This window comes from Caretta caretta, chromosome 6, assembly GCF_965140235.1.
Source record: "Caretta caretta isolate rCarCar2 chromosome 6, rCarCar1.hap1, whole genome shotgun sequence".
NCBI classification, from domain to species: Eukaryota; Metazoa; Chordata; order Testudines; family Cheloniidae; genus Caretta; species Caretta caretta.
The window spans coordinates 23,762,579-23,905,409 of NC_134211.1; the positions used below are offsets into that span (position 1 = coordinate 23,762,579).

The 142,831-nt window shown below is 49.3% G+C and overlaps 3 protein-coding genes across 5 annotated transcripts in view; all 3 read right to left on the reverse strand.

Annotated features, from left to right (window-relative positions):
* Nucleotides 1–2,755: 2,755 nt before the first annotated feature.
* On the reverse strand, nucleotides 2,756–86,351 carry DUSP8 (dual specificity phosphatase 8). Of its 2 annotated transcripts, XM_048854556.2 has the most exons (7): nucleotides 86,021–86,351; nucleotides 66,846–67,224; nucleotides 50,779–50,917; nucleotides 16,936–17,102; nucleotides 13,447–13,606; nucleotides 12,711–12,834; nucleotides 2,756–12,061 (listed from the first exon to the last, which is right to left on the reverse strand). In XM_048854556.2, the coding sequence occupies exons 2-7, from the start codon at nucleotides 67,074–67,076 to the stop codon at nucleotides 10,933–10,935; spliced, it is 1,950 nt and encodes a 649-aa protein (XP_048710513.1). In that variant the 5' UTR covers nucleotides 67,077–67,224; nucleotides 86,021–86,351; the 3' UTR covers nucleotides 2,756–10,932. The 2 variants fall into 2 exon arrangements, with proteins under 2 accessions (XP_048710513.1, XP_048710514.2); XM_048854557.2 differs by lacking the exons at nucleotides 50,779–50,917; nucleotides 66,846–67,224; nucleotides 86,021–86,351 and adding an exon at nucleotides 27,762–28,135.
* Nucleotides 86,352–106,271: 19,920 nt separating this feature from the next.
* IFITM10 (interferon induced transmembrane protein 10) lies at nucleotides 106,272–126,900 on the reverse strand. Of its 2 annotated transcripts, none has more exons than XM_048852820.2 (4): nucleotides 126,540–126,900; nucleotides 124,137–125,599; nucleotides 117,772–118,195; nucleotides 106,272–107,340 (listed from the first exon to the last, which is right to left on the reverse strand). In XM_048852820.2, exons 2-4 carry the CDS (start codon nucleotides 124,199–124,201, stop codon nucleotides 107,191–107,193), a joined length of 639 nt encoding a protein of 212 aa, XP_048708777.1. In that variant the 5' UTR covers nucleotides 124,202–125,599; nucleotides 126,540–126,900; the 3' UTR covers nucleotides 106,272–107,190. The 2 variants fall into 2 exon arrangements, with proteins under 2 accessions (XP_048708777.1, XP_048708775.2); XM_048852818.2 differs by lacking the exon at nucleotides 126,540–126,900 and adding an exon at nucleotides 119,526–119,697 and having other exon boundaries at nucleotides 124,137–124,409.
* Nucleotides 126,901–130,820: 3,920 nt separating this feature from the next.
* Nucleotides 130,821–142,831, reverse strand: part of CTSD (cathepsin D) — a 33,345-nt gene continuing 21,334 nt past the window's right edge. The window contains exons 5-9 of the mRNA XM_048852821.2: nucleotides 140,456–140,655; nucleotides 138,203–138,325; nucleotides 136,510–136,654; nucleotides 134,811–134,909; nucleotides 130,821–133,977 (exon numbers count right to left, since the gene is read on the reverse strand). Coding sequence (XP_048708778.1) covers nucleotides 133,816–133,977; nucleotides 134,811–134,909; nucleotides 136,510–136,654; nucleotides 138,203–138,325; nucleotides 140,456–140,655 — 729 coding nt within the window. The 3' untranslated portion in view covers nucleotides 130,821–133,815. The remainder of the gene's footprint in view (nucleotides 133,978–134,810; nucleotides 134,910–136,509; nucleotides 136,655–138,202; nucleotides 138,326–140,455; nucleotides 140,656–142,831) is intronic.

Genomic DNA, 142,831 nt, shown 5'->3' on the forward strand with positions numbered 1-142,831 from the left:
GCCACTGAATGCCTCCATGCATTAAGCTGTGCCCTATCAGTGTGGGAGGACTGCATGAGCTTGGAAAACATGTCATCGCAAATGCTTTTTTTTCACCTTCTAATCTGCAAAAACCTCAGATGATAGGGGGAGCGTAGAAACATTCTACGCTCTACAATTCTGGGGGGACTGCATGGCCACCTGTGCTGCTGGTGCTGCTGAGTTCGCCACGCTGACCAAACAGGAAATGAAATTCAAAAGTTCCCAGGGCTTTTCCTGTGCACCTGACTAGTGCATCGGAGTTCAAAGTGCTGTCTAGAGTGGTCACAATGGAGCACTCTGGGATAGCTCCCGGAGGCCAATACCGTCGACCAGCAAGGTCGATTTTAGCGCTACTCCCCTCTTTGGGGAGGAGGACAGAAGTCAATTTTAAGAGCGCTTTAGGTCAATGGAACGAGGTTGGTTGTGTGGACGCAGTCATTTTTAAATCTACCTAACGTGGCTAAATTTGACCTAACCCCGCAGTGTAGACCAGGCCTAAGCGTGTTAAAGTCAATTAGTGCTTTAGTTTGCTGGAGTCTGATTGATACAGTGTCTGCTCATGCTCTCTCCCCAGGCTGACACTGGAGGGATTTTGTTTCGGTTTAATAAAGTTCTTCAGAACTGGTCACTGACCTACACATCTCAGGGGTTTGAAATGAAGTGAGGACAGGTATTCAGCGAGGGAAGGGATAAGTTCCAGGTTGGCTCAGTATTGTGTCAGTCCTGGTTGGATCTACATGGGTATCTAAGAAATAACTATCAGACTTAACAATCACTGAATTACTTCGCAAACACTAACTCATTTATGCTCACAATGACCAAAGCAGGCTGTTACAATATCAGGCACTGCTAGATCAAGAGGAAGCTGGGAGTGTTAGAGGTCATTGTTGGATAAACAACTCCTCCCTCTCTAATTTGGATGGGGCATAGTTGGGTTGCATTGCAAAAATGTAAACAGATATAACTAAACCTCCTGTGTTCCTGTGCTGTTTGGAGTGAAGTGTGTTCTGCCTCAGTCATGACCAGGAACACCTCCCAGCGGGTCCAGTCTGAAGCAGAGACTGGCCAGCTTTTCACATGGTGTGGGTGGGTGTTGACAGAGTATGTGCATGAACAGATCATGCATTTTAAAGCCAGCAGGGACCTTTATGGTCATCTAGTTTGACCTCCTGCATAGCATAGGCCATAGACCCTCACTCAGTAATTGCTGCATCGAAGTCTAACTTGCGGCTGACTAGCCAGTGATGAGCTGCCAAAATCTTAACGGGTTCCCTCTTCGCCCCACGAGGGGGTCATTGCCCACCCCCCGGGACTCCTGCCCCATCCAACCCCCCCAGCCCCCCACGTTCCTTGATGTCCCCCCAGGACCCCTGCCCCATCCACCCCCCTCCCCTGTCCCCTGACTGCCCCCAGAACCAGGCAGGAGGGTCTCGTGGGCCACCGTAGTGGGTGCCCACCCCACCCTAAGAGCCAGAGGCACCTGCTGGGGGGCGAGGTGGGGAGTCCCGGAGGTGCTTACCTGGGGCAGCTCCCAGGAAGCATCTGGCAGGTCCCTCTGGCTCCTAGGGGCAGAGGAGCGTAGCTGGGGGGGAGCAGAGGGAGCGGCCGCTCCCCCACTGATCACATCAAAAGTGGCGCCTTAGGCTGGAGTGCCCACAGGGGCTGGAGCACCCACGGGGAGAATTTGGTGGGTGCAGAGCACCCACCAGCAGCTCCCTGACCCATGCCCAGCCCCAGCTCACCTCACCTCCGCTCCGCCTCCTCCCCTGAATGCGCCACCCCGCTCTGCTTCTCCGCGCCCCCCCAGCTTCCCGCGAATCAGCTGTTCGGTGGGAAGCCCGGGAGGGCTGAGAAGCAGGCGGCAGCTTCACACTCAGGCCGAGGGTGGCGGAGGTGAGCTGGGGCGGGGAGTGGTTCCCCTGCATGCCCCCACCCCGCTTACCTGCTGCAGCATGGGCTGCCCTCCTCGCACCGCCCCCGCCCCAGCTCACCTCTGCTCCACCTCCCTGGGCCTGAGCGGGAAGCTGCAGCCTGCTTCTCAGCCTGCCTCAGCTTCCCATGCGAACAGCTGATTCGCGGGAAGCCTGGGGGCGCGGAAAAGCAGAGCGTGATGGAGTGTTCAGGGGAGGAGGAGGAGCGGAGGTGAGCTGGGGCCGGGGGTGGGGTGGGGAGCTGCTGGTGGGTGCTCTGCACCCACCAAATTTTCCCCTTGGGTGCTCCAGGGCTGGAGCACCCGTGGAGTTGGCGCCTAAGGCACCACTTTTGGCCGGTTAAATTTAGAAGCCCTTTTAGAACCGGCTGTCCCTCGTGGAACAACCGGTTCTAAAAGGGCTTCTAAATTTAACAACCGGTTCTAGCGAATCAGTGTGAACAGGCTCCAGCTCACCACTGGAGCTAGCAGAAGACATTCAGTCTTCATTTAAAGATGTCAGGTGATGGAGAATAAACCACATTCCTTGGTAAGTTGTTCCAATGGCTAATCACCCTCACTATTAAAAACACGCCCCGATTTCCAGTTTGAATTTCTCTAGCTTGAGCTTTCAGCCAGTGGACCGTAGGTGGACAGATCTTCCAGCAGGGCTTACCTGTGCCGATGGATCCCACCCAAACCCATTTCCATGTGCAACAGACACAATTTGAGCCTGCTCTCCCAAGAGCAACTGTTCAGGATAGGATCCCATGGCAACCCCCACACGATGGTCTCACCATCAAAGAACAAAGCCAACACCGGCTGTTAAAACATCTTTGTGGGCATTTATTACAACACATTGTTCCAAAGTACAAAAGAAAGGAAAAGAAAGAGGGTAAAAAAGCACTGCTGTTTACAGCCTCCAGTAATAAATAAATAAAGACAGGGCAGGGCAGAGCTGGTCTCTCGGTCCTGCCAGGCACCATCTGACTTCAGCATTGGTGTAACAGGCAGGAGATGCGTTTGGTTTCAGTGACTAACTGAGAAGGGAATGGAACACAGTGGGCTGGTTGCAAGATACTGTCTCCCCACCTAGCACTTACAATGCATTCCAGGTGCCCCTGTCCGTTCTGGACTCAATCTGTCTGCTGAGGGGCACTGTGTGTTTGCTAATGAAAGGCCTGGTGCTCTCCCGTACGGAATTGCACATTAATGGAGGCTAAGAGTGCTCAGCCCCTCACATGATCAGGCCCCAAATGCACAGCATTGTCTGTGGGGCAGGATCCTCCACCTGCCCAGCCACATTTAACCCCCTAGCCATCTCTGCCTGGAAATGCACTTGAGAGAGGAAAAATGGAGCCCAAACTGGATTTCTAGAAGAGCTGGAATGGATTATACATATGGCTTCTGAGAAGAGGATAAAGCCTGAACTGGATTTCTCTGCTCCTCTAGAATGGATTTTGAGTAACAAAATAAATTCAACACAGCACAAGGAAAAGACGATTCCTATCTAGAATAAATCACTCATGTTTGAGACGATAGGCCATTGCATGGCTGCTCTTGGAAGGGCAATATTAATCCCCTTGATTTAAAATGACTTCTAACTGAGCTGGCTAGTTAAAGAGATAATATTTGATACTGCGGTACAGAGAGGATTCCCTTCCTATTGCACTGATACTTTCTCCCAGCCCTCCTCCCCACCCAGTTGATTGGGTACTTGTAGGCTTCAGGACGAGTCCAGACTATGGGTACAGGAAGCAAGTGCTAGGTTCTGGCCACCAAGGTTACTCAGAAATCTTAACCCTGCTTCCTGTGAATTCTTAATGCTGGAAAACCATAGTTATTTCTGCCAGCAATACATGCACTTATGGGGCTGTTCCCCCTCTCTTCTTGCATCCCTATCATTATTAGAGACCAGTCTGATCAGATCTCTCTTTGCCCATGGGCTGGTCTTCCACCAAGCCCCTTCTGGGCAGTCTGGAGCTCTGCTGCCCTAAAACTGAAAATCCTCATTCCCTAGAAGGTGTTGCTCCTGGGACAAAGGAAGATCATCGGGTGGCTGGGAAACTGAACCCAAGAAAGCCCAGGATTGCTCCCTAAAGTAAGGTACGATGGCTTTGGGAAGTGGGGAGAATGCTGCCAAAATAGCTGGTGGTGCCAGGCCATTAAACCATTCCTGGTAAAGATGAACTTCCTGGATTCAGCCACCAGACTGGGGGATCCTAAGGGCATGTGTGCATTGACTGTTTCCTGGAAACCAGGTCAATTTTCCTTTAGTTTTAAGCTTGTGCCTTTGAATTCTCCATTCCTGCTCCCTACAAACTTGAGTAGACTCCAAGGCATGCGTGTGTGGGTGTTGGGGAGAGACAGGCATTGCCCTGGGCTTTGTTGGTTTCAGAACCTTTGGAGTTTTCACCCTTACAAATCCACTCACATGGGCCTACCAGTGTGTGTGCCTTCTCCAGGGCAGCTAATGAGCTAGGCCTGGCACAGTATAGCACAGCCAGCCCCAGACTGGTGGGGCAGGTACAGGGTTGAGGCAGGTGGGGAATGGAGGGGTAGTTGGGGGTGGGGGTGGGGTCTGCACTTATTCACAACAGAGAACCAAAGAGCAACATACAAAGATTAAGAAGAAAAAATTACACAATAGTAATAATAATAATAATTAATAAATACTTAAATCTATAATTCATAGATTGCAATTACAACACTGATAGTTTATTATTGGTAGTTTAAGAGGGAAGGCAAAGGGGGTTTCTTTTGGGTGTAGGCTTCCTAAAACAGAGACATGACAGGGATGCATGGCCAGAAAAAGAAACAAACACAGAGACAAGAGGTTGGGAACACAGCACAAGCTAGGAAAATACCTTTGGGCTTCAGTGTTGCCAACTCCTTTCCTCCCAGGCTCCCTCCCTTGCCAGTCCCCTGAAGCTACAAAAGACATGGGGATGCTGCAGGGGGGTCAAGGAGTTGGCCAGTTATGCCTGACTGAGTGTGGCTCAGCCTTGCACTCCTTTAGAAGCTGGGAGATAAGAGGCACTCTAGAGGAGGGTCATCTGGGTAGCTTTACAGTCTGCCCTTAAGAAGGCTGAAAATCTATCAATTCGCACCTGCACTCCAAGCAATGCAGCTAATGCAGAAAATGATTGGATGATCTAAGCAGCAGGGCACAAATCAGATGCTTTATAAATTCATTCGATAGTCCAATGAGGGGCCTCATTTACTCTCCTTAGGGCCAATTCTACTTCAACTTAAATCAATGGGACAGAGTCTGATCTCACTTACACTGCTGTAAATCAGAAGTAACTCCACTAAAGGCAAGGGTGATACATCACTGCAAACCAGGCCCAAGTGAGATCAAAATCAGGCCAATGACTCTGTGGACCAGAGGTTCTGGCTGACAGAGTTCATTAAACAAATGCGGTAAGGAACGGGGACCAATTAGGCAACAGATAGAATCCTCCAAGGTAACTAACCTGTTCCTTGATACAAGAGACAGAAAAGATCTATTAAGCCATGTAGGGCTTCATCCAAAGCCCAATGAAGACAATGGGAAGACTCTTATTGAGTCCAATGGCTTTGGATCAGTCCTACTGCTCGAGGCTAGTGGAGGAATCTTCCCTTAGAGGAAATTTTTCTAGTGTTTAAAATGATGCAAGTGCGGGGGCTGCCAATCCCTCTCACAAGAACCATCAGAAAGGGCAAGGCAAATGCTCGCGTATTCACAACACTGATAAGATGGGTTATAAACGCTCCATGGCTCTTAAAACCTTTGGCTTACGTGCAGAATGGACAGCGGAGTAGGTGGTCACCGCAGGGTGTGCAGACGCAGCGCTGCCAAAAGGCATTGCTGACAGTCTAGCGTTCTTTGGGGGAGACTAGATAAAAAAACAAGAGACCCCCATTTTTGCATGCACCACAACAGCCATGTCTCTAAAACGCCACAAGATGGCAGCTGTTCAGAGCCCTGCTGCTATTTCTGAGCAGGCAGCTGCTCATGTCGTTCTTCTTCACTGACCCTGTCTGCTTGTTGTTCGTAGTTATAAAGGTTGAGATTGCAGTGTCAGGCGGAGGATGGCCTGGATGTGTCCTAGAGCACAGTCTGCCGTGACTTCATGCAGGACTAAGGGGTTGAGCTCCACCATATCTCATGTCACGTCTGTCATTAGGATGTGTCTACACTAGATTTTTAACCCCCAAATTTCCCACAATTGCAGCTCTAACAGTGGTATTAGTGCTGGGGGGGTAATAGCGTGGAGCTCATAATTCTGTGTACCACTGTCATCCGAGCCCACCCAAGTCTTGAGGTCACAGTGGTAAAAATGCCAGTGCTTGTCTACTCTAGAACTCTACTGTAGCTATTCATGGGTAGGGCTGGACCAATGCTAGCAGTGGTGGTAAGACCCACTGCAACAGGCAAAGGGAACTCTTAATTCTCTCTAATGCTGTCGGATTAAAAGACGGGAGACAGCAACTCTGGGCTGAGCTGGTGCTGGCAGCTATGGAATGCCAGTTGTGGTGGAAAGGAAATACGCCTTTTGGTTCCCTCCCGGGATCTCTGCTAGCCTCTGTATTGTGTCTTTGGGGTGCTGTTGCAACTGCTGCGGTTCATACTTCTCCCAAGCTTCAACCAATAATGTGTGAATAGGAGTGAGGGGTTGCCTGGAGGCACCCTCGTTAGCTCCTCCCTCTGCACTGCAGTACAGCTGGGTCACATGTCATGGAGGGGAAACTATCATGAACTTCACCGCTGAAGAGGTCTCTGTACTAACTCCAGTTCTGGTGCAGCAACCTTGGGAAGATCAAGGGCAGACCCTACATAAACAGATGCCTGTGCGACTTGCAGAACAAGTGTGAGTCATTTACTGCCACTAAGCAGCTGGATGGCTCTTCCCCCATCATAAGGCAAGTATCCTTTAGGAATGCTGATCGATACTGTTGAAATCATCTAAGAAGCTGTGTTTCTCAATGGAGACACTTTGGTACATGACAGCCCTGCTTTCAGGTCAGGTTGATGGCAACAAGGATACACATGGGGATTCTCCATTTGTGGTGCATGATCCTGTACTAGGCTCATGGAACATAGGTAAGATGTGAACATGGAAACACTGTCCTGCTGGCATATTTCACAGTGTAACCACTGATCAGCCAATTGACCTGGCTTGGCTGAGAATCTCTGAATTTATCTGCTGAAATTTAAAAAGGGGGAAAAAAATTTAGACAAACATTTGTTCTCTTTTTTGTGACCAGCTTCTAGGGCTGGTTGGAATTTTTCAAATTTCACTGAAAATGCAGCACAGAGAGAGAGAGAGAGAGAGAGAGGAGTGGCAGCCCAAAAAGGGTTAAGACACGAGACAGGTCATATTGCAGCCAATGGTTACTGGGGGTCCCAATGGTTAAAAGCTGAGTGGGAAAAGCTCAAGAAGCCCCTTGGAAGCTTTTCTTTGTTGTAAACCCCCCGATCTAGCTGGGATGCTACGTAATACACCAGTTCCCTTAGAATCGCCGCCTCGCCATGGTCTCCACACACCTTATCTCTACGCTGGATGGGGGTGCAAGAAAGAAAGGGGAAGGGTTCCTCCTATCTCCTAAAACATAGTAGTCGGCAACACTGATGCTGATTTGAGGTGCTCACTGTAAATATGGATGCTGTGTTTTTTAGGAGAGAGAGTTGAAATAAGTATCTACCCCCCTTTCAAAACAGCTGTAGGAAAAAGAGGAATGGGGTAGGCAGAGGGATCCAACCATCAAAACTTGTATTTTATTAGTACTTCAACATGGAAAATCAAATGCATTTAATCACCCAACTTTCCCCTGCCCCACTACCAACTCCAGAACATTTTGGGGTACCAGAAGGGATTATTTGAGGTTTCCATGCTTCTCACTTAACCCCTTTAAAAAAAAAAATCAAGAGGCTTAATGCCAGTTATAAGCCTCCTTGGAGATTCCCCTCCCCCTTCCGCCTAGGACACGCGCACATCAGCAGAGACAGACAATGATCAGAAGGAAAGTGGCAATCTGATGCCACCAAAACATTAGAATTATTATTGCAGCTCCTCACGGCTTCGGTCTGTGGTTAAGTTTTAAACCTGAGATCATTATTTTTGTCTTGTGTAGTTTGATTTGAAAATAAACACAAACAAACACAAAAGAAAAAGAAGGGAAGGTGAAAAAAACCAAAGAGCTGGTTGGGGGGCGGGGGGGGGGGATCTAAAATTGCACACAACACACACATGAACAAAAACCCCTGAGGTATTGGCTTGGAAACCAGCATGATACTAAAAGGAGGAAAGCAAAGTCAGCTACAGAGAGCGAAATGTGCTTTGCAGCAGAGATAGATCTGTGCCCATAACACCAAGCAGCAGCTCAGCAGCAAGGTCTAAGCATGTGTGGGAGAAACACCGTTTTTGGGGTGAGGGCTTTGCTCCCCTTTGAAACAGGGACTTTCATAAAGGGGAGAAGCAGCCAAATGTGTCTGAGAATCAGAACAGAAGCCACTCGTGCCCCTTTGTCGTTTTTCTCTTGACTGCGCTTGCTAAGTGATGGAAGCTTTCTGCACTGTGTGCTCATTGGCCTGCTTGAGGGCTCCCTCTAGCACCCTTGGCTTCAGTAACAGCAGGACCTGGCCCTTCCTCAACACCTGTGTTAGCTTAAAAGTCCCACCTGGTCCCTACGCCACCTCTAAAAAAATAAATCAAGGGAAGAATCCCACGCAGGAGGCCTTCCCTAGGAAATCCTCACCCTTTACCCACCCGAACTCCCAGAGGGAGACGGGTTTTTGGCAGGGATTCCCTTGGAGGCTAGCATCCTACCTTCTGCTGGGTAAGAACAAACCATCATTCGCTTCAGTCACTCTGAAAAGGTCAATTAACAGAAACTCTCCGAAGCAAAATCCCAGGAAAAGAAAAACAGTGAAACCAATCTTCTTAGCAACACACCTGAGTGTGGGAGGATGCTGCTGCAGAGGGAGGGAGGGAGTGGGGGTTGGAGATAGGAGACTGGGGTGGGGTAAGGAGGGAGGGGCATGTCCTCACACTAACATCCCAAATCTTGGGTTTGGTTCTTAGCCTTCCAATGCATTTCCTGGTGTTTCCTCTCATTCTTTTCCTTCCTGATTGGCTTCTCCTGTGTCTTTGGACTGTTTTCCCTCTGCCCCATGTCACTTGCACACCCACAGGAGCCTCATTATCATGCTCTCTTACACACACACACACACACACACACACACACACACACAGAGAACTGGTGCTGGAGTACTGAGCAATATTGTATGCCAAGCACTCAGAGGTAACTGTCTAACTGTCTCGCAGTGGGAAACCTGTCGCTGTCCTCAGGATCCCCTGGGGTTCATTCTAGTACTATAATAAATAACTCTATTTGTTCCTAAGGATGAGGTTTGTATTTTCCTCCAGGGTGCAGCCCCTCTGGACAGCCATGTGGAGTAACATTGGGAGAGTGAAAGCAGGGCCTTGAGGGCTTTTCATCACAATCTCACCCATGCACAAGGGTGAGAAGTGTTCCCTATTTCTCCTGGACCCCACCTCCTCCCCAGAAGCCCCCTGAGCTAGTGGGCAAGGCAGTTCCTGATGGGAGTTCACCCCGCACAGAACCCTTCGAGCATTATTTAGGGAGTAATTTTTTCTCCAAAAGGACCCAGTAACCTCCAAATTCTCCAATACAACCCAGTATGGGTTGCTGACCCTTTAATTAAAAGCCTCCTCTCCTCCCTCATTCCCCACATCCCAGAACCCATCCTCCGTTTTTTTCATCGTCTCACCCTTCCCCTCCTGGTTTTCCCATAGACCAATGCCAGCCCTTCTGTCCCACAACTGGGAGAGGAAAAGATGCTATGGCTTTGATGGAGACAAGAGAGAATCAAATAGGAACCAAGAGGTAAAGCAGCAGCTTTCAGGAGAGAATTTCCTGCTCAGTTTGTGTTGAAAGAAGATGTTTGTTTTGTTTTGTTTTTTCATTTTTAAAAAGTGCATGAAAGATTTTTCCTGCCCCGTTTTTGCTTTGTGCGCAGGGAATGGGGAGTCTGTGTCGCCGACATGCGCTACAGAAGGAGTCACAGGCTGCGGATATTGCTTAGAAACTCGTGTTTCAGATTTAAATACCATAGACAGTAAAAACAGAGCTGAAAGTACCGCCCCTCAATGTCTGCAAATCATTGCCAGAATGAACAGCTTCAATAAATTAAAACAAAACCATTGAAATATTATTTACGTCTCAATAAAAATTGCAGTAAAACCATTTACCTTTTTCTTTGTGTGGTTTTTTTATATTATATATAATATATATTTATATATGTATAGGGCTGCGGTAGTGCAGCATTATTAAGATACTTAGCCAGAAAAAACACAGGCAGAACATGCTTAGTGCACCAGGATGAGAAAAAGGCTTAGGGGGAGGAGCTAATGCAAATATCCCCACCCCACCCTTGAGAGGGAGCCACCTACCTTCCGTCCCTGACCCCGATACAAGGGACAGAGAGCTGGGGTGAGCAAAGCCTCTGCCATTTCCCATTGGTCAGGATAATGCTCTCTTCTAAATGAAGGCACCCCTACTTTTTGATTGCACATCTGCGGAGAAAATATAACCACCACCCCCCCGCAGAATTTTAAGCTAAGAATGACACAGCTGGGGTGCTCAGATGTCTGCCCCACTTCAGTCAAAGATCAGCTCTTCCATCACCCCAGTGAGTCGCTTTCTGCCCAAGGGGCAGAGAATCCAGGGGTGAAAAGGTTAATCGGCTCCTTCCTCCCAAAAGGGAATGCAGCCAGGGTGGAGGGTGAGGAGGGGAGAGAGAGACCAAAGGGGAGGGGCACTAAGCATGCACGGTCATGTTTCCTGACTTTGGATTCATTCATCTTTGTTTCGTTTTGGCGTGTGTGCACCTGGGAATACACACACAGGTATAAATACTGTCCCCACCCCACCCGCACCTTGCCTCTTCCCAGTTAAATATCCACCCCTCACTCTCCAGTGCCCCAGGACGAATGTCAGGACACCTCAATGATCTCCATGCTGCCCGAAAAGCTAGACTGTTTGCCTATTTTGCCCAGGTCTTCCCGGGACCTGCCCTCTGACATGGTCTCCTCGAACTCCATCTGGCAGCTCCTCCTCTTGAACTGCTTCTCCGTGGCGGCATCCTCGTGCCAGCTGTGTCGCCCGTCCCTCTGCTCCGCCCTCTGCTTGTCCCTCAACCTGATCTCGCAGCTGCCCTGCAGGGTGCTGCAGCTGAACGAGGAGTACGAGGCAGCGCTGGCAAACAAGGCCCCGCTCCCTCCGCCGCCCACCGCCGAGTCTGTGCCAAAGTACCAGGGATTCTCTGACGACGGGGTGCTGGGTGATTCCAAATGCACGCCCCAGGCGCCGACCCCCCCTCCGCCAGCAGAGTTTGGTGTCGCAGCTGGCTGTGTGGGCTGCTGTCCCACGCCAGGGAGGCTCAGCCGCAGCGTCTGCTTGAGATTGTCCTCCACGCTGGTGCTTTTGTGCACGGCACACACCCCGCTGAAATTGAGGCTCATTCCGTGGGCAGGGGAGCCCGCCTGATGCCTGTGTTTCCGCCTCTGCCTGACCTTGGCTTCCAGTAGGAAGTCCGGCCCGCTGGGCCAGTCGGGACTGTCCGGCACGGGTGAGAACTGGCACAAGCCATTAGGTCCAGAAGGGCTGTCCAGCTTGCAGAGCTTGGGGGCTTCCCCGGTGTCAGCGGGGCCTGGGGTGTCCTGCCTCAGGCTGGGGGAGTAGGCTGATTTGATGTCCAGGGAGAAGGAGCGCTTTAGCCGGTTGGTGTCTTGGATGCGCTCCGAGGACAAGTGCAGGCCGTTGAGTCCTTGCTGTAGTGCTGTGGGTGAGACAATTTTGGGAGCTCCTGCTGGCCTCTCGGGCTCACTGCGGGAGGGTGCCAAGCTTGTGCTTTTCGATATGTCCTCGGACTTTTCTGAGGTAGAAAGCTTCAGGTGCCTGTTGCTCTCAGGCACTTCAGCTGGGTCTGGCTGGGCATCCCCCTCACTCCTATCACCTTGGGCCTTCAAGGCCTTGAGGAGCTTCAGGCTCCTCTCGTACTCCAGGAGCTGGCCCAGGAAGTTGAAGTTGGGCGATATGGATGGGCGCCGGTCTTTGACAAATCTGCAAGGGTAGACAAACAGATGGGGTCATGACTTGGTCTTTGGCCCACCACCTAGGCTACCTTAGCTCTGCCGGCCTCCTCAGCGGGAGAAGCTAGTGCATTCTACCAAAAGCTCAGAAAGAAACACGTGACGGGCGATCCACAGTGCCTCAGGGCAATCTGCAGAGAAAGCTAGGACTGCTTAGGCTCTAGGAAATTTATCGCCTCATTCTACTTTCCCATGGGCGCCCCCCCCCCCCCATGGCATGCTGTCCATTGTGATATTTCAAAACTGCTCCTGAAGGACAGCCCTCTGCCTCCCATGAATATAGGGCAGCACCAACCAGCTACTAGGCCAGCCTACACCAGATTTCAACCTAGTCAAGGGTTTTGGTTCTTGAAGCTGAGCCCTTCATTTCCTTTGACTGGGGCAACAATGAGGGGCGTGCACGGGCACTGCTCTGTGGTAGGGCACACAGCATATACCCCACCCAGGGCCCAGTGTCAGCCTAGCAACGTGTTACTCACTAGAACTCAGGAGATTCATTCAAAACAATGCTTTGAAACCCTTTCCGACAGCTTCTCTCCGCCTGCGCCTGCCTGCTTCCCTTTACTAGAGCAGGGGTACATTCACGTACTTCCTCATTCCCCTCATCCAGTTGCACCTACCTGTAGGCGTCGTCTGAAGACATGCCCATGGTCTTCATGATGTAGGCGATGGCAATGGTGGCTGAGCGGGAGATCCCTGCCAAGCAGTGCACCATCACTTGGCCGCTGGATACCTTGGCCTTGTCTGCAGCACGATACAGAAAGAACAGCTTTCAGAGGGGTGCCCCTAGAGTTTGGACAGAGTCATTTCATCCTCTGTCCCTGTGGAACATCTTTGTGATGCCGTATGTCTAGTGGCCAGCACAGAGGATTGGGAGGCAGGACTCCTGGGTTCACCCCCTGTCTTTGTCAGTGACTCGTTACTTGACCCTGGGCTAGTCTCTGCACCTCTCTGTGTCCCCATTACCCCATGCATAACATGGACATAAGGACACTAGCCCTTGTTTCTCACTGAGACCCTCAAATAAAAGGCTGTCTTACAGGAGTGGAAAGTACGATCGTTTGCACAGAGAGGGTCACACTTTCAAATGACTTTGGTGCTGGTCGAGGTGCCAGGTTTTCTCAGGGAGGACATGCTTCTTCTAGTGGCTGAATGTGCATGTTTCACTGTGGGTGAAGGGACAAGGTCTCTCTGGACTAAGAGAGGAGCTGGGGGAAGAAAAGCCTGGGTTTTGTTGGCTGGGATAGGCAAGGAGTGAGGAGTCCAGCTCTCAATGTCTGGGGCCACCACAACAAAAATCAAGACTGGAGCGGGAAGAAGTAAAGAAAGGCCCAGAGAGCCAGGGAGATGCCTCACCGATGAACTCAATGGACTTGTCCAGCCAGGGAAGCAGCTTCTCACAGTAGTTGTCATTGACAGGAATGCGCATGAAGTGACTGTCACAGATGAAGTCTGGCTTGGGGCAGGAGTTGCTGGCATTGAGGACGTAGCTTATTCCATTCTGAGTCATCAGGTCCTGGTGACAGAGAAGACACAAGTGATGTGGGCTCAGTCAGTACAAAGTGGGACCTTCCCATCTACACTCTCATAGGCCTCATGCACTCCAGTGTTGTCGCCTTGCAGTTCCCTCACAGTTGCTCCAGTGTGATTCGAAGTAGCAACCTGGGGAGCACCAGCACAGATGAGCCAATGAAGCATAAGCCAGTGTCATATGGACCTGCTCTGAGCATGGTTAAGCTGCCTGCAGTCTCTCTGCACTAGTTCTTCCACCATTGCTCCCGCACTGTGCTGCAGCATGAGGTTCTCACATTTGGGGTCCTGATCAGGTGTTGGGGGTGCTGACCACCTTGCCCTTCCCATACTGGTAAAGAGAAATGGGTCCTGGCTAGATGGCAGGGAGGGGAAAAGACTGAGAACCCCAGAGCTAGAACAATGGTGGGAAATTTTAAGGAGGAAAAACAGAGTAGTCTTAGGGATACATCTACTGTAGAAAAAAGCTTAGAGGGGCCAGGTTCAGGGGAAGAGAACATCTTACTAGCAGAGCTAGTATTCAATGAATGTAGCCCTCTTTTCTGTTCCCAAATCACCTGGCAACAAGTCATAATTTCCCACAGATTTGTTCACTGTTTGAAACTCTCCACTGCGTGATTTACCGGAACCAGTTTCAGTCGATAAGAGACTTGTAAACTGTTTACTGCTGGTATCATTTCCAGCATAGGAGATTGGCAATTCACAACGTTAGCTGTTTTGTTTGGGACATATTTAGGTCATGTGATTTCCTTTTGGGACGAATGTAATCATGGCTCTGGAGTGAACTCTTTGGATGAGCCAATTGAGAAGTAGCTTTCCATGAGTGTTCTGCCATAGTCATTACTAGTCACCATTTCTTCCCAGCGTTTCTGTCAGTAACCTGACTCGCCTGCATGTTTACGGAAAGTGAATGAAAAAGTCAGAGGCTAGTTCAAAATGTCAAGTGAGTGTTCATGGATCATTTCTTGCCATGTTCTGCTCATTGGGCACACGTACGTGACCTCTCATCCTTCCCAGAGACAAGGCTAGATTCACCAGTATGCATTGCCAGAGCAGCATAAAACAGCCAGAGTGTAGTGGTGAATATGACCTGTTGTTCCCCCTGAGAGCGGAAATCCAAGCCAGATTATGTCCAAAACCAGGGAGACGATCCATACCAAAGATCTGATAGTTCTAGTCCTGTGAATGCCTGTTCTGTGCTATTTCGGGGAGAGGCGGAGGAACACAGAAATGAATGGAAGGAAGGAGTTGAGAAAGAAATAAAGGTGCCATAAAACAGACAGTGATTAGGGAAATGGAGAGATAAAAGAAACCTCCCCTGCCACAGGCTGATCCCTGTAGCATGGCAGCAGTGAGGTGCAGAGCTGCGTAGGGTGACCATACATCCTATTTTGGCAGGGACAGTCCCTCTTTTAAGCCCTGTCCCGGCCATCCCAACAGTTTTTTTCCAAAAGGAGGCATGTGTCATGACTGCTCTTGCTGACTTGATCAGCTGGCAAGAACAAACAGGACAAATGGCCACTTTTGTCTGGGGTGTGGTGCAGAGGGGGCGAGCAGAGAGGGGGGAGGCAGCGCTGGGGGGAGGAGGGGAGCAGCATTCCAGCATGTGGGGCCCCCGGCTGGGTTCCAGCAACCGAGCAACAGCCTGGCATGCGGGTGGGGGGTTTCCAGCGACCGGCAACAGCATTGCGGGGGGGGGGGGGGTGTCGGGAGCCTTGGACAAGTAGCTGGGGGCGTCCCGTTTTCCCTTTGGGAAATATGGTCACCCTAGATTTGCGTGCTCACAAGGGACCGTGCTATCCCATCACAGAGGGTTGTTCTCTGCCAGCCCTGCTCTCTAATGCCCTAGGATACGAGGAGGGAGAGTCTCTTGTCCTCAATAATGATCACCAGGGCGCAGAGAGGGAAGCAAACACCTCTCAGAATGAAGGGGTGAGCAAAAGGTCGTGCTGAGATGGGGTGGGGGGCAGGGTTGAAGCCCAGTCAGTCTGACGCCTGATGTAGGGCTCTCAGGGGACAAGGCCGAGATTTCCTCCCTGAATTCCATTTAATTCACCCTGTGGTTCCTGTCCTAACTAAGCTTACATAAGAGTCTCTTCCTCAGCAGGCTCCCTAGAAGCCTAACCTCAGCTCCTAGGAGCCAGCCCAGCTCCTGAGCTCACATTCTTGGCATTTTTCTCTTTTATTTCCTTCTACTCCCTGTATCTAAAAATTTCTCTCTCCTCTTTCTGGACCACCCCCTGCTCCTCTCAGATGCTTCTCCCCTGGCCCTCTCCCCAGGCGAGAATGTCTGACTGGCTCCCTCCTGCCCACGGTAGGCGCTCAGCGGAATTTTAACTACAATTTCTGTTTCTTTCTTCTCTCATTTATTTTTTTCTTCTCTTAAAACAAAATTCCTTCCCTGAGGTGACATCACTTCCCAAGCACTCTGGCACCTTTAAAAGGACAGTACCCCTCTTTTCTCTCTGCCCTTCCCTTCCCGAAGCAGATCTTTGTCTATTTCCAGGCCTCTTTAAAGAGCTCTTTGCCTTGGACTGTGGCTGCTGGTCCCCTCCCCACTTCCCCCGCCATGATTAAACATCCCTGCCTAACCCCTCTCCCTCTGGCTGCCAAGCTGGGCATGGAACAGCTGAAGTCAGTGTTGGGAGCCCAGCTGGCAGGGGGGATTAGTGGGGAGAAGCTGGCTCCCTCTGTGTGAATCTCGCAGGGGCTCCTTGGGGCGAGGCACCCTGGCAGCTCTTCTTCTTTCCCCCTTCCCAGCTCCATTGTGCCCCTTCTGCCTCTTTCCCCATTGCTCCTCTCTGCCCTTCCAGCTCCCCTGCCCCTTCCTGGTTTGGATGCCATTGCCACTCACCAAGCCCAAAGAACTTAAAACTTTTCTATGTGCATTTTCTTGGCCATGCTCCCTCACCCTTTGCCACGGCCGAGCATGGCAGTCAGGGGAATCAGGCAGCTCCCCTCAGGTTGCGGAGGGAAGGACAGTCCTTCCTCACACATCCCTTCAGGACTGAATCAAACCACGGCAGGACAACACCCCTTCCAGCCAAGAACTCTGCCAGGCTCCTCCTGCGGATGCTCTCCACAGCCCCCCCCCCCCCCCTCAGGCCTTTGTATGTATGGGCCATGTCCGTAGCTCCTTATTTGGCGAAATTGGGCAGGACAAGCCACTGAAAGTTACACGAGCATTGTCCTCAAATGGGAAACATACAGCTAGCTTCCCCCACGTGCCACCCCGACTGGATAGGCCTGTTCTAATTGATTAGGGACAACAGCAGCATGGGGCAGGCATGGGGCACCCCACCAGGAAGGCCATACCTTGTTTAGGACATCTTTCTGGGAGCCCAGGTAGAGATGAGGCAGGATGCGGGTGGGGCCAACATTGGCCACTGGCAAGCATGGCTGGGAGATGCTCATTGGCAAGATGGCAGCTGGTTTCCCTTCGCAGAGTCCTGGGAAGCAAGATGAGAAGGTGGCAAAGCCCCCTGCAGACAGAAGGAGGAGATTTAGACTATGTACAACTCTCCAGGACAGAGAAGGTCTCTCATTGTGTGTCTGTAAAGCACCTGGCAGAACAGGGTCCTGATCATGGTTATTGCTTCTTGGTGCTAGCATAAAACTGGAAGAAAATACCAACAGTCAATTATAACCAAGTCAGCCCCATAAGAGACCTGTATTGAGATCTGTAAGAGACCTGATGTATTATGTGTGTTGCCCCACTATTTCCAAATAGAGTTAGTACCATCTCCCCATGTAGTCACAGTGGGGTAAACTGTTCTTCATATATTTACCTAATACATTGATCACCCCCATGTTGTTAGGAAGATGGATGGGTGCGTAATAGTCTGCTGGTATTTAACTGATTGTAGGCAACCAAGTAGCTTAGCGATGGGCATCAGTGTCAACTTACAGATAAAGAAAATATACTGAAACTGCAGGGGGCTGTGGGGGAACGCAGAACTAAATGACCTATGTTAGAATTTGGCCAGGACCCCTGGGCTAACCCTCTTCCTCGTATAAATAGTTCCATGGGATTTTTAGTGGCTACAAGTGGTCAGCGCCAGGATTTTAGATCTGATCCAAATGACAGCAACCCCAGCAGCACAATGGTTTGCTAGCACTGTACTGGGCAGTGGCTCAAGGGAAGAGGGTCAGCGAGGGAACATGGCAACTGCTCTCTGCGGTACTTATGTGTTCTTTGGAGGTCTTCAATCTAATCAGTCGGACCCTGCTTGGCTTGTGGGTTTTGACGGGATCATAGCACAAATAGCTGCAGGCCTTTGTACTGGAACAGGATCAGCGTCAGAGTCACGCAGTGTTTTAAGTGGCATTTACCCCCCTTCCCCCAAACACACAGCTCCTGTCTCTTTCCTAAATGAATGGCTCCCTGATTATGCAGCCCTGTGTACAGTGCTAATTAGAAAAATGAGTCCGCACACAGAGGAGGAGGCGGGAGGTGGGCGGCTGGGATGCAGAAAGTATTTGGACCGAGAGGGTGGAATCTGACTTTTTTTTAAAACAGATTCCTGAGCAGTTTTTCACGGTCAGATGTTGCTAAACGTGATAGCAAGTAGTGTCCGATTCACTGCGCCAGCCCCGGCTGCAGCCCTGCGTGTGTCAGTTTTGCTCAGATGGCCCCAACCACCAGATTCAGAGGAACAGCTGTGGGGCAGCAGAAGCAGGTAGAGGATGACAAGTGAAGCTAGAATTCTGAGAACTCTAGTCCGAATACAGAGCAGCTCTTCAGAGGCTGAAAATTCTCGCCAGGCTCACACGGCAGGAAGGGTGAAACAGGGAGGGAATCTTGTTGCACTTTCCGGCCAGGGACCTCCAAGCGCCATATGAACCTGTACAAATCCTCACCTCCCCATGCGATTAGGTAACAGCATTAGTTCATTTTGCAGATGGGAACACTGAGGCTCAGAGAGGTGAAGCGACTTGCCCAAGACCAGTGGCAGAGCCAGGAATGGGAACTCAGGTTTCCTGTTGCCACACCTCTGCTAGGCCGTAGCCTAGCCAAATGCAGGATTTACCGAGAGGAGCACACAACACGGTCCCTCCTTGCATTGCTTTAACTTTGTTATATATGCAAGAGACCTGCATTCTTGAGGGAGTTTCCTAACACCCACCGACTCCTTTCTCCACACACAGAGTTAGGCCTAGCAACCCTTAGCGAGAACTACATCTGTCTAGGTTACCAAGCCGAGTGCTGGTGTACAATACGAAGGGTCCCCAGTGGTGTAAGTCCCCACTCTGTGATTTTGATAGTTGGGACTATAGATAAATACAGACTGGGAGTTTCACAGAGGCTGAACAAAGTTCCTGACTCCCACTGATTTTCATAGAGATCTGGATGTCTAAATCCATTAGGTCCCATTGAAACTCCCAGCCATTGTTTCGATAGGGACTGGTTCTGTTTCTATAGAGATGGGTTCAGTTAAAATAAGAATCCCTGCCCTTGAACTCAGTCCATCTCCATAACTGTACTAAAACTTCTACTGAAGTTCACTTAACGACCTTCCACCAACCCCTCCCCCAGGTCATACTCAGCAGGGTCCTGCCAACTTCCCAACAAACCCCTCCAAGAGTCCCCATTCTTACCTTACTGGATCCCAATGTGGGATTCTGATGAGCCCTGACTAGTGCTGAAACCAAATCTCCAGTGCTCTGGGGTAAAGTGGGGGAGGGGTTGACACAATGGTCTCTGCAATGCTTAACCCTCATGCAGACAATGTTTGATAGCAGCAGCAGCAGCTACGCCTCACAGACTGAATGCCTGAGTCCTGGGCCCTGTCTCTGCTCAGATGGGGAAGAGGTCCTCAGTCCTCCAAACAAGGGAGATGCCTCATCTTCCATGCCATGGGACCCCCAAGCTGCTTTGGACGGACACCAACCTCCTTGCTGTTGGTGCTCACTTTGAGTCCTTTGAAGAACAATGCCTTTTTCCAACATAGCCACACAGCAGCCAGCCCAGTTGTACTTGCCCAAAGAAGCCACCATATTGGAAGAGAAATTGATCTCCAACCTGCAATATGTCTCCTCTGGCCACTTAAGCTTTCCTGTGTTGCTGGCAGTTATCACAAGGACAGCTCCCAAGACTTTGGAGATGTGGGATACGAAGAGTTAAAGCACCTTCCAACACTTCCTCATCCCTGGTTCCCTCCAACATGACATCACCCCCCTCAATTGGGATATTAAATCAGAGTGAAAGAAAGACGCTTGGCACAGGTGCACACAAGCTCTGGTTACTCCTGCTCCCTCCCTAGCCACATCAATCTCACCAGGAAGCATAAATCACGAGGCGGAATGGGGTGTGCACATGACGATTTGAGTGCAAATAGCCCACATCTGGAGGCTGCAGTAGAGGTTCAGTGGACACATGCAGCCCTCTGGGCAGCCAGGCAGAAGGGCTACCTGTTGCTCCCTCCCAGAGACACCTTTCCTTCTATCAGTGTATCGGAGCCAAGGGAAGGAAAACAACCAACCTCCTGTATTTTCATTTGGAGGGTGTATGTGTGGGGAGGTATAGTCTTGCAATGAATGCATGGCCGTACCATAGCCAAGCTCGGGCCCCTAGTCCTGTGTCCACTCAAAAGGCTTAGGAAGTCTTAGTAGCACAAAAAAGGGTGTTTTTTATCTGGAGCAAGGTGTGCGCCATTTCCCTGGAGTACAGGCTAGGAATGAATGCCTGCCTCCCCGCCCCTTTACTTTGCTCGTGTTCATTATTGGCCCATACAGCTCGAAACTCTCTTTAGGAGCCAGGCGTGTTAGAGGTGACATCATAGCTAAAGCAGGCTGGCACTTGCTGTGACTCTCCTAGCAATGCTCCCCCTCCTCTTGCCCCCGCCAGCACTTGCCTGCCTGCAGATCCTTTGCTGGCTCTGCTGGGGAAAGCACAGGCAAGTGGCACAGGGGGCTGGGAAGTATGCACGGGGAGATTCACTGAAAGGCACAGAGTCACCCTTGCCCCAAGTTTGTACGTCCCAACCACCCCTAGGGAGGAGACATGCTCCCTGTATGGCCCACAACAAAGCAGCTAAGCACATGCTTAACTTTAAGCAACGTGAGTCATCCCTTTGAAGTCAATTAAACTACTCTCGTGCTTCACTTCTGTGCTTTGCTTGACAGGGACCTATCTGAGCAAAGCGTTTACCATTTTCTGCTCTGTCCCTTCATAAACCTCGTCCCACAGCATTCTGGTGGCGCTACAGGGCTGTCCTTATTTCCCGTCCCAAACATCACTGCTCACAGCCATTGACCAATCCCAGGGTTTCAAAGGGAACTGCGGAGACAGCCTTGAGCTGAGGACAGCAGGCCTCCAAACTTTCAGGGATACAAAACCGAGCCCTAGAACATGCAGCTACAGCATGCTTTAATTTTTGGAAAGCAAAGCGGCTTCTTAAAATCACCCCAAAGGCAGGAACTGTCCCTGGCAGCATTCCAAGCAATACTTGGGCTTTCCCTTACCTACACAATACTCCATGTTTTAGCATTAATTCAGAACAAGAGGGAGCAGTTCTAGTCTTTTATTTGTAATGCTAACACCTCCCTGGGGCTGGCAGTGGGATTCTCCTGGCACGCATGGAACTAAGAGTGGGGGTGACAATCTGTATTTGGGGTGGAGTGGGTGGAAAGAGATCTCAGGTTTCCTATAGATGCTCCCTCAAGCAGGAGCACTGGTTGAGGCTTTTGGATAAGGAGCTGGTCCCTTGCAATGCACAGAACCTTATCCTTGGCCTGGACTCCAGCATTCCTGAGGGCTTTAGAAAACATTCCCTATTAAATTCAATGTTTTCTTGGCTTCTAGAGTTACCTACATCATGCGAGGGTGGAGCCCAAGCGAACAGAAGGATGTGTGTGGATGTGGGGCCTGAGGCTAGGAGAAGTGCTGATACCTGCTACTCCCACTGAAGCGGAGGAGAGAAAATTACAGGAGGTGAGTGCATCACAGGATCAAGACGCTGTTGGACTCCCCACTTATCCCCAAGCTTCATGGATCAGTCAGTCTCTCTGAAGAAAGAAAAATCCTTCTAGCTGAGGCTCTCAAAGAACTTTACAGACAGTAAGGAACTTAGCACCCCTGGGACATAAGGAATTGTTATTGTTCCCATTTAGCAGATGGGGAAACAGAGGCACAGAGTGCCTAAGTGACTTGCTCAAGGTCACACAGCAAGTCTGGGAACAGAACCCTGGTCTCCTGCCTCCCAGTCCTGTGCTTTCACTACTAGACCCTGCTGCCTCCCTTCCTTTGTAAAACTATCCAAGCGTCCCTGTAAGAGGCTTTTCTCAATGCTCTAAACAGTTTGCTGCTGGTGGCAGGAGTCGTGCTCGCCCAGGAGTGCAGCATGGAGTTCTTGCCTACTGTACACTGAAAGGAAAGAAGCTATTTCTTACTTCCAGCCCTTCTCCTCTTCCCCTACCCCACATCCCAGACTCTCATCCCCCTCCCCCTGCCACTTCCTCCAGCCTCAGATTTTCACAGAGGATATCAGTGACAATTGCCCATTGAAAACAAATTTCACTGGGAAAACTGTGACAGTTCAAGGGTGAGGGCAGTGGGCCTTGGAGTTCTTTAAAAGCCCAGACATTTGTCAGAGAAAGTAGCTGCCGTTCTCTTTGAGTTGTAACATCTTCATATACCACCTGGCCCGCTGGTAGATCGCGGAGAATCAGGAGAGCTTCCCCCCGGGACGACAGGCGGGTGATAAATACAACAGTCAGAGGGTTACAGAGAGAATAAGGAGAACAGTACAATCATCTCACTACATGCCTGGATAATTAAGAGCCAATGTACAAAGCACATCTCAGCAAACACCAAGACAAAAATAGATGCACACTCGAATGGTGCTTAGCTGCTTTGTGCCACCAACACAGGGGAAGAAAATACATTCACAGACATAGCCTAGGAAAGAGAGAAATACAGGTGAGGGTCTCCATAATCACTGCTGAATAATGATCAAACCTGGGATCTCAGGGTTTAAAAGAAGCTGCCTCCATTGCCTGCGCTAGGAGACAAGCTTCACATGTGGCCTAACCACTGTCCTCAGCTGGCACAAACTGGTGTCGCTCTACTGAAGTCAATGGAGTTGATTTACACCAGCTGAATATCTGGCCCATGATTTGGACAGTCATAGAAATAACAGTCGAAGGACTTTTCTCTAGACACCCCCACACATCAACAACGCCCACGGTGTTCTAGACCATGTCGAAGAATTTGGGGATAGTACAAACCTAGTGGGCCATCCAATCCATCTCTCTGCCAGTGCAGGACTGCTCCCGATGGTGTGTTCCATATGAACCTGTGCAAACTGTAACAAGTTCTAGGTGAAGGTAGGAGCAGAGTCCTATTGTTTCGGCTCCTGGGTGGTAAACCCCAGCTTTGTGGATATATACATCCATAAAGGGAAGAGTATTGTAGAGTATTAAGAACAGTAATAGACGCAGGTGCAGCAGAACAAGAGACATCTCCTGCTGTCCTTATTCACACTCAGCCAGGCAGCACAGAGCCACTCCATCGCCGCTCTCACTACGATCACAGGAAAAGCCCGCAGTTGTGAAAGCAGCTGCAAGGGCAGGGGGAAGGGACTTTAATAAAAGGTATGCACTCAGAATCAAAAGATACCAGTGTTTGCCGTCCCAAGGGAGGATGGGGAGAGAGGGAAATGTGATCCTCATTCTCCTCTAGGGATTAAAGGGCTTGGAAAACCCTTTGAGATATGAAGGCAAGGCAGAGAAATGTGGGGAAGTACTGAAGTGAGATCAAAAGGGACGTGTGGCACATTAAACAGGGCCATCCGCATTCCCCACTGTTAGAACCAGCGGGACATTCCACTCGAGCTTATGGGAGTGTGTTGGGCCTTGTTAGCCGTGATGCTTTGCTGCTCCCAGACAGGTTTCCTTGCAGGCTGGAAACAACACCTGACGCCATGGAGGGCCCAGAGAGTGTAACTGGGTCATCTTGGCTTGAAAACCCCTGTTGTTTTGAGGGCCTCAGGCTCCCCGTTTATTTCCCGCCGCATGGGCTCACCCCTCCAAGTCTCCACTGAAACACCATGCTTATCTGTGCCACTGCGGCCTCGGTCCTGCTCCCATTGGAATAAAAGGGAAAACTTCCACTGACTTCAACTGGGAAGGATTAGGCTTTATATAAACAAACCCCCCTCCCCCCCGGGTAACAAGCGCCAAAGCGATGCTCTAACACAGAGACAGTGCTTTGCTCTTGGAGGTGCTCTCTGGCACTCTCCAGCTCCCATGGGTGCCTCTGGCGCACTGGTGCACGTGCTTTCCACAAACACCCCTCTCCCCTGAGGGCATAAGGGCTGTCTGTGGTAAGCCATACTGGACAGCAGAAAAGTGTCCCATGTCCTCACCCCTCCCTTTCTTTTGTGCACGCAACAGGGAAGGAGGGCTGCACTTTCACACCAGCAAGAGCAGAGCTGTCCTGAGCAGAGAAGAGGAGGGGGACAGGGGCACAGCCCCAGAGCGGCAGCCTCTGTTTGAGCTAGCTGGCTCACGGGCCATTCTGCCCCATCTTCCTCTCTCTCCGGGGGCAGCCAGTAGACACTGGAGGTTTGTTCTAGGGACAGGTTATGGCTGGTCCCCATCTTTCCAATAACTGCTGTTTAACCGCAGCGGCTGCTTCCTGGTATGGCTGTGATGTCAGGTACCTGAGCCGCACTGCAGCCTGAAACCCCGCCTTCTGGTATGACCCAGAGCGGCACAGGACCTACTCCTGGGAGATAAAAGCTGCCTCCACCTGGAGGTGCTAACGTGCATCCGCCGTAGGGTGAGACAGTCCCTGCTCCCCCAACAGCTCTGTGCCTTTGAGTGGGAGAGTCACCGTAGGCTCCTCCCTCGCTGGGCATTGGCGTCGGTCAATGCAGGCAGCGGGCTCATGATTCGGAGATGCTCCCTTGGAAGCATGGAAAAGGTGCAGCAGTGCATGCAGTTGCCCACGCAAGTCAGGTACAGCCTTATGAACAATTAGTCTCATGTTGCTCCCGCACAGCCCTGCCAGGGCTGGCTCTCACTCCAGGATTACATAAAGCCATCTGCTTCCAGATCTCCTGCCCCTCGACAGGAAACAGCTCTTCATGCTGGTCTCTCTGTGACACCGCCATTTAAAACCTAAGTGCTCATAACTGTGGCTGGGCTTCCCAAGCTGCTTGGCAGTGCCAGCAGTGAATCCACAGCCTCCGATGTGCCCGGGGATAGTCATTACAGGCTTTTAATCAGCCGGACGCATTAAGTGCTCGTCTTTGAGAAACAGAGATGTCACTTTCCTCCTTAAGGGTCAAGGCCTCAATTCAGCAAGGTATTTAAACACATGCCTAAGTGAAAGGACAAGTCCCACTTAAGTCAATGAGAGATGCTTAAAGTTAGGCATGTGCTTAAGTACCTTGCTGAATTGGGGCACAGACCCTATAGTCCTTGCTTGGGCAGCGAGTCAATGAGAGTTCAGTCTGAGTAAAGACGTGAGAACGGCAAGATCTGGCCCCTAAAAAATACCAGCCCTTTGTCTCTTATTCAGTCTCAGCTAAACCCACCCTGTTCTCCTAGTCAGTGACATGACTGAACATGCTGGCCAAGATTCCTTCGAAGCAGGGCAGAGAAAGGGAGAAAAGCACATAGAGCACAGGGGCTGGACAAGGACAGCTGCCTTCAGATACCAAAGTAGCATCATTTTCTCGGCCTCTGGGAAAATCCCTCACTGAAGCATTACCTCCCCTGGCTCCTACCCCATTCTTTTGCTTGGTGGAGGCCCAGTCATGCCAGCTGCTGAGTGAGATGATGAAAGGGCATTTACTAACACCCTTACTCATCACCCTTTGGAAAGTTTCTTGGTGTGGGTCAGGGCTTTCTGCTCTCTGGGAAGTTTTAGATTTCCCCTCTGCCCCACCATCCTCATCATTTCTCCACTGGACGAAGTCCCATGTTTGGCCCTTTTGTTTTTGCACAATGACTGTCTCAATGCACAAGAACGTCTTCCCACCCCACCAAGCTTCCTGCTGAAATAAGTGTTACAGCCATGGCTGGGTCTCAAGGGCTGGGGGAGCAAGTATCACGGCTGGTCAGGACCCAGCACTGCAAGAGCAGGGGTGGCTGCAGGTCAGGACTGAGTTGTATGGGCACCTGCATGGGAAATTTGTGGCTTTCTGTGGTCTTCTCCATAATTAAGAAATGAGTTCTGGTTTCCCTTCTTCCCAACTAACTAAAGATCCTGCCCTCCGCTCAGTCAGGTCAACTCGCCCTGTGCTGGACAATGCCTACATACGTCTCCAATATTCCTTTTTGTAGAAGACATGGCCAGAACTCCTTAGAGCATTCCAGATGTGGTCTCACTGATTCCTTACACAGGGGATAGACTAGAAGGCCCCTTCAGCTGTGTTTGCTGGCTCCCCAGACCCTCCTTCTGCTCTGTGTTTTATGGCCTACGAGCATATATTCTCTATTCAGGGTCTTCCACTCCGTCCAACCTTATCACAGTGGAGGGAACATACATCTATCCTCCCTGCTCCTAGTCACGCTGAATCTCGTATCGACTGACTCAGTTGTATCGACTGACCTCTCTCTTTATACCCTCCCGCTCCCTTAGTTTGGCACCATCAGCAGATTTCAACACCCCATTGCAGGATCTTCCTTCCAGGCGGTTGGTATGAGAAGCAGATGAACGAGCGCCCCATTATTGATCCATGTACGTTCCCCACTTGTCCACTTCCTTCCCTCCCAAACTGCTGCCACCCACCAACCTTGAACCTGCTTTGGCTGTCCTGGCCAATACTTATTCTTGATTTTATGCCAGCAGTTGTTGACCTCGTAGATTCATCCTATGAGCCTAAAGACCAGGTAAGCCTTGTTGCCTGCTCCTCCCCTCGTCTTGCCAACTGGGTTTTTGGTATGTCCTTAAAAAAGAAAGCTCCAGCCCCCAAAGTTGCTTTTCCTGATTTTCCCCTGGTGACCGTGCCTGCTCTGGACCAGCTTTACTTGTTCTAAGTAAAGAAGAATGTGTCATTTCCACGACTGACCTATTACTAATTACACCATCACTGGGTTATGTGGCTCACACCACAAAAACATGCCAAGCTCATTTAGCAGATTCCCATTTTAAGGGATGACGATGGTTGGGGGGGCGGGGAGTTGCTTGATTAAACCATTTGGTAAACTAGGTCATTCGAGGCTAGGCATATTTTAAGCCGCTCTATTTCATTTCCCCCTTTCCTCCTCTCACCCTAGTGCTGTGGAGCTAAGACACTGTAAAATCCCTTTTTTGAAAAGGCACTTGCAAGAGGGGAATTCAGTGATTGTCTCAGTGGGGGAGAAGTGAAACGGGCAGCAGGGGCTATTTGGTTGGTTGGTTGGAGGCAGGGTGAAGCAGTGTCATTTTCTGAATATTGTTTCTGTGAACACCCTGTCCGTAATCATCACTTTCATCTGGGGGAATTGCTCCCTTTGGCCCCTGCCCCACGGGAGACAGATGACGATTGCTTCACTGGCCCCTCGCAGCCCAGCAACTAGTGCACAATGCTGCTCAATGCTTGGAGTTGCCTACAGGAATGCACCATCTCCTCTATGTCCTCCCGTCCTGGAGGCGTGCAAGTCGGGGTACATAAGGACGGAGCCCCCCAACCTTCCTCCTGGGAGTGTTCTCTTCCACCCCTGCTTAGCCACTCCAAATTTGCAGGATTTAGTCCCAACTTAGCTAGTTCCACCAAACAAGCAGCACTCCTGGTTTCTAGATGGGAGCCCAAGCAAGTCACACGGGGAAACCCAGCTGACACCACCTCCTAATGCCAGTCGCATTCTTCCCTCTCCCCTTGCAGTCAACAGCAGAACCTCACCTGCCATACTCTGCAGCAAAAGATCTCATTTCTTCTTTTGCCACCCCCTGAATCCCCTGGAGGGACGGGCCAGATGCCCTCCAAAAAGCTTCCTGAAATTGCAAAGGTTGAAAATTCCTGGTATTCCACCCCCATCCAAAAATGTTCCCTGGATCCCTCTATCCTCATGCCTGCAAGATGCCAGCTGCCTGACACCTTTACATTGCCTGCACATAAGCTGCTCTGCAAAGACAGCCTCTTACAGCATGGGTCAGGCTCAGCAAACAGCCCCCCCAGCCCCCAAAGGAAAGGAGCTAGCCAACAAACCTCGCATGTCCCTGCTCTCCTTCATCCTCCGCACCCTGATTTTCAGCTTCATCTGCCCCTCATGCATGTCCATCCAGAACTGGTCCTCGGAGGGCACAATCATAACATCCAGAGGTATCCAGGCAGCTGGGCTGCGTCTCACAGAGGCACTGCTTGCCCTAGCAAAACAACAGCTGACAGGCAAAAATAATAATAAAAAAAAGCCTGAACTCCCCCCAAAATCCAGGGTCCAGGAGGAATTAAAATAAAGGGGGGGGGGGAAGATGGGGAAGAGAGAGACCCTAACACCCTTTTCCAGCACTACAGCTGCTTTTCTCTCCCTTCTCTCCCTGCGTGCGTGTGCGCGCACCTCCAGCAAGCCCGAATGAGCTCAGCACATGAGCAACAACCCTGCTGATCACAGCTAAGGGGTCAGGCATGCAACCGCATTCCTTACTCAGCACACAGACACGCAGTTTAACTCATAGGCTACACCACTGACACATGCTTCACTCAACTGCTTAAAGGGGCAACATCCCTTTTTTCCCCATTGACCTTGCTTGCTCTCGGAAATAATTGCTCCCTGAATGCCTGCAGGCGAGGGCCAGCTCCCTGAAGGCAAGAGGAGCTGCAGCAAACAGACCTTTGTTCATTTGAAGTGAGTGTGATTTACTTTGATGAGTTAATAGTCCTACAGTGAGTTGAAGGTAGAAAGCTCTGTACTGTCTATCTAATGCAATTATCCAGGGTCCATCGCCATGGAATCTAAGCACCAACACAAATGCTAAGCATAGTGTTTTTATGGTTCTGGATGGAGTGCAGCAAACCTTTCCCCATCACCCCGTGTTCTCAGTGGTAGATACAATGAGGAGACTGGCTTGTTTCTTTTTAACTCTTTGATATTCTTTTTCACTGAAGCCTGAGAGCAGAAGGTTTTTCTTGAGAAAAGGAACTGGGGGGATGGGAGGAATAATCTGGCAGAGATGTAGGCTGCAGGTGAGGGTTGCTTGGAGGCCTATCAATGATGAGAAGGGAAGAATGGTCCAGCAGTTAGGGCACTCACCTGGGATTTGGGAGACCTGGGTTTGAGTCCCTGCTCTGCCATGGACTGTGTGACCTTGGAGGAGGCAATTAGTCTCTCCGTGCCTCAGTTCCTCATCTGTAAAATGGGGATAACAACACCACCCTACTTCACAGGGGCATTATGAGGATAAATCCAAGAAAGATTGGAAGGTGCTCAAATACTGCAGTGCGGTGGGCCATATAAGTACCATAGAAAGAGCAAGAAGAAGGGGTTGATCTGGGATTAGTGGCTACACTGGATTTAACTGGCAAATCAGGACACCCTGATTGATTTTGCGGAGGTGGGGCTGGAGTTTGAGGATTTGGAGGATCTGAGTCCTGTTCAGTCTTACCACACCCCTAACCTCAGCACCTGGTGTAACTGCTTACCACTAGACACAGAGTTCTGCTTGCTTCCTCTGCCAGAAAATCCTGGGGGAGTTCAGAGAAATCAACAGGAACAAATTCTAAGTGATTCTGTGGGCAGTGTTGTTGTAGCTGTCCTGGTCCCAGGATATAAGAGACACCGCTGACGAGGGAATATCTTTTATTGGTGTTAATGAGCCACTTCACTTTGAATGGCCTCTTAAAAGGCGTGTTAACTGCTTATGCTCAACAATCTGTTCCACCTTGTATTTAGCTGGGACGCTGAGTACATTTCCCAGACCTGAAGAAGAGCTCTGTGGAGCTCAAAAGCCAGATCTACACTATAAACGTACACGGGTGTAACGCCATTGCTCCAGGGCGTGGATTTTTCACACCCCTGAGTGACACAATTATACCAACCTAATCCCCAGTGCAGACGGTGTGATGTTAACAGGAGAAGCCCGCCTGTTGACATAGCTACTGACTCTCACACAGGTGGATTAAGGACACGGATGGGAGCTCTCCCGGTGGGGTGGCGTAAGAGCATCTTCACTGAAGTGCTCCAGGGGCACGGCCACACAGGCTCAGCGTTTTACTTGTAGACCTGCTCTGAATGACTTGCCCAGGGTCACACAGGAGGTCTGTGGTGGGGCAAGGACTTGAATCCACTCTCCCAAGCCCTAGGCTAGTGCTCTAACTATTAGGCCATCTTTACTCTCTCCCCCTCTGCTTCTTGGTCTCTATACTGAGTGGTGACGCAGGCCATCCACACAAAGGCACCAATGCAGCCCAGTTACAGTGGTCGATTTTGTGACATGGTCAAGCGTTCATTAAGACCTGGACTGAAACCTCAGAACTCACACGGGCCAAACACTCATGAGAAGACAACTTCCAATAACTCCCAACCTGCAGTGGAGTCAAACCTGCAGGCTAGATGCAAACGGCTCCCTATCCCATCTGCATTCTCCTAAGCCACAGCCTCTTCTCTATTTGAGACACTCCTCCATACGTACACCCTACAGTCTACTGAAGGAGACGCATGCATTGCCTAGGCTTCTTTTCAGGTGTATGTAACTTTTCACTGTATTTTACATGAATGGTCTGTTCCCATTCATAATGTGGCTTGATTCATAAACTGTGACCTCATGAGCAGACCCTCTTCCTCTTTTGGGAGAGGAGTATTCGTTCCCCTTCCCTGGCTCCCACAAACCCTTGGAACTCTTTAAACATCTCATCACAGTTCTTTAAAGGTTTCTTGTTCTGAATTCTTCCCAAACCTCCAGGAAATTGCTCAGGATTAGACTAGGCAGATGGGACACACTGTATCTTTGAACTCTGAAGATTTACAGGCGGAGAAACACAAGGCTGAGTTATACATGGGAGACATCAATGTTTTTCCTTTAAGTGACATCACGTGAGATGAGGTCACCAGCACTAAATGAACTCCCCTTCCCCCCATCCCCCCCCCCAGCTCGTGGAGCCAGTGTTTTAACGAGGCTTGTTATTGTGAGTTTTATTATTGTCAGATGTGGGTCAGAGCCTCAGGTTGGATAACACTCAAAGCACATTCAAACCAGGTTGGAAAAAATGATCAGTGTTAAACCAAAAGCAACACTTGGGAACCTGGGAAGTTGTTCCCACAAGATGGGGTCTCTTCCCACCAAGCACAACATTGGCTAGCAAAGAAGATGGGGACAACAGATGTTGTTGCACTTCGTGATGGTCCTGTCCATGCTACACTTGAAACGGTGATGGGGGAAGTGTAAAACATGCTTCCGTCACGTAGTGCAGATTCTCATTGTCTACCCAGGCGGGCAGCTGAAATCATGGGGAAATTTCATAGTCCTGTCTACATTGCATGGTCTCATCTATGCTGCAACCATGTTGGAGGACAACTCTGCTGCAACCAGTTCTTCCAACACACTTGCATTTGCAGTGTGGATGGGAGTGAAATTACACCCAGATGGCAGCACGGGCAATGGCTGGATAAATCCATTTCCCATGAAATGGTCTAATTACTTCGTCGGCTGCATCTGACGAAGTGGGTATTCACCCATGAAAGCTTATGCTCCAATACGTCTGTTAGTCTACAAGGTGCCACAGGACTCTTTGCTGCTTTTACAGATCCAGACTAACATGGCTACCCTTCTGATACTGGTCTAATTATGGACTCCATGCAGGAATTACTGCGTGAAATCCTATGGTCTGTCCTATGATACATGATCATAATTGTCCCTGTGGGCCTTGAATCTATGAATATATTGTCTTCATTTACTACCCTTTAGTAACAGGAGGGACTAACTCCCTCATGGCTGAGAGATGCTAAAGCTGTTATTTTTGGGCTGCGGGTTCCTTCAGGAAGAGTTTGGACCTGCTTTTTGGCTCTGCCCAGCATGACTGGGGCATCTCTGGCTGAGATCTGTAATGCAGGATGTTTTATCAGAGCCCTTCATAAGAAAGGCTGGCCTATGCTCTGCATCCCCGCTCACCCTTGTAAAAGACAAATGCGCCCACAGGCAACAGAACCCATCTTCACAGGGAGCAGTAATGAATCCAATTCCAACTGAAAATTCCTCCCTAGAAATAACATCTCTAGCTCTCCCTCCTTAGAGTGGATCTACACTGCAGCTGGGAGATGCGGGTCGATAGATATGTGCTACCCTCCAGCAGAGCTAGTGTGCTAAAAATAGCAGTGTAAATGGGATAAGGTGGGTGGTGGCTGAGGCATTTGTCTACCCCAGCTGGGAAGCATGCTTCCAGCTGCAGTGTCGACATTCCTTTAGAGTTGCTTCTCCCCTGCTCTGCTCCTGAACCTCCACCCCTTTCCTTCACCAGGTGTGACCCTCGTTTGGGGGCTAATATGGGGGGGGGGAAGAGAGATTTCCTCAGTGCCAGAGACACCCTTTCTCATATTTACCATTCCTTTTAGATCATTCTGCATAGACACGAGAGATGAAAAGAATCCCTCAGCCTGCCCGAGGCTCTCTCTCGAGTTGGCCACTGCAGGACTGGCCCCTCTGATGTCTACCTCAGCAGGTGGTTCTATCTAGGTTTTTAGTGGCTCCAGGAATAGGACTTCTTACACACAGGGCTCTCCTGTTTGTTAAATATATAATGGCAAGGGCAGTAATGCAACATTGGGATAAGGGGGCTCTTCAAGAAGAGAAGGGGGAAAGATCAAATGAGCCATTTACAAAGGAGGTAACACACACTAAAATGATGATCAGAGAGAAAGCATGGTCTTGTAGGTAAGCCACTGGGACTCAGAAGATCCGGGTTCAGGTCCTACCTCTGCTCCAAACTTCCTGTGTGACCTTGGGTAAGTCTCTCTGTGCCTCAGTTCCCTCATCTGTAAAACAGGGACAATGCTTCCTTCTTGGCTATTTAGACTATTTGGGACAGGAACAGTCTCTCCCTAGGGGTGTGCCCACTGCCTACCCCAATTGGGTCACCTAGTACTCCTGCAGCATATATTATCATAAATGCTAATGAGGGTCAGAGTCATCCTTGGTGTAACTCCACTGAAGTTGGCAGCATTATACTTGGGAGGAAACCGGCATGAAGCGTCTGCAACACCAAGGAGCAAAGAGTCGGTCTTCAGCACTTACACACATATGCAAGGATTGGCGATAACCCAACTGGTTAGTGTCCAGCGTTTCCCTCCCCCTTCCATCACAGGGAGCTTATAATCCTCACAATTTCAAATCTTTCACATGGGCCTCAGGAAAAGGGGATGATGGGGGGGGAAGGGAGGGGGCACTAGGTTGCTCAAAAGGAAGGAAATCATAACTGGGCACAGGTTCCTGTCTGTCAGGATCCCTTACTGGGAAAAGTTTCCTTCCTCCCCTTGTAGCTTTCCAGAAATGAGATATGAAATGACATGATGGTTTTGTAACTCTTGGCAACTTGTTCTCCCAGTCCCGTTCCCCCCCCAGCCCCGCTCTCTTTTTCCTCCCCTCACATCCTTGTCTCCCTTTCTTCGTCCAATTGTTAAACATGCAGCCGTGGGGGGGGGGGGGGGGGGAGGGGATTGTAGCTCCAAGGAGTAATTATAGAATCAGGAAAACAAGTCCTCTGACGACAGTGTTACTAAACAGGGATGTTTAGAACATAGGCCAGGAATACAATCAGCTCATACATATGTGACCTAGCTTAACCCATCCCAGCAATGCAGCCACTGCTCCCCCGGGAAGAAAACAGGCAAAGATATCCATGAGTTCAAATGCAAGGGTGGGGTGTGATGGGAAGGGGTGAGAGCTTACCAGGATGCTACACCTCAGCCTGGAGAAACCACTCCTTCCTAGCACCCAAAAGGGGATTTGGATATTACGCTCCAATCCCCACTCACTTTGCTTTAATAACAAGTGACCATAGCTGGATTTAGGTCCCTACCAGAGCAGTGGTTGTGAGGTACCGTAAGGTAGAAACCTCCATGAACACTACCCTAGAAAGGTTCCATTTCCAAACAGCCTGAGCTCACCAAGCAAGCAGAGTAATCGGGGCCATAGCATCTCTGCCCTGGCTCAACCTAGGCAGTTTTACAGGACTTTGCTGCAGTAAAGAAAGCAGCTCCTCTGTTATTTTGAAACTGAGAACAGCCATGTGATAGAGTTAGTCAGTCAATGGGGCCACGATTGTTAAAAAAACACACACACACAAAAAAACACTAGAGCCCACAGTTAGGATTCTAAGACCATATTTAGACACAAACTAGTGATTTGATTTTTTTTTTCTTTCTTTTTTTTTTTTTTTAAAGTGCCAGGCTCCCCGCATCTCATACTGTGTTCAACTGTTATTCTGGATGCCCGGTCCCTCTGAAAATCAGGGGCTTGGGGAGAACCAAGAGGAAAAACACACTGCAGACAATTACCACTCCACCAACCATAGGCATCGTCATAGGACATCCAAGCGACAGACGACAATTTCCTGCAATATCTCCTGCATGAACTTTATTGAATTAGGTTAATACCTTTGGAGTCTATTGCATTAAAAAGACAACTGTATATTTGTTATTGGGGTACTATGTATTTCCATAGGAAAGGTAAACTACTGAGGTGGAGAGGTGCACATATACTGGTTCAAACTAGACTCTCCAGGGACCAGCAGACAAAGAAAGGGTTTTTTGGAGAAATAGTCTGGTTTTAAATAGGCTCAGGGCCTTCTTTCTGATTCAGCAAGTGGACAAGATCCCTGGGCCAGAGAGGACCCCAGCTTTAGGGTAGGATTGGAAGGACTGTGCCTCCTGAGGCAACATAAGAATGGGTGCTTGCTCTGAGCTTGAAGTTGTGATGAATTTGTCACCACAAGGAATCACCCTTGGGTGGGGATCTGAAGGACTGTTCCTGCCAGAATCCATGTTAAGGGTGGGGTGAATTCTGCTGAGCTTATTAGCATGCATGTAGTTTCTTTTATTGTTTTTAATGAGTTTTATCTGTAATGTTTTTTACCTTTAAGAATGAAGCAGGCTTGCATAGGAAATGCTGTGTGGAACCTTAAGTGCAGCAATTACACCTGTTACCTGACTCTGAACAGACAGCAACCAGTGTCCTGGGCAGCCTGTTTGTCCTGGGAAATACACACTGAAGGGAGGGAACTGGCAGCCTGGAAATACCCCCGTCAGAAGGGCGAGAGGTGCGGGTCTTCACCCAAGAACAGTGGGTGGTGAAGCGTGAGCGTGCGTGCCTTTGCTGGACCACTCGGGGAAATACTGGTGCAGTTGCTCTGGCCAGTAACACTCCACATCTAGACACTTATGTAGGTACAAGGGGGTCTAAAACTGGCACCTGCATTGACGAACACCCATGCGGGCATCCTAAGGTGGGAGCTAGATGTTCTGTTAAGGTGTCTGATCGAAAGCTGAACTTCTTGCTGTATTGAGTGGTATATTCTTGCTCTCTTTTTTACACACAGCTGAAGAGCAGTGTCCTAAGGCTGGTGCAGGCAAATTAGTTGGGCTAGGGGTCCTCCAGTAATTATCCATAAAAAGAGCTGCACAGATGTACTGAAATGAGAGGGAGGCACATTTCTGAACAGGTTCAGAGGCACTAGTTGGACTTGAAACGGGGCTGCATGGGTGAAACAGAGGGCAGAATTTGGCCCAGTAACTGTAAATGACTTGGACAGCAAACATACCCTACAGTAATTGCACTGTGGGGTATTAAATCATCAGGACTAGGCTTAACATGTTAGCATGTGGCCATGTATTTTCAGGTCCATACATTAAGTGCAGGCCCTATTTGTATCAGAGGAGGGCCACTGCCCTGATTTAACAGCATTTATGATCATAGAAAGGATCATAAATGCTAGAGAAAGGAAATAACAGTCCCTGTGCAGGAATATCTGTTGTGATTCCTGCAGGAGCACAACAGTAGCTAGTTACACAAGGACATTTCACAGAGGATATAAAGATATTTACAGAAGCTACCCTGGAATTAGGTGACCTCTCAATCCGCTTAGCACAGTGCTGGCAGTCTCCATTCAGTCAAACTGCTCACACTTCCCCCTTCAAGGCGGATGAGACAATAATAAATATTGGGCAAAGTTATTCTGTGTCCAGAGCGTTTCATTAAATAAACCAGCAGAGCCCTGTGGGCTCCTGACAACTCTTAATGTTGTCTTTTCTCTGGCAGCTCCCTAGTGCTGCATCTACAGAGCCTTGGACAGGATACATCCCGCTGCTCCCAGACACCACCACTCTCTATGGCCTCCTGCAACAGCCATCAATGGGAACAACTAAAAGAGCTCAGAGAAAACTCTTGTGAGCTCAGGACAGAAAGTGTTCCCTGCAGTAGACTCTCAGCTGTGGAAGTCCCTGCCACTAGATATCAGGCAATGAGTCTCTGCACCAACAGAGCCAAAGGCGCCAACTTCTCCTGGCACCAGTGAGTGCTCGCATGCCCCCGGCCCTGCCCCGACTCCACCCCTGCCCCACCCCCATTCCAACCCCTTCCCCAAATTCCCGCCCCCGCCTCCTCCCCTGAGTGCGCCGCGTTCCCGGTCCTCCCCCCTCCATCCCACAGCTTGTTTCGCCACAAAACAGCTGTTTTGCGGCGGCAAGCCTGGGAGGAGACGTGGCGCGCTCAGGGGAGGAGGCGGCGGAGGTGAGCTGGGGAGGAGGGGCGGGGTGGGGTCGGCGCCTATGCACAGAGCTAAGAACCAGACATGCCTTCCAGAGCAGTCCTTCACTCACCTCACAGACAATCTGCAAATATAACTGGGCAACATGTTTAAAAATGTGATGAAAATCTGATATTTTAAGAAAGAGTTAGTGGGGGAAATCTCCCCGCCCCTTTTCTTTGACCAACAACCTGGCACAGACTAGACAGACCCTGCTTAGTGCATGCTTGGGCTCACAGAATGAAAAAAAAAAGAACTCAGGCTGCTATGCCTAGACACTGCCATACCAGATCTGACCACTACGGCGCCAACTAGTCTGGAATCCTGGCTCTCTCTGTGGCAAATACCGAACGCTTCAGAGGAAAGTGCTAGAATGTCCACAATGGACAATGATGGAACAACCTGCCCAGAGGGCAGTTTCCTCCGCAGTGCCCCCACCCCCCATTAGTTATTTTCTGATTTATGACTTGAAGCAGGAGGGTTTATATTTTTTCCATCTTATCTAATGTCAGTGTGGATGCTCTCATTATCCACAGAAGTGCCCTGACCCTGGTTTTCAATCCTGCTAGGCTCTTAGCTTCAATGATACCTATCACAGTGCGTTCCACAGCTTGCCTCAGTTGTGTGTGAAAAAGTGTATTTTTCAGTTTTAAACCTGCTGCCTTTCAAATTCAGTCGCTGCACCCTTCTTCTTGTTCTGAGAGAAATAGATGCACCTGATTTTCCATCTCTACCCCACCGGGCATGTCCCTTATCCATCTCCCCTCTGAACTACACATTCCAGCCTCTCCTCACATGGCAGCCTTTTCCCATCTCCGTTGCCTGTTTCTGGACTCCTACCCTGGCCCTATCTTTTTTGAAACAGGGTGGTGACCAGCACAGAACACTATCTGCCAACCAAGGGCATACCATTGATTTATATAACAGCATGATAATAATTTCAGTATATTAGTCACAAGCAAGTCTTCAGTTAGCATAAAGACTTGTTTGCCTTTTTGCCCATCCACACCCACTGAGCGGAGGTTTTCATGGAGCTGTTCACAGTGACAAACAGCTCATTCCCCCTGAGTGTGCACAGTTAACTTAGAACCCAGCAAATGTATGGGCAGTTCAAACTCCCTTTTATCCGTCACTGGTGAATTTCATCTGCCAGCGCATTGCCCATACACCGAGCTTGGTTGGGTCCCTCTCAGGGTGGAAAAAAATCAATGATTAAAAAAATAAAAATAAAAATTGGATTTTTTTATTTAAATGGATTTTTTTGATAAAATGCTTTTTGAGGAAAAAACCTATCTAAAGAATTTTAATTAAGATACATTATAGCTCAAAGATATCTCATCATGAAATAGGGATTATAAATTATAATTCTATAGTGTGAGACAATATATTCATATAATGTTTAAGAAAATTTTTGTAAATGAGTTCCAATATTTCATGGATTAGGGACCCAATCTTATGGGGTTTCAGGGGCTTCTGTGTAGATTTTTTAGGTTAATCTTTCTATCTACCCAATGGTGCTCAGTCTAGAAGATACCATCAGAGATGCTTAGTTTTGCAGTTCTCAAACTGTGGATTTGTGTCTCCAGAGATAACATGCTTGTTAACAACAAAAAATGTTTTAAATAAATAAATAAATAGAGGTGAGAAATAACAGACCTCAACCCTATTGCCCCTCTGCAAATTTGTGTACACAGAGTCCTCTCTCTAAAAGTGCAAAGTTTCAGAAAGTTCAATGAAGAGAAGATTGCTGGGGGCAGAATAGATCGGGACAAGGAGACGAAGTCTGGAGATAAATTTGAGAAGGGAGGGACAGGGAGTAGAAATAAAAGTGAAACTGCTTGAGCAGCATATTCCAGAAGTCTTGAGGTCTTTCTGAGTGTAGCCTTCATTGATTTGAGATCTACCATACCATTCTCTCACTAGAAGGGAAAACCTATAATGGCAGCAGGCCATAAGAGAGACCCAGTTTGGGAATAAGAACCATTCAAGAAATATGTTTGCTGATGATGTTTTAAAGAAAGGCACACCAGTGAACTGGTGGAAGTCACTTAAGCACTTGGATTCAGATACTGTTGGAAGTGATAATCTCACTTTTAACAGTAGTAGCTTCTTCTGTCAGTGTAGAAAGAATATTTTTTTCCTTTGGACTAATTCATTCCAAATTAAGAAATAGTTTGGGACCTGAAAAAGCAGGAAAGCTTGTTCTTCTTTTCCAGATTATGAACAAACAGGAAAATGAAGGTGAAGACGACTGAGTTAGCTGCAGAAGCCAATATTTTAAGTTTCTCATGTTGACTTGGCTGACATAGCCCATTTAATTTTTGTTTTTCTTTAAAAATATTTCATTTAACTATTTTAGTGAAACATTTTTAACAAAAACAAATTTTAAAAAATTTGAATGTTTAATTAAATTCAGGTTTCAGAGTAGCAGCTGTGTTAGTCTGTATTCGCAAAAAGAAAAAGAGGACTTGTGGCACCTTAGAGACTAACGAATTTATTTGAGCATAAGCTTTTGTGAGCTACAGCTCACTTCATCAGATGCATTCAGTGGAAAATCCACTGAAGTGAGCTGTAGCTCACGAAAGCTTATGCTCAAATAAATTCGTTAGTCTCTAAGGTGCCACAAGCACTCCTTTTCTTTTAACTAAATTCAAAAATTCATATGCTTGTTTTGTTAAAATATTGTAAGTTTGCTGTTGAAGAAAAAAATCCAGAATACATAACGTTGTTGTTTCAGTTAAAACAAATGATTTTAATGTCTGTTTTAATGTCTCCTCCTAATACAGCATGGCAAGAAAATCCTCCAAATATTAATGATAAACCTGTTGAATTGAAGATATTTATGAAGTCATTGGGAGGTGAACCATCTGCTTCAATTACCTTTGGTAAATGAAATAACCAAACAATCATTTGTTTTCTGATATAGCTGTAAAACTAATCTGAAAAGTTTTCAAAATTTTAAAAATGTGTACTGTGTACCTTCTGAAAATGAAACCTGCATCTATCTCTGAGTTCTGAAGAATATGTATTAAGGTTATAACAACCAACAAGAATGCACTTTTACGTAGAAATCCATGATTAAAATCAAGTCTTCCTGACTACTGATTTAAATCATGATTTAAATAAAATCCACCCTGGTCCCTCTGGAGTTCTTCAGTCCTCTTTAGTCTTGACTATCCTACACAATTGTGTGCTTTCTGCAAATGTGGCCAAACCTTCCCTGTTCATCCCATTTTTCAGATCACTGATAAGCATATTAAGCACCATCACAACCTTGAGACAACTCCACAGTGTTAACCTGCTGCCATGATGAGGATTGGCCCTTCATTCCTATATTGTTTCCTGTCTCTGAGCCACGTCCTAGTCCAGTACAGAACTTCAGCTCTCACCCCATGGCTACTCAGCTTCCTTAATAGCCTCTTGGGAGGGGCTTCATCAAAAAGGCATTTGGAAAGTCCCAATAAATCATACTGACTATTTCTCCCACATCCACTATTTCACTGACACCTACTCAACAAAAATAGGGCCCAGACAGTTTGTTTTTACACCAAGCTGGAGGGCAGTACTCCTGCTGAGTACTCTGGCTGAAAAGGGAACAATTAAATAGACCAACCCAAATACTGGCAGCTAGCTCGTCAAACCAGCATGAGAGGCATCTCCAAGGCTCTTAACACACCACGTGGATGCCTGCAGCCTTCCCCTAGTATTTATCTTCTTGCAGGAAGCAAATGAGAGGGTGAGTCGACATTTAAGCTGCTCCTGTGGAAGATGCAGGCTTGCTCCTGTACCATTAGGATGTACATGATCTGGGCCCCTCGCCAGCTCTGTCAGGGCCAATCTGCTTGCCAAAGGGGGAGGAGGAGGGGAGATTTCTCACCGCTGATATTGTTACATTCTTTACGAATCCTGGGAGTAAACAGACGCTCCAAATTTAGAAAGAACAGGACTGGAAAATTTTAAAACATTCCTTGCAGACCTGGGACAAACTGAGGGAGTTGGGGACTGGGGATGATCTCACACATACATCAGAGCCAGATGAAAAGCTCATGACTGGAGTTCAGAAAGCAAGTGAGGGGCCTGTTTCAGGTTAGTGCAAAAGATGGGAAAGAACAGCTCCCCCCCTCTTAAAAATCTAACGCCTATAATCCTAGTGGGTCCCAGTTCTACCCGCTCTACCGTGGCAGAGGGCCCCAGGGACAGCCATCACTCCATACCCCTAGTGCAGGCAAGCAAAGGCACTATTTGAATGGGCACAGAGTCCCCTTTCCTTAATGCTGGCACCAGTTATAGCTTATGGTGGTTATAGGGGTTTGTACCAGCACATACACCAGCAGCTTGAAGTAGGGCAACCCCTCAGCATAGACAAGGCCTAGATACTTCTTCACAGGATCCAAACACCTCCCCAAAATTAAAAATCACGCCTCTGCCCTGGCTCTTTCCCTCTTCTACCCTACAGGGGCAAGGCTCTCAGTCATCCCACGTACATCTGGAGTAACTTCCCTGACTCCATGATCTGTCAAGCACCGGAGGCTGTTCTCTCTTTTGCACCTAGTGTAAACCATGGAGATACAGCTCGCTTTGTAAGCGGCATGTCCATGCTAGGGGTTTACGCTGGTGCGGCAGCCTCGGAGTAAATCAATAAAGTCCCCTTTAAGTGGTAATTGGGAAGGGGTCACTGTGTTGCCCAACAGGCTGTGCACCTGCCTTATTAGTCAGGAGAGTGGCTTCAGATTTGATTTTCAGAGGGATGTCCGAGGCCAGCTAGGAACAAAGCTCTTAGCTCTGGGCTTTGGGGAAAGGGAGGGGCTATAACAAACCGGTATAGGCTGTATGGCAGCGTGGGCCCAGGCATGCAAAGTGCCATGCAGATGCAACCAGCTGGGGAAGCTTCCCAAGCACTGGGCTGCAGATGGAAATTGTAAAATGGGAGAACACTGACATGGGAGCCTGCCAGGGACCCCCTGAGTCCCACCCATCCTTCCCAGGCGAACGCAAAGGGAGGAGAAGAGCAGGTGACATGCAATGGTGGCTCAGCTCCAAATAATACCCTGGCTGGTGTCAAGTCCTCCAATACAAGAGCCTGCAGTCAGAGGCCATCAAGAGCTGCTGCTGAACAAACAAACAGCCGTCAATAAAAAACAAAGACGGAGTTTGCAAAAAAGCAAGAGTTTATGCTGAACTAAACAGAGGTTAAAGAACAGTCAGGCTCCTGCTGGAATAGCACAGTTCGGAGGGGAGGAAAAGGGGGCATTACGTAATGCAGGAAAAATGCTGGCTCCATTCAGTTTTCCACCACTTCATGTGATGTCAGGAAAACCATATAAATCAACAGGCTTTCTGCTCCCACGGATGGAGGGCAGCAAGCAGCACTATTTATACGTTTGAAAAAAGGAGATGATTTCCAAGACTGGGAATAATGGACTCTAAGGTTCCACCCCCCAGCCTCTTTGGAATCATCATGCCTTCTGGTTTGTTAACTCTTTAGGGGCTCCCGCCCTCTATCCCATTACCCCCCTCCTCTTCCTTTCAGGCCCATCTGCGGCTGCTGCTGCTGCTTTCACGCACAGCATGACACTTCAATGCAGAAGACTGGTGCTGAGGAGTCATGTGGGATTGTAATGGGGCAGCTGCCCCACTCCAATAAGCAGGGGGTTAAAAGCCACCAAGCTAGGCTCATTGGGGAAGCAGCCACAGCTGAGGCCAACTCAATTAGGGCCCAGCTGGCCCTGATAAGAGGCTGTGGGCCAGAAGCTGGAGGAGTCTCTCTCTAGCAGTGGAGAGAGAAGGACCTAGCTGCCTGGGAGCAGGGTACAAGAGGTAGAGCAGTGCTGGGGAAAGGCAAGGGGAGCTGGGGAGCTCCAGCCTGGTAAAACCCCAGGCTGCAGGCCTTGTTAAGGCCTAAAAAAGGTCCGGGGCTGCAGAGATACAGTCTGGGAAAAGGCAAAGGCAGCAGATCCTACCCCCTTGCCAATGATGCGTGGCCATTACAGACTGCAGTCTGCCCCAGGGATAATGGCTGGCGGTAGCCACTGAGGCAAGGTGGGCTTAGAGGGTAGGGGGTTCCCTGGGAAGGGGAAACCCAGAGTAAGGGGATACTGCTGGAGGCAGAACCCTGAGGTAAAGGGGAACCAGGGTCCTGGAGGGACACGGGGCCAACGGCAGGCGAGACACCGGCCTGCAGAGGTTGCGTCGTACGCTGGAAAAGAGCTAATTCCCAGATGACCTGCAGGAGGTGCCGCACCAGTGAGTCATCACCTCGCTATAGAGATAAGAAAAAGAGGGCAGGGCTCTGAATTTACATAGCAAGGGTAAACTGTATGTCTACACCGCAATAAAAGACCTGCGGCACGGCCACACCTGGCCCAGGTCAGTTGACTTGGAATCCCAGGGCTCTGGCGGAGAAACTAGAAAATGTTCAGGGTTGGGGTGGAGCCCAGGGTCTAAGATTCATGAGGTTAGAGGCTCTCAGAGCTCGGGCTCCATCCCATCCCAAACATCTACAATGCAATTTTTAACCCGTACCCAAGCCATGCAAGTCTGAGTTACCTAACCTGGGTTCCGAGACTTGGTGCCGCAGGTTTTTGATCGCAGTGTAGACATACTCCCAGGCACAGAGAGGGGAAGTGACTTGCCCAACACATCACAATGAGGAATAGAAGCCAGGCATCTCCAACCTTGCTCAAGCTACTAGACCGTGCTGGGAAAGCAAAAGGCCTTTATCTATTACAGGGGAATTCCTGTCTGTCCAGGACACTACTGCAAGTTTCATTAGCCACCATGTTTCACTAGCGTCAGCCACAGGGAAATTCCAGCCCGATACTGCTGCCAGTGGGAGTAAATCATTGGTCGGAGAACAGGATACACAGATTTAGTCCTCATCAAGAACTGCTCTCAATACACCTTCGCCATGAAGGTCACAAGTGCAATGAGTTCAGAGGTCTCATCCATGCCCCTTGAACCAGAAAATAAACCAGATGCAATTTGATTTAGGTTTTCTGTTTCACCTCAGCAGTCCTGAGCCTGTAAGATTGCAGGGGGTGGAGGCCTTGTCTACACTGAAATTTACCCTGCCTACAGTCTCCAGCATAGCTGCACCAGTACAAACTCCTAAAGCTGATGGGCAAAGCTGCATTTGTACTGGTGGAGCTAACCTGCTTGAAACCAGGGCACGCTGCACTCAGGGCTTATACCCATGCAGCTATGCTGGGTCCAGCCACCAATCAACATCCACAGTGTAGATAAGGCCTCAGCACAGACTGAAGTGTCATTCTTTGGAAACTGAAGCCCAAAGTTCCCATCATCTCCAAAAAAGCAGTGGGGGAAAACGCACCTTTATGCGCCAAGGAGATGCAGGCGAACACCCCAGCATGATGCAGGCGTTAATACACCACATACAGGAAGGGACCGAAGATGACACTGGGAGTCTGTGTGTGGGGGGGGAGGAGGGGGGGGGAAATTGGTTTTTAATATCAGAATTTGTAGTTTTGATCTAAATGCAAAGCACGAGTCAGACCAACTGGGTGAGTCTTCCCCACTGGGGTCCTGCAGCTGGGACTTAGGTGGGGTTCCCTTGCATTTGACCAAATGCCTGGGATGAGATTTGCTTTCTTTCCTCCATTTTAAACAATGATTTCGCCTGCCTTGGAAGAGCAGCAGCGGTGGCGGCTTTGATAAACAGATGGAAAGGTCTGGCTCAGGTCACAGAGCTTCTGTCAGTGTCAACCTGTGCTCAGTTTAGCCATCATTATATAACGGCTCAGAGCCGCACTCTGAAACACAGCAGATACCCCCTCTGCACCTAGCACAACGTGCTATTGAGGGGCCCTGGGAAAGGGGGACTGTTCCTCCTTTCACCCAGCAGCGGAAAAATACTGCAGCCCCTAAGCTAAAATCACAGCACTGGCATTCTCCGGGCCCTTTTTGACTTTGACTGGGAGTGCCGCTGAGCAGGTCCACGAGCCACCATTTTTCAAGAGTGACTAGTCATTTTGGTGACTCCCTTCGTTGAGACACCTTAAAGGGGTCCAATTTCCAGGAAGTGCGGAGCGTCCACCCTCCAAAAACCAGGCCCCTTTAAAAGGTGTCTCGCCCACCCCAAAATGGAGGCATCCAGAATCTCGAGTCACTTTGGAAAATCTTGGCCCATGTCTTTACCCCTCTGGGAAGACCCAGGCCCGCGATGGCACTAGACAACAAGAAGCCAAGACCAAGAACACCTGTTACGAGAAGGGATCAGAGGATGCTTTCGTTATTCTCTCTCCCCCTCTCTCTTCAGCCTCTCTAGCGTTCTTCTTTTGCAGTTTCTTGAAGGCAGGTGTTTTGGCAAGTGAGATTGGCTGGCCAGAGATGGGTCATTATTATTATTATTATTAATATTACAGCACTGCCAAGTGGCCTCAACTAGGATCAGGATCCCACTGTGCTAAGCACTGTATAGAGACACAGTCAGACACTATCCCTGTGCTAACAAGCTTTCAATCCAAACAGACAAAACAGGACGACTATCCCCATTTTACAGATGGAGAACGGAGGCAGAGGATGAAGTGACTTGTCCATGGTCAAACACAGAACGTGTGTGGCAGAACTGAAATACAGATTTCCTGAGTCCAAGTCCAGTACCTTAGCAAGGAGGCCAGCTTTTGCAGGAAGAGATTCAGTCTAAAACCTCTAGGAGCAGACACCCCAAAACCTTCACTGAGAACGAGCAATAGGATGTGGGCAAAGGGTTAGTCATGGGCAGCAAAGCATGCCCCAAAGACACTTCCACTGGAGAGACTAAGGGCTTGTCTCCAATTTCACTCATTCGGGTGTAAATCCAGAGTTCAACCACTGAAGTCAGCGGGGTTATTTTGGATCGACACTGGCATAAACAAGATGAGAATCTGGCTCCAAATCTCCATTGGAGGCTACATTTCTGAGCAACCCGCGAAACCTTATATACAAGCAGGAGACGGGGCTTCATTCTGGTCCCCTTTACGCCAGATTTGCAGGTGGGTGATGCCACTGCTTTTGGTGAAGTGCCTTGCCACTGGCATCAGATCAGCATCAGTCCCAGCACGCACATCCCCCTCAGACCTCCCAAGCACTGCTAACGGGCATCTAAAATAACTGGCTGCTGCCCCACATTACAGGAAGGAGAAAACTGCATGTGTGCGCGCGCGCTTAGCCCCCCCACCTCCCGAATGTTTTCGGCAGTATTTCTGAGTCACGATTTCCATATAAAACTCAGCAGCAATGACCCAGTGTTCTACATTTTGGTTCCTTTTTTCCACACATTAGTGGTCTGTGCTTCCCATTAGCGAACTGGCAGGCTCCAGGGTGTGCAGCTCGTGATGCCACAGCAAAAGGAATGCGAGAGGCTTTGCCAAAACCTCAGCAAGGCAACTACCAGCCACTTCTGGGAACATGTTCCCCCCCCCCCCCCCCCACCGGCTGGCTGGAACTTCTCTTCCAGGGTTTCTTGTACACAACTATTGTTTTGGAGCTGGAAATGCAGAAGGCTAGACTTGGCCCATGCTACCGAACAGACAGATCGCGGCACAGAACCTAATGCTTGCTGTCAACGAGTAGGGCAAGTTTTAATTTACAGACAGAGTGGGCAAAAGGAGCAGCTGTAGTGAGGCACTGGAGGGAGGGTGAGGGAACAGGCCAGCTTTACAATTGGCAGACAAGACCCAGGATAATGGAAGAGGCCCATCAGCACAAAGCTTAATTTTATTTCCATTATTTCTTTGCTCCATCCTCCTCCCAGCCAACCAAGCTGTCACTCACAGAGGTTAGGTCTGCGCTGGAGCTAAAGGTGTAAATTTCCAGCTTGGGCAGAGATACCCGCGCTCATGCTAGATGGAACTACCGTGCTAAAAATAACAGCGTAGCCATGGCTGCACTGGCTAATGGCCCTGCTGCTAATCCCGCCTGACACCCTAGGGGTGTACGCAGGGCAGCTAGCCCTTCCCGCCACGCCTGCAGCCCCAGCTACACTGCTCTTTTTTTAGTGCGCTAGCTGGATCAGAGCCAGTGCTGCCACATCTCCTCAAGCTGGAAAGGAAACCTGCCAACGCCAGTGCTGATGTACCCCTAGCGTGTGGCACCGGGGGGGGGGGGGGGAGGAGGTAATAGGTAGTTCTGTGTAGAGGGAAAAAGGGGAGACCCATAAAAGTCCTAAATGCTGTCCCGTAGCTGAGAAGACACGACACGAGCTCTGCCAGCCAGACAGCAAAGAGTACGGTGAGAAGTACTCTGCCCCCAGTTAGCCATTCCCTAGGCACCTGTACAGCACAGGAGAGTTTGCATTTTGTACTTCACCTTATGGAATCTGTGCGCTAAAGAGAGGAGACGCGCACATTAGCACAGATCCTCAGAGGGGCTGAGACACCCAACTCCTATTATTTGCAATGGGAGTTAGGTTCCTAGACACCTTTGAGGTTCTGTGCCACTGTACTACCTGGTCATGCAATCCAGCACGAGGAGGGTGACTCACACCTTTCTGCTCTCATGTGGTTTCTCACTGCCTAGCCAGTGGCATGCAAATCGCTACACATCTGGGAACGGGGCAGCATTAGCAATAATTACTGCTCCACGCCTGGAGCTGGGTCTCTGCTCTGGAGGGAGGGCCTGGGCAAGTTTGCCAGCTAAATGCACTGGAACTTCCTCTTCTTCAACCCTGGGAAAGCAGAAGTGTTGCTGGTGCATTAGGGGTCATGGCAAGGAGGATGCTCCTGACACATCCCCACTGACTGAGCTGGCTCCTGCAGAGGTTGGTAAAGAGGTTTCTTTTCACCTCGTTGTGCAATTTATGCAGGGCTCTGCACTGATTGATGCCGCAGTGACCTTGGAGCTGCAGAACAGGCCCTGCCGACCACAAGCCTGGATTACTGCTATCTCCTCTCAACCAGGCTTCACTGCACTGGTGGATTGTTCAAGACGCAGCAGTATGCTCGCTTGTTGGCCTGAGGTCCTCTTTCACATCACTCCCACCCTGTGCCCGACTACGCTGGCTGCCTCTGAAGTGATGAGGGGGATTTTAAAGTTGGTTTTGCTGGTTTTTAAAGCCCTGGGTACAGTCAAAGCCTTCTCCTTGAGCATTTCTTCTGCATACGACAGTAGCACCTTGAGGGCCCAACTAAAATCAAGGCCCCCCCTTGTGCTAGGCACTGTACACAAACAGCCCCATGAATCTCAGAGCAGTTCAGATTACTAAGGTCATACATTCATCACAGACTTGTCCTTTGTGACAAAAGCCTATGCTTGCTATGTGGTTTCCACAACTAGATGCAGCCTTTGTACCTGGCCAGCACGGAACTGAGCCAGACTCTTCCATAGGTGCTAACAAATTTCATCCACATTGCACAGAGGGCAAAAAAACAGTTGTTGCCAAAACCCCCCCCCAAAAAACAACAACAACAAAAAAACACACAGCACACCACTGGCAGAGTAAGGAACAGAAGCCAGGGGTCCCCTGCCTTAACCTCCAGAGTGTGACCTTGAAGGAGCCAGTCCTACCAGCGCTAACACAGCTTGAGTCGCTGCACGTGCCTACATGTGCCTTGCGTCCAAGGGCAGGAGCAGGCTGCCGGGGTCCAATGCAGCAAAGAATGCACAGGATGGCTACAGGATGGGAAAGAAGCCAGGCGGCCCTGCCTTGCTAGCTGCCAGAACGAACACCCGCTCACCATCTCTTTATCCCCTTCTTTGTCCTGCCAGAGAGAGCGCGTTTCATTCATTCATTCCCTATGCTGCTTTTCGTGAGCTTTGTCCCAGCACCGGGAGAACCACACTTGCTCTGCAGCAAGGCTATAATTAGAACATCATGCTCACTTGCTCTCATGTGCTCTGTCTTCTTGGATAACACCCAGGGGACCCCGATTCATTCCAGCGATAACTCCTCCACCTCCACTCCTCCTTTTCTGAATGAAGAATCCCCCCCCCCGTGTTTTTTTTAATAGGCGCGAGAATGAGTGGTGCTCTGGAAGGGGTCCTGGTAATTCATTCACTTTTTAAATATTAAGCAGCATGGGGTGGATGATTTCATCTGGGAGAGAGTAACTGGATACTTTCAACAACCTCCCTGCCCTCTCCACCCACATCCTCCCATCCATGTCTCTCCTCAGCAAAGCTATTCTGTTACACAACAGCCCTGCTGGCTGCTCTGACTATGGGACTGGCTCCAAGCAGGAGACAGGTGGAGAACGTCCCCTAAAAACACCGGAGCTAGAAGGTACAAGAGGAAAAAGAGCCAGAAGAGCAAACAAACCCCTATCCCTACAGCCGCCCTGATGTCCAGAAGCCTTGCGCTTCTTCTTGTGGGAGCTTGAATGGAGCTGTTTTGTGTTGATGGACAACACCGCCCTCTACTGGGGGGAAGACACAGAACAGACACCAATGTTTAATCAATGGGTTTGCTTTACTGACTGAGCTCGGGGAGCTCTTCCTTGAGCTCAACAGACAACAGCCATGCAGACTAATCCCCACGTAGCCTAGAGAAAGACTGTATCATCCATGTCTGTGTGTGCCCAGGAAACATTACAAGCGGTCATGCTGCCCTTCCACAGGGAACAATATCACCAGCCTACGGGCTGGATGTGCCATGCAACCCCCGCTAAAGTCAGCCTTAAACCCAAATCTCCCCTGCGGTCGCACACCGTGCCACCAGCCAAGCCAAGCTAGCACAGCCTTTGGCCCATACCTGTTCCCAAGTGACAGCTCCCTGGGGAAACGCAAGCTCGGGTGGCAGCCCAGCTTAATGCAGAGGGAACAAGTGAAGAAGGGCACAACTGAGCGGCGCTGGCAAATACCTCAAGAGGGTGCACGGCCCTGAAGCCCATTTACAAGAGAGACTGGAGACATCTGGCAAGCTCACAAATGGCCCAGGAAACACAGCTGCAAAGACTGCAGGGTTCTCTTTGGGAGCAGAACCGTGCTGGCTACGACCATGCCTCGACACGCTCACTCCCAGCAGGGTGCTAGTGTTTTTTCCCCAGATCAATGTGGGCAAGGGCTGTGCTGGAACCAGGACATATAGCCGTGGCCTCGAAAGAATGCTTACCAGGAAAGTGCGCAGCATGGTTTACCTAGGACGAAGTTTGGGAAGAAAGAAAAGAAAAAGAACCCCACCTCAATATCTACCATTATGATGTATTCTATTTTGAGTGCCAAGGTCTCCCTGGAGAAATCATGCTAAAACCATAGCAGAAACAGTCATGGATGAACAATGCTGGGCCTAGCATTGTTCAGATCCCACTCTGGATGGGGTCTCTGTCTGTGTGGAGCAAAATGCAGGCACTAAACATACCCAAGGAGTTTTGTTCCAAGTAAATTTGGTCCTTTGGAGCCACCCCCAGCTCCCTCTTCTCGCTCACACCCACCTTCCCTTGCCAACTGTATCTCAATAAGACCTTTAGAGAGTCCCCTCTTTAGGGCCACATTACCGATGCCTGGGCACTATGCAGAGGTCATGATCCCTGTAGTAGGTTTGACATGGGCCAGCACTGTAAGGTATCAAGGAACATACACACCATTAACACTCAGCACCTCAAGACACGGAAGACTGTCCTTATTCACCCTCCATTCTTGAGCCAAGAGTGGAGACAGCCCCCTTGAACATCTGACAGCCCTGCGTTGCTAATTGTGGGGTGTGTTAGTGGGACCCTGGGCAGCAGATCCGCACCATGGCACATGGGTCCCTCTTTCAGATATGCACAGCACTGGGTGTGGCTGCGTTCCATGGGGAACGCACCACATTTCTTCCCTCTCTCAGGCTGCTGAGCTCCCAGCATTGAACCCAAGCGCTCTCTTTAAGAGCGGATCTAAAGCGGGCATGCTGAGCACTTGTTGCAGATCCCATGGTGCAAGAGAAAGGGTGTTAATCCTGGTGCCCAGGCCACATTCCAGCTCAAGTAATTACATCCTGCCTAATGCAAACTTCCTCTACATTTTCAACTGTGGTGATGTTAGTCTTCATTCCCTACCCTAGAATTCTTCACTTCCTGTCTTAGAAGCACTGTGGTATTTTTCAGTGTGGTATTAAACAGCTGCTGGGTTCCACCCCAGAAGTCGTTGCCTTCCAGTGGCAGGTGAAAAGACGGACTCTCATAGGTAGACTGAGAAGTCCGTTGGGATGAGAGACTCTACAGATGTCTCAGTCCCCCATTATAGCACCTGCCTACAGGTTGTGGCACCCAAGGCCGGCTTAGACAGGGGTACGGATGAGCAGGACTGGTGATGAACCAGATAGATGCTGCAGCCAGTCTGCCTTCTTGGTGCCACGACACCCTCTAAGGATGTCCCATCTCTGGGAGATGGCACAGTTCATCCAGGAGTGTCACCTAAAGGCATGGAGGCACTCCCATGGGCACCCTAAGGTGCTGGTGACCCAGTGCCTGGCCCGGAGATAGAAACACTAGTCACAACCACTTGTACTCAAGGGAGACATCCTCCCCATCCCCGTTCAGGGGCAGAGCTCCCACTTCTCCATGGCATCCCAGCCAGATCCTACCTGTGAGGATGGAGACGCTGTGGAAGCAGCTGTCCAGCTTGCCCAGGAGGATGGAGAGGAAACTGTCGGCAGCCAAGCCACTCACGTCCCGTGTGCTCTGGTCATAGACCACCACGTCCTGGTGTTCTTCCGCCTCCACCTGGGGGGGGGGAACCACCACAACAGAGCATTACAGCATGTAGGGGGCAGATAGCAGATGGGCCAGGGATTGGATATGGGTAGTTCTGTTGCTCTCCACTTAGGCTCTGTGTTGCCAAGGCTTTCCTACTTCAGTGCTGGAAAAGAGTCCCCAGACGGAGGTAGGATGGAGTGAATCCTCCTGCTGCCCACACCCAAGGAGACAACGGTCCCTCCAGATCAGGGATGGAGCAAGAAACAAGCAGGGGAGCTAGAAAGGGAGGGAGAAGAGGAGCTGGTGGCCACAGTAAGGTTATGGAGCTGATTAACTTTGCTTCTCCAAACTGAAGGAGCATGAAGACTTGGCTCCCCCACTCACGCCTGAGGATGACAGCTCTGCCAGAACAGGTCTGGGGTCTACTGGCAGAAACTAAGAGCTGAATGGACATGGAAACTGAACTCCCCAGGAGAAGATGGTTCCTGTAGGTCAGGTCTCAGGATCTACTGAGGCAGTTGGATGGAGAAGGCCTGTCCTGAATGGACATGGAGAGGGAAGCCCCCTGGCCCCCATTATAACTCAGATGAGAGATGGGAACCACTGTCTACATGAAGCAGAGGAATGAGACGACAATGACATTTACTTCAGCCCTGCCCCTGCCACCTCAGCCTGTGCAGGACTCTGTCCTATCCCAAGCGAGGAGGCTTCGCTCACCACTCCCCAGGCTAGCAGCTCTTACAGACAGGAAGGGTGGGGTGTTCCGACATGCTCAGCATTGGCCTCACTTCACTCCCAGCTCGGTCACTGAGCGTTTTGCCATGGACTCCAGTGGGAGCGATCAGGCCAATTGAGAGCACTTCTGAGAATCCCACTCTCAAGCCCCCCCTCCCACCCCAATACCCTGCCTAAATTTTCCATTCCTTCACTTCATCCCCATCCTCCAGTTACACCCACACACGAACCATTCCTCCCCTGCAGCTCCACAGGACAAACACTCACTTCCCCGTTTAGCCAGCTTTCAACTGTCCAGCTCTTTCAGTAATTCCTCACAAGCAAACCCTCCAGTCCCCCATTTCCCTTGTCCTGGTCTTCTCCAATCTGCCGGTCTCTTTCTGGTGCCAAGGTAGCAGGGACTGAACCCTGCACAGCAGGGATGCTCTCAGGGCCAGCCAGAGAGAGGGAGGCATAGGCTGTAATTGCCACCTTATAATCTCTCTGCTCAGCCAACCTCAAGAATCACATCTGTTTCTTTTGATAGCACATCAGCTCATACGCGAAACAGTGTGGTCCCGTGGATTGGGCACTGGATTGGGACTCAGGAGCCCTAGGTTTTATTCCTGGCTCTGCTACTGACCAACTGTGTGACCACAGGTAAGTCACTTCATCTCTGCCACCTTGGGCAAGTTATTTCCCCCCCTCCCATCCTGTCTGTCTGTCTTGCCCATGTCGACGTTAAGCTCATAGGGGCAGGGTCTCTCTCACTTGTGCATGTACAGCACCTAGCACAATAGGACTCCCGCTCAGGTGTTACCCCAATGCAAATCAATTACAATTTGCCATCTGCTCTCACTAGCTCTCTGAGTCTCCTTTGTTAGGAGAGCTTAAACCAAGTCAAAGTCTCCTGCAGACCAAGCTTAGCCCTAGTACTAGAAGTTGTGGGAACATCCCCACGTCAGCTGTTTGCCATGTGGCCTCTCATTTCCCCCTTTCCCTAGGCATTCCTAACAACAGGGACGGCACACAGAGAGCACTGTGGGGGGTGGAGGGGGTAGGAGATCATCAGCCTGACCCTCCCATGCACCTTTCTGTGCAGTGAGCAGTGTACAGACCCAGCTGCTGTTCCCAGATCCTCAGGAACCCACCCCAAGACTTGGTGACTTCAGGCGCACCAGTGAGACGTGCCAGCTTTCAGGGCTTGCGCCTGGGGTTTCAGCCATTCTTAGGAGGGAGGGCTGAGAGAGGAAGAGATCGCTCTCTGATGAGAGGTTCCATGGTGCCCAGTCCACGGCAGGATTACAGAGAGAGCGGGAGGCACGGCCAGGGGCTGCTGTGTCTAATGAAAAGTTAACGCCTTAAAGGCTGATCAGATCCTTGTGATGCCACAGCCCAGTGCACCTGCTGAATAGGCTGATGGGTGGCATACGCCTGCCTTGCGAGCTAGCAGCCTCCAGCTCTTTGGGGCGAGGCATATTTATCATTCTGTGGTAGGTGGGAGGCAGCAGCTGTGAAGCAGAGCCAGCATGAAACCTGCCAGCAGGACTTGGGGGGCGGAGGGAGAGAGGCAGGGAATGAACAGCCCTTTCCATTATATCCCAAAGAGCAGTTTAGCACAGATACTGTGCAGTTGGGCAAGGAGTTTACAGTATAGGGCTGTCTGTGTAGCGAGTTTGCTGTGCCCTGCAATGCAGGCTTGTATTTGCGTTGGCGATCTCAGTTCCCCAGGTATCGAGAGCTGGGGCTGTCACTCACCTGCTCCAATTCGGTTTCGGGGCAAGCGCGGGGAGGTGCCTGCCATTGTGCCAGGCTCATGAACCCTTCAGAGCTTTGATTCGGCAGCAACCGCCACAGAACGACACGCTTACCAGAAGTCCCTGGCCAGCAGCATCGCCTGACAACCTACTGACTGCCCTGCAGACAAACATCCGAGCTGTCTTTCCCTAGCCCGCCAAGCACTTCCTGCCCCATCCTATCCTCAGCCATTGGAGACGTCCGTGACCTTGCCCCGGCCCTGCCCACCACCCCCAATGGCTACCTGGGCTGAGAGCAGAGCCTGATGGGTGGTAGCTCTTGCCACTGTGCTCGCAGTGACTCTGCACTCCTGCCCCCACTCTGCGAGGCTTGGTGCCAAATGACCACTGCCTTCAGTGTCGCCAGGCATACTCCACCTCAGCACCTCCCCTGCCACCCTGTCTGGTGCCCTCCAACCCATCTCACCCTGAGCTGCTGAGTGACGCCAACTCCCCCAGGGCATAGCACAGCACTCAGCCTCCACCCCACTCCCAGCTTCTTCAGCTCTGCTCTGCAGCACAGGGAGGTGAGCACTGTTGCTCTCCAGTGTCCTGAACAGCGAAGAGATCCACAGCTGCCTACATTGCCAGGCTCCAGGCCTGCAAGAACAGGAGAGGCGGCAGGTCTCTGGAGGCCAGCTTGTGAACTTCTGAACTGAGGACGAGTGGTTCCCCCGCTCACACAGAAGGGCTATCAAGACAGAGTGGGCCATCCGGGAACATCACAGCACAAAAGCTGGTTTAATGGTCCCCTCACACACATGAAGGAGCTAGTGTGAGAAAGCACATCCCATTAGTTTGAATTCTAGGAGAGAGAAATAAAGATAGCGGGCATGAAAATTATTCATCACTTTCCTGTTCAGTTTGGACTTCCAAGGGCTGGAGCTAAGAAACAAAAAGCAGAGATTCCCCAGTGTCAGCCCTAAAAAGACATTCAGTGCGAACAGATTACTACATCTCTGTCACCTTTTGGAACCACGGACTGAACTCATTTGTGTAAATATGTTGCCTGCTTTAACCTGTAAATAACTCTCTTATTTCCTTTTCCTAATTAATAAAGCCTTAGTTAGTTTACTATAGGATTGTTTTTGGTAGGAGATCTAAGGCACAAATGGATCTAGGGTAAGCGACTGGTCTCTTAGAACAGGGAGCAACCTGAATATTTTGTGATTTTTGGTGTGACTATTTATCACTAAGTCCAGCTTGCCTGGGTGGCAGGCTAGTCCCTTTGGGCTCTCCAGTCTACCTGTGATTTTATGGTAAGACTGTTGCAGTGATCCAGGAGTTCACATTTGTTAGTGGATTGGTGAAATCTAATTATAGAATTTATCACCAGTTTGGGGTGTCTGCCAACCTCAGGGCAGATGTCCCTTGCACTTTTAATAATCTAAGGAGCTATTGTTAATACAGGTTCAGAGTTTCATACGACAGGGTCAGATCCTCAGCTCACATAGTCTGGAATAGCTCCAGTGATTTCCAGGGAGCTACAATGATATACACCAGCAAAGGATCTGGCCCAGGATTTTATTTGATTTTTTTTAACCATTAACTACATCCCTTTATGGCACTGTTTAATAACCCAAATCCAAACAGAGCCCAAGTGTTGCTGAGCCATCTGCAATATCCGCAGCTCAGCCTCTCACGGGGCTGAGACAATAGTACCCTCCAAGCTCCTTCAGGAATGGTTTAAAGGGAGAACTTCCAGCCTCAGTAATACTCAGCGCTCCCTATAGTGTGTCTCATCTGTGGAGCTCAAAGCATTGGAGAGAGGCTAATTAAGCCTCGTAACATCCAGCTCAGGTAGGGAAGTACTGTCCCATTTCACAGATGGGAAAACAGAGGCGAAGAGAGGAAATGTGACTTTCTAAGGGTCACACAGTAAGTATGGGGCAGAGCCAGGGATTAGAACCTCAGGCACCAAACTCTCAGGTCCCACCTCAGACTCGTAGGCTGTCCACTTTCCCTGGCTGTTGGACAATCAACAGTCTGGCATAGCCAGCAGTGAAAGAAAGGAATGGTCTCGTAGTCACACTGGACTGGGACTCAAGAGCTGTGGGTTTAGTTAATCCCCAGCTCAGTCACAGTGTGATCCTGGGCAAACTTCTTAGTCCCTCTGTGCCTTAGTTCCTTTGTCTGTCTTGTCTATTTAGATGGTAAGTAGGGGCAGGGACTGTTTCTTGCTCAATATCTGTACAGCACCTAGCACAACAGGGCCCCAACCTCAGCTGAGGGTCTCATGCCGCTACTGTAACACTAACAACATTACAACCCATGCGGGTGGAACCTCCTGTTCAGAGCCTGGTCACCTCCCAGTGCTCCATAACATAGGGAGGAGGAATAGATGTGGACCAAAACATTTGGAGGGGGGAAGGGGCAAACAAAAGCACAGCATGGGACAACGCAGCTGCTTGGCTTTGTACACATTTCCTAAAGCCTCTCCGTCGCATCCTGGATAGACACTAAGTGTCCTCTACTCCCAAAGAAATCAATAACCCTGATCTTGTCAGGAGCCCATCAACCCTACACACCACGGCATCGAAATGCTCCAAATGATCCTTTCCCAATAGGGTGGGGACACACCCTGCCGTAGAACATATACCTTAGCCTCGCACACCAGGGTGCCCACTCAAGTGCAGGGGGCCCCCAGGGGAGAGAACCGCTTGCTGGCCAAATTATCCCACAATAGGATTTAGTGTTCCTCCACACCGGGAGGCTTTGTTTTGCCCATTACTGAAGGGTTGCTGGGCAACGGCAGATAGATGTGACACGGTTTACATCTTATTAAAGTTATAAGCTTTCAGGCAATATAAATGCCAAACAAGCCCTGGCCTCGCATGGCCTAGCTGCAATAAACAAACACTGCGTTTGCTGGTGAGAGCTCGGAAACAGGCTGACAGGAGGGCCGGCTTTTTTAAATGTATTAAAAATCCCCCCCCCCCCCGCATTTTCCTTTGTGGCAAACAACAAGGGACAAATTCAACCCTGAGCTGGTGCTTTGAAGGAACAGAGGACAGACAGTTTGGGCCTGCCCTGACCAGCAGCTGCAGGCTCTAGTACTCCCTCAAGCAAGCCTCACTGCTGCCTTAATTGCCTGACCCAAAAGGGCTTTGCAGGGTTACAGAACTGCTGGGGGACAGGTCCACCCCAATCTTTGTTCTGTCCCCTGCTGCAATGGGCAAGGGGACACGGCTGGATTGACATACCAAGCTGGGTCATGCCGCTGGAATTTTAAAGCCTCTCATGGCAATGCTGTGGGGAAGCTCACAATGCTGGCAGAACCTCTCCTAGCACAGCTATAAGGAAGAACACAAGGCCGGAGCCTTAGCTGGCATTGTGCAAGCGTTCAGCGGAGAAGCACTGGACTCCTGTCTGAAGAGTCTGGGAGAGGTGAGACAGATGAGTCCTAGTAGATTGTCTTGGCCATCCCATGCCATGCCAGGGCATGAGTGCTGTCTACAGTAAAACATGCTTCTGACACTGTGGCAGGCTAGGCCATCTTTGGGCCTAACCATACAGAGGGGAAAGTTGACAGGGGAGCCAGGTGTTGAAGCCAGGATCTGTGTCTATATGGATACTATTTGAGCAAGCATAAGCCTGGAGGAAACTCTACAAGAAAGTGAAAGAGGAGGTGACTCCTCCTCGCACATTCTCCAGGGAAAGCAGCAGCTACCTGGGAGGTGACCCAGTGCTGCGGAGGGATCAGGAAGCACTGGGGCTAATTAACCATTTCACACCAAGTGACACACCTTGCTCTCCCAAGGGCCAATCTTCATCTAGCTGGGTCCGGACTGCCTGAAGTTATCATCTGAATGGAAGGACGCTCTATCCCTAGGATTCTGAAATGCCCATCACCATGGTAATCCACTGCCAGAAAGTGCCCCGTTTGACACTGTCAAAGCGGTTAAGAGATCACACCCCAAGTGCATCCTGAATTACTGTGGGAAGACCAGGACTAGAGTCAGCTTGCAAACAAGAGCTGGTATTTCAAACCTTCCCACCCCACCCCAACTGCTGATTCCAGTAGGTGCTTCTTTTTGTTTAGGGGTCATTGCCGGATACCAGACAAGACATCCTGTCCAAGGTACCTGTTGTGGCAGCGAACAGGTGATCACCACTGGACACCTGTCCTCTACTAACTGAGCTTCCTCAGTAGCTCAGACAGTAGTCTACAGTCTTCCCCAACATGCCTTGGCTCAAGACAAAGGGAAGCCCCCTTTCAACTGGAGGAGGAATCTATTTCTCTCTCCCAAGACCATGTCTTAACTGCCTGAGGAATCCCAGGTAATGGAGACTTCCCAGAGTTTGGGAGACATTTGGCACAGCCAGCCATTTAACGCAGTTCCACACATCACAGGCAGCCACGCTGACATTTCCAGACACAAAAGGATAGTCATCGGCCAACCAGTCAGATGGGACATGGAGACAGGGAGTTTCCTCTTGCTACACAATTGATACGAGCTACGCTTATTTATGTCATGATTGCCTCAGCAACCCACGTCCTCACGAGAAGGATGTTGTGGGCATTCAGGATCACGACTGCTCTACTGTATCTACAGGGTGCCCTGCAATGCGGCAGGGAGGGACTTTTAAACAATCCAGGCTGGAACCTTCTCAGTGAACCAGGACTGATGGACGTTTGCAGCCAGACACCTTCCACCCACAGTCCCATAATCTCATTCAGGTTCCTGTACTGAAGCCTTTGAGGAGGGGGAAAACAAAAGCAGAACAAAGCCAACACCCCCTCAACCAGCTGCATTTCTGAGTGTGACTCAAAAGGTCTCCAGCTCAGTGGCTTTGGTTCAAAGAAGAGTTCACATCCCTTTTCGTTCCAGCTTTAAACGAACCCATCCGTTCAGAGTCCAGGTGCAGCTCAGCAGAGGATAAAGCCACGGCGGTGAGGACAACGCTTTTCAAACTTCTTGCGCTCAAGCCCCCTTTCCTCAGCATGAAGACTCAGACACTACCCTGCGTCAAACAATTCACTGCAATAAAACTGACCCCCACCCCCCTTCCCACTTGCTGGTGCTGAGGATGGGGACTCTTGCAGGGCTTTTCCCTACAGGCTATTCTGCCTGCTGCAGCCTGGCTTAGGAGAGTTCCCTCAACCAGCTGACAGGATGCTGATCAGTGCTTTGCAGGAGGGAGAATAAAGCCTTTGGAGGGCACCTGGGGACATCCTTCTCTAGGGATTATTATTATTTAAACCCGTAATATAATAATCTGGGCCTTTGGAAAGGGGAGAGGGAGGGAGTACAGAACGGTGCAGAAGTGCCCCATCAGAAATCCTCACATCCCTCCTCACCCAGCTGTGAGAACTCTCTTATAGAGTCAGTACTCAGGTAAGAGGACGAATTGTCCAGAAGTTGGGGCGCCAGCCTAAGACTTGGGAGACCTGGGCTTCCATTTTCTGCTCTGCCACAGACTCCCTGTGTGACCTTTAATGGATTTATGCTCCCAACACCCCAGAGAGGTAGGATAACAGCATCGGCCTCTCTCTCTGGGGTGTTGGGAGCATAAATCCATTAAAGTTAAAAGACTGTAAAGAATTCAGATCCTATGCAGATGGGGGCCATATAAGTACCTTAGCCAGGCAATAGCCTGTTTATCCCCACCCCATTAAAAAAGTCTAAAAAACCATTCTCTCAGAAGTGGTTTTGATTTTCATAGCACTCCACACCCGAGCAGGAGGCTGAAGCTTTTTCAAATTCTGGCAAGGTGCGTAGATTCTTGCAGCGACTTTTGGCATGATCCTGCCAGCTCTCACAAGCTGCCTGGAGAGCGGTCAGACCGCTTGCTTAGATAGTAGACTTCCACACAACACCCAGGTGCTACTGGGACTTCCCTACAAGCCAGTATGATGAGCCAGTGCCACAGTATCATGGCAGGAGGCAATGGGGATTTCAGATAAGATGGAGTATGTAAAGAATCGTAGGAGTCAGGATGCGAGTCCAAGAGCTTTAGCCAAATTCTTGCTAATCTAACCCCCCCCCTGAAGTTTCAGTTGGGTACAGCTCCTAGCCCAAGCAGTTGAGTAATTTTACATATTCATTGGTTTAAGATTACAGAATGACACTGGACTGGGGCTTCAGACCTGGGCGCTGTTCCCAACTCAGCCACTGGCCTGATGGGGGACCTTGGACAAGCCACTTCATTTCTCTCTGCCTTGGTTTTTCCATCTGTAAAAGGGGATAATTATACTTATCCCTCTCGTGAAGTGCTCTGAGATCTACAAATGAAAAGGGCTACATGAAAGCTAGGTATCATCCAAACACGTTAGAGACCTCATAATACTTCAAAACACAGTGACTCATTGTACCAAAGTAAACAGCAGCTCCGTATCACTTCATGACGTGCAGGCAGCGCAAATAAAACGATCCCCCGCTTTCCCTATACACATCACCCCTAACACAATAGTTACTTCCTCAGCAGCCCTTCAAAAAAGATGATGGCAACATTACACAAGAGTGGCCATTGTTTAACCGCTAATGCAGTTCCACCCCAGAGGCAGCCGTGTTTCCGAACTGGGTAGCAGGTGGAGCTGGCTACAAAGTACTAAGTATTTCCTGTGAAATGTTCCAGAAGCAATTAAATTCTTATTCCTCCTACCCCCCCGCCCAAGAAAAATAATTAGCAGAAATTTTCCTTTAAAAAACAAACAAAAATACAACCATAAAATGCTGTTTGTTGTTGAAAAAGCTGTAAAAGTTCAAAATTTTGGTAACCTTTTAATTTAGTGTAAAGGCCATCTGTTAACTGGAAAAAAGGGTTCCAGCCCCAATTTTGCAAACAGCTCTAGTAGCAGAGCTTGATGTTGGCTAAGAGGCCACAGGGGTTGTAGATCTTTGATATTTCTCCTATTTCCTGGGCAAGAGGATCCTGCCTTGTTGGTGGGTCTGCTGAGCACATGGGGTTAGGAACCTATGGCTTAGATATGGTCTTTCTTCTTGCACTCACTCAGGCAGGTCAGGAGAATCATATGCCCATTTCAATACAAGCCCCAGAAAAAACTATTTTAATTTTCAATACCTGCTGTCCAGCCAACATGCCCCTTTGCCTGACATTTTAACAAGGGAAGCCAGGTGTCAGTATTACTCATCCCTGGCAATGATCCAAAGCAGGGCATTTGAAAGGGTTTGTAGGGGGGAGGGGGGGAGGAAATGTTCCTGATGCCAAGATAACATGGCAGAGATTATTACCCCTCTTGATGCAGGGAGGGAGGGACGGAAAGAGGGTGTGGCAAGAGCAGAATGGGAACATCAGGGTAGCCACACTAAACACTGAAGAGGGGACCAGGTGTTTGAATGCAGGAGAACGGCCGGCACAGAGCCGGAAGGGGATACATACCCCTCTCCACCAGCTCCCCTCTCTCACCAGCAGCCATGCCTACCTAAAAGAGGAGTGGCAGGTGGCTTCCACAGTGAACTTGCCCTACCCCCTGGGTTCTGCAGTAGATGGGAGAGCATGGCACGGCAGGGGCTGCTGTTCTTGGAGTCCGTGCCTCCAACTACCGCCCAATGAGGCAGGGCAAAGGCCACACCAATCAGAGAACCACACGGGTAGCACAGCAACCCCCTTCCTCCCTTAATGAGCCGGACAGCAAGAGAGGACAAGATAGGATGGCAGGGGAAGGTGTCAGGGACACCCCCACCCCCAAAAAAGTATGGGGAGAATTGGTGTGGATCCCTGGCTGCCTTTGTCTCTCCAGCCCCAACTCTGTCAGCAGGAAACCAGCGAGGAGGGCGGGAGGCTTGTCAGGAAAAATAATGGGGTAGGACAATCAAGCCTATGATGTCACCCTTCCTGCCATCTGCTACTCAGCAGCAGCTTCCCTGGCCCCAGCCCCCTCCCCCGCCAAACACACCCCCACAGGATCACATGAGGGTGAGCCACTCAGCTGGCGCTCCCACTCCAGGAACCAAGAAATAGTGGTGATGGGGGAGGGAGCATGTATTTAGCACACTGGGCTGATATTGTTCAAAGTGCCAGGAATGGTGCTGCATCAGTGGGGGGGTAGGGGGGACCCACCAGCAGCCCATACCTTGAAATAGACAAAGAGGGGGACCTGGGTTGAACAGAGATCCAGAGGGAGCACACACTGTGCATTACCTGAACCAGCCACCAGAGGGAGCTGCTGTTCCACCAAGGCCCAGCAGCTGGTGTAATTCTGTGGCTGCAGACAACAGGGGAGGACAAGCCAACCCGACCCTGTCCAAATCCTTGCGGTAAACCCAGCTTCGGGTCAGAGGTCATAGCCAGGGCCGGCTCCAGGCACCAGCCTTCCAAGCCGGTGCTTGGGGCGGCACTGTGAAAGGGGCAGCAGTCTGTGTGCCGTCAGGGCGGTGTCTCGTCTTTCTGCGGCCGTGGCAATTCGGCGGCAGCTTGTCTTCAGACGTCCTGCTTGGGGCGGCAAAAATGGTCGAGCTGGCCCTGGTCATAGCTCAAGCCTCTCTGTAACGGACAACCTACCAGCTGGGAATTCAAACTGGGATTTCCAAACCTCGCTCAGCACAGGAGGTTCAGCTCTAGGAGCGGAGTTTGACCCATTAGAGAAGACTGGGGTGACCAGACACCAAGTGTGAAAAATCGGGATGGGGGGGTAATAGGAGCCTATATAAGAAAAAGTTGGGACCGTCCCTATAAAATCAGGACATCTGGTCACCCTACAGAAGATCCGGAATTCAGAGCTGAACTTAGCGGTGATATCTCTGAACCTAGTCAGGCAACAACCCCTTCCCACTCCTCGGCCCAGACCAGCCACTTCGTTCTGGCGTTACATTCCAATGCCAGCTTCCTCGGACAGATTCCTGGCTGCTCCACCGTGCAGTCAGCTTTCATAGAATATGAGGGTTGGAAGGGACCTCAGGAGGTCATCTAGTCCAATCCCCTGCTCAGGACCAATCCCCAGTTTTTGCCCCAGATCCCTAAATGGCCCCCTCAAGAATTGAACTCACAACCCTGGGTTTAGCAGGCCAACGCTCAAACCACTGAGCTATCCCTCCCCCCCATGGACCATTAACCCAGCAGGCTGGACCACTGGCTCATACGTAGGACATAGAACGGGAAGGGACCTCCTGAGTCATGGAGTCCAATCCCCGGCTATCATAGGCAACCCTGTCTTATACTCCTGATCATAAATGGATCAAGCTCAGTCTTAACACTAGCTAGGCTGTCAAACCACTATAGGAACAGCGAGCAGGATTACTGCATACGCAGACGGGCAACAGTTTCTCCTCTGGAAGTGAAGGTGGGTTGTTTGTCCTCCTTGGTGTTTGCTCTGTTTGTGCTCCTGTGGAGTGAGATGGGGAAGGGAGTAATGGCCAGATTTTCACAAGTGCTCAGCAGCTCCTATTGTTCTCAATGAGAGCTGCCAACACCACAGAATGTGTTTGCTGTAGAGCAACTAGATGGGTCATGAAGAAGCCCCTACCCAAGAGCATGGATCTAACATGCACAAGCAGCATTTGCCAGTACAAGTTCTCTCTCACATAAGGCCTTGCACCTGAGTGAGCCGATCAGCTCAACCAGCATGGACCCCTGTGGCTAAGCAATGACCACACACTTGCACTGTGGTGAAACCAATACAGCAATGGGTGCAGAGGCCTTAGGAGAACTGACCTTAAATGCATAATGCTTTTTTGTAGGGAATTAGAGCTGGCAATAGTGTTGGTTTATTTATTTAAGAGTATGTATGTTTCCTGTTCTAGCTTTAAGCTTCTAATTTGCAGCCACATTCAATTTCTGCTACCCATTCTGCCCATCCGTGCCAGCAGCCAGTCCCTACACCTTCCTTGCAATCCCAAGATCCTGATCCAAGTCCCATTCCCTGCCTCAAAAACCTCCTCTTAAAGGTCCCCTGCTATCCCATCCCATCCACCTGACAAGTGCTCTATCCCCAGCTCCTCTCATCATCCCAACAGCTTTGATGGGGAGGAACAAAGAGGGACGCTGGCAGCTCCTCCCCTCAGCCCTGCTCTGGGGGACTCCGGAATCGTCGTCCTTTGCCCTAAAGGAGCAGTTATCATCACCTCCTCTTCTGCCCCACTGGAAGCAGACACAGAAATTCCTCCTTTCCCCAAGAGGCCAGTTATTAAGAACCACAAATCCCATAAGGCCCCACTCCCCTTGTGGTGCAATAAACCACTAGGTGGAATATTCAGCACTCCCCAGCTCCCAAACCAAGCAACAAAACCGAGACGCCCAATAAAAATTTAAGGGTTGGTGGGTGTTTTTTTTGGTAGGGGGCGGGGGGGGAGAAGAATTTTAGATTTGGGGTCTAAAATGTGCTTTTAAAGGGACATCAGCAGGCTATAAGGCCCAGGCCTGCTCCTACTGAAATCAATGGCAAACATCACTTTGACTGAAACTACTGGGAGCAAAGTGCATTCTTGACTCATCAGTTACTGCAGTCGGACTGTTTTCATCAGCCCAAAGTGCACTTCCTTAGGAGAGGTGCAGTTCAGAGGCCTGATCACAGGACTTGGAATCAGGAAAACCACGGCCACATCTGCTGCTGGTGCACAAATAGAGCCAACAGAGCTTTACACTGGATTTATACCAGTGGAGGATCTGGCCCCTGGATATCTCATCCTAGCTCTGACAGGTACCCTTGGCTTCCTGGGACAAGTTGCTTAACTCCCCGAGGGTGCCTTGAGGATTATCTCCAGTGCTATGGAGGTACAACATGCCAGAGGATATTAACGAATGGCTCGCTCGGAAGTACAGTGGAAGAAAGTTCGCGTCGGGCTTGGGAAGCACCATGAAAAATTTCAGCCTTAAAGAAGAGAAGCTAAACCAATGAGTGTCTCCTCTCCCAGCACCGCAGTGTCATTCCCAGGGGATTATAATTCTGTCTCTGGTCAATGCCCGCATCGCTATGTAATTACCCACTACGGGGTGGTCTTGTGCACCCTCCTTTGAAGCAGCCCCTGTTAGAGATGGGATACTGGGGTAGGTGGATTACTGGTGCGAGCTGGCCAGCAATAAAGGGCCATGCATGCCCTGCACCAGTCTGAAATTTGGGTGCCATCAGTGACTTTAAAGTGTCCATATGGGGGGTGAGGATGGGAAGAGAGGAGCAATGGGGAGTGCTGGTCCAGCTCCCTTTGGCTACTGCTGTGGGGATTTCCTCGGCCTGGCTGCAGGGATGCTGTGCTCCTGAAGCCCTGCAGGTTTGCCAGCAGAAGGCACCGGATAATCACCAGGTTAGGCTCTTCCCTGCCTAGCACTGGTCACCGCCCCCATGCACACATGTAGAGCATCCGTCCTGCCTTGCTGCTGCTGCACATGACCACGCCCACTGCAGAGGTAACCCCAGCCCAGGGGACAATGGATACGCCTCTCTCTCTCTCTTTCCCAGTTAGTAAAACCTGCTTATTCTGCCTTATTCACCAGCGGATTTAAGAACAGCTAAATCCGTGCAGGAGGAATGCTCGGCAATCCCCTCCAATCCTCTGGCCTGAAGCATCAGTAAAGCAGATTGGAGGCAAGGCTCCCCCACCTCACCCCCGCAGTGCAAACCTCCTTGATCCAGGCAGGGTGATGTCACCGGCAGCCAATCAGGAAGCCCGTGTGCTCGCGTGCATGGGGAGGGGGTGTGAGGACGCCACAGATGGCTCCAGCTGGGTCTAGCATTTGATTAATCGCCTGAATTACCCTCACTTTGCCATAAAAAGCAGGGGTGGGGGGGGGGAGAGAGAAAGGAGAAGAATGAACAATAAAAGCAGGAGCAACTGCAGGGAGCAAGCCACAAACGGAGAGGCCTCAGGAGAGAGCTTATTGTTAAACGCCCCAGCATACACCTGGGTTAATGCAAAGCATGGGGAGGGAGCAGTCCTGCAGACAGAGGGCGAGAGAACAGGGCATGCACCGGGTGGCTGAGCAGTTGCTGCTGCTAGGGTATCACGTGCCCCCAGTGCGGGCAGGTTTCCAGCTGCATGTTGGTTTAAGCCAATGCCAGGGCCACCCTGCAGGAGGATGTATCCCTAGGGGGGGCCTCTGGCACGTTACTCCTGAGGAGCTGCATCAGCGTGAACTCTGCCTTGGAGGTCCCAGTCCAATAAGCCCCACGCCTGGCAGAGCAAGGAGCCGATCCCATGAAGCACAGACATGGCAAGCAGCAGCTGGGAGAAATTGCGGATCTCAGGAACAGGCCCTGGTGGAAGGGGCCAGGGCACCCCTTTAGAAATGGGCATATTAGTACCAGGGGTAAATAGGCAACAAATGGGGCCCAATCGGTTTGGATTTTCCCCAAGCCCCAGAATGCCTCTGTGGGTGGAAGGGGGAAGATCAGCACTAAACCCCACCAACAGAGTCAGTGTGGGAGGGACCACCTCCTTGTGGGCAGAGGTGAGGCTCACTCCTGCCCCTTAGCCCAATGGCAGGGCACACAAAAGGAGCAGAAGACTGGCATGGCGCCCCATCAGCAGCCCAGCCCTGCTGCCCCTGCCGTTTACCCTGCAGGCAATTAGCTCTCATTGACACGAATCCCACTTGAAAGGATTATCCCCCGCTTAGCCCCTGGACTCCCAGGGGGACAGCTGCTAGCAGGTGGGTTTTGCACAGCTGCTTTTGCAGGGGCGGTTCATCAGGCAAGGAGCTAAGAGAAACAAATGAGGTTTGCACCATTCAGTGCACGAGAAACTAGAGTCATGTAACAAAGCTTACAGAAGGGTAAGTGCAGCAGCCAGCTGACCGGCTGCAGGGGAGCGAGGAGACGAACAGAGATTGCGTGCAGCAGTGCTTCTGAGCCGATTGGCAAAGTCCACCCAGGTGGGGGCAGGACTTGCTCCTGCCAGCACTGAAGCAACCATCAGGGCATCAGTGCCATTTTAAATCCAGGCGGGCCTGCACCCACACAGCTGGGGGCAATCAGAGCCTGATCCAAACTTGGGGCTCAGCCCAACAAGGGGGATAAGTCAAGAAAAAGCAATGCCACTGGATAGGAGCACCGGCGTCCCACGGTGGGAGGATTACTGGTCCCTGAAGAGGGCTGGCGATGGAAGAGGGAAGGGAGGAGTTTTTAGTGGGGATTAAGTACTAGCTATGAGAGGGCTCTGGGGGCTGGTTTTCTAATGCAATGCCCCTTGCCCAAGGCTGACACACCGGGGCAACCTCAGGCGAGGGGACAGTAGAGCAACATGAAAGGGCAGCCTCCTTTAATGGCTCAACCCCCCTCCTTGCCACATTATTTGGCAACACCTCTGTGGGCTGTGGACACTGCGAGCGGGGCGGGAACATAACTGCTCTGCCTCAGTGAGATGGCAGGGCCGGAGGGCAGCGGCTGGGTTCCACTCAGAGGGACCGGAATGAGCAGCAGAAGAGCGAGCCAGCAGCAGGCACTTCCATCCTGTTGCTCCATATGACGGTCATGTGCCTTCTCAGGCCAGGCCCCTATCTGGTAGGTGAGGAGCCCTAGAGGAAAGGCAGGCAAGGGCCGGATTAAGTACCTTCATCTTGGAGGCTGGCTGGATGAGCTCCGTAATGCAGACTTTGTCCTGCTGAAGCCGCCTCTTGACCAGCTTGGAGCAGCAGATGTTGACAGAGCTGAGGATGTGCCAGGAGTTATACTCCACAAAGGAGCGGCTGTCAATGACCAAGGTGCCCTTAGCCCCATTCCTCAGGAGACTGGCCAGCTTCTTTGAATCCATCACTTTGTGTGAGAGTCTATCCCCGGCCATAACAGGCCCGGAGGGAAGGTCAGGGGCAGGGAAGCCAGCACCAATCTCCCAGAGGAAAGAGGGAGCAGGATACAGCACGAGCAGGGCAGCACCTGTCCTGATCTTGCCACGCCGCTAAAGCCCAGGATGCCAAGTCATCGTGCCGAACCTGTTGAGAAATGAGGAGAGGGGAAACCCAGAGTCAGGTGTTATGACAGCACAGGCAGCCCTGGGAATTCACCTGGAAACAAGTTTCCAAGAGCCAAGACCTATCTCAGCCACATGGGCCATAAGCTGAGTCCAATGGGGTTACTTTTGATTTACACCAGGGTAGCCAAGGACAGAACCTGGCGTGGACGGTGGCACTTTCTACATGGAATGTCAAGGTACATTTACTTGTCAGATCGGCCAGCTGGGCACAAAGGTGAAAAGGGAGACTGCAGAATGGAGCCAAGAGTGCTGGTCTTCTAGGTCTCTGCAACACCTGCTGCATCCCCTCCCTACCTGAGTGTATCCCTCCTCAGGGCCTGTTCCCTCTCACAGCCCGCCTTACCACCACACAACAGCTTCTCCCCTCACAAACATACACAACTTCCTCCTCAATCCCTCTCTCACACACCCGTCTCCCCCACCAGTCGAGGGTATGGTAGGAGGTGGCTCAAAGGAGTAGGGTTCAGCATATTGGGGGGCAGTCTCGTTAAGCACTGTAACCAGAATCTTTCTGCTCTCCCGATCACCGATAGTCTGGCGGTGGTCCCCCCCCCAGGCCAGCTCACTGAAGCACACTGTCAGAGGCAGGGCCCGTGCCACGTGAAGGGCAGCAGCCGCAGGGCCCCCACCACCGTGAGAGTAACGAAGAAGTTAGAGGGACGTGGACTGGTAAAGACTAGCTCATGACCCCCTCATCCCCAACCTGTAGCTGGCTGCCAAGGCATGCTGGGTTCTCAGCAAGTGCTCTCCCTTCCTCGAAGGAAATGAAGTTATTCAGCCCAGCTCTCATCAGGAGCACCCCTGCAGTGACCAGCCAGCATAAGCCGAAGGCCAGCACACAGCAGGAGCAGCTTTTGCATTACCTAAGCCCTGTGGCCCTTGGGTTGGAAGAAGCAGCAGTCCAGAAAACTTTAACACAAAGTTAACTGGGGAGATCAAGGGGGTTTGAACCCAGCACTTGCGCCAGAGTGATTAGCTATTCTGGGTGCCTTAAAAGGGGCCTCCTTTTTAGAAGGTAGGCGCTCAACACCTGCTGAAAAATGGGGCCCTTTCAGATATCTAAACTCTGTGCACCCACAAATCATTAGCAGCTTCCAAAAATATTGGACTCTGAACATTATTCCTGGCTCTGGTGTGCTGTGTAACCTTGGACAGGTCACATAGCTGTTCTGTGTTTCAGTTTCCCCATTTGCAAAATGGGAATAATACTTCACTCTCCCCAAGGGCTGTCTTGGAAAGGGGCTCATTTGTGTTAGTGACGTGCTCAGAGATCTTCCATAGAAGCGTCCGTAGAACTGCTAAGTGCTATACAAAGCCCCAGAGCTCAGCATCTGGGAGCGTTCTGCTCACATCTGCAGGATGTCTGCCTGGCAGGCACAGGGGAGAGGTTCAGGCCTCTTCAGTTTTAATGTCAGGCATCACTGTAGGACACAAGGAGAGCCATTTATAAATAGTAACTAGGTTATTACAGTGCCGACCACACTGTATAGAAAACCCACTGGCCATACCAGGGCAGCCCAATGTGTCTGAGCTGGGAAAAGTGAACACCACTTCTAGAGGGACCAGTTCAGGCAATGTCAAGATACATGCATCCGATGAAGTGAGCTGTAGCTCATGAAAGCATATGCTCAAATAAATTGGTTAGTCTCTAAGGTGCCACAAGTCCTCCTTTTCTTTTTGTGAATACAAACTAACACGGCTGCTACTCTGAAAAAATATACCTACCGACTTCCTTGGAGCCAGGATTTGTTGCAGAGACAGTAGCAGGCATCTCAATCACTCAAAGGATGCCGGTCATTCTCAGGCATTTCCATATTCTGATCACACACACACACACACACACACCAATTCAGAAAGGGCAGAGCAAGGGTTGTTATGTTCTCCCGCACGCCCCAAGCTGGAAATCCATAGAGCATCAGCCTATTCACATTTTCCCACGCATAGCATTACTCCAAGAGAGGAGCCTTTCAAATGACAACTGGTACGTGAGTCCAGACACACAAAGAGAAGCATGTAGACTTCCAATCTAAGTCCTGGCAGCCAAATCATTAACTCTGCCATCATTTTAATAGTAATAACCAGCTTTGATGTCAACTCCCACTTAAAGCCAAAAGGAGGGGGGGAAAAAAATCATTCTTCTGCTGCTATTTCAGTCTTTACTGTTTATTTGTATCATGTTAGCTGCAGCTTCCAGCTGTCCCAAGCGAGAACAGGGCCCCATCGTGCGAGGCACTGTACTAAAAACATATGGTGAGAGAGCATCTCTGCCCCAAGGAGCTTTCCATCTCAGTAGACAGGACAAAGGGTGCAAGCTCAATATCACATCCATTTATATGGCGAAGGCTCTTCCTCAGCCAGGGGGAGCGAGAAATCCTGCTCTTTGAAAGGTAAGTGATTCTAGAGAACACAGCGAACATCCAGGAGGACATAAATCCTCAGAACATGGGGCTTTATTCAGCATCGGAAGGCTTCTGTTAGCCCTGCTGATGAGCAACCCTACAATAATAAATCCCCTCTTCTGGGCACAGAAAGATCCACACCTCAAAGCACTAGAATCTATACCCCCAAACCTCCAGTGCCAAGATTCATGCTCCCAGCCTCGGGACAGAATAGAAATGATACACCAAAAAGCCACATACCCACAGCCAGCCCTACCACCCATCACCATCTTAAATTTAGCTTAAAACCCACCAGGAACTGATTGTGGCCCCCTTACAGCAGAGAAAGCTTCTCACAGCTTTGTGCAATCGTCCCCGTACATTCCCCTGCCCCATTGTGTGCTGGTGTCGCTTTATATCTCAGCACAAGGATTCCAATCGGAGCTCAGCTACCCCTTCCTGTGGTCAGCTCCCAGTCCCTCCCCACCACTGCTATTCATGCACTCCTCCCTCCTGATATTTTTTTCTTCTAGGGAGGGTTTCAAAAATTGAAACAGTTCTAATTAAGAGGCCTGGAGGGAGCGGGGAGGAGGAGGGAAGGCTGGCTCCTGCTGTGATATGACACACCTCATTATGCAGTAACAGCCTCGCCTGAGACCCCCCACTGCACTTGGGCTATAGAGCATGGGCAATCAGAAAGGATGCAAATTAGCTGGCTTTTGCTATGTTTCTCTCCCTCTCTCTGCTCCTGTCCCCTCTCCATCAGGGGATACAAGCTGCCAATTCCCCTTCTGATTCCCCAAACTCCAGCCAGGAAAAATAGGAATTGGAAGAAAGAGACAGACAAAGAGGTGGAGAGAAGGTTCAGACTGAGGGATAAGTATGAAATGCTGGAGTGGGATGGAAGGGTGATACAACAGAGACGGGAAAGGGGGAGAAAGACAGCTTGTTATCCAGGGAGATAATAGGATCCATTCCCCTCACTCTCCGGACTGTGCACAAGGGGTGGCTTTGGGGTTTTCAAACACAATCAGAGGGGCCTGGGGAAGATAACAGCCCCTTTATCTCCTAATTGCTCAAAGAAAAGCCTGTTTGGAAGAGGTTGTGCAGTGTTCAATTCTGACAGGCAAGCAAGCATCTAGATGGACAAAGCCAGAGATGGTGGGGAAGATGATGCAGGGAGAGGCAGCCAGGCCCAACCTATAACCCCCACTGCCCCAGAGATGACTTTGGTGTACATAGGTGGTGTGCTCTCCCCACACACTAGTTCTTCCAAAATGAAGGCTGCAAGGATAGCCCAGCAGCTCAGTCCCTTGATACCAAGAGAGTTGTTTATTCTAGTGCACTCCCACCCCAGCCAGCATCATACGAGGCAGCGGTCTGCTAAGGGAGAGTGAGCTAAAGTCTGGTCCTGCTGGAACATCAGACTAAGTTCCACTTGCAGAATCTTTATTGCTGGGGATGCAGGAACCAGAAAATGCTGCATCTCTTCACTAGTCTCCCCCATCCCCAAGCTTCCCACCATTGCTACCACCTGGTTCAGCTGTACGGATGGTAACAGCAGCAGCAGCGCTCGCACAGACATAAGCTGCTGGCACTAGTTATTCACCTTACAGAAACACCCAGGAACCCCGATCAGCAAGCAAGGCCCCGTTGTACTAGGCACTGTACACGCAAAGAACAGAGTTCCTGCTCCAGGAGTCAACCAGGAAGCAGCAGAAAGGGCAGTCAGTGCTTTTATCACTACACTATGCAGCCACAGTGAGAGCGTGTCCCGGTGACACGGTGGTAAAAACACCAATGGCTGCTGCTATCTGCTCGATGCTATTGCTCCCAACCTTGCCAAAACCAGTGGGGACAGCAATTGGAGGAAATTGTGAGGGAGGGATGCAGGGAAAGCTAGTGGAGGTAAGGTCAGCAGAGCCCAGCTTGACTCTCACATCACAGGCTGGGCTTGGCTTGCAGGGCTGGCAGCTAGAAGAGAAACATTTTTATTTGTAAATGAAGGCTATTTGGTCTACAGTCACTGAAAGACACTGAACCGGACACCCTGCAGTGCTGTGTTTGAGAGATAATCTTAAGAGCACAAACCAACTTTAACATGAAGTTAACTGGGGAGATACCCAGAGAGGAGAAATAAGGGAAGTGTCTTCTTCCTTCTTGCCAACTGGGTCAAAGTGAAGAAGCAGGAACGGATGGCAGATGCTGCTGAGCAAAATCCAGAGAGGTCTCCCATTACCTCACCACCATGACAGGAGACCACAAGCTCCAAAGGAGGGGAAAAGGTTAACCTGAAACCTAAATTTGGGTTTCAGAAACAAAGCTGTGTCCCTCTCTTATCGGTTTATTAAAGCTGCCTTAATCTTCTTGAGCATTCCTGAAGAACATTACCATAATCCTTTAATCCCACCTCTCCCCGGAGTGCCTGTAATGAGGAGATGGGCCACAAGTTTAGCTGAATGAGGACAGCAAAGCAGGAGGCACCATGCTGCCGCTCAGGGACTGAATGACAGCTTGGTGTGTGCATTACGCTCCCCACGCACCCCCATCTCAAGACAGTGGGGCAGATTCGTCCCTGGCATGCAACTCCATTGAAATACACATCAGCAGAATTGCGCAGGGGTCAGCACCAGGAGTTAAACCACACGCAGTAGGGCGTGTCCTTCAATGTAAACCCAAAGTGGGGGCCAAACATTTCTATGCAATAACGTGGAAACACTCAGCTCCCTGGGCCTGAATTGTGCTGCCCTGAACCGTGGGTGCTTATTTGCTCAGGTGCACAAATGGCCATATCCGGTGAGGGGGGGAGGGGAGAGGGGGATGGAGAATCAGGCCCAGGGTTTTTTGCTGCCCATTCAGGTCTCCAACTCCCCCATCAGCCCTCATATCCCCTCTATTACCTTAGGGCTCAGAATGCTTCTTTTTCCTGCTGCTGGTGCAGGACCTTCCCGAGAACACCTTTCACAGATTACAGGTGGTTTCTTGGGGGAGGCACCCAGCCAGGAAGCTTCAAGATGAGAGCTGTGGGAAATCCTGAAGAATGCCAGAGGTGGCGGTACCTGGCCTTCAGAACATGGAGTTGGGTGAGGATCAACAGCCAACAGGCAGCCATCTGTCCTAATCCTTCTCCCCCCCATAAAGGGCCCACAGGCATTTCTTCTAGCAGGGGGAATGCATGGGAAGGTATTTAATATTAGCAACACCCAGCTCCATTCAGACAGTATTGGCCCCCGCCCCAACATCCAAATCAGATTATTTCCCCACAATGGGAGTATCAACATCTCATGCCCCCCTGCGTATAATAAAGCACGGCACCTGTTCCACACACACAGTTCTACACACTTAGAGAAGCCAGGCAAATGTTCATGCGCCCCAGATGTGCACCTGTTTTGGCAGGCTAGGAAAGCACATAGGAAGCTCTGGAGAAGAACAGAGCCTGAATTCATCCCTGTGCCATTGCAGAGACAGAGCTCAGGTCCGCCCTATCTTGCGCCCTGGCTGCAATTAGGCACCAATGGGCAATTGCAGCAGCACAAAAAAGAACCAACTTGGTATAGCAATGTCCTGGCCACCCCCGCTCCTGCCCTCAATACTTCACCCCCCTCCCCTTGGCTGCCTCAGAATGCTCCCTGCACTAGACCTCCTACTGGGGACGTGTGCCTAGGAAGGGTGCTGAGCTGGCTCCTGCAGAGGGTCTCACGCTGGGGGGTGTTAATGAAGGGACCTCTGCAGATGTGCTGGTGTAGCTACCATTAGCCAGGCCCCAGGTAGCCAATTTCAGGTCACCACATTGCTTTGTGCTAGCACTTGTGCCTCCGTGATGGCTCTTCCCTGCAGTACACTGGTCTAACTCAGGAACCGCCCCTCTTGCTACCTTTGGCAAGTCAACTGCGCTGCAAGAAGCAGTGGGTTCAATACTGTTCATGCCTCAGCCTGTTTCTGGCCCTTTTGTTCCTGCTCTCCCCATCTACTCCTGCTCCCTTCCCTGGTGTTTTCTGCTCCCCTTTGTTTTTCCCGTCCTAAATATAGATGGAAGCAGCCAAGGCTCAGAGAAACGGAAACAATCGGATAGAAGGTTAACTTTTCCCTCGCAAGGCCAATGACTAGCTCGTGCTTCTCCCTCTATTTTCTCTTCCCCCTTCCCAGCCAGTAGTAAGCTCAAGGGCCATCAATGGAAAGGGCTCATCCACACGCTGCCTTCTACCTTCTACCAGAGGTCTCCCTTGCTGGAGAACCAGACTGAAACGCCAGAGACTGTTGACAACTCAAGGTCTGACTGTACTCCCATCAAAAGCAAAACTCACATTGACTTTGAAAGGGGCAGGATCAAGCCTAAACATTGGACATGACTTTAAAGAGGTTAGCTTGGGCAGAAGCAGCAAAAGCAGATAACTCCAGCCTGGATATAGTGCTGAGTGAATACTGGAGAATATACTATAGGGGACAGCCCTGCACTGGGTGGACTAGACAGAGAACAAGTGATGGAGCAAATAGTTTTCCCCATCAAACACGGTCAGTGCACATCTTGACACAAAGAAACAAAGGGGCAAGGAGAATACCACCTAGTTCTTTCCATCCATGACCTCAAAGTGCTTTACAATGAGAGGAAAGCATCATTATCCCTGTTGGGAAAGCTGAAGCACCGAGAGCTCAAGCAATTTGCCTATCACACAGTGGCAGAACTCAAGTCTTTTCACCCTCTGGCCAGCACCGCGCCCACCCACTGGGCTACGCAGCCTCTCAAGGTGCACACAGGGCAGGTGTTGACAGAACTTGTCAGTAATTCTTGGCTCAGCCATTGGGGAAGGCAGGAGATTATCTGCCGGAAGGATTGCTGAGAAAGTAACTGTCAGCTTATGGCCTGAAACACTGGCAGGAGCGTTTAAGCTTCAGAGCTCTCCAGGTGCTTATTAAGATGTAAATTCTGGCACGGTTGCCAAGAATCGCCCCCCCCACCCCCCCCATCCCTCCTAGTACTTAGGCACTTAGAAAACCCCCTCTGCCAGCTCACACTACATGAGGGATCCCTAAATCATGGGACTATTACTAATTATTAGTATTTTGCAGCAGCAACCAGAGATATGGGGCTCATTAACAAGTTAGCACCTCTGGTTTCCACAGCAACCATGTAGCTGCCAGGCAACAGCTGCATCTCAAGCCCCACGGAGACATGAACTGGGTTTCTCTGCAGTGAAGGCACCCAGCAAGCAGCAGGAGCCTTGGCCCTGTCTTAACTGCACTGGCACTGCCTGGGCGACTCCAACCAGCCTAAAAATCTGCTTGGGTCAGGGGGGAGCGAAAGAGAAAGGAATGCCCTGACTCAGACTTGAACTCACAGAGAGGACTACAGGCTGCTTCCACCCCCTTCGTCACACACCAGCCTACAGCCTTTGCCTATCTGCAGTTTCCCTTTTTGCTACCGAGGCTAAACACGTACAACCTAGGTTAAATGGCAGCTGCAGCTTCCGAGAAAGACACCCAAACGCGCAGCTAGGATGGGGCACGTTAGGACTATGAGGTGGTGATCGGAGGAGGCTGCGTCAAGTGCAACTGCTAGGATGGCCCTTGGAGATTTGTCAGCAGCCAACTTGCGATGCCCTTTAAAAAGGGATTCAGCATCACTTCAGGGAATCTCCCCTCAGAAGGGGAGAGGCATTTTAGTTAACATATCCCTGGTGAGGATCCTCGTTAGCGGAACCTTGAAACACCATCACCAAGATCTGTCAGCTCAAGCACAAAAATCCACTTAGCCTCTTCAAGGGAAAGGTGGGTAATGAAAACAAATGGCCATTAGAAACCCACAGATGATATTTTATTTTCCCAACAAGATAAAATGACTTGCCTCAAGGTTGCATAAGGGACAGATCCCTCAAAAAAAAAAAAAAAAAAAAAAAAACCAAAAAGAAGCCTGACGGCCGGGAATTGCCTTTCCACCTCAAAAATTAGGATATCTACCAGAGAGCAAATCCTCATACAGGGATATGTAGTTACTACAGTGGGACCTAGAGACCCCAGCCCAGCTCAGGGCCTCATAGTGCTAAGCACTGTACTATATATAACAAGAGCTTACAATCAAAATAGATCAGATCAGACAAAGGGGGGGGGGGTGGTAAGGCAACCTGCCCAAGGTCACACTACAGATCAGAGAGAGATCTGGGGAAAGAAGAGAGAGATCTGTCTCACAGTCCAATGCACTACCTAACCTTGGAGAGGATTCTCCCAGGAAACAGACAGATACACAGAGGGGCAGAGGAACCAATAAAGAAAGGAGAAACCACCACACTATCTCTCACTTGAGACTCTCTCTCACTTGGTCCTTTGTACTGCCTCACCTCCCGCACCTTAAGACCAAGGCCAAGCACAAGTTATAGTGCTCTCACTGCAGCACACCATCTGTGCAAACAAATCTCAGAACACCTTAAGAAGTCTGGAAGGGGAGCTTCCAATTTTGGCCCAGCACGGCAGCTCAGTGGCAGTTGGCGCATCTCTTGAACATACACAGGCCCAGCTGCTGGCTGGATCTCTTCCCCCCCCCCCCCCCCCCCCGCCTCCCCTCTATGCTGCTGCATTTCTTCTTGCTTTATAGTTTAATTCCCACCCCCAAGTCTTATAATGATTTCTTTCTGGTGTTTTAATGCTGGCAGGAACTCATGGTGGGAAACAGAAACCTCCTAGGCTTTACGTATGCCACTCTATGCTGCAAATGGATCATGGTCCATCTACATCTGTACTTCTAAGGTTTGAATTGTGCACCAAGAACCACCAAACGGTCAACACACATTTGCATTCTTGGACACTGGGTTTTCTGTAAGAGTCTAATTGAGCCCTTAAGTCCAAAGGCAAAAAGGTATTTCTCGTCATAGGATGTTACATGCACTAAGGAGTCCTAATCTGCTCAATGTGATGAATGGTGCATCAAGTACCATAAAGAAGTGGCACAGAGGCCTACCAAAAACTCTGGCACATACTTGCATAGGTGCAGGCTTTTGGTCTGAGACTGGGGTTTTTATGGACTATCGCAGGCTTGCCTCAAGCACCTCAAGATCAGCTCAGCTGCAGACAGTCATAATTGTCAGATACCACTGAGCAGACAAGGGGAGCAACAGGAGGAGGAAGAGGATGAACCCTCTCTAGACAGGCTATAAGAACATCTTCCATGTGTGCCCCTTAGTGGCCAATGTGGAGTACACATTGAAATCAGAAGAGTGCGGGATCAGCTGCTGCAGGGAGAACAAGGTATTTAGTGGGGGCCTAGATAACATACCCCTTCCCACGTGTGGCCATAAAAGAAGTCATGATCTTGCACTGTCTAGAATGGGAAAAGCCCTTCGTGTGAACAGGACACTCATGTTTAAAACATGTGACAGCAGAGACTCTAGGGTTTGCCATGACCAGCCGCCATGTTTTAACCACAATTGTCCTTGCCCAGGCTCAGGGCATCTTGGAGGGTTTCAGTGGCTTGATCACCATGTCACAATGGGAATGGTTTGATGTATTGTGATGGGACTGGCCTACTTCTCTTTGTTCAGGGGTCCTGGACACCCTAAACATACACTGGATAAATTTTCTGCCTCCTGGGGAAAAAAAGCACAAAGTTCTGTTCATAGTTGTTCCTAAGAATATTCCCCACAATGTTATTGTATGAGAGGTAGTGATGCACAAGATTGAGCTGCAGGAGTCGAAGATGGAAGCTCTTCAGGGTTGGGTGATGTAGGTGAGTAAATGCCTCACCATTTCACCACAGAAGAACAGGTGAGATGAGTTTGGGGGTCTCCACCAAGTCCCAAATGTACATTGTCTAAATCAGAGCTATTCACAATGAGTGACAGTCACTGGTGAACCTGGGGACTGGAAAAAAGAGAGGGGAGTGCAGCAGGTTAAGACCGAGGTGCAGTGATACATGTATCCCATTTGCACTGTACAGCGTCATCAGCTCCTCAAGTTTATGAGGAAAAAGATAAAAATTGAATCCACGGTTTAGCAGAAACAACAGTTTAACAGCCTTGCTCCCTGAAAGGTCTTACACAGTTTCTAATGACACCCATTGCAAACTCTGGCATATGAATGGACTTCCGCTTGGGTTCTCTGCTAGTGTAAGTCAGCACAGAAGTCAAGGGAGTTTCACCATTTTATGTCATCTGAGGATCTCGCCCTCCATTTCTAGGCATCATAAAATCCAGAAGTTAAACTCAACTCCAATAAAGATGCTACACTAACCTTCCAAGGGATTGCAGATCCACAAACCTCGTCACATATAAGAAGTTTGGCTCTGTTTACATCCTGCCCAACTCCTTGTAGACCAAAAGAAAGTTTACCCCAATGCAGGGGAACAATCAAGTACTTGTCATTTCAGGCTCTACCCTCCTATCAGAGCCACAAAAGGAAGCCACCACTCCTAGATTTTGAGTGGCTCATCTATATCTAGAAGAATACACCAGGTAGGACGAGGAACATCTGGTATGCAACGATATCCTGCTCTCACCTTTTCGCTTAGGGCTTGTAATTTATTATAGGGTGGTTTTGTTTGGTGACTCAAGTCATGAGATCAAACCAAGTGACTTCTCATCTCTTCCATCTCTCCTGTCCAACCCAGACCAATTTATGGGCAGTGGCCACACACAGTCAGGACTTGCTGTTGTCATGCAGGCTCTCTTTCCTGAATAAGAAATCTCATTGTTTGCCCCATTGAAAGGGGGGCTAGATATTGCACATTTTCCAGGACAGACCATCTCCTGAGGAGCCATTAGTGTAACAACTGGCAAAATGTGTTTCATTCATTAACCAGTTCACCTACAAAAAAAGGAGGGGGCTACACACCTCTATTCTCCCCTCCCAATTCCAGGGGGTGTTTACTTTTCAAGGCACACAAGATTTTGCCATATTGTTTCAGATAACAAGGTGAGCAATAGAAGAGTGACCTGATTCTACATCAGTGCTTCAGCGTAATGAAAAGCATTTATGAAGTTTTATCCTTTCGGACCCGTTGCTGCCGCCCCAATAAGATCAGTTCTCTCTCCTCCCCACTTCTCTACCAGAGTCCTTCCGAATTTAGCCATAGCTCAAGCCCACCTTTGTGTCAATTACTGACTGGGGAAGGATTGCGCTGGCACCAGACACATGGAAATTGAGAAAGCAAACAAAGGCAGCCAAAATACAAAGAGACATGAAATTACACGCGTCACTGTTTAGCGAGCAAACAGAAAACCCACCTCCACCTGCATTTAATGGTACAGCACAACTGCTTTGTGAGAATGTACATTCAGTGAGGTTCTGCACAATCTGCAACCAGATGCAGCCATCTAACGGGATGTATCGGTTTTGTGGGATATTCAGCGTAACTTAGGATTCGGCAGTTATTCTGCCCTTTTCCTGCCTTCCACTCAACAATGTGTAACAATTTTTGGGCCTAAACAGGTCGACACCAGGGTCCCAAGCTCCTTTCGACCATTTGGCTGTGCAGCTGCATTCCACCAGGATCTGCACAGCATCCGTGTGCAGGCAACAAGTAAAGGAGAACTCAGTCCATTTTGGCATAACAGAGATTGTGCTCAAGGTCTGGGTCTCAGCCAAGGTGGACTGGCAGAGCTGTGGGAGGCTACTATATAGGACTCAGTCGTGGCCCCGCTGAAGTCAATGGAAACAAGACCAGGTCCACAGCATGTGCCTGAACTTTGCTAGGCATTAGCCAGGTGAGTGCAACCCCGTCCTCACAATCGAGGTGGGGAAAGTTGAACAAAGAAAAACAAGCAAAGCGTTTTGGGTTTCCACGTACGTATAATTTTCATGCATTAGTTTAGTGGCCTGAAGTCAGCATGCTGGCACCATCTCTGAACCATCTCTTGACCCAACAGCTTGGGGGTTCAGCATGCGGACAACTGTATTCCAAGGAGGGCTGCTGGCCAAGACAAATGAAGTTGGACTAAATACACACTCCAGCTACAACTCAAAGAAAACAAGTCATATTAATAAGAAGTTCAGAAACAAGGACTGCTCAAATCCAGCCCATCCACTGATTTTCCCTCCTTTGTTTATTTATTTATTAGACTGCTCTAGAGACCAGTAGACCCTCTTCACTTCAGCTGTAAAGTATAAGAGCTATCTAAGAGGGTTTGGACGTCAATGGGGGTTGAGCAGCTTATGAAATCCCAGACTTACATGCATTCTTGTTTCACTCGCCTTGACACAGGGACCACAAGCCCTTGGATAAACAGATTGAAAGCTTGATATAAGTTTCACCACAATTTCTGCCAGAGCCTCTGTAAGCGCAGTTGAAATATAATTTGCTAACTTTTTGCAGCAGCAATATTCCTCAAAGAATTCGTTTTTTTAAAGATTTATTATAAACAGTGGATGTAGGCATGCCACAACCCTACTAGCCAGATGACTCTCACTGCCAGCCAGAGGTTAAAAGGAAAGATTTGGTAAGGTCACCAGCAAGGCTTAGGGGCAAGTGCTGGGAAGGAGGGCAGATGTCAAGAGTTCCAGTAGGGCGCTCTTATTGGATCAGATCAGTGGTTTATCTAATCCAGTACCCTATCGCTGACACCGGCCAAGACCAGGTGCTTCTGGGGAGGGTAGAAGAAACGCTGCAGTAGGCAATTGTGGAATAATCTGTTCCTACACTAAAGTTGCCTTCTAACCTCCAGCTGGAGATTGCTTACGCCCTAACATGAGAGTTTATAGTCTTTCCACAACTTCAGCAACTTCCTTTTTACTTTTAGAACTCAGGATGTAAATCCCTTGAGCTCATCACTTGGAAATGGAGAGAATTCCTCCTGCCAATTACTGTTACAGGACCCCAAAGTGCTCTACAGGCGTTCCAAAAGAACAAAAGGTCCCAGCCCCAAGGAATGGATAGGTTTATTTTAGATGAGACGAGTGAACACACACACACACACACACACACTAAGGTGAGGAAAGATGAGTTACAATCAGAGCCCAGCATCCCTAGGTTAGGCATGTGCACATTTTGATGGCCACGTAAGTATGGGCTGGGTATGACCCAAACTTCTCCTGGTAGGTAACCTGGAGGAAGCGAATACATAGCAAGGATGTGAGTGTGGAGAGGGTAGTGGCCTGGCAAACAGGAACCATCTGGGCATTTTGTGCCTAGGGAGCACTTGAAAGAAGACATGCAAAGGGAGTGGGAACAGGAAACAAAGAGGGTGTCAAGGAAATGCTTCCAGCATCAGCCCGGTAACTAATACACTATGGCTACGTCTACGCTATGGACCTTACAGTGGCACAGCTGTACCGTTGCTGCTGCATCATTGTAAGGTCTCCTGTGTAGCCGGTCTGTGCCAGCAGGAGACGCTCTCCTGCTGACATAGCACTGTCCACACCGGCGCTTTTGTTGGTGTAACTTATATCGGTCGGGTGTGTGTTTTTTTCAAACACCCCCGACCGACAAAAGTGCTAGGGTCGATAAAGCCTCTGTTACTTGTTTCAGACCCAATTTCACTTCCATGCCACACAACCCTAGTATTAACCCTAACATCAGCTCTTGCTGTTTATTTTTGTAAGACTGTTGACATAATGGGGCAAGATTTTCAGAACTGACTAGTGGTTCTGGACCCCCTAACCCAATTTGGGGAACCTTCATAGGACCAGAGTTTGAAAGAACAGGTACTCACGCTTTCTGAAATATCAGGCCCCTTCAAGGCATCTCAAGTTGGGCACCCAAAGCCTCTGGTCACTTTTGACAACTGTGACTCACAAATGCAAAGTCTTGCAAGTGATATTGTAGAAAACTTCATATGCGATAAAGAAGGGAACCTCACATTAGTTCAGACTACTTCTTCTCTTAGGGATTGTCTAGGCAGGGACGTTGTGGCATAGCTATACCAGAATCACTTATTCTGCTATAGCCATGCTGATCAATTTCTCCAAGTAGACAAGTCCTTATGTTTGGTTTAGGTCCCTCTCATCCACATGGGGCTTGGAGGTTTGAAAGCCAGAGAACCCTCATTGGCAGCACTTTCCACAGGAGGTGAACTCCTATACACAGTTCCTGGAGCAGAACGGGATAAGCTGTTGGCCCTTGCAAAACTGTATGTTAAATAAAAGAATTGGTGACAAAACTGTGTGCTTCAGCCATGGCTCAATAATGCCCCCCCATGCTCTATAATGGCTTTGCCAGCCAGGTTTAAACAAAAAAGCCAAGGTTACATTGCACTGCAGCCAAATTAGCGTCTAATGTGGTTCGAGCATGTGGACAGGACAAAGCCATGTTAGAAGCGCACTCGGAAAAGCATTCTAACTTCTGTGACCATTAGTACCATAATGTTTACTATGCCGGTGTGCTATGTAATTACAGTACAATTGGGCCTGAGCATCTGGTCTTGCCTGCATGCGTGGGACTGCTGCACTAGGTTATAACTATGTTATGCAACCCAACCCCAACTCTAGCTCTGTCCACCCATGGAGGAACAAGCTGTGTTAGGACAGAGACGTGATGTTACCGTATCATCACACAATGCCTGGGTACTCTGTCTTTTGCAATGTAGATGCTCTGTAAGCCTGTGGTTTTCAACCTTTTTTCATTTGTGGTCCCCTAAACAATTTCAAATGGAGGGACCCCTTTTGGAAATCTTATGCATAGTTTGCAGACCCCGAGGGGTCTGTGATCTACAGGTTGAAAACCACTGTTCTAAAATAAATTACTACCACATTCCTAAATACACGGCACTTCCCAGGCCTGCCTGAGAAAATCTCTAAGGAAGAGCTAATTTAGTTTCTTATCAGATGAATTATCTTGGCCTGTTCACCTCCCTTCCCCACGCTGCTTGATTAGGTCAGGCATCTCTTCCCACTTTGCATCAGGCGTGACAGGTGCATTTTAGAAGAAATTCAGAGCTTGAAAAACAGGTTTTAAAACCCAGCAGCCATTAGGATGCAAAAAGCATTTTCAATCAATGCATACTTCTTCCCAATATTAAAGGCAATCACTACAAAGGCTTTGCACTCAGCAGTTTCAAAGCCATTAATACACCTGGGCATTTTGTGTGCAGCATTTTGCTAAACAGAAAGGAAGCGAGAAAACCTCTCATTGCTGTTGATTCTTGCTATCACCTTTTACTGTTGCCATTAAACTCACTGCCAAGGATAAAAGATCTACAAAGGCTTTAGACTATTTTCATCCACCACCGCCACACCCCTCATCAGCATAAGCTATTATTTACTAGCTCCCTTACTCAGTCACCTCCTCCTTCTCAATAGGTTTCAGTTTCCAATAGCTGTTCAAATACAATAGTGACAGGTGCCCTAGGAGTGGATGTCATAAATCAAAGGCACCGAGAGCCAGAATACTATTGCCTTTTTCCAAGTTTCATTCAGGGTCTTTAGTTCCTTACAGATCTGCTCCTTTATCACATGCTCCTTAACACAGCCCACTCCCCACTTTTGAAACCAGACTTCAATGGTGCTACCCAGCTTTACAGCAGCTGAGGATCTGGCTCAAACAGCCTTCTAAAAAACCCAGAGGGTGCCACCTATAACCAAGCCATATGTGTACAGTCTGTTGATGGGGTGGAAATGAGGTGGAACATTGCTCCTTCCCACTCATATCAAGACAAGCTTCTTCAGTTTGCGGGGAGGAATCAGTCTCCCAGGGGTTTGTTTGGTTTTTAGATCTAGGACTCTCAAATTTATTGAGAGGTAGTTTGGGAATAAGGGAGATGGATGACTAAGAAGTCTCACCCTAACGCTGATTGTATTTTATTATCAGTAGCTGTGTGGGGTGTCTAAAGGTAGATTATAAACTCTCTCAAGGCAAGCACCACGCTTTATTTGTCTGCAGGGTACCTAGCACCCTTTCTTGGGTGCTGTGTAAATAAGTATTAAGGGCCACATTTCCAGGTGTGCTCAGCACCTAGCGGCTCCTTTTGCTGAGTGCTTTTGAAAAATCTGGCTGCTTATGCACAGACTTAAGGCCTTGTGTAGGCTAGGATTTAAAGGCATGATGTTAGTGTTGACTATAGTTAGTTAACTGCCACGGCTTGTGCAGTCGTGGTATAGCACAAAAAACCCCACCTCCGTGAGGGGAATAGCTCCCAGCGCGGGGAGCACGGCTCCCAGGGCTGGTGCACTGTCTCCACTGGCACTTCACAGGGCTGAAACTTGCCGCGCTCGGGGGGAGGGGGGGTGTTTTTTCACACCGCTGAGCCAGAAAGTTGCAGTGCTGCAAGGCGCCAGTGTAGACAAGCCCGTCAGATGCGATAAGTGCAGGGGGTTAAAGTCTACCAGCGTTCGGCGTTGGTGTCTTAGAACAAACATCCGGTGGAGTGTCCAGACTACACTTTACCAACATTAGCCACCCGGCGTTAACTTTAGGACAAAATTCAAGTGTAGACTGAAGCCAGGTGTACGCTAGAAAGTTTTACCAACATAGGCTGCTTCTGTAGGGGTGTGAAAAAATAATCACACCCCCAACCAACATAACCATACCAGCAAAAGCCCTAGATGCAGTTACACTGGCAAAAAAAAAATCCTATGAATTACTTGTATTAACATCATACCTGTATTAACACAGCACAAAAGCAGGCAGTCTCTGCTCCAAAGGGCTTCCAGTCTAAGTTTGTCAGTAAAGCTTATTTTATGCAGGGTACGGTATAACCCATACCAGCAAAAACTCCTTTGCCGGTATAAGCTGCATCTGGACGAGGAGGACTACAGCTGCAACAAGAAACCCTTTCTGGGGTTGACAAGGCCAAGCTTTTAAGTGGGAGCTACTGCATTTATCGGCAGGGCTTGTTTTAATTTGTAGACAGCCATGCCCCCAAGGCTTTTGCCTTATATGAAAGTAACTAAGGCCAAAGTAAGTCAACAGATACTGAAACTCATTGCAGGAGTGACCTCACCTGTTATTCAGGGGCAAAAGTGCATCAGATGGCCAATCAAAATCTTTAGTATTCTGAACTTAAGACCTCACTGGTTTTATGTGCCTAACAAAGCCCCATTCACTTATCACTCTGTCTACCTGCCCAAAACCTCTTCCCCGGCGACAAGCCTGCAGTGTATTTCTGATTGTAAGCTCTTTGGGACGGGGAACATCTTATTTTTGTCCTGTATGTTCACACCCCCTAGGACAATTGGGCCCGGATCCCACTTAGGCCCTACCGCAATACAAATAACAAACATGCATCATCATCCGCACCCAGCAAATCCAAACGTCTTTAACAGAAAACAGTGCTGCAGCACCTCCTTCCTTACAACAAAAACCACAAATTACAGCCCTGCATCTCCCCTCATGTAGGCTGAAGCCCTGACGTCAGCTTTTAAGTATTGACCAAGCATTAAAGGGGTTTTATTAACCAATAAGCAAAAAACCCAAGAATCTTTCATCTAAACTCTTCGGGACATTGCAGTGCTGAATCACTGCACAAACACCCGCATGCTTGCAAGCTTATGCTCCATCCGTGCTAATGCGGGGGAATCGTTTCAAGTGGCAAGCTTAACTCCTTGATCACTAGCAGCTGCCTTCGAGCAATGGCAGGGAAGCACTGCAAACCCCCCTCCTGCTGACCACACGCCCCTGGTCTTGGGTTCCTTGAAACGCCAAGGGCATAAGGCGACACACCAAACTCCTGCACCGTTGGGAAAGCGCAGGGCTGTTAACACCAGCAGCCTCCCAAACGCTGAGCCTGAGCCCAGGACGGAGAACGCTGGTAAGACACTGCCTGCAAAGCCCAGCCAAATTGGAGCCCGGCTATTTCCCAGATCTTCCCTCACACCCCACGGCTTTAGAATAGCAAACCGCAAACATAGGGTCCCCCCACTCTGCAGCCGCCCCCGCCGCACACATGCCTTTAGTTCACGCGGGAGGGTCATGTCATTTTCTTTGCACCCAGCATGAGCAGGATTTCGTTTAAACTCCTATCTAAATAAGCAGGCTGTAATAAGCATGCAGTTCCCTGTCAGCAGCTGCATGCATTATATCACCCAGCACGGGATTTGGTTTTTATGTGTGTGTACGTGCGCAAGGTGAGTTTCCAGCCCGTTTTGCAAAATAACAATGGTTTTAAAACGTCTATCAGTTCTGGGTAATAACACCACACACTCAGTTACATCTCCAACCATTCCCTCCAACGCATGCCTTGTAATCACCAATTCATGCACCCCTTACTGCATCTTCGGGATCCTACCCCGCATGTAAATACAAACGCACAGCGTATCTCTGTGTTGCATTATAGATAATTGGTGTCAGGCTCAGGAAGATGCAGTACGCAGCTATATGAAAATACACCTCTGCAACAGACTTTCGTCCCCATCTCCAGCCCCTAGGATCTATTGCAGAAATCTGCAGGTCACTCAAATACAAAGCATGATTAAAAACCCTAGGCCACCCCCTTCTTCTTCCCTTACATTATAAACACTTACCCTCCCGTACTTCCTCTGCAGCCGGGGGAATCAGAGCTCCTGAGGTTCTCCAGCTGATTGCAAATTTCTGCACATTCGTCAGGATAATTAAACGCAATTACAGGATGATCAAAGGAGAAGCCCTGCAAGGCTGGTGCCAGTGCTGATGATGCAAGTTCTAGCCTCTTGCAAACACATGCAGGCACCCACACTGAAATGTAGACATAATACTAGTCCAGTAAGTGAAGGGCAAGCATGTCCCTGCACGGAGGGGGTGGTGAGGGTGGATGGCACAGATAAGCATTAACAGGGCTGAAGGGATCCAGGAAGACAGAAGGTTGCACTTTAGAACTAAAAATGAACTGAGGATGAGGTCATGCCTTGAAAAAAAAGCACCTGACGTCACCCCCAGCCAATCAGAGAGGGAGGCTCAGGGGCAGGGTGACGTCAGCCTCTGATCCTGGAGCTTTGGGTGCAGATTAAAGGGAGACAGGCAGGCAGAGCTGCAGTTTAAAAGGGGTAATGGCCTAGTTTTTTTTTCTTTTCCTTTTATTTATTCCTTCCGAGGCTGTAAGCTCTTAAAAGGGGAATGCACTGTCTTACCATCCACTGAAGGAGATGGGAGAGCGGTGCAGGGAGTTCTAGGCAGCGGTGTAGCGCAAGCCACTCATGCTAAATCAGGTTGGCATTTATTGTTAGAAGGGAAGGGTGTTTCATCAGCACACAGATATGCCCTGCTGCTCACAAAGAGGAACTGGGAAACATTTTCCAATGCCAAAGGGAGAGGAGAATATTATTGACTAGACCTTCCATGCAGCAGCCTTACGTTTTCAAATCAGATTTCATTTTGGAATGATGCACCTAGTGTCCTCCTAGGGGATTTTACCCTAAAAAAAAATCCCACCACCCCCAGAGCCTTCCATTTTGCATGCAGGGAGTGACCCAAAGCTGGCTGCTCAGTTTATGGTGCTCTGGGAGGAAAGAAAAAGTACAGTTAAATGATAAGCCCTTAAAATAGCAAAGGAAAGGAGAGCAAGGAGACCCTGCTTTGTAGGTGGAATGTAATTCAGAAGCTGAGATTCTCCATCCCTTTCTGTACAGGAATTCCAGACTTCTGCCTCCTGGAGTTCCTCTGAAACAAAGGCCTGATTTTTTTTTTTTTTAAAGTTTCCCTTACAATCTAATTTATTTCCCATAGGGCAGGGGTGTTTTTCTCCTGGGCATTTATTTTTATTGCCCACTAAACGGCTCAGCCACACACAGCAGGGAGCTAGAAGGTTTCATTCTTTCGGTGGTGCTGCTATAACACTAGTGTGCCTGTTGAAGCACTCACGACGGGATGGGGACTCCCTTCAGCTCAGGTACCCTGCTCTCCGACCCGCCATGGTTCAGCCTTGGGAACACTGGGCAGTGTTAAAAAGACAAGAGGACAATTTGCTGTTTGCTTCCCCAACTCCCCTTCTTTACAGCACTTCTGTCCCCCCACGCCTCAGAGGCTTTCCCCCACATCAAGCAACATGCTGGCCGAGCAGAGCGTGGTGTTTCCATCTCACCCTAAGCACAGGATAGCACCGATCGCTCCCCCATCTGCAGCTGTGGGAAATTTCCAGTAAGCACCTTCACCTTCCTCCCGTACTGTTCCAAATGCACAGGAGAGAATCTCCGCAAAGCCACTACGTTGCCTCCTTTAAATCTCTCCTGTACTGCATGCCTAAAACACACAGTATAGTGCCTGGGCAGCTGGGGTGCTGTGACCACATTATGACCGGTGTAGTGAACAAACATGTCTCATCTACCTTCTACTCCCCCTATTTATTTGATCCACTTGCTTTCTCTCATCATATACTTTGATTTAAAGTTATTTGGGGGCAGGGACTGTTTTTTTCCTCATATGCGTGCAATAGTGCCTAGACAATGAGGCTTTGTTCCCTAATTGGGACTTTTAGGTACTACCATATAGAATGAACATTCATCAAAGAGATTGGTCCAAGCTGCAACGTTCAGGTTTGGATCTGAACTCCCCCGAAATCTGGAGATATGCCCATACAAACCTCTAATTACAAGCACTGAAGACTCTAGACCAACTTTCCAGGCTTGGCCAAGATGTGCTTGTTGTAGGAATTAGGGTTGAGAGAGGAAGGTGGCTGTTAATTACAGCTATTTGAGAATTTTCCAACAGAACAGTCTCTCCATAAAATTTGATAAAATTGAAACGTTTTGTTTCAGCTTGATTGCTTTGACTTTTCCATTTTATAATTTATAACATAAGAGTTAAATAAATAAAGTTGAAAGAAATGTTTTGATAAGGTTGACATGTTTTGGGGTGTTTTGTACATATTTCTGAGATTGACAAATCTGGCACAAAACCAAAATTCAAAATCTCAAATTTTCCCACAAGACAGAATTTCCATTTTTTGATCAGTTCTACTCGTTACCTTTCTGCTTTGCTGATCTTGAATCTGAACCACCACCTAGATTAATTTAGAGCAGCCCCCTGGCTGCTCTAAATTACATCTCTAAGAAAAGTTCCATATGAATTACTAAAATGCAGCATGCTCTGGCCATGACCCCTGCCACCATCAGCCACGCTTCTGACCAACTCAGGAATGCCTCCTACTCCTGGGTAGGAGGGATGCAGAGGCAGAAATGCAATCCCCAGCTGCCTTGTTTGTGTGAATGGGAGGGAGCTCAGGACAGGATCTGGTCCTGTGGGCCCAAATTCTGCCTTCAGTTACACTGGTGCAACTTCCATGGAAGTCCATCAGAGCCAACCCTATTCAAGCGAAGGCAGGATTGGGCCTTGTGTGATTCAGGGGCAAATTACTATTTTTATGCCATGAATTACTTTCTTTATGTAAATAGTGAACGCACCACACAGGAGCCATGAAACCAGCATGTGAGGGGAACAGACTCTGGAGCCTGTTGTCATTTGACTGCATCGATTTAGAAGGGATGGGGAAAGATAAAATGAAGGCAAGGCTGGGAGAGAGATGAGAGTCAAGATATCCGTTCTCAAGGCCCTCTGTGAGGGCCCACCAAACCCAAAAGCCAGCCCTCAGAGTCAGCATACATTTGGGCCCCTTGGAGAGCTAACATCATCATGTGATGTTGTAGAGGGAGTGTCATGCTGTGATGGAAGGCCCCACCCCCATGCCACCGTAGTGGGCACAGAACCACCAGCCAGCCAAGAGATCTGCAAAAATAGCAGTCATTTCCTTTGTGCCGTTGGATGTGGCCTGACAGCCTCCAGCTTAAAGAGGGATTACATTTTAAAAGCTGAGGTTTTGCTAATACTTATGAAATCAAGGAGACTCCCTCCCCTTTTCTGCCTCCTTACAAGGACAGGGAAGGATTTTTTTTTTAACTTTTTCCTCTCCAAACATGTACTGATCAGCTGGCCAAATCAGGATTTCACACTATTACAGTTACTTAGATTGCAGGGGATCGTATTTTGTTTATACATTTGTGCAGTCCTGGCCTTTAGGTGCTTCCATGCTGCAAACCACCACCACCACCAGCTGGGAAGGACTGAGGTTCCCCTTTACATCCACAAGAAGTTGATCATGGGAGATACGTCCAGGGCACTTTTACAGAGAAACCAGCACTGGGAGTAGCAGGGGCAAAGTTATGGAGGAAAGTTCATTTTATAGGAACCTAAGATGCATAACTGTGCTAGTTACAGCTTTGATTACACCAGGCATCACAATCATTGCAGGCCAGACCATTGTAGTCACACTTCTGGTATAAACCCCTAGCACCAATAGGCAGAGCTGCTATTAAGGTGCAAATCATGGCTGACAACACTCCTGACTGTCTGCACTAGGAGTTTGCCCTAGTATAGTTATACTGGTAGCTAAAATCCCCAGTATAGCCAACACCCTCATTTCAAGCTGAATTTATATATATTCTCTCTCTCCCCCGTCTGCCTAGTTTCAGCCTTGTAGCACGTTCCAGCAGCAAAGTGATGGGGTTTAATTCTGTACTGCCTTGTAATTGTGAAGGCAGCCCTTTATACCTGGTTAAAGTCCACGCACCACACTGCGAGTTGAACGTTTCAAACCAACAATGGCCTTCTCTCGTCAATGAAAATTCATGAAGGTTTTTTAGGTTGTTCTCAGAAAATTTAAACCAAATGAGTTTGTCATAAAATGGGTTGGGTTTCCTCCCTCTTCCCCCCCCCCCACCTTTTTTCCTTCTTCCACACCTTTTTCCAGTGGTAAATTTAAAAAAAAACAAAACCAAAAAAAGGCAGCGGGGGGCAGGGGAAGGAAGAACACTCTGAAAATGTTTGAAATCAAAGAGTTTGGATTTAAAAAGTGTGAAAAATTCAACTAGATGAAAAGTCATTGACTTCTGAAATCTGAGGAAGATGATTTCAAAAATGTTATAGAAAAAAATTAACCATGATTTCCAATCAGTTCTAGCACGACGCTATCCAGATCAGAATTCTCCATACAGCTGGCTGAGATGAGGACATCATGGCAGGCACTCTGTTCTGAACCAGAGTTGCGTGAGCTGGGGATGAGGACGCTGGGCATCCTATTTGCAGTGGTAGGTGGCTTTGGGTCAGAAAACAAGGAATAGGGAGATGGTAAGAAAAGTCCAATGGGGCAAGGGTCCTAGGGGATTGTGGGAAGGCATTGCAGGGCTAGTGGCCCTCTGTTGTGGTACTGGCTTGCTGCATCTGTACTGGATGTCATGAGAGGGAGTAACTCAATGTCTTCCCTCTGCCTCCAGATGTGTTAGCTCTCTCAGGTGATGCCACCCCTGCACATAAATGACTGGTGGGCACGTCTGGAGGGGGGGGTCAGAGTAACAGGGACACTCATGCTTCAGCTCATGCTAAATCGCTAGAGAGGACAAACGCTTGGGAGACGAGATTCGCCTAGTGCTGGGGCTCAGTTGGTGCTAGCAGGGGGTGGAGCAGAAGAGACCAATCACAGATACTTTTCCCAAAGCTTCATGCCAATGCTCTGCACTAGCATGCCTGGCCACTGCCCTACCAGTGCCAGAGCAATGGCGGGGAAGCTCCTTAGTGGCAATAGGGCTGTCACACAAGGCATTGGAGAATGAGGTCCATGATCCCGCCCACTTCACCGCAGCAAAAAACACCCTTGGGAGAGTCCAAAACAAATGATTCACAGACGTTAACCTGTTCTCAGGACATCTGAGGTAACAGCCAGATGGTGACATGGGCTTGCAAAACCTGGTCAATCGAGTTGAGGGTTTGACACCCTAGAGCGGAACCTTCCGTGTTCAGGAGATTTGGACCTATGCAGGGTCAGCCTTAGGGAAAATGGCATCCTGAGCGAATTTGTATTTTGGTGCTCCTGGCCCCTGTGGGTGTGGCACCCCCCGTTTTTCCCTGGCCTCCATGGGCTCCTCAGGTTCCCCACCCCCTTCACTCCTAACCCCTGCACTGTGCTCCCTTTGCCCCAACCCCTACACTCCCCTCCTGTGCCCCTAATCCCTGCACCCTCCTTCACGCCTAATCCCTGCCCCCCCTCCTGCACCCACGTGGGGAAACTGATCTGGATGCATGGAGCAGCTGGCATTGCTGCTCGCTCCCCCCGCCCCACCCCCCAACACTGCTCCTCCGCATCCCACTAGGGGGTTGTGAGGGAGGGGAGCGAGGAGCAGTGTCAGGGCTCCCTGCATCCAGATGACTTTCCCTACCTGGGATTAGGGTTGCCAACCCTCCCAGTTTCTCTGGGAGTCTCCCAGAATCGGGCTCTATTTGCCAGAGGCTACTGAAGCTGGGAGATTTTAGGCACTAACAGGCCAATGGCACAGCAGGGCTAAGGCAGGCTCCCTGCCTGCCATGGCCCTGCACCACTCCCAGAAGCGGCCGGCACATTCCTGCGGTCCCTGAGGGGGAGCCTGGGGACTCCGTGCACTGCCCCCGCCCCCAGAGCCAACTCCACAGCTCCCATTGTCCAGGAACTGGAGCCAAGGGGAGCTGTGGGGGCAGAGCCTGCAGGCAAGGGCAGCGCATGTAGTCCCCCCCACCCCGGGGCTGCAGAGACATGCTGGCTACTTCTGGGAGCAGCACAGGGCCAGGGCAGACAGGGAGCCTGTCTTAGCCCTGCTGCACCGCCGACCGGGAGCCGCCTGAGGTAAGTGCCTCCCGGCCAGAGCCCTCCCCCCAACCCCCTGCCCCAGCCTTGAGCCCCCTCCTGCACCCAAACTCCCTCCCAGAGCTTGCACCCCGCAGCTCCTCCTGCACCCCAAGGCTCAGCCCAGAGCCCGCACCCCATCCCGCACCTCAACCCCCTGCCCCAGCCCGGTAAAAGTGACTGAGGGTGGGGGAGAGTGAGCGATGGAGGGTAGGGGGCAGGGCAAGGGTGTTTGGGTTTGTGTGATTAGACAGTTGGCAACCCTACCTGGGCTGTGTAAGGGGAGGACAGGAGAGCAGCAGCCCAGGTAGGGTTGCCAACTGTCTAATCACACTTGGGGGGGGTAGGGATGGGGGTGAGGGGAGCTATGGTGGGCCTCAAGAAATAACTCCATGGGCCACATGCGGCCTGCGTGTTTGAGACCCCTGATTTAAAGGAATTACTTCTCAACCTGAACCGTGGTTACCCTGAACTACGGGGGAGTGGCCCAGTTGCAGTCAACAGCGTAGCTGCATCAGTGCAAGGACTTAGAATTGTCAGGCAGGGCTGTTGCCTACATCAGCTGGAAGCCAGCACTATTTGGGGCTTATAGCACCGTACTTTAGCTACACTAGTTTGTGCCACTGCAGCTATACTAGGGCTGAAATCAGGGCAAACAACGTTAAAGAAAGGTCCATCAGTTCCCCTGAAGTTGTTCTCTAGTCTTCACTGTGCTCTGAAGTCTCCAAAATAAGGGCCCGGTCTTGCACCGTTTCAGTCAATAGGGAGTGTTGCCATTGACTTGAATAGATGTAAAGTAGAGTCCTAGAAGAGCAGGCCAGCCCAGCATGGGGAGGTGTCAGAGTAAGCAGTGCTCTGGGTTTCCTCTTACTGTAGCTCAGTGAATGCTAGCTCACATGGCACATCAGCCAGGAATGGCCCCACTGGAGTGCAGTTCCCTTTAGGGCTGGCTGGCTGGCTGGCAACCTTTAAGGGCCCACAACAAAGCTCATTGAAGTCAGGGGAAAAGACCTTCCTTGACTACAATGGACTTTGATTCAGGCTCTAGAAGAGCCAACTCTCCCAGTTAACTGGGAGGTTTTCAGTGTACTTCAGTCTACAGATACAGGCGGGGGGCTCACTTTTCCAGCCTAGCAGCAGGCCTTGGAATGGAATCACAAGGCTATATAAGAGCTTCACCATGCTGGAGGCAAGTGGCAAGCCACCCGTACCATTGCAAGGCAATGCGCAGGCTGAAAGAGGATGTGCCACACAGCTGATCTGCAGAATGCCGGTCCAAACCCTTTGTATGCAACGCAGAGGGGCCACTCTAATCCAATGGCAGTAATTCGCTTGCTGGAGTGTCCATGCTAGCCTCATCCTTCAAGGGCACCTAGCCCTAGCTTAAGGGCCAGCTGTCAGTTTGGTAGCTTTGTCTGAGAAAGTTGGGGATCAGAGGAGCGATTTATTTCCCCTGTAAATAAAGGCCACCTGAGAACATTTTTATCTGTTAATTAAGTTGGGGAGGGGGAAGAGACCCTAAAACCTTGGGATCCCCATGCCCAAATCATAATATAGGATTCCCCCTGCTCACTGTTGCAGAGCAAAGCAAATCCTTCCTCCCTCCACTCACCAGGGTCTCTGCCCACATACAAGTTGGGGGTGGGGAAGCTTCTCTCTCACCCCCACAAAAGAGCAATCAGTTTAACCATGTGCATGTCTGAGACTGGCTTTAAATCTCGTCGCCCATTTGTACCCCTGGGTGAACCTCAATAGCCAAGTTATTGGCCTTCCCCCCCGCCTCAAATCTCAGATTTGTCATGTTCAATGCTGAAAGTGTCTGCCACCCTCCAGCCTGTCCCGTCTCTGCTCTGCGTTTTCCAAGATAGCCACGGAAATGCAGCATGGTGCCCTGGTCCTCAGCCCATACTGATGGATTTGCAAAACGCCACTAAAATGGATACAAAATCTCACCCCACATTGCCCAGGCATAGGCAGAAGCAGCTTCCGCCAATACTTGTATTGTTGCTGGCTGCAACGCTTGCACTGATTTCCAATTATTCGTTTTGCAGTCGCACTGAGAGGCCCCAACTAAGATAAGGGCCCAGTGGTAGGAGTTGTACAGACCTCTAAAGAAAGAGCCCCTGCCCCAGGAAACCCTCAGTGTCATCTGACAAGACAAAGTGGGGGAGGAGAAACTGAGGTGAAGTGACTTACCCAAGGTCACACAGCAGGGCAGTAGCAGAGTCAGGAATAGCATCTAGGGCTCCTGTATCCCAGGCCCCAGCCCTGACTATCCAACCACAGGGCCTCTAAGTGCTGCTGCCTAAGGGTCTCTCAGAACATCCTTCACCGAGCAATGGTGGAGCTGATGGCACAGTGGGGAATGTTTTTAGTGAGAGGCCGTATGGTTACTATGCCGGGGGATGGCTGCGTTGTTTATTGACTACCCAGAAAACAGGAATTAGATGCACCCGTTATGTTACCCTGACAGGCCAGCCTCAACTAGTGCAGAGTTCAGGCCGTTGAGGGTTAAGTCTGCTGCTGCCCGTCCCTTGACTCACCAAGCTTTTCCCTGGCACTACAGCACACCTGCGGCCTCTGACCAGCTCCAGGGTAGGCACTGCCCTCCCACTATGGGACCTAGACGCGATGGGCCAGATTCACAGACTGTAATTGACTCCAACCATGCTCAACCAGTTTGCATTAGCGGAGAGAATTTGGCCCAGGGTCTGAAGCTGGCTTGACAGCATTTGCAGCAACCATGGCATCATCAAGAACTGAGCATTTGAGGGAGGAGGAAGGCAGAGAGCCAGCAGGGAAGTGGCCAAGCCAAGCATTGCATAACAGTGGTATGTGTTTTTGTGCACATGCCTGACATACCCTGTGCTCTAGTTGGCCTTGGAGACTGCGGTCCCCACCCCGAAGGGGTTAATATGTAACTCCACACACTGTCCTAGCGGGTGCATGATGACATCAATACATACATATATGTGTTCAGTACAAACATGTGAAGTCAGTGTCGTTGGAGGGGGCTGCAGTTGTCACATCTTAGCCAACTCCTGGATGTTTGCACAACATGAGAACCGCCCCATTCCAATAGCTGCCAGTTACACAAGCCTTTCGCTCAGCCAACAAGCTTTCCCTGTTCTCTGGCCCAGGGTATGTGCTTTCCCTGCACACACAGGTGCCAGAACAAGAGGAGGAATCACATGTGAACAGCATAAGGGGGTGTGGGCTCCTCAGCATAATGTAAACAATGATGGGAAGGATGTTAAATGCTGGAGGCTGGGGCTATACTCAGTCTGTGCCAGGTGAGCAAAAATCAATGTCACATTCTTCCCTGAGCATTCCAAGGCTGGCGGCCTTTCAAGGTGTGCACAGAAACCCAGAGCAGGTTCTGTTCCTCGTGTGCACATTGAACAGGCTGAGGGGGCCCTCTGTCTGTTCAACAGAGAACAGCTGTCTGGTTGGTGCTTCTCCACCAGTGACAAGCCCACACTGGAGTTTTAACCTCATCCTCCCGCCAGGGCAGAGTCTCTGCAGAGAAACATGCAGGTCATTCTATGGCACCGTACAGCCAGTGAGAGTGGAGTAGGTCCACACAGGAACTCAGTGGAAATCAGCTGACAGTAGAAAACACTCCACTGAAAACAGGAACGGAACATCGTTTTTAACTGGTGGAACTGGCCAAAGTTTCTCAGTCAAAGTGCCTCCGAGGTGGCTCCACCCCCCTCCAGGTAATTTCAAAACAATGTACATAAAAAACCAAAAGCCTTTCAAAGGTTTGAAATTCTGTGTCTCTCCCTATTATCTGTGCCACTGAGTGCAATAGAGGCCATGTCTTCACTGCCAAATAAGGCAGGTTTTTACAAAGAGATCACTAACTTGGGTCAGCTCTTATCTTGATGCTGGTAGTTGAGATAAACCCCAGGTGGAGGGAGCATACTGTTGACCTTGACTAGCTACATCAAGGTAAGAACTACCTGTGTCTTGTTTCCTCTAGGATTTTACAGCAAGATAGTTAACTTGCATTGTTTATCTTGCTGTAAAACACACCTTTTTTGGCAGTGAAGACATAGCCAAATGGGCTGGGCTTGTCTTCACTAGGAAAAAAGTATGTTTAACTCAAGTTAAAATCCTAGCAAGGACAAGGTATCTTGTAGCTCTCACAAGAGTTAGCAGGTTAAGATAAATTAAAAACGTCTTGTTTTTGCTAGAAGTGTCATAGCCATGTCAGTCCTAGGATATTAGGGACAAAGTGGGTGAAGTAATATCTTTCATTGGACCAACTTCTGTTGGTGAGAGAGACAAGCTTTCAAGCCACACAGTGCTCTTCTTCAGGTCTGTGGTCTATGTAGCTCAAAAGCTTGTCTCTTTCACCAACAGAAGCTGGTGCAATAAAAGATATTTCCTCACCCACTTTGTTTTTGCTAGGTGTTTAACTCCAGTTAGCTAAAGATAAAGATAAAAACCCCAGAGACCCAGCAAACAAACAGAAGTTGAAAAAAGATGTTTGGTTGACTTTTTTTGTGGCGAAAAAAGGAATTTCCAACCAGCTCTAATAACTGGGTAGCAATTTTCATCTGTACTAAACAAATGATAAGGCCTGTTCATATTATTTATAAGGGTAGCACCTAGAGGCCTCAGCAGACATCAGACCCCACTGTGGTAGGCATTCTGTAAACACGTTGTAAGAGACAGTCCCTGCCCCAAAGAAGTTACTATCTAAGCTGACAAAGGGGGAAAGAAGCACAGAGTGGTAAAATGACTTGCCCTTTCACATAGCAGGTTAATGACAGAACCTGGAATAAAACCCAGGACCCTTAGTCTAAGGCCCTGTTTACTAGACCACACTGCCTTTTAAGTACAAGGGCTTAAATTATTATTTCTTTCAATGCATAGATTTTCCCTCCCCCTCTGCCTTAGTTCTGGGCACTTTGATACAGTTTAAGATACAATAGCCACACAGTTCCACTCCAGACATAACGGGAATCTCCTGCAGCAGGCCTGCTAAGAGATAGAGCAAATCTGGGAAGGTTAGCAAATCTAGGGTCTGGCAGACCAAGGGTCAGAAGCAAGTTCCAAAGGCAAGATGGCTTTATTGGGAATGCCCTGTTAGCAGGCCTCTCATTTAAATTGAAGGGAACCACCTTGAGCACCTCCACTGAGAGGTGGGGGCCTAGCCACCCCTACCTCACACTTAGACCACTGATGAAGCCCTGTAAACAGCTCTGGAGAGCAACCTCTCTTCTGTACTTCTCTTAACAGCACACTCAGGCAGTGTAGTGCTGCCAGTTTAAGGGGCATGACCTTAATTTAGGGTCCCCCCAGACAGGGACATGCGGTTAATGCAAAACACATGAATTCTACACTGAGGGATCCTTTGCATTAACACCACATCACTTTTCTCACTAAAGATATGGACCTGCGAGCAGAGATACTGGAATCCACAACGGACACATGTATGCATATGTCATGTAGCTGTTCCAGGGCAGATAATCTGTGCTCCAGATCTCCCTAGTGGCACACTTTCCACCAGAGATCTGTGTGTAGCAAGTCCTTTCCAACCCTCACACGTCTGTGTATAGGGCAGCCAGGACCCTAGAGGCCTATGCGCTACTTCCTTCTCACTTAAACCCCATTGTGAGGGCTGAAGGGATACATAGGTCTTGTTCTGACCCTCTGTGCCAATGTCACCCCTTGAATATGAGTTGGTCACACAGCAAAGGTACCCGGCTAGGCCGTGGTATGTCCAGAGCCTCATGCGTCTCAACACACCAGCTGGAGATCCAAAGGTGAGGATGGAGCGGGGCATGCTGAACATTCAAAATGAAAGTGATGGAATTGCTCCTACAGAGGCATTTCGCCTGACCCAGTACTCTACAACCAGAAGAAGGGATGGTTCAGCTGTTACTGGCCTGGCCTGAGAAACCCGGGTTCAGTTCTGTGCTCTTGGGCAAGTCACTTAGGCCCAGATCTTCAATGGCATTTAGGTGCCTAAATACTTTTGAGGATTTGGGTGTATGCTCTCTGTGCCTCAGTTTCCCATCTGTAAAATGGGGATAAAAAGCACTTGCCTACAGCACAGGCATCTTGGGAGGATAAATACAGTAAGAATTATGAAGTGCTCAGATGCTATGCTAATGAGGAGCACATAAATACCCTGGATAGAATGACTCAAGTTACCATTACGAATGAGATGTCCTCAAACCACTCCGCACCCCTGCGTGGCTCTGGCTTTAAGAGCCACAGTCTGTTCCATCAGCCACAGCTCACCTACAGAGTTATAATGGGTTCTACTTTTCTGTTATCAGGTGTGTCTTGGCCTCACTTTCCCCTCCGATCCGCATTCTTCCTCTCGGGGCAGGGGCAATTTGGGTCTTTTAGACTTTGGCTCTCTGGATAAAGCAAAACTTCCCTCCTTTTGCAGAAGTCCAAAGAGTACGAAACAATTCAAAATGGTCCTTTTGCCCTCACTGTGCTCAACCTTGCAAAGCCTGGCAATTGCTGCCGCGATCAGTAATAAAAGCATTGGGAGAAGCAGCTCCTGCCTACCTGGGCACTATGGGGGTCGGTTTCTCATTCATTTTAGGTTTGTTTGGTTTTTTTAAACATAGACATTTGAGGCACTGTTGGAGGGGAGCATAACTAGGCTCGGGTGCCACAGGAGGCACAAGGGCAAAGTCTGAGGCCTTTCAGTCCATCAGGAAGTGGCCCTAGGACTATGTCTATACTGGGGATTTGTCCAGATTCCAGCAACTGGTGGACATCATCACACCCGTGCAGATGCATGGGGTAGACAAGGAAAGCTGTGATTTTCACTGGTGGATCTTACTCACAGTCTATATTAGGCCTAGTAACACACACTTTAATGCAGCTTATTGTGTGGTTAGAACAGAATAAAATGAAAAAAAAAAAAAAAGGTTTGCAGCATTGATATATTTGGTAGTTCCCACCCCTGTAAACCTCTTCCCCCAACTAGCACTCCCATGAGCAATTACACCAGACAAGGGGATTGTTCCTGAAGCAACCAAACAAATTAGAATCTGAGGGAAGAAGTCATATGCATGAAGTCATGTGCACAAGTCCATGGGGCCAGATGCGTTGCATCCAAGAGTGCTAAAGGAGTTGGTGGATGTGATTGCAGAGCCATTGGCCATTATCTTTGAAAACTCATGGCGATCAGGGGAAGTCCCGGACGACTGGAAAAAGGCTAATGTAGTGCCCATCTTTAAAAAAGGGAAGGAGGAGGATCCTGGGAACTACAGGCCAGTCAGCCTCATCTCAGTCCCTGGAAAAATCATGGAACAGGTCCTCAAGGAATCAATTCTGAAGCACTTAGAGGAGAGGAAAGTGATCAGGAACAGTCAGCATGGATTCACCAAGGGCAATTCATGCCTGACTAATCTAATTGCCTTCTATGACGAGATAACTGTGGATGAAGGGAAAGCAGTGGACATGTTGTTCCTTGACTTTAGCAAAGCTTTTGACACTGTCTCCCACAGTATTCTTGCCAGCAAGTTAAAGACGTATGGGCTGGATGAATGGACTATAAGGTGGATAGAAAGCTGGCTAGATTGTCGGGCTCAACGGGTAGTGACCAATGGCTCCATGTCTAGTTGGAAGCCAGTATCACGTGGAGTGCCCCAAGGGTCGGTCCTGGGGCCGGTTTTGTTCAATATCTTCATAAATGATCTGGAGAATGGTGTGGATTGCACTGTCAACAAGTTTGCGGATGACACTAAACTGGGAGGAGAGGTAGATACGCTGGAGGGTAGGGATAGGATACAGAGGGACCCAGACAAATTGGAGGATTGGGCCAAAAGAAATCTGATGAGGTTCAACAAGGACAAGTGCAGAGTCCTGCACTTAGGACGGAAGAATCCAATGCACCGCTACAGACTAGGGACCGAATGGCTCGGCAGCAGTTCTGCAGAAAAGGACCTAGGGGTTACAGTGGACGAGAAACTGGATATGAGTCAACAGTGTGCCCTTGTTGCCAAGAAGGCCAATGGCATTTTGGGATGTATAAGTAGGGGCATTGCCAGCAGATCGAGAGACGTGATCGTTCCCCTCTATTCGACACTGGTGAGGCCTCATCTGGAGTACTGTGTCCAGTTTTGGGCCCCACACTACAAGAAGGATGTGGAAAAGTTGGAAAGAGTCCAGCAAAGGGCAACAAAACTGATTAGGGGACTGGAAAACATGAGTTATGAGGAGAGGCTGAGGGAACTGGGGATGTTTAGTCTATGGAAGAGAAGAATGAGTGGGGATTTGATAGCTGCTTTTAACTACCTGAAAGGGGGTTCCAAAGCGGATGGCTCTAGACTGTTCTCAGTGGTAGCAGATGACAGAACAAGGAGTAATGGTCTCAAATTGCAGTGGGGGAGATTTAGGTTGGATATTAGGAAAACCTTTTCCACTAGGAGGGTGGTGAAACACTGGAATGCGTTACCTAGGGAGGTGGTGGAATCTCCTTCCTTAGAAGTTTTTAAGGTCAGGCTTGACAAAGCCCTGGCTGGGATGATTTAATTGGGGATCGGTCCTGCTTTGAGCAAGGGGTTGGACTAGATGACCTCCTGAGGTCCCTTCCAACCCTGATATTCTATGAAACTGTGAAAGAAGACACAGAGTAACTTGGTGGATAGCAGGTAGTCCCTGGGCTCTTCTTTGTCATGTAAAGTGAGTCAAGCCACCCTACAGAAGGTAGCTGCAGGAAGAGGCAGCTGTCCTGCTAGCTGTTAGACTGGGGCAGAATTCACTGACGCATCCTATTAGTGGTGAGTTCTCAACTGCATATTCTTAGGAGTTTGGTGCAGGGCTGGAACATCACAAAAGGTTCAACTGGGACATTAGAACACCGCTTTGGGCAATCAGTGTGGCAAGGGCACATTGTGACTGAAGTAACAGGGCCTTGCCTGCCCCTGGTAAGCCTGTATATGAGATAGGCCAGGCAGGTGAGGTAACAGATTTGATTAGACCAGTTTCTGTGGGCGAGAGAGACAAGCTTACAAGCCACACAGAGGTCTTCCTTAGGTCTGGGAGAGGTGCTCACTTCTCAGGCACTTCCCTCTGGGCATAGGTCACTAACTCAAACACAGACCAGTCCCTCTGCTCACCATGTGCTATAGCTCCCAGATGATTTTCCCCCTGACTTCTCTCAGTGCTGCAGGGAGGGCACTAACTTCAGCACAACCCACCTGTTTTCTGTAGCTCCTCTCCAACTGAGCCACTTGCTAAGGTGTGCTGGCTTTTGTAATCATTCCATCCCTGCCCAGCTGGGTCTGATAATTGACCAGGGTTGGCTGGCCCCAGGCCCCCTTACCCCCTTTGCCTGGCCATTAAAGGGCTGACCACCCTGTTACACCAGAGTTGTAATTAATGCTAACAAAAATGTTAGAAGGGATATTAATTAAACCTAATTTTTCTGGGCTAAAGTTAATCCAGAACTAGTAGAGCTCAGCAGTCACAGATTTCAAGGCCAGAAGGGACCATTGTGATTAGCTCACCTGATCTCTAGGGTAAGACCTAAACTGTGGGGAAGGTTATTCTAGCTCTGCCTCCTTTGTGATTCTTACACCTTCTCCTGAAACATCTGTCTGAGAAAGGATACTGGCATGGCTGGAGCCTGGACCTCAGGTCTGATCCAGGCTGGCAAATCCTTCGTACGGAAAACACCAAACGCAGTGTAGATGTTACTGCAAACAAATAACAAATCTGATGACTACCATTACCACTACTACTAATCCACCCTCTCAGGCCCCAACAGTTTATGCATAGAGAAAAGATGAGAAGCCAGTTCACTATTCCCTGTAGTTCATTAAAACACCATCCTTCGTCTTTCAGACAAGACGATCCGTCGCAGAAAGAGACGATCATAACTCATTCGTTGCACTTGTTAAATGGAAGGAAAAGCTTGGTTTGGGTTAGTTCCAATGCTGTGTCAGCTTGTATTTTATCTGAACTGTTTCATTCATTCCCTATACAAAGTATGCCTGTCACCCGGTACTTAAAGCCCAAACCTAAAGATGAAGACAGCTGCGGAGGTAGCGGTATTCCTGCAAGAGTTCATAGACTGTAATGCAATAAGATTTCTGAACGGAAAGCATCCTGCAGTGCAATCTGTGGCTCTACAAATCCCAAAGCATAACAGCCCATATCTGCTAGTAGTGTTCCTCTCAACTGTCTCTCCTTCCATTCCATCCCACAGTTACCTACGTTCCAGACCAACCTGGTGTCTCCTCACTTTTGTTGTGGTAAATGGATTACATCAGAAATGCAGAACTCCGAGGTTATAGTCATTCATATTAAAGGAAGGGATTCATGCAGGACGCAGCCGTCAGTGTCCTGCATGAATGATTTATTTATGCGCCTCATTTTGGATCTTTGTCACACACTGCGTTCTATGTTTGGGCCTTGGCAGGCAGAGGGGTATGACTTGGGGGGGTATAGTTCTGCCCTGGCTGGATAAAGAATATTGGGTTAGAACCTTGAGTCCAGCTGAGCTGAGCTTGGTGCAGGGCTCCAGGAGGAGAGTAAAGGTGATGTTCCTCCACCTCTCAGCTCCCCTGATCCTAGGCAAAGATGAGGGGGGGCCAGTTCATTCCCTGGCTTAAGCTGGAACAGCTTCAGGGCTGCTTTAATTTACACTGGCTGGTAACAGCCCACTCGATTGCAGCCTAGGATAGTTAGAGTGCAAGTCACTCTCACCACACTCCCAGCTGATCCTTGTCATGCCCTCAGAATGCTCCCTACTCCAAGGACACCAGAAACATGTGACTACATTAGACAGGATAAAAAGGATGAAGGCTATAAACCCCCAGGCTTTGCTTCAGGGAATGAGCCAACTAGGAAATGGCAGAGGTCAGGGAAGCAACATGAGCTCTGGGCAGATTGTTCCATAACTGTTCACTACAGGGATTCTTACACCTTCCTCTGAGGCATCTCATGCTGCCTTAGGCTGTCAGAGACCAGAGCTGTGTGAATAAGGACTTTACACGTGAAATGTTAACAGTGGCACAGCTGTATTGGTGTCGTACTTCAGTGTAGATGCTACCTGTGCTGATGGGAGGAGTACTCCCTGAGAGGAGGTGGCTAGCACTGTGTACACCCAGGGTTAGGTGGGCTTAACTACACCACTCAGGAGAATGAATTTTTCACACCCCTGAGAGATGTAGTTAAGCCGACTTAATTTTCTAGTGCAGTGGTTCTCAAACTGTGGGTCGGATCCCTGGGGTCGCCAGGGCTGGCTCAGACTTGTTGGGGATGGGGCCAAAGCCTGAGCCCCACCGCCTGGGACTGAAGCCAAAGCCCAAGGGGCTTCAGGGGCTCAGGTTACAGGCCCCCTGCTTGGGGCTGAAGCCCTTGGCCTTCAGCTTTGCCCCCACCCCCTGCCTGGGATGGTGGGGCTCAGGCTATGGCCCTGCCACCCGGGGCAGCTGAGCTCAGGCTTTGGTCCCCCCTCCTGGGGTCATGTAGTAATTTTTGTTGTCAGAAGGGGATGGCAGTGCAATGAAGTTGGAGAACCCCTGTTTGAGTGTAACCCAAGCCTAACACATTTTTCAGTTTTTCTGGCTGTTTTGAATGTTGTTTTTAAAAAGCATTTGGGGTTGACTGGAGACAAGACAATATTTTGGCAAGCCAAAAAGGAAAAAAAAGGAAAAAAGAATCATATTGGGTCCAAGGCAACACTTTGTTCGACCCAAAGTGAAATGTCTTGTTTTGTTTCTGAGCTTTTTTTAAAGGGTTTAAAATAAATTAAAAAAACCACCTGAAGTAAATATTGACATAAAAAGACATTTCAAATAGAAAAAAAATCAAACGGTTTGTTTGGAAAATGTTGAAATGAAATGCGCTGTCATTTTCAGGTGTGTGTGTGTGTGTGTGAAACAATTTGGCAGATTTGACAGGAATCAGTGAAATGTTTCAGTTCACCTCAATCTGCATTTTTTTTGGTGAAAAAGGGTTTTGGGTTGAAAAAGTTCACCAAGTTCTCTCAGAGACAGGATAACAGTGTTGATGGACCTGTGGGCTAAGTCAGTATCACCAATTTCTTCTTGTCAAGCAGGAAGGTAGATGGCTCAGGTTACTAATGGACTTCCATCTCTAGGTTATCCATTCAAATGCTGCCCAGGCTAGAGCTGGGGCATACTGGCAGGACATTAGAGAGAAGCTGGAAAAGCTGAGCTGTAACTAGACTTTATTCTCCAGTTTGGTCAATCTGGTGCCTTTAAAAGAGTGATACAGTCACTTTAGACCAGAACCCGGAATTGTCTGAGAAGAAGCTGCATGGAAGGGGCTCTGGTGTGATCGTTCATGCAAAGGCTACGGGTAATCTTACTGGATTCTACCAGAATGCATTTTATAGCAATTGTACACGGCATTGTTATGAGCATAACAGAGCACTCTTGCTCAGGAAGGCTAATGAAGGTGGTCTAATTAAGTTTTCAGCGAGGTACCCTTTCGTGGTCTATTGGTTTGGCCATTTCAGTCTTAATAGCACAGCAGCGGCATTGTGCTGATATGATTGAACAATTAGAAAAGAAAGACCCATCCCATTAGTGGCTTGGGCACCTAGCGTGCAGGCGTGAATTCGTGTTGTACCTTGATTTCCTGCTCCTGGCGATGATGAGTCTGACCCAGATGCCCATGGGTCCTTTAGTTCCCAGCTTGAATCAGCATCTTGTCTCCATTAGGGATTTTTGCACTGCTGGAATGTACAGTAGTTAGAATGTTAAGACTGGCTCTGCTTGTTAAAATGATCAGCTCTCTCCAAGGCTGGGGCAGTGCCATGGGCATAGCCACGATTGCCGGGGCACCTGCTGGTAAAGGAACACCCCTCCTGCATCCTCCCACCAGTCCATGGGGGTTTATCACATGGGTCCCCTCCACCAGCTACTGCACGAGGCAGAGGAGACAGGACTGAGGAGTGGCAGCATTGAGTGGGAGCCTTGCAGGCTGCATCTCCCCAGCACACATGTCCCTGTCTGAAGTTTGAAGAGTTGGTACTGGGGGGGCAGCCTGGAGCTGGGAACCCCATCATGGGGAAACTCCCTCCAATTCCACACTGGCTAGCGGAGACTGGAAACAAACAGGGGAGACATTGGAACACAGGAATTTCTATATTGGATCAGACCCAAAGTCCATCTAGTCCAGTAGCCTGTCTCAGACAGCGGTCAGCACCAGATACTTCAGAGGAAGGTGTAAGAGCCCTGCAGTAGGCAGATGTGGGATAATCTCCTCCCCCTCCCGCAACTATAGGTCTCAATTCAGGGCTCGAATAGTTCTCAACAAAGAGGATCCATTCCCACGCAGGGAACCCACTGTGCATCCAGCCAATCATTGCATGCCCACAGGATAATTCACCCGCCATCTGCACTCCAGGCAGAGGTGGCAAGACACCTGCCTACCTCGGCTGCTGCTGTGTGGAACAGCTGCTAGTCCGAGATGCCACTTGGTGGTGCTCGTGTTTCTATGACGTGCTGGAAGGGCACGGGTCAAAAGGGGTGGGCGGTGGAAGGATTGATGGGTTCGGAGAGGTAGATGATTTTCAGTGGAAAGCACATTTGACCCAGGGAATGTAACGTTTCCAGCTGAGCAAGGTGAAATGTTCTTAAGGGAGCTCCTTTGTTAAACTCTCAGCAGCGTATCACCATCACTGGAATTAAGACATTTTCCAGTCCATGTACTCTAGAGCGGCATGTCCTCACTAGGATGGGGATGAACTTCACATGTGCCTGGTCAGGGGATTTAGAAGCCCCCAGATTTCCCCTAGCTCCTGGCACCTCTTTCCTCCCCTCTCCCAACTCCAGTCCCGACATTTTGCTGATACACAAGGTGGGAATTCTTACCTCCACTGGGTTCTAACCGGCACCATCCCTTCCCATGCCTGCCACTGTGGTTGCTGCTTGTGTATCAGTCCCCTATTGCACTGCCTGTGAGCTGCTCCCTGCCTGTTATTTAACTTTCTTTCACTTTAAGTGAGGCTGCCCATTACTCCAGGCCCATCCACGTAGCCATCAAAGGTAGGGGATTATGGCTGTAGAGGCAAGTTATAGTGTCCAACAGGAGTCTTAATTCTCTTCTCTGCCCCTCATTGGATTAATATGGGAGCGAAGGGGGAAAACCCCCTAATCTGTGGCAATCTGTGAAAGTAACCAGAATGGCATCGGATGGGCAGAGGTATTATCATCTTTATTGAAAGTTTACAGAAATACAGTAGGAGTCGGTATACAGGATATATGCAAGTTCTCCAAAGGTTGCCTATGTTCTCAGCATTTGCAGGAGATTCCATGGAGGAGTTTTGTTTTGTTTTGTTTTAAATCTTTGGGGTTTATCGGGAGGCTTCAGGATTCTCCACTATGAACTCCCAAGGATAAAGCTCTCTGGGGACGGGGAATGGTAAGCTATTCTGGCCTTCAAATGAAATTCTATGAAAAAAAATGTATAAAAAGAAGAAAAGAACAAAATATCCATGGGAGTGAGGGGAAGGGGAGAAGAGAGAGAGAGAGAGAGGACGTGGTAGCAGCCTGAACACATTTGATATGTCCTGAATCTGCCCTGCATTACTCCTCAGTTTTATCTCGCAGAAGCAGGCATTTTTCCTCCCTCTCTTGAGCTCTAAATCAGCACACATGCTTCCCGGTAGATCCACAGTTCACCTCTCCCAATAGGGCTATTTGCTGTTTTCCATCTAAAACACAGCTCAGTGCTTGGGCTGCTTATGTAACTTTCATCAGCGGCTCATCGATGACACAACGTTCTCTCTGACTCCTCGGCCGCCACCGTGATTGCCGTGTCTAGCTACACAGCTATTGGCTCATGTTGTGGTTAGTTCTAAGCTTTGCATGTTATCACATACTTTTGTTTATCATGAAAATAAATATTTTTCTGTAAAAAATGTAAAAGTAATTTCTTTTTCTACAGAAGTTCAAATACCAGTCAGGATTGGGGGGGTGGGGGTTGCTTGGTGGGGTTTATTTTGTATTTATTTTTTTGCAATCAAGATGGATTGTTGTTTCATATCCTTGCTGGAGGAAATTCGGTGGACACTTCTGGCACTGAGGCATTTCGGCAGCGGCTGCTGGCCTCGCTCTAATAGTCAGTGAGCGGGTAGCGCAGGAAGATGAAGACGAGGATGATGCAGAAAGTGGCGAGTGCCGAGCTGGTGATGTTAAAAAGCCGGGCTGTCTTGGCATCTTCGACAGCTCCATTCAGGTCATTGAGGAGTTTCTTATCCCGGACCTGAGACAAAAAGAATTTGGAGAGATATATATATATATAAAAAAAAAGACAAGCAAACTAACCAGCTTAAAGTGATATAAACAGGGGTTAGTGCATGTGGACGCTTTTTACCTGTTTCTACTGCATTCAGAGCTTGAGTGTAATTCCTGGCACTATCGTGCATTCAGGTATGGATCCTGGGTGCACTATAGGGTGAATTCTAGCACTAGTGCATGCCTCCTATTGTATTCCGAAGGTGGGAGTGTGAATCCCAACACTGATGTGCTGGGGTTTGGGTCCCACTGCCTTTAGAGTGGGAATGCTGGCACTTGTTCCATTGTGAATGTGCTTTCTACTGCATTCAGAGGCTGGGCGTGTGAAATCTGGCATTGGCTCCCACTGCAGTTAAAAGCCATGCACAATCCTACAGCACATTAATATGGCTGGGTTACCGCTCTCCTTTGGCAGGTCCTATGCAGTTTACACCTACCAAGGCTACAACTGGCAGTTTTCAGCTGTAATGTCGTGGTCTGATGTGCACCCTATTTCAGAGGCCGTGACTTTAAACGTGTCCGTGTAGGGGGAGGACAGGATGGCTCTGAAGATTGGTAATGACCTTGTACACTCCTGAGTTTGACAACAGTCCACGCTGATAGTGACCGAATGGTGTTATCGCCCAGCAGCTGGTCAGTAGTTTATGATACGCTGGTGCTCTCAGTCCAGTTTGTAGCAGATGCGTGTCCACACCACAAAACCACCACCACAACTGACACTGATTAGACCCTGGCCAGCAGTCTCGGCAAACAGGATAGGGACAGAATGGGCCTGGAGATTTACCTCTTCACTCCCAGAGGTGGTCAGAGCGGGGCAGCATGGGAACGCTGTCCTTGTTGCACCTGTTCCGTGGATGGAGGATTTCAGCCTCCAATGCCTGCTGCTTCCGGCAGACCCTAAATTTGCTCTCAGAAATGTGAACACAGTTACGGTGCTCCTGTCTGAACACCAGATGTCGCTGGCAAGCCACATAAACCCCTGAGCCTGCACCACAGTCCTACCTAGAAAGAATCTAATGCCTTTATCGACCAAGAGTTTTCCAAAAATATACCAGGATTGATTTAAGTCATTTTTCAGTGATTTGCTCTGTAACTCTTGCAGCACTTACAACCCGACGCTGTCCTGGGAGCTTGACACGACTCACTGGACACAAGGCGGTAACGGCCTCCTCAGTCCCAGCAAATTGCTGTGTGATTCCAGCTCACGGAGGCCTGAAGCTCATTCCAGACCTTGGAGTAACGTCCCATGCATTCTAATAGGTGGACTCTTCCACTCTGTTGCCCCGGAGGGGAGGGTCCTTTGCGAACGCACTCCCTGCTTTTATAACGCTTCCCCCGGGCTTCTGGGAAGGAGTCTTTCGCTGACGTAAGGGTGCATGCGAGAATCTACCGCGGCGGTCAGTCAAACACGTGGCACATGTATGGTAAGTATCTGTACCTTACTCCCCCACCCCCCGTGGTGCATCTAGACCTGGAGAGCGTCTAGTGCCACAACCGGACTGTCGCCCACACCCAGCAGCAACAACTGAGAACAGCAGCAGCCAGATGGAGAATAGTGCACCCAGAGCTGGGAAGTGAGCCACCCTCTCATGGGGCCTGTTGCTCTCCCTGCAGAGCACAGTAAGCACAAGAAAGCTCCTCCTTTTCAGTGCAGGGCCCTATGCAGAATCAGGGTGTGGGGCTTAAGGCAGACAAGCCCTAGTCGCTGCACACCTGAGGTCTGGGGAAGGAGGATTGTGCAGGTTAAGAATACAGGTTTCATTATCTTGGGCAGAAGGGAGTAGGTGTGGGAATCAAGCCCCAAAACACCATGTAGTGAGCACCAGAGCCCGCCACGGAGACAATCCTAATCTGTTGGGAAAGCTGCCAGCAGGGATCTCCCCATTATGAAGGGAGTTGGGCAGTATCCCACGGGGTCAGCCCCGCTCACCAGAATGAAAATCATTCAAGGAAGGTCCCAGGCAGAGCTACACTCCTGAGAGGCCGAGGGGGAGAGAGGACAAGTATTCATTGCATGAGACAAACTCCTCCAGGGACACTTTTGCTCCTCCACCTCCCTCCTACTGGCCTCCCCTCACCATTCTTCTCTATTTCTCTCCAGGCCTCTGTCTCCTTCCCCTTCACCTCCCTATCCCCATTCAGATGCTTCCCACTAGTCTCCTCTCCCTCACCTCCCTTTCCCCATTTTTTCTTTCCTCCTTTTCTTCCTGCCCTTCCCCCCCCCCACCCCGTCTCAGCTTCAAACTTCTCTCCTTCATTCAGCTCCCATCTTCCCCCTCACCCAGAGCTGCCCTTTCCTCTCTTCCCCACCCTTGGCTCTTCCCTGCCTTTGCTTCTTCCGCTCCAGTTCTTGCACCGCTGAGCACTTTCACAGAGAGTCCCATGACTGCACAGATTACTGTTCTTCTTCCACCTCTGCCCTCCTCCCAGCTCACAAGATCTGCTTCTTCTCCCTTGCCAATTTCTGTGCTCCCAGCCCCTCTCCTCACACTCCCCTGTACCAGGAACGCCCTCCTGGATCCCTCTTCCCAGCACCTTCCCTCCTCCACTTCATCCTCAGCCCCGGATATTACCAGCTTGCGCATGTGTTCCGAGTGAGAATATCCATCAAGGACGCTCTTCTGCCACCTTCCCCAATCCTTCCACCACCCGTCCCACACTCTCCTCCTTCACCCTTGTTTCTGACTCTGATGTCTAACCCTCAGTGTGCCTTTGATCACAGCCTGTCCTCCTGTCCCCATCTAGTCCTCTTCACCCTGGTTACGTCTCTGATTCCTTCCCTTATCACACTCTCCCCTCTGTCTCCTTCCCCCAGAGTACTATTGATTCTACAGTCCCAGCTGCTTCTCTAATGTCCACCTTCTCCTGAAAACTCCGCCAGTGTGCCCATGATCTTGCCCTCTCCACTCTGGCTTGTGCCCTCTCTGCTCCACCAAAAATGTCTTGAGGGGTGGCATAATATGACCGACCTTCTCCGAGCAAATTCACAGGGAGTCTTCTCTAGCCATACTTTGCTTGAGCTCGCTACCGCCTTCGAAATATCTGAGCTTTCTTTTGCCTTCCGCTTTCTCCCCAAGTTCTCTTCTGACTTCTTTGATGGCTGCTTTGGCCTCCCCTTTGTTGGCACCTCATCCTCCCCTCTCCCTCTGTCTGTTGGACTCTTTCAGGGTTCTGTCCTTGGTCCCCTCCTCTTTTCCCATATGCTCCTGTGGCATCAGCTAGCACCTCTATTCAAACGATTCATTGTTATTCATTATCATTTATATTGCGGTAAAGCCGAGAGGCTCCAACCAACAGTCAGGGCCCCACTGGGATGGGTACTATATTCACATATAACGAAAAGACAGTCTCTGCCCCAAATTGTTTATAGTCTGATTAAGCTTCCTACAGCTTTCTGTCCTGGCCTCTCCTCTTCTGTCTGGGCTCACATCTCCAATGCCCACTTGGCCATGGCCCCTGGCAGCACATCAAAGTCAAGCTCTCTAAGAGTAGATGGACATTTCCTCCCCTTCCCTTCTCTGTCACCAGTAAGGAGTTGCCCATCCTCCTTGTATCCCGGCCTCACCACTGTCTCTCTCAATACTCACATGACCATTACTATGATATTTCAGTGCTCCACAAACATTAAAGCCTGTATCCTCACAACCCCTCTGGAAGGCAGAAGAACAGCATCTCGGAGGCACAGAGATGCTAAGTGACTTGCCCAAGACCACATAGGAAGGCTGGGGGTAGAGACAGGAATTAAAGTCAGAGCTCTTTTGTTCCCATCCAGTTCCTTAATCACAAGTCCATCCCTTCTCCATGTCACTTTATGAATGATAACAGCAATTCTAGAAGGGATTCTACCACAGGCCTTAAACCAACCTCTAATTTTTGGAGATTCGGATAAGACCTAATGTGGGGGGCAGATTATCCCACATCTGCCTGCTGCGTGGTCCCTATTCCTTCCTTTGAAGCATCTGGTGGCTAGCACTGTTAGAGATGGGATACTGCACTAGATGGGCCTTAGATCTGATCCAATATGTCAATTCCTACGTTTCTCTCTCCTTCCTCCCCACACCTCCATAGCCAGCCTTTTGTTAAATCCAGTCTTGCACTTTAACTTCACCAGATCCAGGGTCTCCTCTCCAGCTCCACTAATGGAACTTGTACCTGCCTTGGCCAACTTCCCCCCGGACAGTTGTCACCGCCTTCCCAGGCAGCTGCTCACCTCTCTCCCTTCAGCATATCCAGAATGCCAGCACTAATCATCTTACTCTTCTGCTGTTCTGACCACATCACCGTCTGTCCTCTTCCGCTCCTGTTCCTGGCTTCCTGTCTCATAGTTCATCAGCTCCAAGCTCCAATATCTCTGATCTCATTTTCTCCTACTGCCCAACTTTCTCCTATGTGCCTCCCAATACTCTCTCCTCATCTCTCCCCTTTGTCTCTTTCTTGCACTCAGGCTTTGCACCTTCATGTGTTCTGGACTTGGAAGTCTCTTGTCTACTTGTTTGCTTAGTGTCCACTATCTTCTCTTTTTGACACTCCCTTTCTTCCAGGGATCTTTCCTGCCTTGGTTTCCTCAGCAACACTCTCTCCACAAACTCCTTTCCCTGATTTTAGGCCAGGCCTTGTCCCCCTCAGATCCTCAGGAGCAGGGGACAAGTCACATTGTACGGCTGTCAAGTACTGTGTCAGCGTACCATGCAGATACATGCATTTTAATAATAATAATTCTGATATGACCGTATCTAATGCTGCTTTGGCTTTGCTATCCAACCTGCTGCTGGTTGCATGTAGGCTGTGTGCACTGGCTGGGGGGGGGGCCTGTAGACCCATCTCCTCCATATAGTACACCAATTTCTGCTTCCCTGCACACAAATAACTTCCCATGTAGGAAAGGAGGGAGAGTCTTGGGTTGCTCTACAAATTGGTTGTAAGACCTCCAGCTCGTGAGCACTTCTGGTACAGACTCTCCTCATGGACTAACACTAGGATCTTGTCTCATTGGCTCACTCTGTCACGGTACTGCTTGGGAAGCAGCTGGATTTAATTTTAATTCCTGAAAACTGTTGGTCTTCTAAGACAGTTTTTCTCAACGACCAATCCCTGAGATCTTCAGGACTGGCAGGCACTGGTCCCTGAGATCTCCCTGACACCGTTTAGGCAGGCAGCAAGCCGGTCCCTGGTGTCAAAAAGGTTGAGAAACACTGTTCTAAGAGAATAAGAGAGGCTGATGTCTTTTCTCCTGGAGTCGTTACTTCCATACACCTGCCTGAGAACTCAGGAGCTGCAACCTCTCTCATTCCACAGAATCCCAGGAGCTAGACCTCTTCGGCCATTCTAATGCCTTTCCCTCAAATGCAAAGACGCAACGGTCACACCCCTGTCCCCAGCTGCTTACACTCTAAATAGACAAGACTGACAAAATGTGGGAGGGGAGACAGAGAAAGGAAGTGCCCCAAATCACCCACCGGGGCAGAGCCAGGAATAAGACCTAGGTTTCCTGATTCCCAGCCTTGTACCTACTCACTACACCTCACTGCCTCCCTATGGTTAGATGTGCACTAAAACCTGATCTCCACTGGGAAGGAAAGAGGCTCCACAAAGTAAGCTCTTCGTCAGACACAGGTGTTGCTGCACCAATGTTGTTCTATTCATTTTCCTTTCCACTTTAAACTGCCATTAGTAGAGTTGGAGCAGTAAAAGGTACAATCAATATGGCTCCAACACATACATTACTCATATGCAGAACTTATGTTCATTTAAAATGGAAAACAGGCTATATAAATGCAAGGATCTCAGATGCCCTGTAGCTCCCACATGCTCGGTGTGATGCATCTTTTGGCGGTAGCATAGGATCACCTCATGTAACACACACATGGGAAGATATTTTTTTAAATCAGTAAAACCCTGGAACTACGGGTGGACACAGAAAGGAGTCTAGGTTCCTCATTTTCCTGATGTCCATATATGCATCCTGAAATTAGACGTCTAGAATAAAAATGGACTGTGATCCCGGCCTCCCTGATCTACTGCCTTTTTGTGTAATTGGTACATTGAAGGATTTGGCTTTCCCCAAAGGTCTCTTGTGATAAAACTGCTGGTGATTGATCTCTTAACAGTAAGTGCTGATGCATCATTTATTAGTGCTTAGCGCTGGGAAATAGGAGAGAGGGGGGAAGCAAGCTGAATATCCTGGGCAAAAGTCAAGGCCACAAAATTTGCTTTTGAAAAAACAAAACAAAACTCGTCTTCCTAGCCAAGTTTTTCAGGCAGTCAATAAAGCGAGACCGATGTACACCAGCTGAGGATCTGGCCCCCTATGGGTTAGAAAGAGGGGGTATAAGTAAAGATCAGGTGTGCAGATACAAAGCTTATATCAAATCCTTGGCTTGTATGTTGTAGCCCGTGCCCCCTCCCCACTTGGTACGTTTCTCTGACTGAAAATGTAAGCTCTTTGGTGCAGGGACCAATGCACATTTTGGAGCTATTGCAGTCTAACAATCTACACACAGCGAGAGATCTATAGAGCTCTCTCTCCACATGCACCCTGGGAGGCATGAAGACAAAGAAAGATCAGAAGTGAGTGTATTATTTTCGAAACATTTTTAAAGGCAATATTAAAGCACACTAAAGGCCCTTATTCATCAAGGTACTTAAACATGGGCTTAGCTTTCAGCACAAGTAGTCTTAATGAAGCCAATGGGATGCTGCATTTTTGTTATTTAAAACAATGTTTCTTAGGGTTTTAAAAATGTTTACACTATTTGAAGTAAGTTTAAAGAACAAAATCTGGGGACCCTAAAGCCTTTAGCGCATTGGCTGCACCCTAGCTAGGAAATCACACAGCTGCGGTTCCCAATGAAGAAACACCTTGGTTTTATTCATAATAGCAGCCCTGGTCCCGCAGCCTCATTGACTCCACTGGGTCTCTACTCAGCATGGTACTCCTTGAAGGACTGGGGCCTAAATCTGCATTGCTAAACTTTGTTTCAGGGGACAAGAAGAAGGTCTAACTAATGACATTTTTCCCAGATATTTTCCTCATTCCAGTCTTTTGTTACCTTATGGGAAAGCCCTACAAAATGTAACAGAGATAGAAATGAAACCAATAGGGCTCTGTAGAAATGACTAACATTCTACAGCAACTAATAAAGAGTGTAGGTCTTTTACGCACTCGTGCGTACACACACACACACTCAAAATAATTCCACAGCAGGGATATCATTCTCTATTAAATTCTATAGGATGGTTAAGACAATAGAAATGAACACATTTTCTCTTCCATTCTACAGGCCTTTCCTAGGGGAGTTCTTTTGCTACATCCAGATATTCCCCCATTTTCTCTCGTATGCTGTCCTCCCCATCATGGCCTGAAATATCATGGTCACTCTCTCCTTGCCATTCCCTGACTCTGTCCTGTATCTCTGAGGAACGTTACGTTTGCCGTTTTTATTCTGCCAAAGAACTGAAGCTAGCAGAGATAGGAAAGACCTGTTGGGTCATCAAGTCCAGTGTTTCTCAATGACTGGTCCATGGACTGGTGCCAGTCTCCAAGATCTCCCTGACACAGTTTAGGAAGGCAGCAAGCTGGTTCTTGGTATCAAAAAGGTTGAGAAACCCTGGTCTAGTCCATCCCCTGCCGGAGCAGGACTGTGCCCTACAGCTAATTCACCACTGTCTGGTTCAGTTTAGTTGTATATTTCTCAAGTGATGGGGATTACCCCACTTCCAGCAGGAGACTGTTCCACAGACTGATAGACCATGGATTCCAGTAGAGAGTGCCGTCTCCTGATCTTCAGCTTATATTTTCCTTTTCCTGAGTTCAGCCTAATTGTCTTAGTCATTCCTCCCCGCCCCACCAATGTTTCCCTTGTTGGGGAGAAGCATCCATGTTATTAAAGCAAATTTAAGCTAATGAACACATGGGGGGGGCAGGGGAGAGGGGAAAATCCTATTTCTTGCCCTATAGTGGTGTGCCCATCCCACGGAGTGTTATGTGGTAAGCGAGCCTTCCATACCATCCTTGTCTGATGTTGGCAGTGGCCCTAAATGTCCTTGGGACAGCCCTGGCAATGGTAATGCTCAGCACTTGCATAGTCCTTTACATTCAGTGCACTTCACAAACAGCAGTGAGTTAAGCCTCCTGACACCCCTGCAAGGAAGGTGAGTGAGCATTCTCATCCCCATTTCGTGGATGGGGAAACTGAGGCATAGAGAAGGTAAGGGACTTCCCAAGGTCACCCAGTGAGTGGCAATCTGAGTCCCTGTGCTCAGTGGTCTAGGCCACACTGCCTCTGCTATAACAGAGCCCCAGGGCCTGGCTGGTTCAGAAACAGCCTCCTTGTATTCTTGTGGAAATCACAGTCACTGGAGTTAGATGGGGTTAATTGATCTGTTTCTGTGATGAAATCCCTCTGTACACTGGCCTTCCTGTAAATGCTGCCTGCCAAAACACATCCACTAGATTCCTGTCCCTGAGGCAACCCAAATGATGACACATTCAGGGCCACCCAGGAGCCTGGGGCTTGGTCTCATTTACATATATAATTATCTAATTGCTTTTATGAAAAACAACAACAACAACAAAAAACCCTCCAAACCCTCAGACCCTCTCTTCCTTGACAGATGATTGGATACTGCTTGCTGGCTCAGTTCACCAGCAATGAAATCCTGCAGCCCAGCTGGTCTGTTCTGATCGGCAGTTACAGGGAATAATTACGGAAGGTTTCATGGACTCAAAGGATAGCGTTACCTTATGAGAGTGTTACCTTACAGACACGCAGAGGTCTGGAGCCCTCAGAGAAGAGTAGCAGACTGGGGCAACTGGCCTCTTAGAATCAGACTGACTCCATTTCGAGGGTGATCCAGAAAACAGAGAGCAGGATACAGGCTGGACACCCTTGAACTACACAGGTCCCATTCTCCGTGAGCTGCACACTACATGCCGGCTCCCAGTTCATTCATGCATCTATTTCCATTCCTCCCTTATGAAGCCCTCCACGGTCTTCCATCACCTTAGTTAGCAGACCTTATTTTCACATTCCTGGCAGGTCTCCAAGGCTGGCCTTATGATTTAGGGGACCCTGGGGAGAATCAGGCCATGAGCTGCTTTCCTCACTGCTGCTTTAGCCAGAGCCAAGGAAGGAAACAAGTTGTTTCATGCCTTTCTGGTCCCACTGCTAGAAGAGGAGGTGGGGCCGTGCTCTGAGTGGCAGAACTTGTAGAGGATGGGATGGGGGGAGACACAAAAAGAGCTGGGGCACAAGTGGCTGCTTGGTGTGTTTGGGCTTAAAGCCAGTCCCATCGGTCTCGCAGGTCCTCCAGTTTGCACAGTTGCTTCTCTTTGGAGCCCTCACTATCCCCATACTCCAGAAAGCACTCACTAAGGACCTGATCCAAAGCCTGCTGAAATCAACGGAAGGACTCCCATTGAGTCCCGATTTAATCAGGCCCCCAAGGACTTCTTAAAAGACTGACTTCCTTTTCCAGTATTGGGCCAGATCTTTGACTTAGCATAAGTCACCAGAGCTCCACCACAGTCAGTGAGTCACTGATTTACACCATTTGAGGATCTGGCCCAGTGCCTTTAGCTAAAGCACCTTACGCAGAGCCTCAGCATGCTGGTACCAGACTGATGTGAGAGGCTTTAGTGCGCTGAACACAGGACTGCCAGCCAGGATTTCCAGGAGTCTATTCCAAGCTCTCACATGGACTTCTTCTGGGACCATCACCAAGTCGCCACAGTGTTCCTGTCTGCAAGATGGGGAGAATACTATCTCCCCCTTGCCCCCCCGCAGAAACATTGCCAGGCTGAATTAAGTTTGATTTGTAAAGTACAGGGAGGATGTAAAGTGCTTATCATCATCATACACCTGGGAGCCCTCAGTAGCCTATGCATTCAGGATGCCTGTGCATTCAGTAGCCTATGCATCCAGTTGAAGCCCTCTCCTATGACAATGGGGGTTGCTCCACGCAGGTCTCCAGATGCTGAGGGATTCTGGCTACCTGGGGAGGAAGTTGTTTGTCCTCCAGTTAGAAAATTCAACTGTTTCTAATTCTCAGAATTACGCTATAACCAACCCCCAGATGAGTGAGAATTGTCAATCTCCAGTCACAATAAAAGCCAATTCAGAGCCATTGTCACTGATTCCTCTCATCTCTCTATCTCAGTTCTTCTGTGGTGCCCATTACCTTGGTATCTGAGTGCCATGGATACCCACACCACGCGCAAAACAACATTTCCATTCCCAAGATCTCCCCTGACAATGCGTATTAACATGACAGGGCCCGATCCTCCGCAGGGGTAAACTGGCATTGCTCTGCTGACTTCAACAGCCACGACACCGATTTACCCCAGCTGTGGCTCTGGCTCAGTGCGTTCCCCACAGGGTGGCTTGCAATCAGTACTTACTTTCAAAGAATAGGCCAAGGCGATGAAGCCGAGACAGCAGAAGTTGAGGTATACAAAGTTGAAGATGGACCAGAGATAGTAATCATTCACCTCGGTGGTGTCTGGGTAGATCTCAATCACCGTCGTAGGGTTAGTCATTGTCTTCTTCTCGACAGAGTGTTTGCACTGGACAGCTGGCCGCAGGCTGTCCCCTTTGCAGCTCTTGTTCTCCATGAAGCAAACAGCAGAAGAGGGAGATAGGGCAGGTGAAGCTTGCGGGATGGCGGGGGGCTTGGGAATGCCAGCAAAGCAACCCTGCTGGGGGGGTCTCTGAATCCAGAATGCTCCGTCAAAGGGACACGGTGGGCCCAACGGGGGTTCCTGTGTTCTCTCCGTGGTGGCTGTTGCAAATTTACCAGATTGTATCCTGGCAAAGTGAAATCCCCTGTGAAAGATTGGGGGTGGGGAGGGGAGACGGTGAATGACGGGGATGGAATAAAGCAGGGGGGGACCAAGGAGACAGAGGGGGCGAAATGGAGGAGAGGGAGAAGAGAGAAAGAGGAGAGACAGAAGGATAGAGGAGAGATTGGGGAGAAGAGAGAGGGAGTAGGTGGAGGGGAGGGAGGAGAGCAGGGTAGAGGAGGGGGAGGAGACAGAGAGTAGTATTTACACTCGTGTACCACAAAGGAGCATTCTCCTGCACAGTGAGCAGCCTGTAATGAATGCAGCAGTGGAGCAGGGTGTCCCAGCTCCTGCAGCATGCTCCGGCTCCCCCCCCTTGCAGAATAGCCGGAGAGGTCGAGGAGCTTCTGACATCTGTCACCCTCTTCCTCTGCTCCCACTGTCCTACAATATCGTTGCCAAAACCCCCAGCAATAACGTATGTGGCTCTTGCCTCACTTGGCCCCCCAACCCCCCCCCCCCCATGAGCTGGAATGGGAGACAGTGTCTGCTTTCGTCTCTTTATAAGAAAGAAAGAAAGAAAGAAAGAACAACACGTCTGAAGAAAGGGGAGGGGAGGTTCCGAAGAGAGTTTCCAAACAGATGCCGTTCCAGCGTTTCCCTCCCCCCCAGCCCTGTCCATCCATCCAGCCATCCATCCGGGCCCTGCTGCTCTCTGTCCCATTTCAGGATCGAAGCTGGTTGCTGGGGGGAGGTTAAATGATTGTCAATCCAGCCGGCCGTTCAGCCGCAGCAGAGCTTCTCTCTCTGCTTTTCTCTCTTTTTCTTTTTTTTTTGCTGAGTCCTCATCTCCCTGGGATTCCTGATGTAACTGAATTTCCCATTTCCTTTTGCCTGTCAGCAGTTTTTCCTGCTTGGCCAACCCCGAGGCGAGAGGCGGAAGAACGGGCGAGGACAGAGGCTGGGAAGAGGCTGTCTGCTGCTCCCCACCCCATTAGCTGTGTAATTAGCAGGAACCATCTGCCTCTAGCCACCCGCCTGTCCATCCATCCGTCTCCTTGGGAAAGGCGCAAGAGCAGAGAGCGAGGGACTCAAGGAGGAACGCAGGGAGTTGCTGCATCTCTGGCTCAGGACTGCCTCCGGCTCTTCTTTCTTAATAACTGGAGTTGGTGAAGGAGGGGAAGCAGGGGGTGGACAGTGGGGGGCTGGGGAGGAAAGAGGTCAACTAGCGTCCCCCTGAAACAAACAGTTCAAGGCGCACTTGCTCATTACAGCCTTTGGGCAGGAGAGCACCACGTAATCTCAGTCACCGATGCTCTTTTCCCTCCCGGCCCAGGAGCATGACCTTCTGGTTCACGTTTCCTTGCACCTACCTGCCAGGAAGGCACATCTCCCAGGTGCATGGCTCAAGGGCGTGGGCATTGGTGCCCGCGCTCGCCGGGAAGATCACCTCAGACAGATGCCATCCACAACCCCCATCCAGATACTGAAGGAGAGATTTCGATGCAGCCTTAACTATGGAGTCGCTGCCGAGGCCTTGGTAACCTAGACCAAACATATACAAGCCGTACAGGGCTGTCTGGTCAACCAAATGCTGGGAGCACAAGTCTAATGTGGGGAGGGTGTTCGGCGGCGTTTGCGCTCCAGTCACGGGGAATGGAGAGATTCTGCATGCAGGGAGAGACACATGCACACGCAATCAAAACAAGAGAGAAGCACCCCCAGGCCAACAGCGGCTGGAAGCACACAGGAAACAGTGCGCTCAGCTGCAGAGAGGAGGAGATGGATGGACGTCATTAAGGGTGGGAAAAGCCAGGAAGGGTTGGGATCTGGGTCCGGTTTTCTGTGCATCCCTGTTGTTGGCAGGGGTTCAATTGAAACGGTTCCCATCTCTGCTTTCTACCTATCCCCAAAGCTACATTGAAACAACCCAGCTCACCCAACTTCACAACCTAACGACCTCACTTTGTGGGGTGCCCAATGCAGCAAGGAAACAATTTTCAGATTGTCCCAGAGGGGACAAACCTAAAGATGGTGCCCAACAAGGCCACTAACGGCTCCCTGCAGTGGTGGATCATGATGAAAACAGATTGCATCCGGTCCTCTTTGGCTGGAAGGCTGGTGGCTCCAATTTGTGGCACTGGGTAGGGTAGGGAAAGCAGTAAAAACGAGGGGATGCTTGTGTTGAAATGATAATTAAAGAAAGGACTGTAAGACACACGAGTGTCTAGGTTATGAGAAAAGAAAAGGAGTACTTGTGGCACCTTAGAGACTAACAAATTTATTTGAGCTTAAGCTTTCGTGAGCTACAGCTCACTTCATTGGATGCACTCAGTGGAAAATACAGTGGGGAGATTTATATACATAGAGAATATGAAACAGTGTGTATGGTAACACTCATTGTTTCATGTTCTCTGTGTATATAAATGAGCTGTAGCTCACAAAAGCTTATGCTCAAATAAATTTGTTAGTCTCTAAAGTGCCACAAGTCCTCCTTTTCTTTTTGCGGATACAGACTAACACGGCTGCTGCTCTGAAACCTGTCATAGGTTATGAGAGTGGTTCACAAGCACGGCTTCTGAGGTAAAGTTCTCCTGAGGATAACATAATGGCTAACAGAGAGAAAACAAAGAGAAAGAATAGTCTATTTTCAAGATGGTGAAAAGTTAACAGCAGGGAGCCACAATTTTCCATGTAAGGATTTGTGCCTTTAATATTATCATTTACGATCTGGGAAAGGGAATGAACAATAAGGTGGGAAAATATTGCAGTGACACGCAATTATTTAGGTAAGTCAAGACGAGAGAAGGTACTTGAGACCTAGAAAGCGAGGTGAATGGGCAGATGATTACCACTATTGATCAATGTAATGTACTTTGCAGTGTTGTAACTATGTTGGTCCCATGATTTTTCAGGTCTGAAGAAGCGCTCAGTGTAAGCTCAAAAGCTTCTCTTTCGCTGACAAAAGTTGGTCAAATATTCCCTCACTCACCTTGTCTCTCAGTGCAACGTAATGTACATAGAAAGGGAAACTCTGTACATAGAAAGGGATACTCTGAAGTACTCATACACATTGCTGGGTTCTAAATTAACTTGACATCTGGAAAAATACCTGCGGATAACTGGACAGTTGAATCAAAACCTCTGCTCAACGAAGAGTGGAAACAAAATGTTGTGATGTATAAGGAAAGGAGTGAAAAATAATATTCAAACTATTGTTATGTTGAAAGGTGCTAAAGGCTGCCACCATGTGAGTCTCAGGCTCTGTCTACACCAACACTTTTATCGGCCAAACTCTTGCCGATCGGGGGGTGTGTGTGTGGAAAAAACACTCCCCTGACCGACATAAGTTTCACCAACAAAAGCACTGGTGTAGACAGTGCCACATCAACAGGAGACGCTCTCCCACCAACATAGCTACTGCTGCTTGTTGGGGGTGGTTTAATTATGCCGGCAGGAGAACTCTCTCCCATCGGCATAGAGTGGCTACACGGGAGACCTTATAGTGGCAGAACTGCAGAGGTACAGCTGCAGCTCAGTAAGCTCTCTAGTATAGCCATAGCCTTAGATCCAAAGGCAATCACAGACCTCAATTAAAGCCAATGGGTGTGCCAAGTACTCTCAACAGAAGGAGCAACCAAGCCGCTTTATGTACTAAAAACTACTGCAGACTATTAGGGGTGGAAGCACCCAAGGCACTAGGCAGGTCAGAGCGAAGCCATGTGAATTGGGGGTTGCTCCTTCTGTATTCAGGGGAACAGGACTTTTGTGCACACTTTTGGAAATAAACAGGATTGCTCCATCGATACCCGAGTCCTATCATCAATTTCTCCCCCTAATAGAAAACCACCTGCAAAGTCCCAAATACTGGGCCAAGGGCAACAATATTATAGTGCCATTATGTACATGAGTGGGATGTCCTCATTTTGAATACTGTGCTCAATTCTGGTCAATCCATTTCAAAAAGTATAAATAGAAGGGGAGGAAATACAGGCAAGGAAAATTATTTGACATATGGGGAGACTTCAGTAGGAGAAAATATTGGAAAGACTAGGATAGTTTAAAAGTATACAGAATAAATTGATCAAAGGAAATACTTTTTCATACTATGTACAATTAAACTATGGAACTCACTGCCACAAGATGTTACTGTGGCAGGATTCATAAAAGGATTAGACATTTATATGGCTAATGAGAACATCTACAGACACATTAGATGGGGAAAAATTATACGGGATATAAACTGGCAAGGGTTAAAAAGAAACTTCCCGTTTCATAATTGTCCTTTATAGCATTATTTGCACCTTGCTCTGAAGCAGCTGGTACTTGCAGTTGTTGGAGGCAGGATGCTAGACTAGATGAAACATTGCTCTGATCTGGTGATGTAGTCCTTATGTTTCTATACAGACAGGGCCATCAGTTCACCTGCATTTGGAGTGCAACACACCAAAAATTACTCCATCACCCACTCCTCCTGTGAAACCTGGAACTTGTTCTGAGGAACAAGTAAGTAGGTGAGGCAAGAAAACTGGAGAGAAATGATAGTGCTGTGGAGAGGGGACTGGTGCAGAGACAGGACCAACAAGACTGCTTTAGAAGCTGAGAGGAGAGAATCAAAAGTGTGGGGGCTGAGGGAGAAGGGAAGAGGCTGGCACCGAGAAAGGCGAATAGGCGGAAAGAAAAAAACACAGAAGGTGAAAAATGGACTGGGGAAGAGAGGCCAGATCCAAACATGTTAGAAAGCGAGGGAGAGAAAGATGGGCCTTTAATCAAAAATAATCAACTAACGGAAATACGGGCACTGAGAACTACTGAATTAAAACCTGAGATGGAGAAGAAAACCTAATGAATAGGAAGAATAAAAGGAAAGAAGAGGAAAGAGCACAGCTAGGGAGACATGACAGGATCTCCTGTCTAAATATCATGGTCTGTTTGCTTTATCCAATATTCTCGCCCAGTAGCTGGATACTGTTAGAAGCCGAGGCTGGTTCCCCCAAAGAAGCGAGTCTGATGTGACGTTGAAGGTAAATCAGGGAAACTGGTTTATTTCTGTGAAAAGCCTAGACAGAGAAAGGGCTGAGGTCTGCAAGACAGGGGTGCGAGCCGCCCACGCTCCACAACCACAGCTACCACCCCTTCATCAGACAGCCTGAACCCTTATGCTGCTTGGCAGGCAATGAGTTAGTGCCCCTCCAGGCAGGGCTTCTCAGGTGTTGCACTATCAGGTGTGATCACAGCAAAGGAGTTTAGGCCCAGTGTTCCTGTGCGCTGGAGACAACGTTCATACAGAGCAGCTGTTGATGAGGAAGGAGAATTCTGAAGTGCAAGTAGCTACAGCAGCTCAGCGTTACCCTGGCGCACTCCAGAGGGACGCTGGAGCTTGTTTGTGGTTGCAGAGATTATCCAGACTGGACTGAGCCAGACTATAATTGGACAGTGACCTGTCAATCTCCGCGGGGCTCAAGTGGGTACAGGATGTGGCAGGGGAGGAAGAGGCTCAAGGAGATAGCCTCCATTCCCCCTTGAGCTCCTCACCACAGTGCTGCCTGCGGGCAAGGCTTGGAGACTACTGCTTTCGCCTTCCCCTGGTGGCTGGGTGGGCACCTGTGGGAGAAGCATTGAGGGCAGATCAGGAGAGAGTCTCCCTGCCCTCAGGGCCAGCCCCCACCAGCAGGGAGGAGTGACTGCCAGGGAATCCCTGATCCCTGCAGCTCTAACTGGATGCACGAGAAACCAGCTGCAGCTGGAACACACACACACAGAGACACACACACACGTACATACATACATACGTATGTTTGTATCTGACAAAAAATATTCCTCAGGTAGCCATTTGCATTTTCTTATTTTCCAGATTCTAACAAAAAAGTAAGGCAAGAAATTCAGGCCCCACCAGGGGGACTCAGTCCCATGGCCTGGGAAAACCTGCTTAGGGGATCATTATGGCACGACTGTTTACGACAACAGCAAGAGAGAACATTTACCTGGGTGTGGCTGGGAAGGTGTGCGGAGGAGTGGGGTGACACCGCCTGTCCAGATCTGACTCCATTCCTTTGCTATCCACCTCCCTGGTTTTCTTTTGTGTAAAGTTGACAGCTGACCTATGCTCTGAGATTTATGTGGAAAGCCACACAAGGAGAAAGCAGCGAACAGCAGCCATGGAATATCAGGCCATATTTCCGTTCCGAAGCAGGTGTGGATGCCATCACAAACTATGGGAGCAGAGTCTGAGTCATGGTAGCCCCTGAGCTGCAATTTCCTCTTCTGTCACTGCTGCAGCTCTCATTTCCTCCTTTCACTAATATAAAGGCCAGCGTGTTTCCCTCAGAGAGTTAGGTTTCCTTTAACAATCTATTGCTTATTGCTATGGAACTGAACGTTTACATTTTACAAGAGTCCCTAATTTGCCATTGTGCCAGAAGATGCATAAAACTCTATAGGCTCTCTGGAACCACAGGTTCAATTGCCAGCAGCATCGACTCATGCCTCCTAAAGACTCCATAGGCCTGATTCTCAATTACCCTCTCCCTGTGCTTAAGGCAGGGCTGGAGGAGAAGGAGCATAGGCGGCTTTACGCTGTATTCACACACTCGGTCCTCTAGGGTTATTCTGGGGCCTACCTGGCCACCAGTGTAAGTCAGAGCAGCCTCAGGGTTGCTTGACTTACACCTCTGCTTGCCAGGGCCTTCTATGGTGTTTGAGAAGCAGAGAATAGCCGGAGAGGGTAGTGCATCTTGGCCATTCCCCTTCCCTGCCCTCCACACTGAGAGCTGGGAGTGAGACAGCAGCAAAACTCTGATGCCAGGCCCCCCCCGCCGCACAGTGGGTATTCTCAGAGGGCTCTTTCCATCCCCTGTAAGGTCCCTTTATGCTGCCAGCGTGCACCTAAGAATGGGGTCCAATGGAGTTTTCTACATACATGTGGCTCTTTTAGATGAGACTTTAAAAAACAAGGTCCTGTCTGCTCTGCCTAGGTACCACAGCACCACATACGTCTGCTCATTGGCTCTAGATTCCTGGCCAAAAAAATCCTAGTCACTGCTGTATAGTACACTAGCACCAGCTGGCTGTCTCCAGCCCACGCCAGAGGTGGCAGCTTTTCAACGATGCTGTGTGTCTTGCAAACAAGGCCTGAGCCAAAGCCCACTGAAGCCACTGCTGTGTTTCCTCCCCTGAAAACTTGACCAGTTCAGTCCTTCATAACTCTGCCCAAGAGAGTTATGTAGGACTGAACTGCTCAACTTTTCAGGGGAGGAAACACAGCAGCAATCCTATGGCACCCCTTTCCTAGCCCCACTCTTTGAAATTCTCCCTATTGAATGCTAAGCAAGCTGAACAATAATATTGTTTGACGTTTGGAAGGGTGAGGCCTCCTCCCCCATGCTTTCTTTCTCCTGTCTTCTAGCTTTTAAGCTGCATTCCACTTCTCTTCCCCTCCCAAAGGAACCTAAAAATAAAATAAAATAAAAAAATCAGAGGAAAAAGAAAACAACTAACCCCGAGACAAAAGTGCTTCATCATTTGTTTTTAGTAAAAAGAGTTTCTAAAAGTAAGAGATTGTCTTCTAGATACTGCCTGAGTGTCTGAGAGTGTTGCCTCCATGACCATGGGGCCAGATCTTCCATTCATTTACATGAGCTCTACACTGGTGTAATTGCATTGACTTCGTTGCTTAGTATTTACTAATTCACTGCTTTGCAGCAGGGTCAGCAAGAGGAGAATTGGACTCTTGGAACTAGAGTATCATATTTGCTGTTCTGTACATGTTGTGTACTGTTTATCTTCTCTGTGTTAAGTGGAAAATTTTAATACAGATGAAGTTATCAACTAAGTCAAATGAATTTAGTTGTGGAGAGACAATGCAGTAAGTGGAGGGAGGTGGCAGGGGAAGGGCAAATGAAGCAGGTTGTTAATGTTAAAATTGCATTGCAGAAATTAATGAAATAATGTTGCAGTGCAGGACACAGGTTGAGAGTGGTGGTGGGCACTGAGCCACCTGGCCAGCAGGGTAGAGAACCTTGCCTCAGGTGTAAATGAGGTGCAGAGTACTGGAGAATCAGACATCGTGTGGGCATTCTGGTGAATTTCAGGGTGTTTTGATATGAATATGGGAATGATCAGGGCCTCCCAGTGATGGGCTGCAGTGATTGTTAAAGGTTGGCTCCTCTACAAGACCAAAACTGCACTAACCTCCGCTGCCTTGGTGCTGTGGCCCAATGCAAGTTGCACACATGTTTTAAAGCATGAGCTCAGCATGCCACTGGCACAACATTACACCTGGGAGCACCCCAGTGGGGTGAGGAAACATCCAAAAACCTCTGCTGGGGGGGCACCAGGCTGCACAACTTTCCTATCTCCTCCCGCAACGGGCCCCATCTCCTTCTTACCTCATGTCTCTGGAAGGCAGGCTGGCGTGCAAGCGTGAGACAGGCAGCGGCCCTCTGGCCCCTTCCAAGGTGATCCGAGGACAGGCCTGTTCTCCTCTCCTATAGCTTTGTGAGCCCTCCCCTCTGCTCTCCCCATCCTGTCACTTTAATGGCCTGATTTTCAGAGGGGCTGAAAATGGGATGGCAGTGGGAGCTGAGCACCTTTGAAAATCAGGCCATTGTTGTGACTCCCCTTCCCTTCTCCCTCAGCCAGCTGTGCCCCCCTCGTCCTTTCCTGTCTTGAGTTTCTCTTCCCCTTCCTTCTCTGCCCTTTCCCACTTCCCTGAAGGAAGCTGAAATCCCACTAGCTGCTGAGGATGGAGAAAGCACTCAGAGCAGTACAACCAGCCAGGGAGCAGTAATTACTGCCAGCCTCTGGAGGCTACCGCAGTGAAAACAGCATCTCCTAGTGGCACGATGAGCAAATTGCTGTGGGGAAAACCTGTGTTTGCAGGCCTAGCTGCCTGGAATAAACAGCCTGATCAGAGGACAGCTGCAAAAACCCAGTGCCCACCAAATGGAGCCTGTTAGCTCATATACACTCTGGCATCTAGGGGTAAAGATGAGCCGGGCAGAAAAAAGGGAAAAGGAGGAGCTGTGCTGCTTGGCTAGGTTGTTTTTCACTGGCTCATCCTTTTTATCAATTATTGTTATTTATTTGTGTTGTGGGACTAATTGGAGTCCCAGGACCAGGACCACGACCGCATTGAGCTCAGCGCCGTACAAACAGACAGTCCCTACCTCAAAGCGTTTACAATCTCTTTTGTAGCAAAGGGCTCCACCAGCTTGACAATCCCATTTCAAAAGTCAAACATCATTCCCTTTGTCACTAATTACACCAGAAATAATTAAAACCAACCACCCAACCAAAACAAGAACCAACCAACCAACCCCCATAAAAATAAAATAAATTTAATTCCCCATTTCCTTTACTGTGTGTTTAATTTTTTCCATTTCTCGCCATGTAGACTCTGAAATGAGTTTAGGCCCAGATTCTGCAGCTAGATCCATGCAAGCAGGCTCTGGTGCCTGTACTAATCCCCAACAGATCGGTTCTAACCTTGCTTATAGCTAGTTTTGTAATTTAGCTCTCATCAAAGGCTAAAAAGATCAGGAAACCATTTCTAGTCACGTTAGGTTTTGTTTCCACTTTTTTTTTTTTCAATCTATATTTTGGGCCTATTCTTAAAGTACGCGCCAGACAGTCCCTTTTTAGGTGAGTTATTTTCTTCAGCAAGGCCTAGCAATCCTACCTCTCCCCTTAATGTTAACTAAGTAGAGGGTGACCAGTAGGAGAAAGATCAAAACAAAACCATGGACCCAATAAGGCATGTTAACATCACTTCCGTCACTTCCTTCCATCTTTCCTTCAAAATGTAACTGCTTTGGCCCCAGTTCTGCATGAGTTCACCTGAGGAGCTCTTTTTAGGCTTAGGGCTTTAAAAGGTCTTTGAGGCAGGTACCTTGCCCTCATATTTATATTAATAAACATTTGGCAATTGAGTAAATCTTTTTTCCTGGGCTGAGCATTGCGTGTTTGATAGGCATTTATGGGGACTCCTTTCATACTATAGATGCTAATTTAGGGAAAAAGTTGATTTTGTGGTTAAGGCACACAGCCTTCCTGTGTGACCTTCGCCAAGTCACTTAATCTCTTTGTACCTCAATTTCTTATCTGTAAAATGGGGATAATACTTCCCTTTGTCTGTCATGGCTGTTTAGATAATAAACTCTTCAGGGCAGAGATTGACTCTTATTTTGTTTGTACAGCACCAAGCACAGAGGCGCTTCATTTTTCGTTGGGGTGTCTAGGCACCACCATAATACAAAAAGTAATAATATGGGCAAGAGGCTTAGATCATACATTGGATTTTTTATAAAGCTGAAAAAATGAATAGTGCTCTTCCTAGATCTGAATCCCTTAGTGTCATCCCCATTTCATACATCGTTCAACTGAGGCACAAAGACGTCGGTGTGTGACTTATCTATAGGCACACAGTGCTTCATTGATAGAGCCAAGATTATAAACTTGGGCTCTGATCTGTGGCCATTGGGGGTGTGTGTGTCTGTGTGGGTCTGCTTTATGACATATCTCCAACACAATTAGGTCCTAACGCTGGTACAGCTGGTCACGAGAGGATTATCTTACGGTAGGTGGCTCCTTCATTGTGTACTGCCTATGTTATATTTGCTGTACTGCCCCCTCTTCCTGAGGACCACACAGTCGGGGTGCCTGGGCATTCCCTTCCTCTTGACCGTTATGTGACCGAGAAGCTCAAGAAATGGATTATGGCAGTTCTGTTCCCAGCTCTACTACTCGCCTGGTGAGTGACCTTGGCAAGACTCATCGCCACTCTGCACCTCAGTTTCCCAATCTGTAAAATGGACACAACCACACTGCCATCCTTTGCAAAGCACTGTGAGATCTACTGCTGCTAAGAGCTAGGTGTTAGTGTTATAATGGTCAGGGGGAGTGGATGTAAATTAAAGCAGGCATTATGTCAAGCAGAACGGTGCCTACTGTGGTGGTTTCAGAGCTCCAACTTGGCTAGGTCGGGGTGGGCAAACTTTTTGGCTTGAGGGCCACATCTGGGTATGGAAATTGTGTGGCGGGCCATGAATGCTCATGAATTTGGGGGTTGGGGTGTGGGAGGGGGTGAGGGCTCTGGGGTTGAGCCAGAAACGAGGTGTTCAGGGTGCAGGAGGGGGCTCTGGCCTGGGGCAGGGGTTGGGGTGTGTGTGTGAGGGTGCTGACTCTGGGATGGGGCTAGGGAGGAGTGGTTTGGGGTACAGGAGGGTTCTCTGGGCTGGGACCGAGGGGTTCAGAGAGCGGGAGTGGGTCAGGGGTGCAGGCTCTGGATGGTGCTTACCTCAAGCAGCTCCCAGAAGCAGCAGCATATCGTCCCGCCTTGACTCCTACGCAGAAGCATGGCCAGGCGGCTCTACACGCTGCCCCATTTGCAGGCACTGCCCCTACAGCTCCCATTGGCCATGGTTCCCGGCCAATGGGAGCTGTAGAGGCAGCGTGTGGAGCCCCCTGGCTGCCCCTACATGTAGGAGCCGGAGGGTGGATATGTCACTGCTTCTGGGAGCTGCATGGAGTCACGGCACGCGCAGAGTGGGGCAAGCCCCCAACCCCGCTCCCCAGCTGGAGCTCTCAAGGGCCGGATTAAAACATCTGAAGGGCCCGATGAGGCCCTGTGGCCGTAGTTCGGCCACCCCTGGGCTAGGTTGTATTGGGTCAGCGCTAGGAGGTTAGCATATTGTTCTACAGAATCTCAACCTAACATTTTAATAATTTAAAAATTCAGGACAGTATGGTTCTATCCCTAGTGGCTGAGAGGTAAACCTTCTGTAACTGACACCATTCTGTCTGCCTCTGTTTGCAGAGAGCCTGAACCAACAGGTCTGAGATGTGCACTGGCCCCTGCATCTCAAAGGCGTGTTACCTCAGATTCCCAGTGAAGATAATACAAATGTCAGCAGTGTTAAATATTTCACTCCTGCTTGAACTCACGTAAGGAAGGCGAGTAAGGAGCCCATTGCGATGCTCTGCACAATCTGCTCGGATTGACATTTCATAGCAGTGCCACAAGTGGAATTATCACAGTTTCCTCTGCCCCACTCCTCACTCCCACTCTGACCTGTGGAACTAGAAGGTCAGAGGGGAAGAGCAAAGCCCAGGCGGGCCTCTGAGCACCTTTAAAGGGCAGCCACGTCTGAAGACCCCAGTGGGACATTCAACCCCCAGCATGGGGAGCCTAGCCAGAGAAGCCCACCTGAACATATTTTGAACATACACAACGTACTCGCAAAAAGAAAAGGAGTATTTGGGGCACCTTAGAGACTAACCAATTTATCTGAGCATAAGCTTTCGTGAGCTACAGCTCACTTCATCGGATGCATACTGTGGAAAATACAGAAGATGTTTTCATACACACAGACCATGAAAAAATGGGTGTTTATCACTACAAAAGGTTTTCTCTCCCCCCACCCCACTCTCCTGCTGGTAACAGCTTATCTAAAGTGATCACTCGCCTTACAATGTGTATGATAATCAAGGTGGGCCATTTCCAGCACAAATCCAGGTTTTCTCCCCCTCCAGCCCCCCAACCCACTCTCCTGTTGGTAATAGCTTATCTAAAGCTATTACCAACAGGAGAGTGGGTTTTTGTTGACCTAAGTGAAATGTTCACTACACCTTGGCAATTCCAAACCACTTGAAAGAAAACAGCAACACGGTAAAGGGGAGAAAAGACGTTTTCATTTCAATTTTCTATAATAAATCTAGAGACAGGAATTCTGACAGCACGTCAGATTGCCCCAAAAATAAAGTCAAAAAGCATTTCAAGCTCCGGTTGAAAAACACAAGTAAAACAACAAGGGAAAGAGACTGATTTCAGAAGCGCCACAATCTTTGCATTGCAAATGTGTTACATCAAATAAACCACTCCCCCCAGCCTGTCTTAAGATGTGTCTTTTAGGGCATCACTATGGACCAAATTCTTCCCTCAGATATAAATGTCCTAGGGCATTGTATGTTTAACAGCAACTAATGTACAATGGCTCCTTCATATAATGCACTCTGCCTGCTTTGGAAGGGGTTAAAAATAGATCCTTAATAAAATCTAACCTTGCAGTCAATTCCCTGCTAGAGATTTTACCTTCCACCAAATCTAATTAACGGACATCTAAAAAAAGTTCTATGTTTAAGTCACTGTATGGGATAAATTCTTCAGCTGAGAAAGGATTTAACTTCAAACTTTAAACAGCTCTGGGCACTTGATCAATTTGCGAATGGGACTCTCTGGAGGGCAGCTGAGGATTTGTGTTTGATGGTTTTGGGGAACACACTGTTGTTCCCTAGCTAGGTCTTTAGGCTGTAACAGATGCCTTCAGCTTCTAATCCGAGGCTGCAGCCGAAGAGCATGCACAGACGACAGGCCATGGTGGGAACAGCGTATTTATCACTCCTGGGGCTGTGCAGACTGACACATGTATTAGCGTTACTTCATTCACACCAGTCACAGCTGCCTCAGGCAGCCCCTTCCAGGTGTCTGAGTAACAGTAATGATTGTGAGCATTAACTATGCACCAACGAAACCCCTCCCAGTCTGAGCAGCAGAGGTTGTTATTAAAGCCTGAGTCAATGTTAGCAAACTCATCACAGGGAGTGCAATGGACTGGAAAAGGGTGGCGCTCAGCAGGCTTATGTGATGGGAATCATTTTAGATCATCTCCACCCCATTCTCTCTGAACATCCTCATTAAGTGGCAGCCCTTTTCTCTCCCCAGCTGGCAGGCTCAATGTTGGCTTGGTCCTGGGGAAAAGTGTATGTTCCCTAGTGTGACTAGCTTCCTATATGCCCCCAGGCACATTACTGCTCTCACTGCCTGCTGCTCCCTGGGGGAAATCCTGGCTCCATTAAAGTCAGGGGCCAAACTCCCATTGACTTCAGGGGGGTCAGGATTTCACTCCCTACATTACTCCCAATCCTCTCACCTTACTGCTAACATTGGTGTTACACTGGCTCACACCAGGGCACGATCTGGGTCTTTGCTTTTCTTTTTCACCCTCTGTATTGTGCTCATGCTGCATTATACACCCACTGAAGTCAATGAGAGTCTCCCTGTTCACTTCAGTGGGCTTTGGATCAAAGCCTTGAATAACTCTACCAAACTCACTCTCTCCCACTTACTCAAAACCCTACTTAAAATCCACTTTGTCCTCCTTCCATCCACCACTTGCTCCTTGCAGTCCCTCCCCTGGACTACTGCTCCATGTTTGTCTTGTCTAAGGGCCCAACTGGGTGAACAGTTTTGTATACATAGCTGATGGCTCTTAACTGGATGAGTGTGGGTCTGTGCGCATGACTGTAAGCTCTCTAGAGCGGGCAATGTGCCTCACTCTATATTTGTATAGCACAGTGTACGTTTACGTGGTTTTTAACAAGAAAAGTAAGCCAGGGTTCAGAATAGGGAGCGTAGAGTAGAAATGAATTGGCTTCCAGAGGTTCAGAGGCTTGGTAAAGAGAAACACCTGGAACTTGAGATGCTTCCCCAAACCTCTTTGATCTGGAAGTCTTGCAAGTCTCTCGTCTGACTGCTAATAGGCTGGTTTGATCAGATCAAAAATGCCATGAGTAAAATTTTCAAAAGCATCTAAAGAAAAAGCATTCAAAAGCTACTCTGAAAAAAGTATCTAAGTGACTTGAAAGCACCTAAGCCCCATTGACTGTCAGTAGGACCTAAGGCTTCTAGGTAACTTAAACGCTTTCAAAAAAATGTTACCTCCCAGATCAATAGCTCTGGACAAATTTTCCCAAACCGTAGGACTTTAAGAAAAAACCCCAACCAAACAAACTATTTCAAACCTAAGAAAAGTTTGGGTCATCTCTTATTTATCTGATCTGGTTTGCTCAGCCTTAAGCATAAAGATAGGCCGTTGCAGACATGAACTCAAAGACCATTATCAAATCCTACCATGGTCCCCTTCCCGCTCCCTGAGGATTCTACCGGCTGGAGCCCCTGTTGTCATCCCTGCCAGGTGAGACACTTCAACAGGGATGGTCACACCACGCCAAGTGCTCCCATTGTGCTGCCGCACAAGAAACTCGGCTAATGTATTTTGATCCTAAACTGTCCCTTGTGCGTTTTAAGGGATGGCTCATGCAGCCATCACTTGACCACCCTCCTCAGCTCCACAAGAAAGCACATTAAAGCAGCACAAGCTCATTGAGAGCCACCAGACTATTGCTTTTCTTCCTCATGTGACTCGGAGCAGCCGTAAGATGAACTTAGCTCCCGCACCCTGTCATTGGTTAGAGAAGAGGAATAAGGAGAAAGTTTTCTGCATGTACATGGAATCCAGAGACTGTTACCAATGTGGGTTCTCTGCAGGAGGAGTGGAATCATCGCATGGATCTCATAAGCTGGCTCTCCTATTTGCGAGATCGGTGCTTGGAGTCATGAGTGGGCATTGTGCAGCTTCAACAGCGAATATTTAAAATGGAGCTGGAAGATCTAACAAGGCAGGGGCTGCTCTAGATTGAGTGATCCGCTACAGCTCTGATTATCACTTATTCAAGAGACGGCAAAGGGTCATTAAAAGGGCACGAATATTGTTTCCTTTTTAATTTTAAATCTATTTCCATTTCTTTTATTTCCTCATTTGCTTCCTAATCCTGGTACTCACTCTCTACAGTGCATGCGTGTGGCAGGGATGGTGGGGCAGGTACTCAGACACATTTGGCAAAGCCAACAGAGTCATTATCACGGTCAAACACTGTGTAGTAGGGGCCAATGAATACATCTCCCAGGATCCACAGCGGGCCCCCGGGAGGTGGGACGTCCAGGGCTGAAAATCCACTCAGGCAGATGGTCTCTCCCTGTACAGAAATCTACAGGAAAGAGTGAGAAGGTCAGTAGAAGGACGAGTCTTTCATCCCTTCCCCTGCCCTCCCACAAGCTCTTCTCTAGGGCACTGATTGGTGGAACTGACTCTACGTGGGGTGAGGTATTAACCGTGATCATCATCATGATCTATCACGACAAGGACTGGCCCTGAGCTCTCCAAACCTAGTGGCAGATGGACTACAATAGTAGGAGTCACATGACGTCCTGTCCATTATTGCTCACTCTGCCTCCCTAGTTTCACCCACTGCAGGGGCTGATGGCTTTACTCAGTCATGTCCTACTACTGCAACAAACCAGTGGAGGTCTCCATTGCTCTCTACAGACCTAGCAGCATGACAACATCCTGATTCTTCAGACTCATGCTTCTCCTCAAGTCTGGCATGCAGGGGTCTCAGCTGGAACCCTAGTGCATGGAACCAATTCTGACCACACACACAGTGGTCTCACTCTCTGTAGAGTTACTCCTGATTTAGACCAGAGTGAGCAAGGTGAGTGTCAGACTCTGTGACTGAAGCTCTGGGCTGATCCTGCTCCACGGATCATGCTTTGGAGTCTTGCCTGCTCTCTTCAAGAGAGCAGGTTATGATGCGGACTCAGAGATAGGACTGGCAAACCGCTAACCTTGCAGCAGTGAACAGGCACTATCCTGGCAGGACTCACGTGGTCACTGGGGTGAAACCCCTGCTCCACTGAATTGATAAGACTACCACTGACTTCAGAGGGGCCAGGATTTCACCACGAAAGCCTGGCCTCCTACATCTAGGTAAGAACAGCTAGCGTAGGAAAGGGAGCTGGGTAGAAGCTGCTCTGGACTCACCTTGAAGGTGTACTGTTCTCCTGTGAGCCCATAGGGCTTTCCTCCTAGCATGAGAGTGACGACGGGAAGGGACGGCACTTTATCGCAGGGGATCACGTACTGAAAAGGAAACAGCAGCAGTACACTGAAGCATAAGACCCCATGGGCACAGAAAGGCAGCTGGCTGGCAGGCTTAAGGAAAAGGGGGGTCACTAGGGGAGATGGTCAGGCCTCTCCTTCTGTGCTCAGACAACAGCCTTCTGCGGGTTAAGGGGAAAAAAAAAAAAAAAAAAAAGGAAAGGAGGCAGCCTATGGTAATTAGCACCCTCCAGCCTTAAATCAAATCCGAATGGGTTCCTTGCTGAGGCATGGGCCCCTTACGATCAGCAGGGCTCAGCGCAGTTCAGCGTGCAGAGTTTCAGACAGCCAGTGGGAAGACTAGATCAAGAGGCGGTGTGGTCCTGGGGGTAGCACACTGGAGTGAGAGTCAGAAGACCCTGGTTCCACTCCCAGCTCTGCCACGGATCCGCGGTGAGACTTGTGGCAAGTCACTCCATGACTCTGCCTGGCTCTCCTCCCACCCTTTGTCTGCGGTGGCTCTTATGCCGATTCAATGGGAAATGGGACTAGAATGCAGTTGGGCTCCTTTGAAAACCCCACCCTCAGAGCTCCTCACTTGACTAAGTGCACACATGGCGCCTATGAACAATGGGGCCCCTAGGAGCTGCTGAACTATAAAGCACAAAACACTGGATGAGCAAAGCAGGAGCAGGGGCACAAATACAGGGGTTCAAGTACCTCAATCCCTTGGCCAGCCGGGCCCCAAGTTGCTCTCCACAGACCCAGTTTTGTCAATGGGGCTTGTTAGGAGCTATGCTGGGGTATGTAATGGACGAGTATTTGTTTCATTGTATGTCTAGGGAGATTTTTCAAGGGCTTGTAACACCATATTCTTACATCCTGCCTGGGACAGCTGGGGGGTGGTTCTGTTCTAGCACTGAGGAAGCCCTTGGAGGGAGACGCTTTCAACCCCTTTTTGGCATGTCCTATTACTTGGATTGTAAATGCTTTGGGGCAGGGGGTGTCTCTTCATTAGGCATTTGTACAGCATCTAGCATAGTAGGGTTAGGCCCTTCTAGCTGCTACTGCAATAGGAATAGATGGTGTTAAACAAAAACCCCTAGAGACTATGGATAGGTGCAATCCATCTAATTATACATAAATTCTCTGAGTGCTGTTGATGGGGCCTGGAGAGAGCCAGGTCCAGAACGAATGTCACTACATTACAGGCACCCTTATCCCTGCAGAAGTTAATAAGGCTGATAATAAGTTAATAATGCTCTATACACATTGTTCTAAAACCCTACAGAACTTAGTAGAGAAGGAGATCCTTCCTAGACCTTTATTAACCACCCTACAGAATCCTATACTGGGGACTTGATTCTCTACTAGGTGTAGAAAAAGGAGAAAAGGAATCCCCCCCAAGAGGGGCTTCAGCAGAGCACAGAGAGTGGGAAGGGGCTGTAGGAGGAAAGACAGGTAGAGATGCAGGGAAGGACAGAAATAAGAGATCTACAAAGTAAGGAGAAGCTTGATGTTAACCTGTCTGAAGAGGGGAAGCCAGTGTAGAGATTCCAAGGAGTGGGGGCACCAGTATTTTGGAATACTCTGCCCTCCCCAAGTTTCCAATGCACCACCCAGTTTCTCTGCCAGGGTTTACCTGTCCTTTGATGAGTGGCTTAGCCCCGATGGCTGCCTGCAGCGCCTTCACCTCCTTCGTTGGCCCTGTAATGAGCGAGGTTCCAGTGTCCACAATGGCTTCACAGCCCCCTTTGCACAGGGTCAGGCTGTTGGCAACATCCAGTCTGTGTGAAGAAGAAGATTCCCAGATAACAAAAGCCCTTTGTAAGTTGGAGCCCAGGTTGCAAAAATGAATCAGTTAAACAGGGGGAAAAAACCCTTGATAGAACAGTATAAAAATACTGGCAAACTTGTGTAGGGGAATTAAGAGTTAAAACTCCCAGAATATGATGAAGTATGGAAAAACCTAGGCCTTAATCCAGCAAAACACTTGAGCAAATACCTCACTTTAAGTGAATAGTCCCATCAACTTCAACGAGAGCACTCATGTGATTGAAGTGATACGTACTTTGCTGGAGTACGGCCAAAGCTGCATTTGTCCAGACATCTTTAATTTCTGCCTGGTGTCCCACAGCTCGCTGACATGCTAAACCTGTTACCAGGGTGAGTTAACCAGGATGATGACACATAAGCCTGTATGTATTCTGGCACTTCCCCTGCAGAAATCTGAATCTGTTTCCACGGTGCTTTATGCAGCAGTATGTACCACAGTGGACGGCAAAGGGTTAAAAGGGTTGTGTAACATTTCTTACTTTAAAGGAAGTGTATTAGGCCGGTGAGGTGGGGACTGGTTTGGCCTTTGCAGATGTTAAGTATCACAATACTCTGCACTGTTATAAAACCTTCCTGTCAAGGGTCTCAATGCACTTTGCAAACATGAAATAACTTGGGGATAATGATACTTAACCCAGGTGCCAGCGAAGGGTGGGAGGCACTTGGAGATCCTTAGATCCTATCTACACTACAAAAGCTTTGCCGGTGAAGCTATACCAGCAGAGGCCCTTAGTGTAGACACAGCATATGCCCACAGGAGCTTTTCTGTTGGCATAGTGACAGCACTTCCCCTAATGACATTAGCTATGCTGGAAGAGGGCATCTTCGGTCACTATCACTGCAGCTACACTGGGAGGGGGTTTACAGTCAGAGCTGTGTCAGCTGTGGCTCTTTCCACACCCCTGACTGACAAAGCTACGCGAACAAAACTTTGTAGTGTAGACCTGGTCTAGAGCTTGGAATAGAAGTCAGGGCTTCCTGGCTAACAGCCCTTTGCTTGGACCACGCAACCAGGCTCAGTCTCTCTCTCACTTCCCTGAGCAATGCAGAGTGATTACTACTGCATGCCTGTAAGAAGAGGGCCCCTTCCATCAAGTGCTGAATTCTTGGAGCCCCATTCAGCCCTTACGTTCAAGCAACTCTGGGGCTTCGTCCCCTCTGGGAACGATAGCAATCGGTGTAGCGAGGCCCCGGGGGAGACAGGTAAAGATGCCAAAAGCCGTGATTTGGTGGGTTTACTCCTGCTTGAAGTTGGCATAAGCTGCAGCTTATAAGTGTTTGCACTGGTGGCTTGTGCCCAGCACAGAGCAGGCCTGATAGAAAACAATGGGATTTACACCCATGTATTCAAGGGCAGAATTTATCCCATTGTCTTCCGCCTCTCTCTACTTCCCAGGGACTAATTGGCTAGGTGTGCTATGGGATTTTGAAGGGTACAGTCCAGACGTGTGTGTGAGTGACAGAGAGAGAGAGAACGCGGAAAAGGAGGTGGAACTCACTGATCCATGTGGACCTGCCAGTATGCCTTGCGTGTGACATTCACCCAGTTGAAGTCTCCGCTATAATACTTGGGATCAGTCCCCCCCAGCAGCAGCTCCCCTCCAGGCTGAGCTGATGGGTCCCTGAAAGAGAAGAGACAGAAAATCAATTCAAGTAAAGCAGGGGGGGGGGGGGGGGGGGGAGGAAGACACTGCTTCTCTAAGCACGCTTATTCTATAAGGGATCTCTGTGCACTCATGCCAGGGGGTGGGAAGAAGAGAGCGCGAGCGCACAGGGCACCCACATATGAAAGGTATAAAAATATTAAACCACCAACATTGTGGCTTAGGCTGTGAGGAGAGAGGGGATATAAGGGGACTCTAGCATGTCTTAGGCTCGCTGAGGGTGGAGCCATCCTGTAACAGCTATGGATGTTGTGTTGAGACCTGGAGAAATTCACTGTATGCAAGGAAAGAGCAATGGAAGAAGGATCATTGCTCACTGACAGCCTAGACTGGCCAACTTTTTTTACCACTAGCTCCAGGACTAAAGAGACAGACAGACAATTTCTTTATCTCCCTTGCACTTGAGGCTAGGGCAGGGGCAGAATAAGCTCTGTCACCCCATGCACTAGTACAATACCCTGCATCCAGCCAACAACATGTGTTTATGTGGGCAGGGATGCAGCTGATCAAATGATCCGTTGTTATTGCCTGACTCTTGGCCCAGAGAACCAAATTCTCCAGGTTATTTCAACACACAGATTGCAGCTGAATAGGTGTGAGGAAGCATTGCTATGGGGGATTTTTAGCCTTAACTGAACCAGAAACCGCCTCCCAATAAAGAGAGTTTTCAGCCCAAGGAGTCTGGTCTCTCCCAGGTAAATGGAAAACCACGCTCAAGTCTGGAGGGGTGGTGATGGGTATGACAAAACCAGCCAACGCCATGGTGTCAGGGCCTCCTGCTGCCATGATCCCAGTCCTTCCTCCATATGGTCTTCTCCCACTCCCCTTGAAACTCACAGCCTCTCCTGGTCCACCACAGCACCACATTCAACCCCTCCTCTTAGGAACAAAGCCCCTGAATCTCCCCTCCCTCACACTGGTTTCATACCAATGTAGCTCTGTGGAGGTACTTCCAACTGTCACTGGTGCAAGGGAGAGGAGAATCAGGCCTCAACTCCTTCAGCAAGGCCCACCAGTGATTCCCATCACTACATGCATAGGGCTAATGTGAACCAACTCAGAAGGAATCCACGACTCCTTCCCAGTCCAGAGTTCGACTTTCTGCCAACATATACAGAGCGGGTAGAGTTCTGCACTGAGACCCCATTCCTCTACCCCCTGGGTAGGCATCCGGGTATACTTGGTCCTGCCTCAGTGCAGGGGGGTGGACTAGATGATCTCTGGAGGTCCCTTCCAGCCCTATTTGGCTATGACACTGTTTACGGCACCTGTGCAAAGTGGATGTGAAAGGCTACCATTTTGATCAGAAACAACAAGGAGTCCGGTGGCATTTGAAGAAGTGAGGTTTTTACCCACGAAAGCTTATGTTCAAATAAATCTGTTCAAGTCTTTAAGGTGCCACCGGACTCCTTGTTGTTTTCATGGATACAGACTAACACAGCTACCCCCCGATACTTGCCATTTTGATCAGATGGCATTAACACACCCACTTTGCACAGGTGGAAGTGACTGCCTAAGGGGCCAGACGGGGAAGAAACTTAGGGCTGGACAAAGGGAGCTGCTAAGCATCCTCAAGTCTTTTTGGGGACACTCATCTCCTCAAAGGATCAGGCCATTCGAGTGCCAGAGCCTCGGGGCAGGACGTACGCGGACTTTGCCCGGTGACAAACACGCTGTAGGCATTCAGGAAAGGGAAAGCTTTGCAGATGATGTAAATCAGCGGAGCTCCAGAGAACTGAAAGAATCAGGTTTTTTTTGTTTTTTTGTTTTTTTTTTAAAACAACAAAGCAGCTATGTCCGGAGCGCCTCAATCAGTTGCCCGATGCCAAGCAACCTGTGGGAAGTAGCTACAGCGAGAGATGAATGCTCACTCTCCCTGCAGGAGTAAGGGACCCTATTGCAGGAATAGGATTCTGGGGCCAGGCCCTCCTCTGGTGTAAAGGGATGCCAATTTCAATACAGCTGCACCCCAATCAGCTGAGGATCTGGCCCTTGGAATGAGGGTGGGAGGACAGGAGGTGGCCCACAGGTTGGAGACAGCCAGACCAGATGTCTCAAGAATGAGCTCCGTGCCCCCCACAGCGTCACCTGTTGAGGTAGAAGGAAAAGATGTTCTTCTCCACCAGCTTCTGCTGAATGACGTTATCGAAGAAGGGTGTGACTTTGTCCACAGAGATCTTCGGGAAGGCCATACCCAGAATGCCGTCGAACTTGGCAGCGATGAAGGTTATGCCAGGCTGCTTGGTTGCTTCACCAAAGATCTGGTCCTTGACAACTAAGTCACCAATCTGCAGGGGTGGGGGGAAGTCCACCAAAAACCAAGATGGTTAAAAAGAGACACACAGTCTCAGAGTACCTGGGTGGGAGAAAGCACTTTCCTAGAAACAGGATGGAGTCAACGTGCGAGAGCTGTTCTCTGGTCTAGCATTGGCTAGAGAGATCCTGCCCCTTAATGCGTGCCTCACAGAGAAATCATGGGTGGATCTCAGGTCAGAACGCTATGCTACAAGTACAGGCCACTGGAGATACAACTCACATCTACTGCAGGCAGACCGACATTGGACCCTCTTAGCTCCCTGTGAATGGCATGACAGGAAATGCTTATGCTCCCTTCCCTGGATCAGACTTACTCCTCTAGCTGCTCTCTTATTTCTCTTGGCTCGCCCTCCTTGAGCCCCTCGGCTCGAACTGTGCCCCCTCCACTGAACTGAAACAGCCCAATTGCAGGTCACCGATAGCTTAGCTCCTTGGGGCAGGGAGTGTCTTTTTGTTCAGTGTTTGTACAGTGCCCAGCACAAGGGGGTTCTGGTCCAGGACTGGGGCTGCTAGGTGCTTACTATTATTGTAAGTAACAATAATAAATCCCATTCTCTCCTGGGCTTTCACCTCATGGCTTCCCTGGGCCTGCGCTTTCCCGATTCTCCTCATGTCCTCAGAGTGGTTTTTTAGTAACTTCTTGGCCTCCTCTCTGCCCCACACGATTCTGTATTCTGTCCCCGCTTTGGCATCCCCTAAAGAGAGGGAGTACCTCTCCCACCCATTCCCTCACCTACCACAGCGACCACCACCCCTACTGCCCTCCTCCCTAAGCTCTGCACTAGCGTGTCCGACTCCAGTTCAGACTGGCTCTCAGGTCCCCCCCAACCACTGGCAGTGCCGTTATCCTTCCTGTCCCCACACACATCTGGCCAGTTGCTGAGTCCTGTAGCTTCTACCTGCCCTTTCCTTGCTATCCCCTTATTGAGGTCATCCCCTGCAACCCACCCCCGCGACAACCGTCTCCTGTCTGGCTTGACTGCCTCACTGCTCTCCCCCATCAAAGGCATGTCTGAAGCAACCACTGCTAATGGGAACTCCCATTCTGACCACATCACTTCTGCTCTTTCAGTCCCTCCACTGGTTTCTGGTCACTTACTGCCTTGTATTCGAGTTCCTGTTCCTTATCCTTGAGGCCCTACAGAATCCTGTCCCCAGCTACAACTTCCCCTTGCATTCCCAACGTGCCTCCTCACCTTTCCATTCCTTCCGCTCTCAGCGGCCACCATGCTGCCCCCTACTCCTGAAACAACCTCCCCTCCCCCACCGCTCTCTTTCCTCCTTCAAAACCCAACCTACCTTATTTTCCTAGCTAGAATCTGCAGCCTCCCCTCATGAACTGTTGCTCTGAACCACATGTTTGTCTGTCTAGTGGGATTTGGATGGCATGTCCCTCAGTTTAGGGAAAGTTTCCCCATCTACGTTTACGGCCCTACTTATGCCCTTTGAATTAGGAGACCCCAAACATTCAGAGAGCAGACACCACAGATGCTGGCTCCCACATTTCTCAGGAAAGCAGGTCATGAAATTGAGGTGGGCACTGAAGGGCTGTGTTGGGGTGGTAGGAGGGGCAAAGTGGTAATCACACCGATGTGAATTTAAGGTCAGCGATCTTGCCAGACTCATGGCTAGAAGGACTGACATGGTGTAAAGCACTAGGAGATAAGTTTGGCCCCAGTGAAGTCAACGGAGCTATGATGATTTATACCAGATGGGGATCTGGCCTTTGGTTTCTATCTCTAGCTGTTCACGAGATCTCATGGCTTAAAATGATCACAGGCAATTTTACCAATTGGACCAGGATGCTTTCAGAGTCCTAACCATCTTTCCTCAGTCCCTGCTGGTTGGGTCTGAAACTCCTATTGACGGCATTACAGTGAGATGAATTGTACTGAAAAGGAAAAGCTCAGCCTCTCTGACCTGACATCAGAAAACGATCCCTTGTGAATGACTAAAATCCCCCTAGGGTTAGATAGTGCCTCGCTCTGTGTCAGTGTGTAAGCGTGTGTGCACAGGCCTGCTTTGTGTGCAGAGAGTTCTTATTTTAACTGCACAAAGGACACTTTGTTTCAAAGTGTCATTTGCGTCACAAGAGAGAAAACCCACAGAGCAGGATGTGGGACAGAAAAGACCCGAGTGACATGTCCG

Coding starts and splice junctions, on each gene's coding strand:
- DUSP8 (XM_048854556.2), bottom strand. CDS start 67,076: ATGGCCGGGGATAGACTCTCACACAAAGTGATGGATTCAAAGAAGCTG. Junction 50,918..66,845: donor AGCCAGCCTCCAAGATGAAG/GTACTTAATCCG, acceptor CCCCCCCCCCAG/GTGGAGGCGGAAGAACACCA. Junction 12,062..12,710: donor TCTTCAGACGACGCCTACAG/GTAGGTGCAACT, acceptor CTACCCTTGCAG/ATTTGTCAAAGACCGGCGCC.
- IFITM10 (XM_048852820.2), bottom strand. CDS start 124,201: ATGGAGTCAGATCTGGACAGGCGGTGTCACCCCACTCCTCCGCACACC. Junction 118,196..124,136: donor ACCTTCCCAGCCACACCCAG/GTAAATGTTCTC, acceptor AATCTTTCACAG/GGGATTTCACTTTGCCAGGA. Junction 107,341..117,771: donor CCTTGGCCTATTCTTTGAAA/GTAAGTACTGAT, acceptor TTTTTGTCTCAG/GTCCGGGATAAGAAACTCCT.